This window comes from Gracilinanus agilis, chromosome 2, assembly GCF_016433145.1.
Source record: "Gracilinanus agilis isolate LMUSP501 chromosome 2, AgileGrace, whole genome shotgun sequence".
Lineage (NCBI taxonomy): Eukaryota > Metazoa > Chordata > Mammalia > Didelphimorphia > Didelphidae > Gracilinanus > Gracilinanus agilis.
The window spans coordinates 544,485,595-544,611,571 of NC_058131.1; the positions used below are offsets into that span (position 1 = coordinate 544,485,595).

Consider the following 125,977-nt stretch of genomic DNA (forward strand, 5'->3'; position numbering starts at 1 on the left):
TAGTACAGTATTAAATAATAGTGGTGATAATGGGCATCCTTGTACCCTGATCTTATTAGGAAGGCTGATAATTTATTTTCTTAACAGATGCTACTTGCTAATGGTTTTAGGTAGATATGACTTATTTTGAGAAAAAGCCCATTTATTCCTGTGCTTTTTAGTGCTTTTAATAGGAATGGGTGTTATATTTTGTCAAAGGCCTTTTCTTTATCTATTGAGATAATAATATGATTTCTGTTAGTTTGGTTATTGACATGGTTAATTATGTTGATAGTTTTTCTCATGTATTAAACCAGCCCTGTGTTTTTGGAATAAATTCCATCTTTTTATAGTAAATGATTCTTATGATATATTGAGAGTCTGCCTCTGTTTTTTTCTCTTCTGGCCTAGGTATCATCATCATATTTGTAATAAAAGGAATTTGGCAGGATACCTCTTTACCTATTTTCCCAAATAATTTATATGGTATTGGAATAAATTTTCTTTAAATGTGTGATAAAATTCACCTGTGGATCCTCCTGACTGTAGGGATTTTTTCTTAGGGAGTTCATTGATGACTTGTTCAATTTCTTTTTCTGAGATGGGATTAGTTAAATGTTCTATTTCCTCTTTTATTAATCTGGGCAATTTATATTTTTTGTAAAAATTCATCCATTTCACTTAGATTGTCAGATTTTTTTTTGTCATGTAATTAAGCAAAATAGCTCCTAATGAATGATTGCTTTAATTTCCTTTTCATTGGGAGTGAATTCACTATTTTCATTTTTTTTTTAAATTTTAAACCCTTAACTTCTGTGTATTGACTTATAGGTGGAAGAGTGGTAGGGGTAGGCAATGGGGGTCAAGTGACTTGCCCAGGGTCACACAGCTGGGAAGTGTCTGGGGCCGGATTTGAACCTAGGACCTCCCATCTCTAGGCCTGGCTCTCAATCCACTGAGCTACCCAGCTGCCCCACTATTTTCATTTTTGATACTAATAGTTTGATTTTCTTTTTTCCTTTTTTTAATCAAACTAATCAATGCTCTCTTTGTTTTGTTTTTTTTTTTCATAAGCCAAGTCCTAGCCTTACTTATTAGTTCAATAGTTCTCTTACTTTCAGTTTTATTTATTTCTCCTTTAATTTTTAAGATTTCCAACTTGGTGTTTAATTGGGGAGAAGAGGTTAATCAGCAGCAATCTTTATAACAGCAAACTGGAAACACAGTAGAAAGATACCCAACAGGTTGTGATATCAGAATATAGTGTAGTATTATTAGAAGAAATAATGAATATGGAGAATGCAGAGAAGCATGGAATTGATACATAGAGTGAAATAAACAAAACCAGGAAAATATGCACAGTGACTATAACAATGTAAATGGAAAAGGGAAAAAATGCAAATTCTAAATTGAATGCTTTGTAATGTGACCAACCTAAGAAGTGATGAGAATATACCTTCCCTCTCTCTCCAAATGTAGGGGACAATTGGTATAGAATACTGCATATACTATTGTATTTGGTTGATTTTTTTTTTTTTGGTCATATACTAAGTGACATAATGGAAAGAATCCTGGCCTTGGAGTCAGAAAGACCTACATTTTAATCTTGCCTCAGATACTTAATAACTAGCTCTGTGATTTGGGGCAAATTGCTTAACCTTTCTTGGTCTCATTTTCCACATCTGTAAAATAGCAATAGTACCAACCTCACAAAGTTGTTGTGAGGATCAAATGAGATAATATATGTAAAGGATTTTGTAAACTTTGAAATGATATGTAAATGCTATCTACATTATTTTTTTACCCAGCTTTTTTTTTGGTTACATATTTTTAAAGAAAGACTTTAAATGCCAAGCCAAAGAATTTATAATTTTCCTTAGAGACAGTAGTGAGCCACTCAAGATTCTTGAAGAGGGAGTAATGTTTTGATTTAAGAAGAATATCAAGGGTAGATTTCAGAAGGGAGCTACTGGATTCTTGGAGATAAATGAGGAGACTTGTTGTAAAAGTCTGTATGAAGAGTTATGTTTTAAACTAGACTGTGAGTTGGAAAGGAATGGTGTATGCAGAAATGTAATAGAGGGAGTATTAATTAATTATTTGGATATGAGATTGATTGTGAAGATTTGAAAATTACTGAGATTAAAGGCCTGAAAAGAAGGTAGTATCATTTGGAAGGGGAGTATGATGAATTCTGTTTAGTATAAATTTGGAAGTAAACTTTAATTAAAGGACTGAATTAATTCCTTCCCTTGTTCATTTGTGGTTCCTACATACTTAAGCTTTTTTTGACTTATTTTTCTTTGACTTAGAAGTTCTGGATTTTGGCTATGACATTCCTAGGAGTTTTCATTTTGGTATGTCTTTTAGGGGATTACCATTGCAGTCTTTGTTTTTCTACTTCTTGTTCTAAGACAATGATGGGCAAACTCTTTAAAGAGGGGGGCCAAAGGAAAGGAAATGCTCATCTGTCAGTCTGTTTCTAAGGCAACTCTTTTCAAAGTTTCATTGTATTGTATCCTACTCATTGTATTTGTCTGATTAGTAATAATGTGGAACAGCCAGATAGAACATTTCAGGGCCCGCCCTGCCCCCCCACCCCCAATCTGGCCCACGGGCTGTAGTTTGCCCATCACTGTTCTAAGAGATCTAGGCAGTTTTCTTTTATTTATTGAAATTTGATATGTGGGCTCTTCTTGTTCTATTTTCCAGGTTAATTATTTTTGATTTGAGATCCATTTTCTTCCAATTTTTTCCTGGGCCTTTTGACTTTTAATATTTTTTTTATTTTCTCAAGGAGTTATCTCATTTTTCTGCTCTGGGCAATACTTTGCTGAGTCTAGTATTTCCAAATTCCTGATAGATAATACTCTTTGGATTTGAGGATGAGAAACCAAAATTCCTAGGAATTCTCAGGCATTCCCCAAACCATAAATTTTTCTGTAGTTTTTAATATTTTTTTATCACATAGGTGGTACTTGTTCAGTCATTTCAGTTGTAAAAATTAACTTCATGAAAGCACCATTTGGGGTTTTCTTGGCAAAGATACTGGAGTGGTTTGCCATTTCCTTCTTCAGTTCATCTTACAAATGAGGAAATTAGGGAAAATAGAGGTTAAGTGACTTGCCCAGAGTCACACAAACTAGTGGGTTTGAATACATAAAGGTTAATCTTTCTGATTTCATTCACCATTTGTTTTTCATATGTCTCCTATTTATTTGTCTGGAAATTTGTACCCTAATAAAATGTTAGCTCCTTGAAAGCAGAGTTTATCTCAGTTTTATATTTATATCCCCAATATCTAACACAGCATCTATTAAATATGTATAAATTGCAGTTTTGCATTTAGTAGCTTCCATGAACTCTCAATTATATATTTTCTGAGAATTATACTTTTCAATGAAATTCAACAAGCATTTGTTAAGCACCCACTATGTATAAGGATTCTGCTAGGTTAGAAAGACAAAAATGAAATAGTGTCTGTCCTTAAGCAAAGGCTTTGGAGGCTGGAGATGGAATGTCATGAATGAGAAAACAGCAAGTAGGTCAATTTTTAACATTTTATTTTTTCCTAATTACATGTAATGATTTTTAACATTTGCTTTCTAAAATTTTGAGTTCCTGATTCTCTACCTGTCTTTTCCCCTCCCTGAGACAGTAATTAATTTGATCTAGCCTATGGAGTGCATAGAGTGGAAGAAGTCATGTGAATTTAGGCTAGAAAGATAGGCTGTTGTCAGATTATGAAGGACTTTAAATACCAGGAGTTACTATTTTATTCTACAGGCTTTGGGATTGGGGAAAGTCATTGACTATTCTTGAACAGGGAAAGAAATTTGTCAGTTATGTAGAGTAGTGATAATACTCTATAATTCAGTCAAACTGGCTTTCTTAAAATTGTTCAAACATGGTATTACATTTTCTGCCTCTACATTTATTTGCTATATTACCTTCCATCTGTCTATCAGTCTCTTTTCCCCCCTCGCCCCCACACTTAGCACAGTGATTGGCTTTGTAGAAACTATTTAATAAATGTGTTAATTGATTAATTGGCATGGGAAGGGGCTGCCTCTTCACCACAAAGGAGAATAGAATGAAGTGGGATCTTGAGGGGGATTTTTTTGTTGTTGTTGTTGAGAAGAGGGCATTCATTCATTGATTTATTTGTTTATTGATTAATTTAGAATATTTTCCCATGGTTACATGATTCATGTTCTTTCCCTCCCATCCTCTCTCCCTCCTAGAACTGACAAGCAATTTCCACTGGGGTTTACATGTATCATTGTTCAAAACCTATTTCCATATCATTAATATTTGCCATAGAATGATCATTCAAAGTCAGCATCTCCAATCATATACCCATTGAACAGTGTGATCAGTCATGTTTTTCTTCTGCATTTCTACTCCCACAGTTATTTCTCATAAGTCCTTGAGGGAGATTTTGAAATGTAGAGTTTAGAGAGAAAAGAGAACTTAGGAGAAGTCTTTTTTTCACCCTTATAAGAAATGCATTTCTTCACCAAGAATGGAGAAAATATCTTATTTTGTAGGTTCCCTTGAGAATACAGTAGTTTGGAACATTTACTGGTAGAGAATGTGGTAGCAAATCTAGAAAATAAATAAATTGCCCTACAGTCGTAAGTGGCTAGTTGAGTTTATAGTGTATAAATTTACATTGAACTTCTTTAGCAGGGTTTATGAGTTACTTTGTCAACATCAATTTTATAGGAACAGAAAAGGTTAGTTTTTTTTTTTTTTAACCCTTACCTTCTGTGTTGGAACCAAGGCAGAAGAGTGGTAAGGGTTAGGCAATGTGGGTTAAGTGACTTGCCCAGGGTCACACAGCTGGGAAGTGTCTGAGGTCAGATTTGAACCTAGGACCTCCCATCTCTAGGCCTAGCTCTCAATCCACTTGGCTACCCAGCTACTCTGAAAAGGCTAGTCTTGAGAAAACTAAGGCAGGTGTTTGGAAAGTCATAAATGAAGATGGAGAAGGGGGAATTTAAGAATAGAGGATAGAAGGGTTGTACTAGTTAACTATGGGGTGAAGATTTTGAATGAAGGAAGTCCATGCCAAATGTGATAAACTGGGAGGAGAGAGAGTCAGGAAGAGGATCAGAGTGTTAAGTACAGTAAAAACGAGGCAGAAGATGAGAAAATTGAAGAATAAGATGATGTGGTCACAGATGAGGATCATAGAGTTCAAACAGTTAAAGGTATTAGTGAAATCAAGCCAAGGTCATAAACATTCTTAATGTGTGCATGAGTTGGCATGAAGGCATGGTACAAATCATAGAGATTTAGACTGATGAAATAGGAAGCTGAAGTGTTTGAAGAAGACATCATCATAGAAGTTGAAGTCCTTTAGGATGGGGGCAGTGTGGAGAGGAAGATAGAGGCAGGTGCCAAGGTCAAGATGGAGAATTGTGTTGGGGAGGATGAGATACAGTGCATCATCTGGTGAGGAATTAGATTTTTATTTATGCAAGAACTATGAAAGAAAGGGATCCTAATAGAATGGGCAGTTTCTTTATAGTATGAGACTTCCAGAGGGCAAAGAAGTATAGGACTTTGGGAGGTCGTGGGGCTGAGATGAAAGGGGATAGAGGGATTGGTGATTGGTAGCAGGGGAAGAAATTTTTTCATCTAGTCCTAAAAGTTCTTAACCATTTTTAAAAAAAAATTTAAATATTTTATTTTTTTTAGAAAAATTTTCCATGGTTACATGATTCATGTTTTTACTTTCTCCCCCCCACCCCCCATATCCAATGCACATTTCCACTGGTTTTAACGTGTGCCATCAATCAAGACTTATTTACGTATTATTGATAGTTACATTGGTGTAGTCATTTCGAGACTACATCCCCAACCATGTCTGCATCAACCCATCTTAACCATTTTTGCATCATGTACATTTTTGGAGTCTGAAGCTTATTGGTTCCAGTTTTTGAATTATTATTTTAAATGCATAAGATAAAGTATATAGAATTACAGATGAAACCACTTATCAAAATATTTTTAAAAACAAATTTATGGATCCCCTGAAATCTGTCTATAGGTTCTGTCTTCAGGGTTCCTGGACCCTAGGTAAGATCTTCTAATTTAAGATTAAAAATTAATATCCAATGCTCCAAGTATTATTTTTCATAAGACTTATTAATAATCACTTGAAGTAGAGGAATGTGATAGCCTGAGTAAAGAGGAGTTTATTTACGGGGGAGTGGAGGGAAGGAGGAAGGCAAGGAAGAGGGGGGAGGGCAGAGTTACAGAAAGTTTATCTATACAACATAAGGACATAATGTGAGGATGAAAGGAAAGGGATTCTGGGAGATGAAGTCCAAGGGTACAAAATTCTAATTACAAAAAGTTTTCTTCAAAGCTGTATCATAAGGATCTCAACAAGGCAGAGAATTCTTTTTTTTAAGATAAGGAATAATTTTTCTTAACATTTATAAAGAGCCTCCTAATAGCTATTTCCTATTTAGTCTGGCTTGTAACAAACTTTTTCTTTTTAAAAATTTTAATACTTAAAATTAAAAACTGAATCTTAACTGCTTGACTTTCACTTAAGAATAATTTGTTCACTGTTACCCTGTCTATAGATACTCTCGTTATTTTAGTTAGTCATTTAAATAAGTTACATGTTCAGTTCTAATATCTGATCTTGGTCGGCTATTACCGTGACATGTGATATGCCATGAGACTGAGCTGTGATAAATTCTCCCTTGACTATTAACCCTGCTTCTTAGGTTTCTGAGCAATAGCTTAGAGGCAGAAATTCCAAACAAATCTCTTTATCTTCTCACTTCATGCCATCTATACCCAGTGAATCTCATTAATTAATAAATGAACAACTAATTCAATAACAAATCACTAATCTGACATTATTATAATTTCCTTTCTTCACCTTTTTTATTGCAAGTCACAGCTTTATTTTTTAGTGCCATCATTATGAAAAGGTGTTTAAAATAAAGTATTGAGAAATTTCTGATTTTGACAAGTTAAATCTTTTTTTCCCCCATTTTAAGTTATGTAGGACTATTATTTTCAAATTCCTATTCATAGTTTGGCTCCTTCAGATATATTGATCTTTCCACCCTGGAACTGTAACCAGAGGCTCTACTCCTGCTACTAATCTTCTTTGCCTTGGGACTGCAACCCAGAACCGTTTACTGTTTTGGGCAGATGCAATAGACCTGCATTCAGTGCTAGCAAAGGATCCTCTGTTTATCTCTTTCAGTCCAGTTGTCCAACTTCCTTACAATCAGTGAGCTGAGAGTCCAGAAACCTCCATCACTGACTAAGTGGACCCTAAGACCTGCTGATTGCTTGCCAGACACAGCCTATGCTAGACTCTTCTACACTCTCACCCTTGTGAAACATCTTTTCAGCCAACCTCCTAAGTTGCCTTGGGCAGGAAAGTTGTCTCACCCCATCCTTTTGTTCGTTCTACTGCTCCAGAATTCATTTGAAGCATTTGAAGTTTTTTGGAGTAGGGTTTGGTTGAGCTCAATGGTATCCTTGCCTTTACTTGGTAATCTTGGCTCTGCCATATTCATCATTTTTATAGCATATTAGAAATCTTAGAAGCTTATAATTGCATGTAAACCTAACAAATCCCATTGTACCCTAAACTATAGTTAGCTCACTTTATTTTTTTTCTAACATATCTTGGTCTTTTATCATGACGACTTGCAAAGAAGCATGAAGCCTATCATGCTGCAATGTGGCATGTAGCAATGTGGAGTCCCTGGGATTCTTTGAGCTTTTAAATCACAATAGTAAATTTTTTTTAAAAACCCTTACTTTCTTAGAATCAATATTGTGTATTGGTTCCCGAGGTAGAAGAGTGATATAGACTAGGGCGCAGTGATGGTGAACCTTTTAGAGTGATGGGTGATGTGAAAAATGTCTTCAGGTGCCCATGGAGACAGGGAGGGGAGCAGCCTGGCTCCGCATGTCCCTGATTTTCTAGTAATGAAATCTGGTGAACTTTGTGCTAGATATTTAAGATATGGTCGCCAGAAATCGATTAACTTGATTTCAAAATAAAATAAACCCAAGTCAGGATGGCGTTTATGGTGGTTTATTTACAATTAGGAAGATCGAAGGTAGGGAAAGTTGAGAGAAACTCTGGCCTGGACCAGAGGCCCAAACCAGGTAGGAATTTAGAGGCCCCAGCAGAGGGGCAAGAAGTGAATTTAACAAGGCTTCTAGCCACAAGGCCTTCTCTAAGAAGAGAGGCTTCTTTGAGGCTAGAGCCTCCAGAAACACCAAGGGAAGAGAAAGAGAGTCAGCCTAACTTACCCACGTGACAGTTCGAAGGGAAGCAATCTGAGGTCTCACCAGAGATCCTTCCATACCAAGTTCAAAGCGCCCACCCCTCCATAGGAAGTTACCATCATATTTAAAAGATAGCATCTTTCGTCACTTCCTGCGTCCACCTCCAATTTCAAGTTGACAAATGGCAGCCTTGACACTGTTTTGGACTGTCCAAAGGGCCAGTTCCTTGTTTATGATTTGTCACTATCAGGTGTGGGTCACAGACCTCCGCCTCCCCACTTAATTCTAAGTTGGGCGGGGTGACATTTCTGGTGGCTAGAGTCTACACAAATTAATGAGGGTGAGCTAATTCCATTTGCACACAGAGAAGTCTCTGAGTGCCCCCTCTGGCACATGTTCCATAAGTTTGGGATTAGGGAATGGAGGTTAAGTGATTTGCTCAGGTTCACACAGCTAGGAAGTGTCTGAGGTTAAATTTGAATCCAGGACCTCCTATCTTTAGACCTGTCAATTCACTGAGCCACCTAGCTGCCTCTCACTATAATACTTGACACAGTTTTGGGCTTCTCTACCTGGATACCTGAGTGCATTTGTGTAGGGCGTTTAGTGGTGAGGAGTAAGGGCTGCTTCCCTTCTATCTCAGAATTTGTGGTGGAAGAAAAAAAAATCAAAAAGCATCTGACATTTCCCCATAAATTCTGGGAAAGCAGATTTCAAAGGATCCAAAAAAGAGAGAGGGTAGGAAGCATGTTCTCCAGGATGAGTCTGATGATGAAAACATTGATTTCTCTAGAGAGACTGATGTCTACATGTGAATCATTAACCAACTTAAATTTTTAAAAGAATTTAGAAGAGAGAAAAAATGAATACAGGTGTATGGCATGGCCCCATAAAAATGGTGTCAGGAGTACAGAAGCTTAGAATGAGCCAAGAGGCAACAAGGAAAGCTAAATTCAAGTGGTTTTATTTTTTGAGCTATTTTGAGGCAAAGGGGATTAATGAAGGGACAGAATTCCTGCTTGTGGGAAATATAACAAATCAAAAAGAGAAGAAAGTGCTGTTCAATCATTAATTTGGTATTACATTTTCCTCAATTTTTTCATTCTTTTGATTTTGTTTTATAGATTCTTGCTGCTTTGTGAAGTCATTTGCTTCTAGTTGTTGGATTCTGATTTTTAAAGACTGAATTTCATTTCTGGCTTTTTGGTCATCCTTTTCCTTTTGGTCTGCACCTTTCACTGTCTTTGCCTCATTTTCAAGCTGGTCAATTCTGGCTTTTATGAAACTATTTTCTTGTTTTAGTTCATGTGCCTCTGTTTCCAGATGACCTTTAGTTTTTAAGTTCTTTTCCCAATTTTCTTCAACCTCTCAATTGTTTTTTGAGTTCTTCCAAAGCTTGTGTCCAATTCACTGGAGTTCCTGAGTTTTTGCTTGGTGTTCCTTGGTCCTCCTCTGTTCCATTTGTTCTTTGTTCATTACCTGGATAGAAGCTGTTGACTGTAATTTCTATTTTCTTTTTCTGTTGTTTAGTCATATTTTTTCCTTCTTTCCCCGTCATTGGCTATAGTCTTACTCCTGTTTTTATTTGCTGGATCTGTAGGTTTGGGCTATTCTTTCCTGTAGGGGCTTCTTCTCTGCTTTGCTGATTAACTGGATTAGGCTGGTGGAGCTGACCTGTTGTATTAATGAGCCCTAAAACCAGGTCTTCCCCAGCTACCAGCAGAAGCTGAAGCTGAAGGTGAAGGTATGGAGGCTGAAGGTAATTACCCTCCTCCTCCTCCTCTCTTCCTTTCTGTCAACCTCCTCCCTGCCAGCTACCAGGTCAGAGCCCTGAGCTTCCCATGGTGGTACCAAGATACTCTGTCATGGTTGCAGCCTTTGCCCTGGGATTCTGGTCAGCCAAATTCTTACAGCAGGTCTCAGTGCAGTAGATGGGGGAGGGGTGTTGGAGATTGAGCTTCCCTGCCCTCTAAAGGCTTCTTATCTGCACTGTTGCTAGACTGGATTAAGGGACAGAGCTGATCAGCAGAGCTGGATGTGCCCTGAGACCAAAACCACCAGGGGCAGAGGCCCAAGATGGAAGAATGGTGGCTGAAGGCTGGGACCAGGCTGCCCTCCTCTCTGCCCCTCTCCTCCAGCTGCCTCCCTGCTAGCTGTGGTCAGAGCCCTGAGCCTCACATAGCTGTGGTAGTCAGTCCTTAATTTGGTTTCATTTTCTCTGCCATTGAGAACAGTTGTAAAAGTTAAACAAAAATGACAGTTGGAAGTTAATATCCAAGGTAAGGAGGGAGATAGAAAGTATATCATGGTCCTGGATGAATTCACTTGACTCAAATGATTTGAAAACAACTTAAAAACAAAAATGGGTAGATATGTACATTTCCAAGCTACTGCCAGTTATCCTTAAAAGATTGTGTGAAGTCATTCTTCCCCCCACAGATATTCAGTAAACTAGTGAGAAAGATATGACTCGGGTTTATGTGTGGTTGGAATATGTTTGTTAATCCTGGTTTTGCTTTATGGGAGGACCTACACCATTTCACAGATTCGTATTTTTGCTAAGTTCCAGTCCCAAATCACCAGCTGCCTATTGGACTTGTCCTAGTGGATATTCCAGAAGACATCTCAAACTTGACATATCCAAAACAAATCATTCCCAAACTCTCCTCTCCTTTCAGGCTCCCAGGTTCGTAGCTTTGGCATTAACCTTAATACCATACTTCATTTCTAACCTATGTCTTTATTTTGCCTCCATTATTCCTCACTTGACTCTATCTGTTCCCATAGCTAACAGCTGTTAGAATGTAAGTTCCTTGGAGGCAGGGGTTTTACACCTCTTTTTGTGTCCTTAGAGGTTAGCACATTGCCTGGCACTTACTAGGGCAATTTAATAAGTGTTTATTGATTGATTTCCAATTGATTTAAAAAGACAGAGAAAGCAAATCCAATTTAGAGGGATTTTAGAGGCAGGAAGGTACAATAATGTTATAATGAAGGTGCAGTTAGGGCCAAATCATGAAAGAAGCTAAATAAATGAGAGTTTACATTTTAATGTAGGGCAATAGGGGAAGCCACTAGAGTTCATTGAGTAGAGGTATAACAAGGTCTGGGTTTAAGGGAAAATTCTTGGGCAGCTGTGGAGAAGAAGGACTTAAGGAGAGAGAGACCTTAGTCAGGGAGACTGAAGCCATTGCAATAATCTAAGGAAGAGGACTGAACCTAAGATGGCAGTTGTGTGAAGAAAGATAAAGGTTCTTATGTAAGCGATCCTGTGAAATGGCAAGATTTGGCAAATGATTGAACAGGTGGGGTGAGAGAAAGTGAGGAGTCTAGGGAAAGCACTGAGGTTATGAATTTGGGACACCAGATGAATGGTGGTACTTCTGCACGAATTAAAGAAGTTTGGAAGAGGGTTTATTTTGAAGACAAGATTTCTGTTTTGAATGTTAGCTGATTGAATAACATCATAGAGCAACAGGGTAATAATTTTTGCTTTTTTCAAAGGTTATGAGAAAAATGGTTTGTAGACCCTAATGTGCATGTTAGCCATTATCTTTTATCCATTTCTAGTCAATTGCCTTCTTTTCTTTCTGCTTTTCTCTCTTTTTTTAAAAAAATGTTTTAAAATTACCTTTACTTTCGATCTTAGAATCAATATTGTGTCTTGATTCCAAGGCAGAAGAACAGTAAGGGCTAGGCATTAAGGGTTAAGTGTCTGAGGCTAGATTTGAACTCAGACCTCCTGTCTATGGGCCTGGCTTTCAATTCCTGAGCCATCTTGTTGCCCCATCTCTGCTTTTATATTGATCTACATCACCACCTACTGATTAGGCATTTTGAAGATGATGCACCAGATCCAAACTCCTCAATTCTGTAAGAAATAAAGAGTAGAGGTATGACAAGATCTGGGTTTAAGGTCCTTATTTTTCATAAAGTTTATTAGTATTTACTTAGATAGGAAAAGGCAGAGAGAGAGAAAAAAACCTATTCTAGCTAGCCACATTGGTGGTCTTAACACAGCTCCCTCAGCCACCTTCTTAGCTGGTCACTGCAGAAAAACAAAAAGCAAGCACTTCCTGGATCCCCTCTTTTATTCCTTCCCTTAACATCAATTTCAGAATCATTTCCAGATCAAGTGCCTAGGTCATTTTCCCATGACCCACACTTGGTGGCATCAGTGACATAACTCATGTAGACTCACACAGATGTGCACCAACTATGTTACCCAGAAGAGGGAGGGAAGGGGAAAATTTTCCTCATATATTTCTAAAACAGAACTCTTTTATCTTCCCTCCCCACTCCCATTTTTACAAACTTCTAATTCCCGAAAGCAATGATAATGAACCTTTTAGAGACAGAGTGCCTCTTCACCCAGGGTGTCCTCCCCCACCCCCCTACCCCAGACACGGGAACTAGGAAGTGCTCCCTTTGGGCTGCTGGGCAGAGGGGTGGGTGAAGTGAGGAATCTTCTCAGGTGCATGGAGAGGGGGAGGGGAATAGCTTTGTCCAGAATTCCTCTGGATTGCTAGTAACGAACTCTTGGCAAGTAACTGCAGGTATGGTGTGTCCACAGAGAGGGCTCTGTGCACCCTTTTTTGCCATACGTTAGCCATTACTGCCCTAAAGAAGATTTTTAGCTAGCCTTGCCATCACCTAGATTTACTACTTCAGGGTCACTCTGCTGATTTTCTCTCACTTATAGCATCTCTTGCATTTATCCCCTTCTCTCATTTGACAACTGCTCTAATTAAGGCATTCTTCACCTTTTCTCTGGACTGTGAGCAGCAATAGCTTCTTAACTGTCTTTCTACATCAAGTCTCCTCACTCCAATCTATTCTCCAAATAGCTGCCAAAGTGAGTCCTCTGCTTAACATTAAAAACTCTTCTATACCTCTTTATTTCTTGCCTTAATATACAGTTATTCTTGTTCTCCCATTGTTCATGAGAGCCAAATTGAAATACATGTAGTACTTTCTCTTAAATTGATATACTTATCTATTCACAAACTTTCCCCATGTCTAGAATGCACTTTCTCCTCATTTCTGCCTGTCAGGATAACAAATTTTTTAAAAACTCAGTTCAAGTCCCACTTTATACAAAAACCTTTGCTGTGCCTCCCTCCTAAAAAAATATAGCTGAGAGAGAGAGAGAGAGAGAGAGAGAGAGAGTGAGAGTGAGTTACTCAGTAAGCATTTTTCAAGCACCTTGTATGTGCCAAGCACTGCAAAGTTCTGGGAGTTATAAAGAAAGACAAAAATGGTCAGGTAGCTCAATCCAATGGTGGAGGCAACAGGCAAGCAACTGTGCAGGCAAGTTAATAGATAAATTGGAAGTTATCAATAGGGAAGTAATTAGAATTAAGGGGATCAGGAAAGGCTTCCTTTAGAGACTAAACTCTCACAGTTTAGTCGATACTTAAATGAAGTCAAGAGAAGCCAGAAGGGGAAGAGGAAGATGGAGAACGTTCAGCAAAACATATCTGGAGTTTGGTAGATGGAGGGTCTTATATGAGGAATTTCAAATAGGTCAGTGTATCACAAGAGTACATAGGAATAGAGATTTAAGGCATAAGAAGTCTGGATAGTTGTGGACGAAAGGGCATTATGAAGAAATTTGAAAGCCAAACAGGATTTATATTTAATTCTGGGGATGATAGAGAGCCACTGGAGAATATTGAGTAGGAGTATGGGGTGATAATGTCAAATCTTTCACTTTTTAGGAGGATCACTTTGATAGATGAGTGGAAGATGGATTGGAGTGGGAAGAAACTTATAGTAGAAACACCCCTCCCCAACTATTGCAATAGTCCAGGCATGAAATTATGAGGGGCCTTCATCAGGGTGGTAACAGTGTCAGGAAGGGAGGGCATATGAGAAGTGTTAAAGATGGGGTGAGAGTGAGAAGTTGTAGATGAGACCTAGGTTGTGAGCCTGGGTAACTGGGAAGATGATGGTACTCGGTGTGGAATAGAGATAAGGAATTTCGTTTAAAACATGTTAATTCATCAAGTTCTGGATGTCTACCAGGCAGTTGGAAATGTGAGACTGGAGACCAGTGAGAGGTAAGGGGCTGAATAAATGATTTGGGAATTATCAACATAGTTCTAAGTAATTAAATCTCTAGGAACTGATGCTAGATCATGAAGTAAAATAGTGTAGAGGGAAAAGAGGGCTCAGAATAGAGCTCTGTGGGATATCTAAATTAGCAGGGTTAGTGATAGATGAAAAAATCTAGCAAAAGTCTGAGAAGAAAGTGGACCTTTGCTTGTTGTATAGATACACAATTCTTTTGATAGTATCAAAGCTGGTGCTTCAGAAATACTTGTTGATTTACTGACTTTATTTTTCTAAACCGAAAAATCTCAGTATTTTTATTCTGGTCTGATAGTAATGTTCCCCTTCCTGTTTTCCATCTTTCCCCACAATTCCTTTGAGCATTTTAGTTTTCCTTCTCTAAGTTTACTTTGTTCTGTGTTTATAATTGGAACCTCTCACATAATGAAGAGTAATTGCTGATATTGTTGTGTGGTTATTAAGATTGTATCTAATTTTGAATTTCTGTGGTTCTTTGTTTTCTAAGATCCCCCAAATGACTAGTATACTTTGCTTCTTTTTAAGGACATTCAGACAGCCTTATTGTTTCTTTTCTTTTTGTCAAATTTTGGCTTTATTCTGCAGAACAGAATTAACCTTTCATTCTGATTTTCTGGTTTAATTTTTTAAATACCTGACAATATTGTTCTCTAATACAATATTTTAGAATCTTAAATATTTAAGAATTTACTTTTCATCCCTCCATCTTACTATATTCAATTATCATAATAATGATTTTCAAGAAAATTACTTACAACCCCTTTTGAAAAACATTTATACATTTTCTCAGGGTATGAAGAATCAGTATACAATCTCAGGATACATTGAAAACCATTTGTTGGAGAAGAATTAGACAAGTGCCACTCTTTCTTGAAAAAAATTTGCAAGCAAAGAATTGCAAATAAAATGTGGAAGTAAATAAGGGCAAAGTGCATTTTAAGATGAATTTCAACATATTTAAACAGTAAGGAATAAGGATCAAGACAAAATTTGCTCACAAAAAGGAAATAACCAGTGGATTTATTATTCCTGTAATCTATAAGGCTCTTCTTCTAGTTCCTTCATCCTTGTTCTTCCCATTATCTATAAATATTCCATGATTTAAAACAATGAATGAATAAATGGATATTTCTTTATTTGATCATAACTTTTGATAATTTCATCTCTCCCTATGACTTAATCATTCTAAGCCTATTCTCCAACCTCATCTTAATCTCCAGTCACTTTACCCTTCGGCACCTTTTCAAGCCATTATCCTTTCTCTGACTTTACTTTCCTCTCTTTCCAATCTTAACACCATAATTAACTAGTTCAATGCCACACTGCCCTTTATTCTGGAAATCTTGCCCCTGGGCCTATCATCTTTCATTCCTTTCCAAACCTCAGTCCTGCATTACCAAGCTAGAGGAAGTCATACAACTGAATTTACTTGGTCAGTTGTAGTTTTGTAACAAGAAGGTAGTTATTTTTCCTTTTTTGTAATTGTCTATCCCATTTCAATTAGAGTATATTCCAGAACTTTTATTATCTCTTCAGTCCTCTTATATACCCACATACTCTTTAGTTGAGGACACCACCTTTTATACTATTAAAAAAATAAAACCTCAAAACTTTTTATACCCTTTTCTTTATATCAGAATTCCTTACTACTTACAGCTACTCTCTCCTCCTTTACTTCAGCCTCTGATGAGACAGCCCTTTTCCTTGGCAAAGCCAGCTCCTCTACTTGTGCCCTTGGTCCTATCCCCTCCCCATCTTATGCTGTAGATTGCAACTGCAATCTCTCTTTATCTACTGGTTTCTTCTGTTTTCTGTAAAACATATCATATCATCAAACAAACACCCTATATTTCTCTGCTTCTCAGTAAAAGGCCTAGAAAAATCTATTTACAGGTTTTCCTGTTCTTCCATTCTTCCTTTGAGATTTGGCATCCAATCTTATTACTCAATTTAAAAGTATTTTAAAAACAATTTCATTTATTCTTAATACCAACAATCCTTTTACAGTCATAATTTAGAAAATAATGTTCATTGTTATTATTTCATAAAGTTTATCTTCTTTTTTTAGTCCCAGAAATCCTGGATAGAAAATACTTTGACCAAGAGGGAATGCGTTTATATTATACCAAGTTCAAAGGACCCTCACAGGTAAGCAAGCTATTGTTTTTCTTCAATAAACATCTAAAAATATTTAAGCAAATTTCCGATGCTTTTATTTTTATTTTCAACCACTCTGTCTCCCCATGATTAATTATACTGAATCATCTTTCTGTTTTGGAGGATCTCCTAAGGGAATAATAGGTGGCAAAAAAAAAATGGTTTCTTCCTAAATATAATCCTTATGAGCATAAAGCACTCTGCTATAAAATGTTTACTTCCCTTAACTCACTGACAATTGACTTTAGTTTTGCTTGACTCATCACTCCCTTAATCTACTCTCCCTCTAATTCTTTAATTTACTCCTGTCTTTTCCTTCTACTTCTCTGTTAAGTGTAACACGTTTCTGTATGTGTGTGTATTCACTTGACCATTTCAGATGAGAACGAGGTTCAGATGTCAGCCATTTCTCTCCACTATTTGTTAATATACGTACCTACTTTCACATCTGATTGTGAAATAAATTCCCCTTCATGTTCCTTCTACTTCCCTAGAGTATTCCTCTTCCCTTCTCTTTTTCTTAAGATCGTGAAACCAAACCAAACCACTCCTGGGCTTTATATAATTAAACTTCCTCTTTTATTACCTTGATGATGATAGGGTTCAAAAGGGACACATATCATTTCCTCATAATAGAATATGAATAGTTTATCCTTGTTTAGTCCTTTATCATTTTTCATTCCTGTTTACCTTTATATGTTTCTCTTCATTCCTGTGTTTCAATATCAAAGTTTATATATATCTCTGGTCTTTCCACCAAGAATACTTGAAAATCCTTTATTTCATTAAAGATCCTTTTTTTCCCCTGTAGGATTATATATTCAGTTTTACTGGGTAAGTTATTCTTTGCTTTAAGCTTGTCTGTGTGATTCTGACTGTGGCACTTCAATACTTGAATTCTTTCTTTCAGCCTTTTTGTAGTCTTTTTTCTTTGACCTGGAGACTTTGGATTTTGGCTATAATGTTCTTGGGAGTTTTCATTTTGGCATTTGTATCAGGACATGATTGATGGATTTTTCCTATTTCCACTTTATTTCAGGTTCTAAGATATCTAATTAGTTTTAAGATTTTTTGGAATACAATGTCTAGACACTTTTTTTTTGGTCATAGCTTTCAAATAGTATAATGGCTTAAATTTTTTTTCCTTGATCTGCTTTCCAAGTCATTTTTGCTATGAGATAGCTCACTTTTTCTTTTTTTTTTCTTCAGCATTTTGACTTTGTTTTAATACTTTTGTTTCCTCATGAAATTTGTGATTTCTCTTTGGTCTATTTGAATTTTCAGGGAGCTTGTTTCTGGGTAAAGGTTTTGTACCTCATCTGCCAAAAGTTAATTCTCTTTCAAATGCTTTGTTCTATAGCTCATTTTTTTCCCTCCAATTTTCCCCCCTAGTACTCTCATTTCATTTATAAAAACATTTTAAACTCTTTATTTCATTGTTTTTGTTTGTAGAATTTGAAGAGCTGCTAAAATGAAGGAAAGTAACATGCATAAATCAAGTAGGGGGTGAAGGAGGAGAAATTTTAATAGTTTTCAAGGAAATGGCAAAGACTTAGCAAAGAGTTGTCTTTTGTATAAACGTAATGATGTTCTTTCAGCAATTCTCTAAAGCAGTGAATCAAAGGAATCCCTGCAGGGTGCATACTGACTTAAAAGACTATAAATTAACATTGTGTTATGTTTTTATTTATAATATTAAACTTTTCTCAGTTATATTTTGACCTGTTTGTGGCCTCAGTTGAGTTTGACACCTCTGTTCTAAGTCAGTGGGGTAAGAAATCTTTATTTCTGTGAAGGATAGATAACAAATTCAGTATTCCTTGTATATCTGAATTATTTCTTAAATAATAGGATTTCATTAGTCATTTGCTATAAGTATAGATACAAATATTAGAATATCCACAAACTTTATTAACTCTGTATAAACTCAAGTAACAAAGTCTTGTATTCAGTGAATTCCCAATTTGTTGCTTTGGTTGGTGCTGAATGAGGCTTTACTATGGCCTCCTCTTCTACCTCAATTGGACAGATTTTTAATCTGCATCAATATTCTTTTGAGAATAGACACTTTGAAATTTGGGTATTTGATTCCACTAGCCCTAGTAATGAACTCCTGAAAACATAATTGTTTATATTTTACTTCTAGAGAAACAAAGTTGTCAAAAACAGTTTTTTAAAAGCCTTAAGTTGTGCTAGTTTTTAATAAAATACATTACGTTACTATTCGTAGTTAAAAAAACATGATTACCTAACAGAAGGATTGTCAGGTTACTTTAAGAAGCAAATCTCTTTAGTTGGTTAAAAATAGAATAAGATTTATATTCAACTTTTAATTAAGAACTATTAGGAGTACAGCTGAAACATAACTTTTCTCTTGACATTTTATGGAAAAGGGCAGCTAAAGTGGTTCAGTGGATAGAATGCTGGGCCTGGAGTTCAAATGTGGCCTCAGGTACTTACTAGCTGTGTGACCCTGGGGAAGTAATTTAACCCTGTTTGTCCTTTTTTGGAAGACATTTTATGGAGAGTTACATATAAATAATTTTCATTCTTATTTTAAAATGAAGTATATTAATTTTATTTTACAGATGCCTTCCAGGATGTCAGATTTGTCAGCAACTTGTCAGGTAAGTTAGACTTTTTTCTAGATGAACATTATGGCTTCATTATTTCAGAGGCATTTGAGCAGGTACCTTAAAAAAATGGAAATTCAAGTAGTCTTTAGTATGAAAAAAAATTGGCAATCTTACAACTGACACAGTTTCATATAACTAAAGCTTTATAAAAATGTTTTACAGGGGCTGCTGGGTAGCTTGGTGGATTGAGAGCCAGACCTAGAGATGGGAGTTCCTGGGTTCAAATCTGGCCTCAGACACTTCCCAGCTGTGACCCTGGGCAAGTCACTTAACCCCCATTACCTAAACCTTACCACTCTTCTGCCTTAGAACCAATACATAGTATTGATTCTAAGATGGAAGGTAAGGGTTTAAAAAAAAAGTTTTACAAAACCTACTATTGCCCTCCAGTTTTTAAAAAAATTGATATTATTTGATTTTTTTATTATCTTTATTAGTAAGAAATTAATGCAAACATATATGGGTATCTCTCCATAATGTTGAGTGTCATTTTATTTCTCCAGGTGATCTTTCATCCATTTCTTATTTTGACATTCTAAAATATAGGGAAAATAGGGACAAAAAAGGAAGCAATCTCTGTTCTCATATTGGGACATCCAAATAAATGTAGTCATAATTTGAGGAAAAATCAAGCACTAAAATATGGAAACATGAGGAAAAATTTCTTAGATAACTTGACAGATGAACCTTGGTAGAGTTTTGAAGCAGATATGAAGTTGGATCGTATCCCAGGCATGAGATACAAGTTGTAGAATTGCCTATCATTGTAATCACATGCAGTACTACCATTTGGCTGTAATGTTGCATACATTAATAGGAATAATGTTAAGTAAGGCTCGATAGCTGAGTTGAATCCAGAATGTATATGGTTTCATATGTAAAACTAAAGGTTTTTGGATGATGGGTTGGGTGAGTGGAGAGACAAAAAGCACAGATTCTATTCGGAGTCTGTTATAGTAATCTAGGTAACATGTAATGAGGGCCTGATTTAGAGTGGACCCTGTAGGTAGATCAAAGTAGACCGATGTAAAGCATTTTTTGTGTTATATAATAAAAAAGAGGTATTTTGGACAGAATATTGACAGGCTTTGTCACCTGATTGGGTACAGAAGTTTGGGAAGAACGGGGAGTCTACAGTGAATCTGAGGTTATGAGCCTGAGATATTGGGGAGGATGATGATGCACTCACTAGAAAAAGAGATGTTAAACTTAATCAGGGAACATAAATTTTCTGTTTTAAATACAGCAATTTTAGATACTTTGGAAGAATTCATGAGAGCCTATCTTTTCTCAAAAAAAGTACTAATAGTAAGTATGATGATCTACCAAGAGACTAGTATGCTATGAGAGGTTTTTAAGTGGTCACTATGGAGAATGTGAGAATAGCAAGTCAATCAGGAAAGAATAAAAGGATTGCTTTGTAGCAGAAAGAGCTCAGTTGAATTTACATAACATGAATTTCAGATGGACCCATTTTCCTCAGTGGCACAATTATTTAAATCAGCTCTGGATTAGAAGGAGGGTAACAGTAGATCTTAGAATTGACCATGGTTGCAGATTGCAAAGATGTGAATGATAGCAGGACAAGATAGCAAGGGAAAGAAAAAGAAATGATTGAGACTTTGAAGGGAATTGAGGTGATGAACTGGGACCGACAGAGAATGAGAATGAATCATGATGAAGATGAAGGACTCATTTCAAGTGGAGTAAAACAGAGTAGTATGGAAGAAAGAATTTTGTTTAGAGAGGACATTTTCAGACATTAAATGCATGGACATAGCATAGTTTGGAGTGATGATTGTGTATAGGGCTTGAAGTAAAGTTGAAATATAGGTTATGGGAATCGAGGTTGATTAACCATGTAACTGTGTTCATCAAGTAGGACTATTGATATTTACTTTTTAGTTTGTCATATAATGGAAGATCAGAATCTTTTCCTCACACAAATGTCAAAAACAACCTGGTACTTTCCTTTTTTTCTTTTTTGTTGTAATTGAAAATTTTGATTTGTTCTAGCATAAACCTAAGTGATTTAAAAATCATTATGCATTTACATGACTTAGAATTTTTCAAAACTCCTCATGCTGTTTATTATTTTTTTTTTATTTTCTAGGTCTTAGTCTACATTCTAAAAATTAACTAATTCATTTTTTACCAATTACATGTAATGAATTTTGTATTTTTTAAAAAGTATGATTTCCAAATTAAAGAGGAACATTTACCATTTACTTAAAAGATATATCTTGAAAATATACTGGCAATTTTTTTTCATTCTCTTTATTGCTTTGTTAGTGTGTTAATAACCAATATATCTATGGGTTTCAATGAATTCTTATGAAGTAATAGGGAAAATATTGCTTAATTTCTTTTAGATAATGCTGCTCAATAAAATAATTTCTTTTTTTCCATAGATGCTTCTGTGGTCGCTTGGTCAGGCAACATGCTTGTTTTACTGCAAGTCTTGCTATGAAGTACTCAGATGTGAAATTGGGTGAACATCTAAATCAAGAGATAGAAGAGTGGTCAGTGGAAAAACACACAGAACAGAGCCCCACTGATTCTTATGGTGTCATTAATTTTCAAGGAGGTTCTCATTCCTATAGAGCTAAGGTATATGCCATTATATTAATAATTACATGAAATAGTTAAAGGACAGAATATCCTGGCCAGGGAAATCTTACATATAATTATCCTATTCAACAATCATGCATTTACTCTCTTCTATATGCAGATCATTATAAGGGTAACTAGGAAAAATGCAGAGATAACATTGATACAGCATCAAAATAATACAAAATAGAACATGAGATGAGAAATAGAAGCATTGACCATTTCCTAAGCTTACCTAGAACCTGCAGGGTTTTTTAAAAAAATTGAACAATACTTTTTTTTTTTTTTAAACCCTTGTACTTCGGTGTATTGTCTCATAGGTGGAAGATTGGTAAGGGTGGGCAATGGGGGTCAAGTGACTTGCCCAGGGTCACACAGCTGGGAAGTGGCTGAGGCCAGGTTTGAACCTAGGACCTCCTGTCTCTAGGCCTGACTCTCACACCACTGAGCTACCCAGCGGCCCCTGAACAATACTTTTTAAACAACTTTAATAATAAAACATTTATGAGTCATTTTCTTTGGTTATACTTCTCTTCAGTTCAGTGGTGTCTGAAATTAGTAGATGTCTGCTGCCTAGGATTATTTTGTTAACTTAGTGATTTCAACTGTAATAGGCATTGAACTTGTATTAAAATTTTGTCTTAGACATTATTTTGCAACTTTTTTTGGTGTGAGCTAACAATAAATAAAATGTTGCCAAATAGTTATCCTTTTTCAAGGGGTCAGAGGTACCCATTGATCTGACTATATGCCACATCTTCTCCTGGTTTCTTTCCCCCCAACATTACTTTTACAATTCTTGATCTTGAACAAGAAACTATCACAAGTCATAAAATAAAGGAAACACTATTGGGACAAAAATATTTAGCTAATTGTTTTAAGAATAAGATAAAGATCTTTTTAATAACTCATACTTATAAATTTGGAATCCTGATCATCCACCAGCATGTACTAGTTCCTAATTATGTGAATATTTTAGATTCAAAAGCCTGCTTCTTTCTCCTGTGGAAAAAAAATTTATGCTGTGAAATAATGTGCTACATAAACCTCAATATTAATTGTTTTATCTCCTTACATACTTTAGTATGTGAGACTGTCATATGACACCAAACCTGAAATCATTCTGCAACTTATGCTTAAAGAGTGGCAAATGGAATTGCCCAAACTTGTTATTTCCGTACATGGTGGGATGCAGAAATTTGAACTTCATCCACGAATTAAGCAGTTGCTTGGCAAAGGTCTTATTAAAGCTGCAGTAACAACCGGAGCTTGGATTCTAACTGGAGGAGTGAATACAGGTTTGTGTTAGATTACATAAAATTTTAAGTTTTAAATGTGTCATTTTATATTAAATAGTTAAGTGTCTCTGAAAATTGAGCTTTTAACACCACCACCAGAAACTCAGCATGTTATTTAAACTGTGTTCGCTTTGATATCTTGTCTTCAACTTAAAAATAGTTTAATAAAATTAATGCTTTTAAAATAAATTTAAAAAGTATTTTTGCATTGAAAATGTAATACTTCTAATTATAATGATAATCTCAATTGACTGATTTTTGGATAAAAATATAAGTTTATTGATTATAACAGGTTTATTGATTATGTCAGTATCATAACTGATAAAGAGATACAGGTCTCAGTGACTCTGTTGGTACTTGGAATGACCTGAGCTGAGTCAAGCAGCTTAATAGCTAGATTTTTAGGAGACTTATTCATCCCTTCTCTTGAATATCCCAAGATATTTTTTATTTGTGATAGCTAATTAAGAAGTGACCCATCAACCTATCTATCAGGGCATATATGTCAGAGAAAACCTTCTCTCCTTTATTTATTAACCAAATTCTGTTAAAAAGAAGATACTCCTACGGACTCCCAAGGACAAAGAAAATGCAAAAAGCAGTAGACTAAATGTTATTTTTGTCCCAGATCCCAGGCACAGGAATATAAAGTAATTCTCCCTAATATATAAGAATTAATACAGTATAAGAAAAATAGAATTTTACATAGTTAAGATAAATTGGAAAGTTGCTATTGCCAATAACATAGACATTAGGAAGTGCATCTCTTTGATGTGAATGACAGTTTTTAATCTTTCCAGAACCTTTTCCTAACCATTATCTTATTGTAGTCTAATAACGGTTCTGTGAAATGAGTAGGGAAATTTTCCTTATTTTATATATGAAAATGTTAAGGCACAACCAGAGTTATATAGTTAAGCTGAGGCTGGAATTCAGGTCAACTAATTTTCACTTGACACAGTACTAGTTAAATTATGTATATTTTATGGACCTAATTTGTAAATCTATCTGTTTATAAACTTATACTTCTTTTCTTTTTTAAAGAATCAACTCAAATTATATACTGATTGAATATATGTGTGAAGATTGATTGAATAGAATACAAACCTGAATGACTTTAAGTTTAAAATCCGAATGGCTTATCCTTTAATAGGGAAGGTGATGAGTTTGAGGTATCTGAAAGATATCTATATGATATCAAATTGATATTAAAGTTTCTTTGAATGGGCAGTTTTCCACCTTATATATAACCTTCTGATATACAGGCTTCTATATACTCTAGTACATAATAGTCAATTTAATAATTCTAAACAGTTTTCATTCTTGGTTGAATTCCCTCAATGTCCACTCCATTACCAAAGTTTCACCGATTAAACATACTCAATAGAAAGGCAGAGAAAACATAAACATAAATTTATTTTAGTATTTTAGTATTCTAAGTAAAGTAAAAGTGGAAAAGGTAAATTCAGTATAAATATAGCCTAATATGAAAGCCAATGCAAATTATTTTGCAATTAAATTTTGGATTAAAAATATGTTCCACTATTATTATTTTTTTTCAAAATAGGTTCTTCTGATATCTACTTTGCCTTTGTTATTGAATATTATCTAAAGTACACAAATTTAAAACATATAGAGATGAAACCTTTTTGTATACAGTGAAATTATAAAATGATATGGCACTTTCCTTTAGAGATCTTTGCAGTTTGCAAATCAATGGGTGCAAAGAGGAAAACATTAGATTTATTTAAACATGGTTAAACTACAAATTATTTGAAGCAATCTAAAGAATGTGTAAAAATTCCATTATAGTACAATAGAATTCCTTTTAAGGAGAAGCGGATCACTCAGGTTATCAGGAGTTGTTTTATTTGCCTCATATATTGTGGTAGGCCATTTAGTTTAATGAGGGAGAAACCAATAGACCTGGATTAGAGTATCTGTTTTCTATGTGACTATGGGCAAATCACAATCTCTCTGAGCCTTTGTTCTCTCATTTTCAAAATAGGGTTAATAATACTTGTGCTTCCTATTTAGGTTTTGTTATGAGAAAAGTATTCTTCTAATTGTGATGTCAAATTCATATATGTACATGATATTATTTCATGTTAATATTTTAAAGTAAGTCCTTTAGTATATTAAACACATAGAATACTAATAATATTTAATGAACTTTTAAAAATAAAACCTTGTGTGCACAGGTGTGGCAAAACATGTTGGTGATGCCCTCAAAGAACATGCTTCTAGATCATCTCGAAAGATTTGCACTATTGGAATAGCACCATGGGGAGTTATTGAAAATAGAAACGATCTTGTTGGAAGAGATGTAAGAAAGAATTTCATTATTTGCTTTTTAAAGATTTGCAATAATTTGTTTTATAATTTTATAATAATATAATATTAATAATAATTACTGATTCATCAGTAAAGATTTGACAGGAAAACTTAGTATTTTTTTGGTATGTACTAAATAGGAATCTTGTGTTATTTGATGTTAATAAATTTTAAAACTTAAACAAGAAGCCAGTAGTCAATAAATGTTTATTAAGTACCTACTAAGTTCTAAACACTATATCCTAAGTGCTAGGGATATTCCTTCCCCTCCTTCCCTCAAATAAGCGGGGGTGGGGTGGACAGGGGCAGTGGTGGCAAAAAAGAAAGATAATTCCTGACCTCAGGGAGCATACATTCTAATGGAGAAGACAACACTTAGAAAGAAGCTGGGAGAGCAGTGCCACTAGGTGACTCAGTGGATTGAGAGCCAGGCCTAGAGTTGGGAGGCCCTGGCTTTAGATCTTCCCAATTTCCCAGCTGTGTGACCTGGGCTAATCATTTAGCCCTTACACATATTGATTCTAAGACAGAAGATAAGGGTTGATGTTGTTTTTGAAGAATCTGGGGAGGTGGGGGATGGTTAGGAAGAATAGAGAGGTACCTGATGTGAAGGCATGATGGAATTTTCAAAGTAGTATATAGCCAGGTGGGAAATAAGGAGATGAGCCCTCAGCCCCCTCCTTAAGTGGAGGTTTTGAAATTCATGGTCCTGTCCTCCATAAAGTAGGGCATAAGGTAGTGATGAAGTGTGAGAAGCAAAACTGAGTCAGTCTTACAGGATGATAAGGTATTTCAATGATGATGTTTCTGGGGTATGGTGAAGTCAGATATCCCAAAGTAGTGCAACCATATGGGACACAAGGAAGTAGCTTAAAAAAAGTAATTATTAAAGTAATTTCTGAGCTGAACAAATTCTACTTGATGGCTACAGAATCATTTCTAGCATTTAAGTTCTCTGCAACATTATTATTAAATTATCACTTTTTATCAGTGAATATTTTTCATTTCTCTTGTGAAAGTAACAGGAGAATGTATAAACTGGGAGAAAGAATCAAATGTTAAGTACTCATTATTATGTTACCTAGTCATTGTTGAAGACAAAATGCCATTCTTTAAATGATTATTAATCTGGTCAATGTCACTAGATGTGCAGCCCTGGATAAATCACTTATTCTCTATGAACTTTGGCTTCCTCATTCATAAAATATGGATCCTAACAGTATCTACCTAGAAGGTTGTTGAAGACCAAATGAGATAACAGATTTGTAGTACTTTATAGACTTTAAATGTACCATAACAGAGCTAGTCACCTGTCGTCGTCATCATCATCATCATCATCATTATCATCTCATAGAATGCTTGAATTTTAGAGTAAGGAATGTCTTTCAAGATCATACCTTCTGTATAAAGAAAGGCATGTCCCTTAATAGTGCAAATAATGAATCTTGTGAAGTGTTCACGTTATTTGAATTTATGAATAGTTCCTTCAGGCCAGAGCTATTTTTTGTATTTAATGTAGTTAAAACTTTTAATAGTGTGAATTTGAATATATGCAACCACTCCTGAAGATTTATTATTCCAACTAATCATGACGCAGCAATATGTAGATTTTAAATTTTATTTATATTTCGATATTTCAGTGGATCTTTGAAGTCATAGATGAGATTGCTCCATATTGGTGCAGAATATAAACTAACCAAATTTTTAACATTTTCTGCTTTTCCATAGTATCTCAAATGTTCTCCATGGATAGCTAATAAAGACTAACATACATACATACATTATTTAATTCAAAGAACTTTTAAACTTACAATCACTTAAAATTTATTTTAAAGAATTTACCAAAAAGAAATTTTTAGGGAGATGTCATAGGAGGTAGATAATGAAACTTGATAATATCATATAGAAAAATGTAAACAATAGGCAGCATTTCAACAAACACAGCGTATCATGTATCTAGCACTCTTTTATTAATGTTTAGAGATACATTGGAAATTAGACAAGATCCTTGTCCTCACATAACCTAAAATTTAGGAGGATAAGACGTCTGTGCAGATAAAATAATACACAGCATTATAAGAGGGAAGTGGCATTTGTGTTAGACTTTAAAAGGAATAGAAATCAAAACAAGTGATGGGGGAGAAGGCTGAATGTAGAGTGGGAGTGGAAGAATATATTCATTATGGGCTATTATTTTCCAAGATTGAAAAGGGACAAGGTGATCCTATATTTTAGAGAGCTTTAATTATAGACAGTGAACTTTGAACTATACTTAGTTTTCATTAAATGGTTATGTAGTTTTACATACATAAAAATTTAAAGTTTATGGAAACTTAAGTCCCATACAGGAAAAAGGGTCACATAAATAATAGATGATAGAAACAGTTTTTGAATTCAGGAACTCTGATTTCAAATCCAGTGCCCTTTTGATGAGCAGTAGGTGAGCTTCAGATACTATGGGGTTTTGATAAGAATAATGTTGTGAACAGATAATCTAAGGAAACTGGCATTAGGAAAATCTTTTTTTTTTTTTTTTTTTTTTTTTTAGCCCTTAACTTCTGTGTATTGGCTCCTTGGTGGAAGAGTGGTAAGGGTGGGCAATGGGGGGGGGTCAAGTGACTTGCCCAGGGTCACACAGCTGGGAAGTGTCTGAGGTCGGATTTGAACCTAGGACCTCCCTAGGCCTGGCTCTCAATCCACTGAACTACCCAGCTGCCCCCAGGAAGATCTTTCATGGGCCCATTACATTAATCTAGCTGACTAGGTTACTAATATAGATCTTTACCAGTGTGATAGCAATTGTTTAAAGGGGGAAATAAAAAAAATAGTAGTTGGTAAAGCTGTAATAAGGAATGAGTTTTTTTAGGAGAGAATATACAGACAGAATGGGAGAAGGTATGAAATAGAACCTTGGGGATCCCCAATTTATGGAATCATAAATGTGGAATAGATGACATAAAACCAATAAAGGAGACACAAGAAATAGCCAGACAGGTTAATGGAAATTGGAAAAAAACCTATGTTACAGAAGGCAGGAGAAGAGAACCCCCAAAGGAGGGACTGGCCATCAGTGTTAAATGCAGTGAGTCCTGAAGCTTAAAAAAAGTCAGTTGGGTTTTGTGATTGGAAAAACATCAAATTTTGAGAGATCAGTTTCAATAAAGTACTGTTGAAAGAGACAGTGGGCATTAAAGGAAGGAAAGTTTCCTAGGTAGGCAACTTTTTCATGAAATTTAGTGTGAAGGATTGGGTAGGGGAGGTCTTTTAGGATTGGAGAGACTTAAATATATGGTCAGATGAAATGAGTCACTCTAAAGAGAAGTGTTGAATATGTGCAGCAGTCATTTCTTTCTAATGTCTGGGTCCTAAAGGATACAGAAGGAATAAAGATCTACTTTCTATCTATCATCAAGTATTTATTGCTTATTATACACTAAGCACTAGACATTTAAAGGAGCTCGTATTCTAGCAGGGAAGAGAATATATATTTTTCTACATAAGTATAAAGAAGAAAGTATATATATATATAAATACATTCAAGGAATAGAGGGCATACAGTGCAAAGGCACAAAGATAGGAGATGGAGTTTCATTCACTAGAAACATCAATTAAGCCAGTATAGTTGGATTGAAGAATGAATGGAATGAAATAAAGCATATTAAGTCTGAATAGGTAGGAACAGGTCAAGTTGTAAAAAACGTCAAATGTCAAATAAAAGACTTGATATTTGAATATAGAGGCAGCCAATAGGATTTATTGAGTAGGTGGTGACATGATCAGCTCTACACTTAAGGCATTTCAGCAGTTGAGTGGAGGATGGATTGTTTGGGGATAGGCAGAGACCAGTTATAGTAGAAGGCTATTGCAATAATCACAATGAGAGGTAACTAGCATCTGACCTATGTTTATAGTCATGAATATAGACAAATGTACAAGAAATGTGAAAATAGAAAAAATAAATTTTTTTCATTTCCTAAAGATTGAGATAGTTGATAAATTGTGCTACCTATTTACTGACTGAAAGTTGAAACATTTTTTGTATTAGGCAAAATTATACAATTTTAGGCAAAAAATATATGTCTTACTTGACAATATTTATTGTAAAGATTATCATTTCCTTTTTTCCTTTAAATTTACTTGGGACTGTGGAGAATGAAGAGGGGAATGAAGCAATATCAAACTAATGAGAATATTACTCAAAGAAAAGAAAAAAAGAGGTTCATTAAAGCATTTTTAAAAAAAAATACACAAAAGAGAACAGAAATCCATAGGGAAATATATACAAGCAAGACAATTTTGAAGGCAATTTGTTGAATCATTGGGAAGCAGCATTGCTTAAATTCAACCTTAATGCTTATTGAATTGTCAAAAAAAAATGCTGAATTTTATTATATACAAGGCAACTAGATGGCGGAGTGTGAATTCAAATCTTTCCTCAGGCAGTTTTTAGCTTTGTGACCCTGGACCAGTCACTGGTCTCTCTTGGCCTCAATTTCCTCACCTAAGTAACACTTCCCTCATAAGATGTGATATCAAATGATCCAACATGTAAAGTACCTTGTAAGCATTAAAGATCTTTATAAGTGCTCAGTGTTACTGTTTACTTTTATAAATAGTAGGCTTTACATAATAAGATTTATCATTTCAACTGTAGTTTTTAGATTTTACTTCACATGTGGAATTTTTTCTGGTGTTCTTAAATTTGAGAATAATTTTTAATGTTATGCAAATGTGAAGTAAAATTACTCTCATAAAAGAATTTCAGAGTTCTTGGATTTGGAACATTTGAGTGAGGGGCAAGATCAAGGGTATAACCATCTCTGAGGGATTAATTAATGGGAATTGAATAAATTGAGCAACTTGGAAATTGGAGTATTTAGTCAAGTAAAGTGTAGCCAGAACTAGAAAGATTTACCAGGAAACATTGTTGTCTGTAGGAAGTTGGGTCTTGGTGAATGTCAAAAAATGGAAGAAGTAATAGACAAAAGTAGTTCAGTAAGATGACATGGAATTGCCTCTCTGGCTAAACATTCTAAAGTACACAGTGATAGAAGTAGATATTTCTCTAGAGGAACTTTGTGGGGTTAGGTTTAAGGCTATTGGAATTAATGGATCCAATAGCTGGGGCTGGAAAAAGATGGATTCGTTCTTCAGCTACTTGGACTTCAGAATTAGGGGAATGAGGCATTTAAAAGGGATAGGAGATATCTCTTGTAATCATTGAAGAATGAGTTCAGACAGAAAATTGGATGGCTAGAAAACTATTGAGGGTGGAAGGCATAAGATTAAGTTCAAGGTTATCTCTTGAGACACAACCTAATGTGTGGTGGTGGAGTCTGGGGGCCCAGTCAGGAGGCAGAAGATAAGCACAGGCAAAAAAACATGAACTATGCCTGTTGTGGACTCAGGAGAACTTGTAAACCCTGGTCAGGGGAAAAGAGGCATTTTTCCTTTTGAAAGATTCATTGGATAATGATTGTTAAGTAGTTTTGAGGAATAAGTCTAAGGGATTTACTTTTAGGGGATCTCATCTTCCAAGTGAAGAATGAATTATCCGCTGCATTAGGCAGTTTTGGTGCACTTAGGAGCTAGAAGGGAGAGGAAAAATTTTGAAACGGTGGTCATAAAGGTAGACTAGATAAATGTAAAGTTAAATGACTTAGACCAATTTGGGCAAACTACGGCCTGCAGGCTAGATGTGGGCCCCCTGAAATGTTATATCTGGCTGTACATTATTCCTAATCTGACGAATACAATGAAACTGCGAAAGTTGCCTTAGAAACAGACTGACAGATGAGCATTTTCTTTCCTTTGGCCCCCTCTTTAAAAAGTTTGCCCATCACTGACTTAGACTGTTAAGCTAATCTTTTTAATGTAACTAAAATACACAGAGGTTTCTGCAATTCCAGAGCATAGTTATATACTAGAGCAGTGATAGCAAACCTATGGCATGGGTGCCAAAGATGGCACATAGAGTGCTCTCTGTGGGCACTCGGCCACCCCCCACCCCCACCCCAAGTTTATTACTAGAAAGACAGAGGGACTCAAGTGGAACTGCTCACCTTTACCCCTCCATTGTGCCTGATGACGTTTTTTCACATCCCCCTGCCCCTCTGCCCAGCACCCCAATGGGAGCACTTTCTCCCTCCCCTGTGTGGAGTAAGGGTGGTGGGGCACTGCAGTTGGTTGGGGTGGGGCAGGCACAGCGCTGAGTGGGGAGTGGGCTGGTACTCTATCTTTAAAGGGTTCACCATCACTGTACTAGAGATTACATTTTTCCCTTTCAGTGCTGCTATTTCTTATCCGCTTGGATTTTTTCCTCCTTAAACTCTATAAATATTTGCACAGTATATGGTGCATATATATATACACACAGCCCACCTTGTTCATGAGGTTGTCCTGCTAAGTATAATAATCAGTATGAAAAGGAAAACAATGGTAGGCTGAAGGTTAAGTTGAACTTGGTATTTTTAGGTTTTTTCCTCCCATTGTGATTATTTATCCTAGATATTTTGATTTCATATTTATACTAATTCATTTACAAGGAGATCTATTCAAGAGCAGAGAAAAATAATTGCTTATTTATTTGCTTATTAAATTTTTGACTAATTCTTTTGTGTCATGTGTCATCTTTAGGTGGTTGCCCCTTATCAAACTTTATTGAACCCTTTGAGTAAATTGAATGTTTTGAATAATCTCCATTCCCATTTCATATTGGTGGATGATGGCACTGTTGGAAAGTATGGTGCAGAAGTGAGATTGAGACGAGAATTGGAGAAGGCAATCAATCAACAAAGAATTCATGCTAGTAAGTAGTTATTTATATAGACCATTTTGTGCAATATCAGATGTTAGCAGCTTCACCACTCAAAATACTTAGAGAATTTTATCCACTTGTATTTCAAATATACCTGAAAATATTATGAATACCACCAGAAAATAATATATTTATATATTTATTTTATGTATGTTTATATTAGGCTTCATATTTAAACTTACATACTATTATTGAGAAACAAAATATATAAAATAAGGAAAATGTATACCATATTTGCCATTAGTTTTTTGAGCTACCTATTGTGAAAGAATTAATCAAATTATGGCTTCAGTTTGGAAACAACTTAATTTTTCTTGATGTTTTAAAAAAGGAATTGGCCAAGGAGTTCCTGTTGTGGCTCTCATTTTTGAAGGTGGACCCAATGTTATCCTTACAGTTTTGGAATATCTTCAAGAAAGTCCTCCTGTCCCAGTGGTGGTTTGTGAAGGTACAGGCCGAGCTGCTGACATACTGGCTCATGTTCATAAACAAACAGAAGAAGGAGGGTAAGAAAAGCTTTTGGGGTGGGGGGGAAAGTAGCATTAAGTTTGTTAAGAGAATTTGGTTATATTTTAGTGCTAAAAGGTTAAAAATAGGAATGTTTTGAGGGCTACTCTTGTATCACAATATGTCTGCATTTTGAAAATATGGGAAATATTATTAACTCATATCTTTTAACAATGTTTAAAATTTTAGTTAAGAGTAAAGTGACTCTGCTAAATATTTATTCATAACTTGAAGTATGGGATTCTTTCCTGTGCTGTCCCCTAACTCCAAAGATAGAAATTCACCCAGTCTGTGCAAAATAGGATGTTAGTATATCTGTCTTGAATGCTTTCTGGCTGTGTGCCACCTTAAAGCACATGACTACATAGAAGGAGAATTTAGTAGTTACTGAACTCTTTGGTCATCTTTGATTTAGAAATCTTCCTGATGCAGCAGAACCTGACATCATTTCAACCATCAAAAAGACATTCAATTTTGGCCAGAGCGAGGCTGTTCATTTATTTCAAACATTGATGGAATGCATGAAAAAGAAAGAACTTGTAAGTGGATTTCAGCAGAGAAAGCTTTTTGATTTCCATTAAAACTCATTATGAATCAGAGGCATAATTTTTTAAAATAGATTTTGAAGTTTTTGCCCTGATCCCCTCTCCAGACCTGCTTTTTCTTTTCATAAAAAATTGTATAATTTATGTGATAAGAGCTCTAACTTCTAATTGTAGTATTTAGATGTTTTGTTGGATCTATGATTTCATCAGTGTTTTACTACATCCTCTGTTGATCACAATCCCTCCTCCTTTTCTATCTTGTTTGTCTTTCTCTATGTAAATTCTCTATGGAACACCTATCTAATTCCCTAGAAGCATTCTTCTGTTATTTATTTATTTATTTGACTGATTTTTACTAACTTAAGAGTTATCACTTAGGTTGTTTAACCTTCTTGTTCCTTATACTAACTACATAATCAGTTCCCCTCCTTTATAGGTAATATATTTCCTAGAAGAGGTTTTATGCCATTTCTTGTGCAAAAGTCAGTTCTTCAATATCACTTATAACTTAGTTCTTAAATCAAGGCATTATTCCATGATTCACAAACACTTGCCCTGATGAAGTGGAGAGATAGCTATCTTCAGAATCAGGAAGACCTGAGTTTAAGTTTTATTTGTGACACAAATGGTCCAAGCTCATTGTTTTATCTGTAGCCCTCTCTATTCATCTGTTTGTACCTGTCTTTCTAAGTAATGCAATGGATACAGTGCTGGGCTTTGAGTCAGGAGGACCTGGGTTCAAATCCCAGCCTCAGAGATACCTTGTCCTGAAACATGTCATACTCTGGTCAATGCACATTTTTCATCCAAGTTTTTTTTTCTGTCTTTATGACCAAGCTTTTTTTTTTTTTTTTAACCCTTACCTTCCATCTTGGAATCAATACTGGGTATTGGTTCCAAGGCAGAAGAGTGATAAGGGCTAGGCAATGGGGATTAAGTGACTTGCCCACGGTCACACAGCTAGGAAGTGTCTGAGGTCAGATTTGAACCCAGGACCTCCTGTCTCTGGTCCTGGTTCTCAATCCACTGAGCCAATGAGCTGCCCCCCCAGGCCATTTTTTCAAATGACTGTGGATCTCATTAAGGAGATACTATAGTGTCTGGGCTTCAGTATAGCTACCAAATGCCTTTTAACTAGAATATCTGGAGAATTTGTCATAATTAGGAAATATTTCTGTTTGGTGTTTATGTAGGGCAGCCTCCGTAAAACTGTTGAATACCTTATTTAAATCAGCTTAGCTGCTTTTAAAAAAATTAATAAACCGAAATATCTCATTATCTCTATCCCTTCATTGGGAAATTTGTCAAGATTTACTTCAAGGTCTGCTCTAAGTAAATGTTGTTTGAAACCTTTATGTTTTTTCTCATGGTTTCCTCAATGAAATTATTACATGCAGAGTCCATTCTCAGCAAAGGCAAGCCTTCATCACCTTTGACCTTTGGATTCCTTGCTTCAAATGTCTTCTCTTTCTAATCTTTTTTAAATTCTCTACTCACTATTGCCGAAGTGAATTTTCTCCAGGCTTTACCTGTCATGCCCTGCTTAATAAATTCTCTTGCTTCCTATTACCTCCAGCATCAAACATAAAACATTCTTTCCATCCTGCCTCTTCCTATTCTTTCACTGTTTTAATAAAGTACTTTCATATTCCATAAATCAGCCAATTTGTCTTCTGTCTCTATGTCTTTCTACTTTCTTCTGTGCCTATAGTGAGCTCCCTCAGTACTTCCAACTTCCTTTAAGACTTGGCTGAAATACCACTTCCTCTAAGAGGTCTTTCCTATATTCCCACTGCTATCTTCCCATCTAAAGCTCCTTGTCATTTACTTTTTACTTGTTTGCAGTGAACCTGTATATGTACATGTGTGCACACACACATACACACACCCCACATGCTATTTTTCATTGTACTCCCTCACTCGAGACATGGTTGGTCCTTACCAAATAAATGTTTGTTGATTGATAGATGTGAGAAAATTATTTCCTTTTCATCTGTGTCTCTGTTTCTGTCTCTCCTTTCTGTTATAACAAAGACAAAAGTCTTGTTTAAAAAAAATCTGTATCTGTAGCTTTTCATATTCTTTGAAATCTTACTTTTGATATCTTGAAAATCAGTTTGCCTCCTGTTTCTCAACAGAGATGTTGGATTATAGATTACAGGTGTAGAGATTTTTCAGACATGGTCAAACTACTGGTTTGTTAAGCTTAATTTTACTTCTCTTTCATGATGGAGGGTTCTACTAGTAATTGTGTGGGAGCAGTCCTTGAAATTAACTTAATTTTTTTTTGCTTTTATTTTATTTTTTTCATATTGTTCATTTTTATAAGTGAGTAATCTTATAAAAGCAAAATCCCAAAGCATAAACCCAAATAAACAATTGAAAAATTCCAACTCCAACAGTTCTTTCTCTGGAGGTGGATAGCATTCTTTGTTCTAAGTTGCTCAGAATTGTCCTGGCTCTTTGTATTGCTGAGAGTAGCTAAGTATCACATTTGTTCATTCCACAATATTGTTGTTACTCTGTACAGTGTTTTCCTGGTTCTGCTTATTTTATTCTGTATCAGTGCATGAAGGTCTTTCTAGCTCTTTCTGAAATCATTCTGTTCATCATTCCTTACAACACAATAGTATTCCATTGCCATCATATGCCACAATTTGTTTAGCCATTCTCCAGTTCATGGACGTCCCTTCAATTTCCAATTCTTTGCCACCACAAAAAAGCAGCTATAAATATTTTTGTACAAGTAGGTTTCCCCCAAACCCCCCCGCCCCCCTTTTTTACTCTTTGGGATACAGAATACAGTGATATTCCTATATCAAAGGGTATGTATTGTTTTATAGCTCTTTGGGCATAGCAAATTGCCCTCCAAGAATGGTTGGATCAGTTTACAGCTCTCCCAGTAATGTGTTAGTGTCCCAATTTTGCCACATCTCCTCCAACATTTATCATTATTCTTTACTGTCATATTGGCCAGTCTGATAGGTGTGAAGTGGTACCTCAGAGTTGTTTTGATTTGTATTTCACTAATCAAAAGGTATTTAGAATGTTTTCTCATATGATTATTGATACCTTTGATTTCTGATTTCTTCATATGAAGACTGCTTATTCATATCCTTTTACCATTTGTCAATAGGGGAATGACTTGTATTCTTATAAATTTGATTTAGTTCTTTTTATATTTGAGAAATGAGGCCTTTATCAGAGAAATTTGTTATAACATTTTTTTCTAGTTTATTTTTCCTTTCTAGTAGTATAATTTTTAAAAATGAATAGTAACACATCAAAAATTACCTCCACAAAGGATTTCTTCTATCCGTATTTGGTCTCATTCAGCAGATCTTTCTGACTTGTGTGCCCCTTGTCTTTCTTCTTTTTCAGTTTCTCTTCTACTACTCTTATTTTTATTCGTGTTTATATTAGAATCCTTCTAGTACATTGTATGCTGAATTGATAAAATTTTGCTAATTAAAGTACATTAAGGGGGCAACTGGATGGCTTAATGGATTGAGAGCTAGGCCTAGAGATGGGAGTTCCCAGCGTCAAACCTGGCCTTAGACACTTCCTAGCTGTGTAACCCTGGGCAAGTCACTTAATCCCCATTGCCTAGCCCTTACAACTTTGCATTTATTAAGCATAACCAGTGCTTATGTGCTAGGCACTATGTCAAGCCCTGAGAATACAAAGAAAAGCAAAAACAGTCTTCCCCGCCCCAAGGAGCTCCCAAACTAATAGAGGAGACAATATGAAGGACAAAAACAAGCTGTGTACAAACCAAATGTATGCAGCATAAAGTGGAGTAGAGAATACTTAATGCTTCTTTTAGAAGATAGGATTTTTGCTGGGACTTAAGGAAGCTAGGGAAGTCAGGAGGCTGAAAGGGGGATGAAAATTTCAGACATGGAGGTCCACTATGGATTTGGGAGATGAAGAGCAGTATACTGGATATTAGACCAAAGAATATGTAGGCTAAGAAACAGTATGAGGAAGAGATCAGGTTATGAAAGGCTTTCAATGCCAAATAAAATATTTTATATTTGTTCTTAAAGGTGGTAGGAGTTTACTGATCAGAGAATTGACATGGTTATACCTGCGTTTTAGGTAGATCAGTTTGACAAGCAGAGGTGGGGAGATATTTGAGGCAAGGAGTTTAGCCATCAGCCTATTGTAATAATTCAGACTGCACCAGAATGATAGTGTCAGAGGTGGGTGGGTAGGTGTGAGTGTGTGTACTATATAAAAGATGATACAAAGGTAGAGCTGATTGGATATGAGAGATGAAAGAGAGAGTAAGGAGTTGGGGATGACATTTAGATTGTAAAAACTGATGAAGTGATACCCTCAACAGTAATAGGCAAGTTCTGAAGAGGGGAGGTTCTGGGTTAAAATATCTTGAACTTTAATTCTGTTTTAAATATGTTGATTTTAAGGTCTCTGTGGGACATCCAGTTCTAGATTCTCACATAGTAAAGTCATATGGATAAAACCTAGATGTGGTTGTTACACTATTGCCTTCATCAAGAATAGAGCATTATGCAATAACTGACAGATCTTTTATTTTCCTTCTGGTTTCATCCACAAATACTCATAATAGATCTCAGGTCAAGCTTTTTACAAGACCCTTTTTTCTCTTAACTTCTTTGTTGCTTTATGGGATCATACTACATATATTCTTCAAGTGACTGCCAGGAATCCTTATACAAATGAATTTATACCATAACTTTGGTATATAATAAATATATAATAAATGGTGTCGCTTTGGTTGGCATGTCTTTTGCTCATCAAGATTAAGGGATTTCTACATGAAATATATTTTTGGATTTTTTAACTTTGTCACATCTTCATGCCCAGCAAAGAAGTTGTGTGTTCTGACTTGCTGTTATGTTTTGTGGAGGCTAAATTCCTGTAAGTAATTGTGAAATCCTACATCATTCATTGTTAATGGTTCTATTTGATAATGAAAAGGTAACAAACGACTTGATAATCCTGGTCCATTCTGTTTTGGTTTGTATCATGTTTATAACCTTTATCATTCTCTAATAAATGTGCAAAGTTTTTAAGAAGGTAAAAAATGTGAAATTAAATGTCATTAAATATTTATTAGGCTTATAACAATAAGAATATATCTTATATGGAAAAAGTAATTGAATATAGAGACTTTTACTCAGACTTTAAATTATATATGTTTTGCTTCAACTGTTGTTGAACCTGGCTAAATAATCTGACACCCACATATCTTTCTTACTTTCTCTCTTACTTTTATCTACTCTGTTCCAGACACATTTGGCAGCTTTTTATCATCCTATTTTGCCTTCTCCCTATCTCCGGTGACTTTGATTACATTTTCACCCTTGCCTGGAGTAGAGAGTTTTTTACTTGCCCAGCCCTCCAAACTTTCATCTGTTAGAACTTCTTTCCATCAGAGCTCAGGTTCCTCTCTGAATCACATCCTTTTTTCCCCATGTGAAGGTAAACCATCTATCCTCATATTTCTTATCACACTTCTTCTAAACTTCTCTCGCATTTGTTATACTCTTGTGACAGTTATTTGTAAGAATATTCTCTTCTTTCCCCACAAGATTAAATTATAAGCATCTTGAGAAATAGCCTGTCAGTTCAATATGTCTGAATTTTCAATACCTGGCACAGTTTCTTGAATGTATTAGAGACTTAATCATTGTTGAATTGACAGTTGATGTTATGGGTCGACTGTTTCATTTCACCTAGTAATAATACCTTTATTCATATTGGCAGTGACTACATGGAACCCAAGTTAAACTGTTATTAGGTCATTATTGTTACTGAAATATGTGCTTAAAATATACACACACAAGTATTGATATTTTCTGCTTCTTTCATTATCATAGGTCCAGTGTATCCCTTCTCTCTCTCTCCCTAAGAGCCACCCCATATGAGAAATAGAATGATATTTTGTTTTGTTTTGTCTTTTTAGTTGGGGGGGTAGTCAGTATAACTGATCCATACATTGAAAAAACCTGAAAATATATGCAGTGTGTAATATCTATACTTCCTACCTCCTTGAAGGGATTGGTTGGGGAATGTCTTCTCATATCTCTTCATTTGCGTTGTTCTTGATCTTTATAATTTTGTTTCACTTACATTTGATTTCTTGGTGTGTCATTCTTTATGTTTACATTGCTGTACTTACTATTTATTTTGCTTTCTTGGCTCTGCTTGCTTCACTGTGCATTAGTTCACATAGACCTTTCCATTCTTTTTATTATTTATTCCATTCTTCTAGCACTGCAAATACCATTATATTCAGGTATCTCAGTGTATTTAGCCATCAGTAGACATCTCATCTCCTTTTTTTTCCCAATTCTTAGTCAAAAATCTATCTCTATGCCTGGCTCTCAATTGAGAGAGCCACCCAGCTCCCATTTCCCCACCCCCAACCCCACCCCTGATTTGTTCTTAAATGTTTGTACATTTAAGATTTCATTGTTAAGTGTCCATTTGGGTCTATATCTTTTGTTTGTGGTCCTTGGATCAATTTTTGTTCTCCCAGCATTGTTATCAATAAAAGATCCATTGACTATTTCTGCCTTTTCAACTTTTGTTTGTAATATTTCTGTACCCTTGCACATGGTTAATTTTTAAGAAAATTTACATATAGTATAGAGAATTGTGTATATTTTTTTGTCGTCTTATTTAGATGACACCACAAGCCTTTTAACTCTTAGTTTCTCCAGAAATTAGTTCTGTTCCATATTTTGCCCTTTGTTATACTTCCCTTTCTGTTAAGATTTGTCCAGAACTAATGAAAAGATATTGAAATCTCCTGTCACTGTGTATTACTTTTCTTTTAAACCTTAGCTTCTGTCTGAATATCAGTTCAAAGACAAAGAGCACCAAGGTCTAGATCAGTGATTACCACTGATGGGTGCTGTAGCAATCCAGGGGGGCGGTGATGGCCACAGGTGCATTTGTCTTTCCTATTAATTGCTATTAAAATTTTAAAAATTTAATTTCCAGGGGGATAAGTAATATTTTTTCTGGAAAGGGGACGGTAGATAATTGGCCTTAAGTGACTTGTTTGAGGCTAAATTTGAGTGTTGAAATACTTTCTCTGTCTTCTTGAGTTCAGATGTTTCTTTTTTGAATTTGAATGCTAAGGTATCTAGAGCACATAAGATACTGATATTAGTTTATTGTCTGTGGTTCCTTTCAACATAATATAGTTTCCTTGTTTATCCCTTTTTATTTTTTATTTTTATTTTTTTTTAAACCCTTACCTTCCATCTTGGAGTCAATACTGTGTATTGACTCCCATCTCTAGGCCTGGCTCTTAATCCACTGAGCTACTCAGCTGCCCCCCCCCCCTTTTTATTTTTTAAATGTTCGTTTTTGCTCTGTGTGATAGCATGATGGCAACTCCTGATTTTTTAAAAATTTTAATTAATATTTAGTAAAAATTTCCCCATCCATTCAGTTTTATTTTGTATGTCTTTTTAAATGTTTTTTTTTGTAACAGATTGTAGAATTTTGCTTTCTTATTAAATCTTATCACTCTTATTTTATTGGACTGTTTAATACTTTCATATTTAAAGTTAAGCAGCTCGGTAGTTCAGTGGATTGAGAGTCAGGCCTAGAAGACGGGAGGTCCTAGGTTCAAATCTGGACACTTCCCAGCTGTGTGACCCTGGGCAAGTCACTTGACCCCCATTGCCCACCCCTACCACTCTTCCACCTATGAGCCAATACACAGAAGTTAAGGGTTTAAAAAAAATAAATATAATAAAGTTAAGCCCTTATTCTCCCCTCTCCTCCTTTCATACCCTCCCATGTTATAATGTAGTTCCACAAAAGAAGCATCACCTATAGACAAAATATTGCTCAATTCTGTCAATAATGTACCCAGTTTACCTCTTCACTATTACCTTTACCAGATTTCTGCCTTTATCCCTTTTCCTTGTGTTCATATGGAAAGAAGTATCTTGCCTACTTTTCTCTCTTTTGTGGTCTACATTTATTTATTCCTTAATTCCTGTTGTTTGGAGTGTTCAAGAAGCAAATAATATCTTCATGTCTGGTTTTCTTTCTAAAATATTTATTTTTTTTAATTTTTTTTTATTTTAACCCTTAACTTCTGTGTATTGACTTATAGGTAGGAGAGTGGTAAGGGTAGGCAATGGGGGTCAAGTGACTTGCCCAGGGTCACACTGCTAAGAAGTGTCTGAGGCCGGATTTGAACCTAGGACCTCCCGTCTCTAGGCCTGGCTCTCAATCCACTGAGCTACCCAGCTGCCCCCTTTCTAAAATATTTCAAAATCTTATTATTTTATTTAATATCTATCTTTTATCCTATATGGTTAAGCTCAGAGTTTTAGGATAGGTCACCTCAAGTTATATCCTGAGCTCACTTGCTCTTCAGAACACATTATTCCATTCCATTCTTCTTTTTCTAGTTGGTGCAGTATATTCTTATGTTTTTGAAATGTCATTTCCTTTGTATTTTTGAAGATCTTTCTCTTAATGGTTTCTAAAACTTGTTTCTGGATTGACTTGTTAAATTTAATCACTGCGTTTTAGAATTTGTGGCATTTGACACAAACACACAGACTATGAATCTTTTCAATTGAAATTTCATTTTCTACATTTAGAAGATCTGGGCAGTTCTCTTTTATTTCCTTCATTATGGTATTAAGGCTTTTTTGTCTGCTTTGTTCTTCTTTCAAGTTCCCTTAGATAGATTGTCTTTACATTTCATGTTGTTGATATCCATATGTTTCACTTGCATGGCGAGCATGTTTTCTTGCTTTTTGTTTCTCTTCCAGGTTGCCCTTCCCTTCTGTGTATTTATATTCCCACTGTGTTGTTCATTCTTTTGTTTCTTTGATGAGCCTTTCGTTATGAATTCAAGTTTTTCTATTCTGCTCATTATTTTTGCTGTGCAGGACATACATTTTTCTGTCATAATTCTCATTTCTCTTTTAAACCACTCTGGAAGTGTCCTCAAATTTCTCAAGTTCCTTTTTCTTATCAAGTATTATATCATTTTCTTTTTATTTTGCAGTACTTTTTCATAGATGCTTTAACTTGTTTACTAGATCTGGATGTCTTCTGTTAGGTTTTTTCCTATTAATTTATCAGGGCCCTCAGAGTTCCTTCCAACAATCTTTGGAACTTTCAGTTTCCTTCCTTCCCTTTTACCCCCTATTTTCCTTATTCCACTTTTTAAACCCCTTATGATTATGGTTCCTTTGGGGATTGAATCTCAGAGCCTCTTAGACTTCTCTCATACTGAGCATTCATGGTTCACCCTAGTCCCAGGTGATAGAACTAACCCCAGCTGGATGCTGGGCTTTATCTCTTGGGATTGGAGGACTGCTGCACGGTACCCCTACCCCCAACTTCCTTCATCTTGTCCTGGTGATCTCTCCTACTCCCTCTGTTCCTTAGTTCTCTGGCCCGGCACCAGTAGTTCAGAGCTATTTTTCTCTTGACACCAGCAATGCCTGCCCTTCCCTACACTGGCAGTTCAGAGATATGCAGCACTAATGTTTTTGGATTGTAGCCCTTATAAAACTTTTGGTCCTGATAGGCTGTGGCCAAGCTGACTGTTTAGGTTCCTACAAATTTCCACAGTATGAAGTCTGGAAATGGTTAAAGCGATGTTTTTGCTATAACCCTGTGTTGTATCTTGGAGATAATGGAAGAGTGCTGCTGAGTAAGCTGAGTATCATTGTCATTTCCTGGGTTCCAGTTTTGTTTTATCTTGTTTTAAACTTTCTTTTGGATTCTAGGTCTTCTAGACCATGGAAGCTGCTAGAGTTACTTTATTCTTGGCATATAATTCCTGTTTGGGAAAAATTTTGAGAGATTCAAAGGGTTGGAGACTATTTAATTCTTCATTTGTTGCTCACACAACCTGTTTCCTTTTGTGCTTAATTTTAATTCTTTATTTTGCCATATTTATATTTTTCAAGTTTGTATTTAACATCAAGATAAGTTCCTCCTTATCTCTTCTCAATGGAACTTAGAATTACCATTATTATTATTAAATATATTGATTTATTGAATATCGATTACAGATTTCCAGATGGTTATTCAAAAATATGTCAGTAAGACCTGGGTTCAAGTTATGTCTTCAGTCTTCTCTGACATATAATCCATGATCAAGTTACCTAACCTGTCAGTGAGATGAACTATGTTCTAATACTTGTAGAACTTCTTCATACCTATATTGATGCAAAGAACTAAATTAAATACATCATGTATGAAATAATGTGCTTAGACTTTCAGAATACATTATGAATTAGAGATCTAGTTTAATAGATAGGATGGTATTTTTTTTTTAACTCACTTAGATTAGAATATAAGGAAGTCCTTGAAGAGGTAGCAGCTGACATATATATATAACATTTTCTGTTTATGAAAACTCTTGAAGAATGAAAGATTATTTTGAAGAGATAGATACACTCAGACTATGTTTAGGATATGGAATTTTTATAAAAACTATCAAAAATAATTTTAATCATTATATTTTAGAGAAATACTTGGGAAATACCTTTTCAATGTTTGTTATCTCTATAAACCTAGTAGGGGGTGAGTAGGACCATGTGGAGTGGGGAAGGGTGTGTGTCTTTGTCCATCAAGACTATTATAATGTTAGAAAGGCTAGTTTTCCACATCTGGACAGTTGATAAGAATTGACCAGTTTGTCCTTTAAAAAAAACTATTTTTGTGATCAAATGAAATAAATCTAACTTAAAATTTTTAATATTTTATTATTTAACTGAGCCATCATTTTATTTCCTCTCCCTACTATTTCCCACTCCCGCATAATTAATTAAAAAATAAAAATAAAAAACAAAAACTTCCATAACAATCAAAACAAATTTCTACATTGGCCATGTCCAAAAATATATTTTTCATTTTCCAGTTTGGAATTGTCAGTTATTTTGGACATCATTAATGTGCTTCATCTTTGCTTTTCTGGAATCACAATTTTGTCATTGTATTGATCAGAGTTTTGACATTTTTCAAAGTCGTTTCTATTTAAAATGTCTTTGTAAAAATTGCCCTCTCATTTCATCTCACTTTACTCTTACCAGTTCATAAAAATCTTTATAGTTTCCTCTGAAACTGGCTCTTTCATCATTTCTTATGGGGCAATGAAATTTCATTAAATTTGTACTTCATAATTTGTTTAACCATTCCCCAATAGGCGGCCACACTATAAATTTCTGCTTTTTTGCTATAGTAGTAAAAAGCTGCTATAAATATATTTTCGTGTGCCTCTTTCTCTTTGATCTTTTTTTGGGGTCTAGATCTAGTAATTTTTACTATATAAATGGAGAGTACTATGATTTTTTTTTAAACATAATTTCAAATTGCTTTGCAGAATGGAACAATTCACAGCACTTCTAGCAGTTCATTTTTAGTATGCCTATCCTTCTAGAGCCTCTCCAGCAATTATCATTTTACTTTTTTATGATCTTTTTCAATCTGATAAGTAAGTTTAGAACCTCACAGCTGTTTTGATTTGCATTTCCCTAATTACTAATAATTTTGAAGTTTTTTCATATTTCATTGATAGCTTGAATTTCTTCCTCTGAAAATTGCCTGCTTTACATCATCTTCAACCATTTCTTAAAAAATGGTCTGATTAGTTTATCTTTAAAATATTATGGAATCCTTCTTATTGTAGAAAAGTTAATTCTTATTCCTGCATCTCAGTTTCTTCCTTTATATAGTAATGGAATTGGCCTAGATGGTCTCTTAAGTTTCTTTCTCTTGTTTTTGTTGATTGTTATAGGAACCAACTGGTTTTGGTTTCATTTTGGACTGATTAAGATTTAGATGTCACCCAATATAAATTCTGATTATATTTATACTAAACATTCTTGGGGAGATTATTATGAATTTTTTCAAAGGTACAAGAATAACTTAAATTCAACTCAGCATTCCAGGAATCATATCAATTCTTGAAATATACAACACATTAAATGGTCATTTACCTCATGTAAGTGAGATTATATAAACTCCCTTGAAATCTTACCATAATTGCATCTTTGTGGTTTTTGAATTAGTATATCTTGTCTTTTTTTTAAAAGTGATGCTGAAATGCAAATTTCTGCTGACATAATTTTATTTCTCACTTAAAATAACAATAAGAGATTGCTTGGTATAGTGAAGATTAAAATGAATAGAAATGCATGTATTACTCTTTTGCAACAGATAACTGTTTTCCATATTGGATCAGATGAACATCAAGATATAGATGTTGCAATACTTACAGCACTGCTAAAAGGTAAGATCTGAAACTTTGTTTAAAAGATGTCTAAAATTCTGTACTATGTAACATGTTTCCTTCATTTAAAAAATGGAATCTATCCCTATCCACCCCTTCCCATCCTCCTCTTCCATTCCTCTCTCCCCCAATGAATCATGCCTTGTAAAAATGGAATTTAAAAAAAAGGTTACCAAAAAAAGAGAAAATAAAACCCACCAAAATATTAACAGTGACAACATATGCCATATTTCACAATAAAAGATTTGCTCACCTCTGCAAAAAATAAGGAAGGTTCTTTTCTAACTTTTTTTCTAGGACAAGCTCAGTCATTATAATTGTATGTAAAATGATTATTGTGTGAAAAGACACATGTTTTCTTTACCCAGCTAATTCTTTTGCAAAGTTACTTTGCTCAAGAAAGCTGTTTTAGTCTTATTAAGTTGAGAGTTGAGTTTTCACAAACTAAGCAGAATAATTCCATATTCAAAATGAGGAGGCAGCTCACTCAGAAATAAATTCATTACTTAATTTCATTCTCTGATAAGCTGATACTTTCATGAATAAAGGGAATGAGACATCAGGAGTTAGTGCAATAAGTAGTATCACAATTGGCCATCTAATTCCTTGTATATCACTGCTATTATTCTCAGTCTATACCCCCTATCCTTCTGTCTTCAGAAAGGCAATATTTCTTTCCTGAAGTTCTTATAGAGAAGGTTGACATTACTGGGAATTCCAGTTTGATTCTTAAGTCATGGACCCATTAGTGTGATTGGCAAACTGAGTGTTTCCCTCTTCTCCCATCTTTCTCATTGCATATTCTTTCTTCCATTTCCTTCACAGTCTCAAATGTTAAAATATATCTCTCTCCACCCCTTCCGGCCTGCCCACCCCATTTCTATTCCTCCCCCCCCACAATGGATCATGCCTTGTAAAAATGGAATAAAAAAGAAAGAGGTAAAAAAAATTAAGAAAACCCACCCAAACATTAATAATGACAACATATGCCATATTTCACAATATATTATTTGCCCACCTCTGCAAAGAATAATGAAAATTCTTTTTTCTTTTTTATTCTAGGACAAGACTAACACCTCTTTTTGCTCAAGTGATCTCATTCCATCCCTTCTCCTTTAACAGATTGCCCCCTCTGTTATCCCTACAGTTTCACTTATTTTCAATCTTTCCTTGTGTGCTGGCTCATTTCTTGCTGGTTAGAAACATGTCCAGGGGTTGCCTATCTTGAAAAAAAAACTCATTTGATCCTTCCATTCTAGGAGATTATCATCCTATAACTTTTACCTTTTATGGCTAAACATGTCAAAAAAGGCTGTCTACAAGAGATGCCTTCACTTTGTTTCTTTTCAATCTCTTCTTAACCTTTTACAAATTATCTTCTGACCTCATAATTCCACTGAAAATGCTCTTTTTAAAGTTACCAGTGGGGGCAGCTGGGTAGCTCAGTGGATTGAGAGTCAGGCCTAGAGACGAGAAGTCTTAGGTTCAAATCTGTCCTCAGACACTTCCCAGCTATGTGATCCTGGGCAAGTCACTTGACCCCCATTGCCCACCCTTACCACTCTTCCACCTAGGAGCCAATACACAGAAGTTACGGGTTAAAAAAAAAAAGTTACCAGTGATCTCATGTATATGTATGTATGTAAATAAATACATACATAAATTTTCTTTCCCAATTACATGTAATAACAATTTTTAACATATGCTTTTTGAAATTATAAGATCCAAATTGTCTACCTCCCTCCCTTCCCAACTTTCTATCCAGAGTTAGAATCAATAAACATTTAATAAGTCCTTACTATCTACCAGGCATTGTGCTAAGTGCTGAGGATACAAAGAAAGGACTCTCAACCCCTGCCTTCAAGAATCTAACCATCCAACAGGGAAAAGCGACTCAGAATATAAACTTATCCATACCTAATTTTTTTTTCCCCTCCTGAACTCCTTAGTTTATTCCTTCTGGACATCTCCCTCTGATTATCTTATCTGTACCTCTAATTTAACATAATATCTCTCCCCCTAAACTGTTCTTTCACTCAAATTCATTTGTTACTTTTGAGGACAGTCTTTTTTCTAGGCACCGAAGTTACAAGTCAAGTGTCAGCCTACATTTTCTTCCCTCTAAGTCTCTTGTACCCAGTAGTCAGCTGTCAAGTCTAACATCTTGTTCCCTTCTCTCTACTTTACATGGCCACTATTCTATTACAGGTTTTCTTCAATTCTCTTTTGTAATATAGCAATATACTCTTATTTGTTCTTCACCCTCTTCAACTCATTCTATTCAGAGTTGCCAAAATAACAATAATGATAATAATAACAATAACAAATAATAATAATAATAGTTTGATCATTGCTCTCCTTAAAATCTTCATTTTTTCTTCCTTTTTGGAAAAAAAATCAAATTCCTCAGCTTGGCATTGAAAACACTTTCAAAACACATACTTTTAATGTGTTCTCTCTGTCTCTCTGTGTCTTCCCTTCTCCCCCCAAACCACTTATTTTGGCAAGAGTTGGTAGTCTTTATTTGCCTCCTTTTAAAAAAATATATGTTTGGTGAATTAAATTGAGGTGATGGTAATTTTTTTCCCCTTTAAACTCACACACGCACACAAAACCTTTATGGTAGAGTAGAAAATGTTTTTGATAGATTTAGCTTGTCTTCTAGGATGGTGATGGGCAAACTAAGGCCCTGGGGCCAGATGCAGCCCCCTGAAATGTTCTATCTGGCCACAAAACATCATTTCTAATATGACGAATACAATGATTAGGATACAATACAATGAAATTTCAAAAGAGTTGCCTTAAAAACAGACCAACAGATGAACATTTCCTTTCCTTTGGCCCCCTCTTTAAAAAGTTTGCCCATCACTCTTCTAGGGGAATTATATTCATGTTTTAAAAGATGATGACTTTGTGAAATTTAAATGCTGATACATATCCCCTTATTTGATTCAGGCACTAATGCATCTGCATTTGACCAACTTGTTCTTACACTGGCATGGGATAGAGTCGATATTGCCAAAAATCATGTATTTGTTTATGGACAACAGTGGCTGGTATGTAAACAGTCTTTATTCTCAATGAAACTTGGAAGTTTATGTAATAACCTGAGTGATTGCATAATATTCAGCCTATGATTTGACTTTTTTCCCTTCCATTAATGGATATACCCAATGTGAAAACAAGCCCAGGTAAACTTCTTAATTATTCCTTTTGATCTCTAGATCCATTTAGATTTCCTCCAACTAAAAGTGGTCTCTCCCTGTTCTTGTTTCTTCTAACACTATCAAAACATTGCTATTACCCTTATCATTTTCTGCCTATGTATTTTAAGATATACTTATCCTCTTTTACTGAATTCGAAGCTCCTCAGGGGGGAAAATTATTATTTTCATTCTTATATATCAGGGCCCTGCACCTACTGGTTCTTGATTTTGGTGCATTCAATGTTTCTTCTGTGCCTGGTGGCACATACTGTATTTAAAATTCTCACTGATAGCAATGCAGCCTTCATCAACACTGTTGTTATCCAGAATTTCAACTAAAAGTTGATAAATTTGAGAGTAGGCCCTTTTAAAGGTGTTTTTTTTTAATATCAACTGCATTTAAAATCCAGAATTTTGAAAACCAATGAAGATATTCATTCTAGAAATGAACTGTGACCCCTAGTAATATACTTTAGTATTAGGATTCAAATACAATTAATTCTTGTCATTTTGCTAGTTGGTTTTTAACATTATAACCTATAAAGAAAATAAGTCTTTTATGTAGGGAAGGTCTACACGAGAAAAGACTTTTTAAAAATAACACCCTAATTAATTTTTATTCACTTGTAGCTTAGCAATAACCAGTTAACTCTTCAAAAGACCTTTAATTTTATTGACATTAACATTTCTTTTTATTACATTACTTGACAAATGTAGTTTTGTCAGGACAGGTCAGTCTTGTATTTCAGATTTGAGATTAGAAAGAAATGAGATGTTTGTATCCCATCCAAGACTTACAAAAAACTATATAAGTGGATTGGACTTTTGAAATAGAAAATAATATTCTTTGAAGATAAAACATTGATTTCATTTGGGTATAGCTTGCTAGTGGTAATCATACTGCTGGCTCTACTGCTATTTTAAAGCCTAAGAGAAGAATTATAAAAATTATATATATACATCCCACTGACCCTTTCCGTACGCTTAAGACTGTAGTGCTACATCAGTAGCCTGAGTCTTGGTCCTCTGGATGCCTTAGGCAACTCTTTAAAATATAAATTGCAAAGATTCTGCCAGCCTGCATTTGTAAATGTAGTTCAATTATCTGAGAATTCAGTTTGCCCATCTAGTTCTTTATCTCTATATTTATTTAACACAGTAATATCAACATTTCCCTCAGAGACATTCTTCCACATTCTTCTGAATGTTTTTTTACTTTTGAAAATAAATTTATTCATATTTTTTTGTTTTTGTGTTCTATTTCTCAGATTATCCCTACTTTTCTTGCTATTAAGCAATCCCTTATAACAAAGAATATAAAGGGTGGCGGGGGAGGAGGAGGTTTCAATAAAAATAATACCATAGTTTTTAAAATTTGAGTTATATTTTGTGTTCCACATTCATAATCACTCCTGCAAAATAATTATAAAGATAACTTCTTATACGTCTTCTTTTGGATTAAATTCATTCTTAATAGTTTGATGGCATCCATTTTCTAATATTGAATATAATTTCACTCATTTCCTGGACTTCACTGATAGTCGCCAAAATTTCAAAATATTTCTTACTCTCAAGTTCCATTTCCAAATCTCTCTGCCACTATCACATATTAGCACCTCATTTAAAATTGGCTCTATCCATATCTACTATCTAGTCAGAATCTTGGTAGTAGTTGTCTACCAACCTTCTGAACACTCTCTTATTTCCTTAATGAGTTCAGTGCCTAGCTCCCGGTCTTTCTTCTCTCCTCACATCCTTAACTTTTTCTATAAGGAAACTTCACCATACATAGTGGTACTCTCTCAAATTCCCTAATCTCACAAATTTATCAACTTTTTCGTATTTCACTATCTACTTTTCCATCTCATCTATACACAAAAATGATCATACCCTTGATCTTTCCACTACCTAAAAATGTTCCACTTCCATTTTCTAAACTATAAAATTCCCTTCTCTTGTCATTTCACTTATCCAAGCAAACTACATGCCCAATTGATCCTATTCTATCCCATCTTCTCTAGCAGATTGTTCTTCCATGATCTCTATCCTCTTATGTCTATTTTTAAAAACCCTTACCTTTTGTTTTAGATTCAATACTATGTATTGGATCTAAGGAAGAAGAGCAGTAAGGGCTAGGCAATGGGGGTTAAGTGACTTGCTCAGAATCACATACCTGGGAAGTGTCTGAGACTAGATTTGACACTAGGACCTCCCATCTCTAGGCCTGGCTGTCAACCCACCAAGCCATCTAGCTGCCCCTCTCTTTTTTCTCTTTAGTTAAAAATTTTCCCCCCATCAGCAGAATCCTGCCTCTCCTTCCATCCTTTCAAATGCTGAATGAAAAACAAAACCCCAGTTACAAACATGTGTAGTAAAGCAAAATAGATGTCTGCATTTACAGTGTCTAATTGGCTAAAAGAGGGTGTGTCTGTGACTGTGTGTGTTTTCCACATCATTCATTCTTGTCACTATACAAATTATTCTGGTATGTTCACTTTATTCTACATCAGTTCTTATAAGTCTTCCCAGGTATCTCGACCCTTCATCATTTCTTACATAGCACAATAGTATTCCATTAATTGTTCAGCCTGTCATCAATTTCTCCTCAATGCCACCTCAAAAAGCCCTTTTTTTAAAATTTAGAGTTTTGCTTAGGAATAGTTATTCCCTTAATCTACCCTCACACTGTTTCTCCCTTCTCCTTTTTATCTCCATCTTGACTGAGATGTATTTGTGTATATTTTCTTTGTGTTCTATAACTTTGTATTCGTTCTTCTCCCCTATAGCCAGTTTAGGTTCATGTCTCAGTTATTCATTCCCACTTCCTGTTGTTCTTTCTGTAGATGCTTGTCTGTACCACCCTAAGAGAATTTCCCTATCGCTTTCCCTCCCTAATGTATTCTTCTTTCCCTTCTTTTTCCAGTCTTATTTTTAAGATCATCAAGACATTTTAGAACTACTTGTAGGTCTAAGTAGACTTCTTCTTTAGCTATGATTATGATAGGTTGCAGAAGGTACACATATATCATTTCCCTAAATTAGGGAAAGCAGGAAAGGGAAATAAGCATTTATCAAGTGCCTACTATGTGCCAGGCACTGTGCTCAATGCTTTATAGATGTCTCATTTGATCCTTAAAAAAGCCATGTAAGGTAGTTTTTATTATTATCCCCATTTTGTAGATGAGGAACCTGAGAAGAATAAAGATTAAGTGACTTTGACTTGCAAACATGAAGTATCTGAGGATGGGTTTGACTTTCCTGTGCTTTATTCATTATACCACCTAGTTGGCCTATTAGAAGGCTGGCGAATTATCCTTGTTTAGTCCTTTTTTGTTCTTATTTACCATTTTATGTTTCTCTTTATTCCTGTGTTTGAACTTCCAAGTTTCTATTAGCTGTGGCCTTTCCATAAGTAATTTGTCTTTTCCCCTTGGAAGATAATACTGTTTCCCCCCGTAAGATAATACTTGGCTTTAAGCTCTCATTTGTTGCTCCCATTACTTGAATTTTTTGTTTGTGTTTTTTCCCCTTTGACCTGGAAACTGAATTATATATTGCTATGTTACTGGGAGTTTTCATTTCGGAATTTGTTTCAGAAGGTACTTGGTAGATTCTTTCTATTTCCAAGAGAGATCTTGTGAACAGTCTTTTCTTTTTCCAGCAAAATGTGAGGCAGGGTTCTTAGTTGAGAGTGGAGAAAAACAAACTGTAGGAAACTTGAAGAGAGATAAAAAAATTTCACTATTTCCTCTGGTTCTAAGATCTGATTAGTTTTTTGTTAAGATTTCTTGAATTATAAAGTCTAGGTTCTTTCTTTGGTCATGACTTTCAGGTCTTTGTCATATATTTTTCTCCTCAATCTGCTTTCTCATTCATCATCCTTCTTGACTTCTCTGAAGATACTTTAATACTATTGATCACTCTCTTCTTGATATTTTCTTCTTTCTAGGTTTCTATGACACTACTCTATCCTGATTTACCTCCTACCTTACTTATCTGATGACTCCTTAGTCTACTTTACTGGATCTTTGTTCAGGTCACACCCATTTTCTGTGAGTACTCCATAGGATTGTGTCTTAGGTCTCCTCCCTCTTTGTACTGTTTCACTGGATGACCTACTCAGCTCCCTTGCTTTCAGTTATTTCTTTGTTGATTCATAGATCTACTTACCTAACCTAACCTCTAGTTTCATATCGTTAGATGTCTCATAGACATCCTAAACTCAGCATCTCCAAAGTTGAACTCATTATTTTCTCAGACCTTTCCCACTTATTTTCTCTATTTTTGTTGGAAGAACCATTTTCCCAATTACCTAAACTTATAGCCTCGGGTCATCTTCAACTTCTCATTCTCCCATATCTAATCTTTTTCCATGTGCTGTTGATTTTACCTTCCTGGTATCTCTGTCTCTTCTCTAATCCATTCTCTACTCAGCTAGCCAATTAATTTTCCTAAATTAGAGAGTTGAACATTTCAACCCAACATACTCATTTAACTCCAATTAAAATTCTTATCATGTAGAACAGTGATGGTGAACCTGTTAGAACCTTTTATGGATCTTGCTGCTTCCCATGGCCATGGGGACCTGGGGGCAGAGTAAGAGGGCTGCTCCAAAGATGCCTGGGAAGAGGTGCTCAGAAACTGAGTGTCCCCTCCCCTGAGTTCTGGGGCAGAGATTGCGCTGCCAGCTATCTTGTGCCTGCCTGGGAGGAAGCTGCCTCCTACAACAATGGGGTCCGTCCTTGTATCTAGCCTCCCCAGGGGTAGACCAAGGGAGGAGGCTGCTGCCCAGCTTGGATCAGCTGGGAAGGTGGGGGAAGCCCAAGGCGGGGAGTGGCCCAGACTAAGAACCCCTCCCCCTCCCCCATCCCCAGAGAAGCCACCTCCTGCAGCCATGGGACCCATCCCTGTATCCAACTTCCCTAGGACTGTCTATTGAATTACAACCTATTTGGGAGGAGGACAGAGGGAGTACAGTTAGCCTTTGGGAATGAGGACACAGACACAGACGCACACACAGACACGCACACACGCACACGCACACGCACACACACACACACACACACACACACACCCCCCAAACTGGTGGCTGGCTGGGAAAGAAGCAAGAAAGTGGAGATTTTTTTTTAGGGGGTGAGGCCAGTGTGAGAAAGGGAGGAGTATGGCCCGAGTGCTCTGCTCAGGGAAAGGGTATAAGCATAGAGGGACGGGGAGGTACAAGGAGGCACAGTGGAGAGGGGGAAGGGAGCAATTGCCAGGACACAGGCATGGGCATGCCCACAGAACTGTGTCATAGGTTCACCATCACATATCTAGAAAATCAAATATAAAATCCTCTCTTTAGCAAGATCTTTTACAACCTGACCTCTTCTTCCCTTTCTAATCTTAAAACTTACACCCTATAACATACTCTTCAATCCATTGACACTGTATTGCTCCTCACATAAAATACTCCTTCTCTAGACTTCTTGTTCCCCAAACCTGCAGTGCTGTCCTTCTACCTTTTGACTTTTTGGCTTACTTTTGATTTCCAGCTAAAAATTCATCTTTTCTGAGAATCCTTGCCTGATGATCCTTAATGCTACTACCTGCCCTCTACTAATTATCTCCCAAGACTTGTTTGTACATAACTGTTTTCAGGTTGTCTTCTCTCTTAGTCTGTGAATCCTTTGACTTTTGCTTTTCTTCATACCCCTTCCACTTAGCCTAGTGACTGGAAGACAGTAAGCAGTTAAATGCTTATTGATTGACTAAAATGAACATCTTATATTCTCAGACCTTTCTTGTTCATTCATGGAAATGCTTCCTCTGAGGGTGTCATTCAGTTATTTATGTTTATCTTTTTCTTTTCTGGAGAATATAAGCAATTGTAAAATTTAGTTGGGACAACCTCTTGTTTCTGTATGGTTTCTATTTATATAACAAATGTGCATTTGTTCTACTTTTGGCTGAAATCATAGCCAGTTTTCCTTCCATTTTTGTTGAAAAAAATTTAAATGTAAGTGATGTGTGTGCTCTTGTGCACTGGTTTCATAAATATTAAGTAATACAAAGCAAATGCTTTACATTTTACCTTTTATCGCAGTCACTCAGATTGTTTATTCATTTTTTAAAATAAGTTTCATATTGTTCCAAAGAATATCTTTTCCCATTCTGGCAGCCTGAATCTGAATCTTCTTCTTTTTTCACTTGACTTAATAGAATTCTATTCCATCATTATTTAGGACAAACTAAATGTAAATTCAGGGGCAGCTGAGTGGCTCAGTGGATTAAGAGCCAGGCCTAGAGACTGGAGGTCCTAGGTTCAAGTCCGGCCTCGGACACTTCCAGCTGTGTGACCTTGGGCAAGTCACTTGACCCCTACTGCCCACCCTTACCACTCCTGGGCCAAGGATGGTCCCTAGCCCGGATGAAAAAAAGGAGGAGGGTTGGGCGTGGGGCTAGCAACCCCACCCTGTAAAAACTACATCTGCTAAAGAAACTGCAACCTAAAGTAGGGGCAGTTGGGCTAGCTCAGTGGATTGAGAGCCAGGCCTAGAGACGAAAGGTCCTAGGTTCAAGTCCGGGCTCAGACACTTCCCAGCTGGGTGACCCTGAGCGACTATGTGTCCCATTGCCTACGGGTTGTGGCCCTATTCTCCTAGAATGGAGTCCCAGGATTAAAAAAAAAAAAATGTAAATTCAGGGTAGATTCAGATGTACTCATTTTTACATTTGTAAAAAGTCTTATTTAATTAACATTGCTTAAATGTATTATTTATCTTGACCCCCGTTTTTTAGGTTGGATCCTTGGAACAAGCTATGTTAGATGCACTTGTAATGGATAGAGTCGCATTTGTAAAACTTCTTATTGAAAATGGAGTAAGCATGCACAAATTCCTTACAATTCCTAGGCTAGAAGAACTTTATAACACAGTAAGTATTTAAAATTTTTAAGTTATATCAAAAGTACTATAGGGACCCCATATCCCCTGGGAGTATGTTCCAAGACCTGCCACAAGTGCCTGAAACCTCAGATATAAGTAAACACCTACTGACTATATATATATTTGTGTGTGTGTGTGTGTGCTCTCTCCCTTATCTTCCCCTCTACCAAGTACTTCTCTGCTTCCCCCCACCCCCAAAAGTGGCCTACATTTACAGAAAGTCCCCTCCATTATCTGGTGGCAGCCCCTTTTTCCCTTCCTTCTTCCTCCCCCTGGAATGACTTTTGGTAACTGAAATCCCAGATAAGGGGAGACTATTATAGTATTTTTAAGGTTTGTAACCAGTACTGTCAACATCATGTCTTTCCATCTTTTATGTTCATTTGTGTCTACATCTTAGTCTGTCAGTCCAAAAGTATTTATTAAGTACTTACTATGTGCTAAACACTGAGGATACAAAAGAAAGGTAAACAGTCTCTGTCTTCAAGGAGCTCACAGTCTAATGGGGGAGACAGTTAGCAAACAAATATGTATGAATAAAATATATAACAGTTAAATAGGAAATCATTAACTGAGGGAAGGCACTAGAATTAGGAGGGTTTGGGAAAAACTTTCTGGCAAGGTAGTATTGTAACTAGAAGGGATGAAGAAAGAAAGCATTTTTATCAGAGATGGTTAGGAAAACTGTCCAGAACATTTTCAGCCAAGAGATATAGTGTCTTGTTTGTAGAATAGCAACTAGGCTAGTATCACTGGATCAGAGAATATGTGGAGGTAGATAAAGATGTAAGAAGAGGGTAAAAGATGGGATGGGAGAGAAGGCTTTGCTTACAAAGGATTTTGAATGCCAAAGAGGGTTGTTGTTGTTGTTGTTGTTTTTATCCTGAAGGCATTAGGAAACCACTGGAGTAGATAATGAATTAATTTGGGAGAATCTTAACTTGTATTTTCCATTTCCCCCTGTGTAATGACTATGCGAAAGGTTCTTAAAGTGTATTCCATCAACCCCTGGTGGGGGGTCCCCAAAGGGCATCCATTGTATTAAAACATATTTTCATATTAATGCTAAGGCATTATTTACATATTAATATGCACTTTCCCAAGTACATATCTGAGTGAGGCCTGGTTTTTTTGGGGGGAGGTATATAGATAGTTCTTTATGAAAATTCAGTGGTAGCAGCTCAAGTGCAGCCCCCAGGGGTCATCTACTCCATGCACTGAAACCTCTTGAAGTAGCCCATATTACCCACCAAGAGGTCAGGACCACTTAGAAAGGAAGGAGGAATTATACAGAAAGGTCTGCTTATACTAAACAAGAATTGGATATATTTCAGCCAAAGCAATATATCATAAAAGATTTACTGTAACAATGGATGTGAGAATATAGCTGTCTTTTATTAAGCCAGACATTAAGGAGATTTCCCAAATACGATTTTTTAAAAATTGTTTTAGGAATTGTACTATTTATCTTTCATGTATATGATGGGCTTACTAATTTTAAATCTTTTACTAAAGAAATACTATTAAATTTATGTTTTAATTTTTAACGTGGTATATATAAATAGCTCTTTGGGGTCCTTGATCATTTTTAAGCATATTAAGAAGTCCTGAAACCAAAAGATTTGAGAATTGCACTTTTACATAATTATCATTCCTTTTATCCTTAAATTATATCATTTATTTTAAAATGATTCACTGTACTCCTTTATCTTTTAATTCTGTGCCAGATAAAGAGCTTCCCCTTCTAGTTCCCCAAACTTCCAATTTTTCATTACATTTTATGCTTTTGGAATCTGCTATTTACTAAAATGAAGCCAAATGCTATTGTGAGGGGGGAAATTGTGAAACTGGCTGTATATTTAATGATTTTTATTATGATTTTATTGACAGACAGGAGAAGGGAAGGAAGATGAGAGAGAATGAGTGAGTGAGTCAGTCAGGGACAACCCGGCAGTGGGGAGACCGAAAATTCAGTCTTGCCTCTCAGTTTATCAAACTTTCTCTCCACCCACTCACTGACTCTTACATGTCATGCCTTCTGAGCCAACTATGTTCTTGCTCTTTTTCCTGGGCCACCCAGGGAGGCAGCCATCCATCCTGCCTCATGATCCCTGGCTTTTCCGGCTGACTCCAAGGGGCACCAGAGTTTCCATTCTATCCTTGTGATCCAAGTCATGTGTCTCTCCCCCCTCCCCCAGTAATATTCTTCACACACTATATAATTGTAACAGACACCCCTAATTTTGGAGAAAATTTGAGGTAGTGTGTCTTCTTTCATTATTGCTTTGGGTACACCTATTGTTAACATGATTTAGCATATGCTATCAGATTAAGGTTAGTTTGCCCATTAGTTTTGATTAGTTGGTGGTTTTCGAAGCTCAGTGGTGTGTAGGCTTTATCTGGAAATGCCATTAATAATGGCAAAATAAAATAAATTTTAAAAAGATACAATAAGACTTTTTTTAAAAATTTATTTTCCTTCCTCAAAGTCTTTCCCATATTTTTACAAATGTCAAGGATGACTTCTCCAGTTCTGGAATACAATTCATTATTTTCATTACTTAAAATAAATTTACCTAGCTTTGAACACAATTAAAAATTTTAAGACATTTAAAATTCTTAGTTTTACATTTTTCTTCCTTGCTGTGCTTATATTTAATTTTATGTAAGTCTGTTTAGAAACAGATCCATAGAGACTGCTAAGTGGCGCAGTGGATAGAGAACCAGGCCTGGAGACGGGTCCTGGATTCAAGTTTGGTCTTAGATGCTGCCCAGTTCTCTGACCCTAGGCAAGTCTCTTAATCCTAGTTGCCTAGCATTTACTGCTCTTCTGCCTTGGAACTGATACTAAATATCAATTCCAAGATAGAAGTCAAGATTTTATTTTGTTTTTTAAAAGAAAGAAAGGAAGAAAGAGATCCATAGCAGTTTAGATCTAGAAAAAGGACTAACTTGTTTATTTTTATCTACTAATTTTTACAGATGAAGAACCTGGCATTCCAATGTTCATTTCAGTAGGGCTATATACTATTTTCCAAATGTTCTTCCTTCATTCTCTATCCCATTTGGAATTTTTAACTCCTTAATTGTTAGGAGGAAGTTTTGTTTCAAGGAAGTCTATAAAGGAAGTATTTGCATAGTAAACCCCACTTCCTTTCCATTGAACCAGTAATAAAGAATTCTAAAATTTCTCCTATTGATCTGTAACCAGTTGTTCAATGGTGAACATCTATTATTAACTACTGTGCCACCTATACTGTAGAGTAATTAAAAAAAATATACATATACATATACATATACATATACATATACATATACATATATATATATATATATATATATATATATATATATATAAAGTTGTCCACGAGTTGACAGTTTAGTTGGAGATTAGAAAGTCAGTAATCACTGATTAAGCACCATTATCCAGTGCACTGTGATAATCACTAACTGAGACAAAATGATAAATAAGATACAGTCTTTGAAGACTCATGTAAATTTAAACTAAATGGAACCTTTGGGATCTTATGGTATTCTAGTCCTAATTCATTTTACAGCTGAAGAAACTGAAGCTCAGTGAGAGAATTTATTTCTAAAACTGAATTTCCCTGAAATATTTTTTAAAATATTTCTATCTTAGGTGTCTACTGTGAAAAGAGGATATCAAGGTGCCTGGAATTTGTGAAAAATATGAAAGGATGTCACAGATAATTAGCGATACTATTTTTATGATACAAATTCCCAAGGAGATTTTAGAAAAGTGAGAGAACTTATTGCTAAGTAATAAATAAGAAGGAACTTGATTTGAGCCTCATACATAGAAATTCTGAATATTTGTGGGTGTGAATTTCTGTTTTTCTATACATTTCTACTAGAATATAATAACTTCTATTTCATAAGCTTTTACTGTTAGGTTGAAAAAACAATCACTAAGTGTGTCGAAGTAGTTTTACTATAGTATAAAAGAATCCTAATTTTTTATAATACTTCAATTTCTCAATCAACAAATATTTATTAGGTGCTTTCTATTTGTTAAGCAGTGAGCTAGGTTCTGGGGATATAAGGAAAAAAACCAATGAAATAGCCCTTGTCTTTTATGAGGTTAAAGTCTAGCAAGGTAAGAAAACAAACACACAAACACACCTCCCCCTCCCACCACCACCCTGCACACAGAGAAAAATCTGTTATATTTAAATGATAACGAACTGCCTCTTACTTTACTGTATAAACTGATATCATAACCTAGTCACCTGGACCATTATAAACAATATTAAAGCCTTTGACAAAGCTGCCCATGCTGTCCACTTTGACCATCACAAAACTCTGGTATACCTTAAAAGAATATTCTTATATGGATGACCAGTGGCTTAAAACCTTTTTGTAAAGAAATCTTTGTCTTTGAATTCTTCCTAAGTTTTATTGATAGTTTTATAGAAATTTTAATATTTACATATTTTTTCGTTTTCCATAAAGAAACAAGGTCCAACTAATCCAATGTTATTTCATCTTGTTCGGGATGTCAAACAGGTATGTTTTACAATATTTGGAAATATTGTAAGCCCTTACTTGTTTTTTAAAAGACTTTATAGATAATTCTTACTTAGAGTTATCCTAATTGTCAAAATAACTATCTTTAAAATTTCCTCTAATATTTCTCAACATAGGTATGGTGGATAGAAAGCTTGTTTTGGAATTAAGAAAAATTAAATTCAACTCCTGCTTCTGACTTGTGTTGCCTATGTGTCCCTGGGGAAATTGTGTGTTCTCTAGGCATTTCTCTAAGTCTTTATATTGCAGAACAATTGCTTAATGTGCATTATCACATCAATGAATTCACTGGTCATAAGTATAAGTATGCCCTCAAAAAGTCATGAAGACAAAGGAACCTTTTCTATCTTGATTTCATTGTATATTAATTTGAGTTATTGCTAATGAAAGTTTATTTTAAAAATTATAAAATGGAATCATCAATGACTCCTAAAGAAAGTTTGTTACTCTTTAATATTCTATAACTCATTCCTCAGAAACAATAAAAGTTTTTTAGGATGATAATATCAAAATAAGTCAGAAATAAAAATAATATAAGTATTACATTTATACAACTTTTCAAAATACTTATTTAACCTTCATCAAAAAGTCATTGAGTTTGTTTGGTTCTGTGATATTTTCTTAGCTGTAATTATGATCATCAAGATATTGGTTCAGACCTACAATTTGCAATTTATACAACCTCTTGTTTGTTTTGAAGGCTCTGTCTGTATGTACTCAAATGATTTTATTTAAAACACCTTACCCAGTGAATTCTTAATTTGGAAGTATTTAGTTTTTATTCCCTTTCAGTTTTTCTAGTTTCTAGGTTCTTCATTTTAGTGCTTTCCTCAGACTGGAATCCAGTAGGGAAAATTTGGATTATTTTTTCTAATTCTTGTTTATTGATTCTATTTTTTTAAACTGGCACCACTTAACAAGATTCTTTCAGAAGATTTTCAGAAGGAAACATTTAATTGATTAGCATGAAAGGAAAAGATGGCAAGCTTTGGGTTCAGGAGTTTTCCTTCACATTTGCAATGTGAACTAGTAGGAAGAAACAATTGATTCTGTCACCAAACACGTGAGTTGATGCAGCTATACTTTATATGTTTGCTGTGATAACAGGCCCAATTTTTTTTACATGTACATTTTTCTTCATATATATATATATATATCATGTACTCAAAAGGGACAAAAATGATTTGAGCATTTTCAGAAGTATATAAAACAAGATGTTTGTATAAGAAGTACAAATTTGGGTAGGATGGGACAGATGAGGAAGATGTTTGCTTCAAATTTTTGTTAAGAGTGATTCTGTCCCCTCATCCCCCTGCAGTTTGTCATTTCTAGTATTCTCCTGTCATATTGGAAATTTATGGGGATCTTGTTTTCCATATTAAAATATGTCTTTTTGCATTTACTGGTATGCAGAATGAATTAGTTTATTAAGGACTCTTGGGAGCAAAATAAAAGTGATTAAAATGAAGACATTTTCTAGTTTAGGCTCATTTTAGGCAGAAAAAGAATAAATAATAAAGTAGAGATGTCTGATATGAATTTTGAGGTCTTGTGCTACAAGATAATCCTCACAACAGATATGAAATATGAAACTACAAAACTTTTGAAAAGTACAGATCTCATGAAATAAATTATGAAGAGAAAAATAGGAAGACTATCTGGGAAGAATGGGTCTTGACAGAATGAGAATAATAGAAGAAAAGATATTTAAAATAATGTCATTTGAGTATATAGACACAGACTTGTACATTTAATCTATTTGTTCAGTGATCCCAAGTAAAGATTTACTACAGTGATGAAAATCATGTAGGTGTAATTCCTTTTCCCTCCAATAAAATTATGTAGTTTAGATTTATAATAATTCTGTGTTCAAAATGTTCATGTGTAAGTGAATTGTTGGAATGTTAGGTTTCGTTTACTTATAGAAACAATGTGATAAATGAGGATTAGATTTTCATACTACTACATAAAAATCTGTTTAGCTGATCATGTAAAAAATATTTTGTATTATGATAATTTCAAATGGGCAGCTAGGAGGTGTGGTGCTTAGATAGTGTGGTTGGCCTTGAGCCAGAAAGACCTGATCAAATCCAGCCTTAGACACCAAATAGCTTTGTGACCCTGGGCAAGTCATTTAACCCTGTTTGCTCATCTGTAACATGAGCTGGAGAAGGAAATGGCAAACCACATCTGTATCTTTTCAAGAAAACCCCAAATAGAGTCATGAAGAGTTGGACATGAACTGAAACAACTGAAAAACAAAAATTTCAAATGCTAATTTCAGAATTTGAAAACATTTTAGTAATATGGGTCAAGTAACATAAAGCATAATTACATTAAAGGCTATATAACTATATGTTAGTTACTTAGTCTTTCTAAGTCTCATCAATAAATGCCATAGAATTTTCTTAACTCACAGATCATTGTGAGGATCAGATGAGCTAGTAATATATATATAAAGTGCTTTGCAAACATTAAAGTTCTATATAAAATATATTATTTTTAATTTGGGAATTTAAGCACTATTTTATAACTTTCCTAAGGGGAAATCTACTTTATAAGGTAGAAAGAAATTTGTATATTTGGAAAGAAGCCTGTGTTTCTTCCCTCTACATCACTCTTGCTTCAATTACTGAGAGGATTTAGTATTAATGAATGAGTCAAAGTCCTATTCTTCTTTACTGCAGGATCTCCAATGGTTAGATTTGCACCTGAGTGTAATTTTAGACCTAGATCTCAGGACTAAACATGCTCCCTTCTAGAGATAATATCACTAAGTCAGGAATCTCTTTCCCTCTTCCCTTGTAGCTGGTGCTGTTTCACCACCCATTAGGTGGAAATGAATTTTAAAATTCCAGTGACCATTTTTTATTACCTAGTCAAAGTCTACACATGCAAGATGCAAATAAATCATTGGTACAAATATGACACTTTTAACATGAAGATTGTTAATATGTGGTTATCAATAAGTTAAGGAGAGAATTTCAGTCTACAAATTTAATGATGTTTTGTTTTCAGGGGAATCTTCCTCCAGGATATAAGATAACTCTGATTGATATAGGACTTGTCATTGAATACCTCATGGGAGGAACCTACAGATGCACTTATACTCGAAAACGTTTTCGAGTAATATACAACAGTCTTGGTGGGAATAATCGGGTATGTGGATTTTCCTTTAGAAATAGTGAATGCAATAATATTGTAAACTTGGAAGAAAAATATTAATCTTTACAAGAAACTCATTGGGCTTACAAAAATAATAGTATTTAAATCAAGGGTACCTGGATATTTAATCACATAAACTTTATTCGTATTACTTAATTTATATGTATGACTTCAGTGGTTTTTGCAAATTCTTTAAATATGACTGCATTAAACATTTGTGAAAACTAACTCTCATTTCTAGCGATCTGGACGAAATACTTCTAGCAGCACTCCTCAGTTGCGAAAAAGTCATGAATCTTTTGGTAATAGGGAAGACAAAAGGGAAAAAATGCGACACAATCATTTTATCAAGACTGCACAGCCTTATAGACCAAAGGTATATTTGTTTAAGTGACACATCTTTGGACCTCCTCCATATCAGTTATTTATGTATAGTAAAGCCACATGACAATTTTAATGTTTTGAACTTTTCTTACACACTGAATATTTTAGAATCTATTTTTCTATGTAATATTGACATCATAACAATGTAGATTTATTAGTTTTTCATGAAAAATATTCAAAGAAAAATAGTATATATTCTTTTATGCTCTTATAAGTATCTTTAAAATGTGTGATAAGGCTTTACAAGTCAATTTATTGACATATAAATTCAGACATGAACAGAAATCTTGCAAACTTTTTACTTAAAAACACCCGAGCATTATAATGTAGTGGATAGGATAGAATGCTTTGAGATCTATTTAACTTCTTTCTTCCTCAGTTTCTTCAATTATGTAATGAAATTAACCCTTGCATCTAACTTCCATTGTTGCTATGGAAATCAAATGAAACTATTTGCAAAGTCCTTTAATGCAGTGCCATAGTAGGCTCTTAATGATTTCATTCTTTCCATTCCTCTTTCTCTTAGTATATTCAGATAGAACAATGAAAGTGTTTGATAAGATAAAAATGCATGATGGAAAACAATACATATGTGAAAATTATGTTATGTAATATTACGTTTCATCATTTATATGAAATTTTATCATCCTTATTATCCCTGATATTTGAGTAAAGTTATATTTTAATCATTAAATAATATCCCAGCCAATTCTGATTATAATATACCTCAGTGGGCTATCTGAATCCTTTTATTATGCTTCAATTTGCTTTGGGGCTTGATATTTCTTGGGGGGAAATCTTAGTTTGCAACTTGGAGTCTTTGTTACAGTTTTATTTAATTGTCACTGTTTTGGAATATAGCTTGACCTTTTTTATTAAATGAAATATTGAGATTAGAACTCGATGGTTTTAATAGTGTACTGACTTCAAAGAGAAGCTTTGAAAAGCTCTTAGATTCTATGATTATAGTTTGCTGAAATTAGGCTAAATTATACATTATGTTCTATTATATTAAATTGCAAACCTAACTAAATGTAAGAGGATTTGATATAGTAAAAATCTTCACTAAGTTTTAAGTGCCACATTATTGTTATTATTATTTTTTGCCTTTTTATTTTTAACTTTCTCAAGATCGATACCACTGTGGAAGAAGGAAAGAAGAAAAGAACCAAAGATGAAATTGTTGATATTGATGATCCTGAAACTAGGCGGTTTCCTTATCCACTCAATGAACTCTTAATTTGGGCTTGCCTTATGAAGAGGCAAGTTATGGCCCTTTTTTTCTGGCAGCATGGTGAAGAATCCATGGCTAAAGCATTAGTAGCCTGTAAGATGTATCGTTCCATGGCATATGAAGCAAAACAAAGTGACCTGGTTGATGACACGTCAGAAGAACTGAAGCAGTACTCAAAGTAAATTACATTTTGCTATATGAAATTTCTTTTTAACAAAATATAAACTATCTAAAGGACTAATATAATGCCATTCACTATCTAAATTATGATTTGCTTTTATTGTATAAGTTAAGAAAGGACATCACTTAATAGATACTTGAAAAAAATAGTTGTTTCAGTAACATCTGAAAAGATGGAGGTATATATGGTGTGGACATATATGAATTCAGTTAATATTTATTGCATCCCTCTGGTGTGTTAGATGTTTGATGGGTGGAACATTTGAAAAATATGATAGTAGTTTTGGACTTGTTATTTACAACCAAGTGGTGGAGTTAAAACGTGTGGATGTGTGGGTGTGAGTATCTGTGTGGGTGTGGGGGCAGCTAGGTAGCATAGTGGATAGAGCACCAGGCCTGGAGTAGTTAGGGTCTGGTTTTAGGCACTTCATAATTGTTGCCTAATTGCCTGGCCTTTGGCACCCTTCTGTCTTAGTACTGATGTCAGTACAGAAAGCATAAGAGTTTATATATACTTTTTTAAAGCTAACTATTCAAGACAATAGATTTGTTACAAAGTAGTAATCACTTATCACAAAAATTATATCCATAACAATTTATGCAATAATAATTACAGGAATTTAAACACAGGAGATTTCACTTTAGATGGTGTCAAATTGTTCTGATTTTTAAAGAACATAAGATTTTTTAATAGATCAAAAAAAAAGGGGTATAGTTATCATTCTGTGCCACAATAGCATAAATCAAAACAAAAAAAACCTGGAAGATAAAATATTCCATTTGCAGTTAGCATATAGTATATGTCATAGCATCATAGAATCTTTTTTTTTTTTTTTAAACCCTTGTACTTTCGGTGTATTGTCTCATAGGTGGAAGATTGGTAAGGGTGGGCAATGGGGGTCAAGTGACTTGCCCAGGGTCACACAGCTGGGAAGTGGCTGAGGCCAGGTTTGAACCTAGGACCTCCTGTCTCTAGGCCCGACTCTCACTCCACTGAGCTACCCAGCTGCTCCTCATTTATAGAATCTTAATGCTGAAAGGGACTTGAGGTCATCTTGCCCAACTTATGTCTGAATCCGGAATCCTCTCTACAACATCTTTGACCAGTGATCATCCAGACTATTTTGAACATTTCTGGTGATAGTTATCTCAATACCTTTAGATGCAGCCCATTCCAATTTTGCACAATTCTTAGCTGTTAAAAAGTTTTTCCTAATATTTCATTAAAATCTACCTCACCAGTATCTTTGCATTTCTCCAAATTTTTTCTGTCTTGTAGTTACAAGCAAAAGTTTAATCCTCTTCCCATATGACAGTCTTTCTAACATTTAAAGGCAGTGGTCCCCTATATCTTCTCAAATTTTCTTGCCTTTGTGGGACATTAATTAGAATTTCTCTGTTGTCCTGTGTAATCTTTTGGACTTGTTCTTATAAGAAGTGAGGAAGTAGCTACTGAAAATGTTAATATAGAAGCAAATACACAATTTTTTTTACAATGTATATATAATGATTTTGAATTGGGGAAGCTAGTTAGGAAGCTTATAGAGCAGTGATGGGCAAACTTTTTAAAGAGGGGGCCAAAGGAAAGGAAATGCTCATCTGTCAGTCTGTTTCTAAGGCAACTCTTTCGAAGTTTCATTGTATTGTATCCTACTTATTGTATTCGTCAGATTATGTCGAGCTGCTGGATAGAACATTTCAGGGAGCAACATCTGGCCCGTGGGCTGTAGTTTGCCCATCCCTGTTATGAAGTATTCTAGATGTTAAGTTATTAAAGACTCAAACAAAATAGTAGTGTGATCGAAAAAGGAAGATGAAATTTTTCTAGAAGGCTTATGATAGACAAGTATTCTAGAACATTAAACCATCTGGAAAACTTAAATACATTTATGAACTCATAAAATGATACTGTAGCCAATGGAAGTCCTGAGTCCTATTCTGCGTCATTTGATAAATATTAAGTAAGATTTTCGTTGTAATGGCAACATGAACTATCCTTTTCTATATTTGGATACCTATCAATTCATCTATATATATTTACACCACACCATTCCCACTTTATAAACATTGGCTAGAATTGTTCTGGCTTTTCTTCTTTCCCACAAATTTGTTTCCCAAGAAGGTGAACAAGGAAACCTCTATTTCAGGATTTGTGGAAATACCAAAAGGCATACAATCTACATTTTGATGAAATAATATTCACCCTTTCTGTTTTATTAGTTTGGAATTATTTTTTACTTTTCCAGGCATTTGAATAATTCTGATGTGTTTTATACATTAAAAGTAGGAAATAGGAAGGCTAATGATTGGCATTGGCATAGGAGATTAATGGTGTGGGAATATGTATGTATGTATGTATGTATGTATGTATGTATGTATGTATAGACAGACATTCCATGAATAGAAATAAAAAGCTCAATTTGTATCTTGCTTTTTTCCTTTCACAGTGATTTTGGTCAGCTGGCAGTAGAGCTTCTAGAGCAATCCTTCAGACAAGATGAAACAATGGCCATGAAATTACTCACGTATGAACTAAAAAACTGGAGTAATTCAACCTGTCTTAAGTTAGCAGTGTCTTCAAGACTTCGACCATTTGTTGCTCATACTTGTACACAAATGCTATTATCTGATATGTGGATGGGAAGGCTGAACATGAGAAAAAATTCATGGTACAAGGTATATTTTATAACACCATTAATATCATTTGACAGATTGAGCTAAATAACTGTGTTGATTTCGTAGAAGACTAGAAAGATCTTAAGAACTGAAAGGGTTTTAGCCTCTTGTACCAGATAGTATCTTGTTTCTTTTGTGTTAGTCATTAAAGCCAGAGTAGATAGCAGGGAACTTAAGAGTGATTATAGTTTAATCACCTAGCTGGTACTGTGACAAAGCACCATGTTGTAAGTAAAGTCCAGTGCCCTGACTACCTTTTGTTGTCCTAGTAGCTAAAAAGACACACAGGATGTCCTGTTCAGAACTGGATCCCTCTAATATTTTTTGTGGCCTTGTGTAGATTTTTTTCCCTCCCATTTTGTTATGGTTATTTTAAAGCTAATAATTTTGGTTATATGTTTGTGGTGTTTCTTGCCTTATAATATAAGGAGGCAGTATCATAAACTTTTCTTTTGATGCTCTATTATATTTTTCCAAATAAGGTACAGGAATATACAAGGCAATAAAACAGGCAAGTAGCCCTTAATTATAGGCACATGTAGGTAGATATGTAATGGATACTAATCAGTTACTAAAAATAGTGACGAAAGATTAACAAAGAAAAATCTACATAAATTTTTTCTTGCTTTAGTTTTGAGGTGTTGGATGAAAACTTTCTGTAGAAATAAATTTTTTTTGTTTACATTTCTTTATAGAGGCACATGCTGAGTAAGCATAGGCCATGATATGGAACATTTAAGAAGAAATACATATTAAAATTTTAAAAGTAACTCTTAATGGAGGATGTTTTTTATTTTACCATGAAAATTTTGTTTAACATTTCTAAATTCAAAACTCCTTCATTAGGAAATGTGTAAATTTAAGACAAAATATATGTCTTTATACAGATTGATATTTGATGAAATAACCTGTAAAATAATTGACCTATATTCTTATTTACGGAATGCTTTCTTCATGTTCATAAGTATGTAAATTTTAGAAAATACAGTAAACTCTTGGCATTTTGTGTTTTGCGCTATAACAAAATTCAACCTGGGCCTCTTTAAACTTCAGACATAAGTAACAGAAACTAATTTCTCCCAGCTTTTTCCTTTTTTTACATATTACTTTGAGGGAAAAAATTTGCTAAGTACTCATAGTCATAGTGAGATAAATGGTCATTCAGAATTACAAAGACCTTGGCTTAAAGCTCACCTCTCTATGCCTCAGTTAGTTTCGATAAGTCCCAGCACAATTGTCAAACTTCCTTAGTTGACACAGTTGCCTCACCAGTTTCTTAGAGCAATGAAATTAGTTTCTACAAGGAAAGAAACAAAGCTATTAGCATTACATTATTAACTATACTAGAACTTCTACTTATCTTATTTTAAACTGATTTTTTTTATAAAACAAATTATGTCTTTAAATTTTTCTAGGTGATATTAAGCATTTTAGTCCCACCTGCCATATTAATGCTGGAATATAAAACCAAGGCAGAAATGTCCCACATCCCACAATCTCAAGATGCTCATCAAATGACCATGGAAGACAGTGAAAACAACTTCCAGAATATTACAGAAGAGATTCCTTTGGTAAGGAATTGGTACATGTATAGAAAAAAAAATTTAAGCTTAGTATGAATAATTAACAAATTATCTTTGCTTAATTTTAGGAGATTTTCAAAGAAATCAGAGTTTTGGAAAATAATGAAGGAAAGACTGAAATGGACATACAAATAAAACCAAAAAAGCTTCCAATCACTCGAAAATTTTATGCTTTTTATCATGCACCAATTGTGAAATTCTGGTTTAATACAGTGAGTATCTGTTTTTTACAAACATGTGACTAGTGGTTTTAAAAAGAGTTAAGAACAATTCTGCGTATACAGCTCAGTCTGTTGTAAATTTTATATTTGTCCCTGAATGTATTTAAAAACTGAAGGCAGCTAGGTGGCTTAGTGAATTGAGAACCAAGCCCCAAAATGGGAGGTCCTGGCATCACGTCTGGCCTTAGATACTTCCTAGCTGTATGACCCTGGACAAGTCACTTAACCCCCATTGCCACCCCTTGACGCTCTTCTGCCTTAGAACCAATGAATCGTATCGATTCTAAGATGGAAGGGTGATATCTTTTTTAAGTATTTAAACTGTTGTAATAAAAAGGACTTGTTTATATAGCATTATATAGAGAAATATTAATTAATATTATATAACCCAAATCTGTGCTATATACAATAGAGACTGGGGATATTAACCTTGGAAGTCTTTCCTAAAGAATTTGATTTTTTTAAAGAGGCCATGACATAAGATTAACATAAGATTAACATAGTAGAAAGAATAGTTTATGTAATAACATGAATGGCAGAACTGGTATCAGAAAGCTTAACTGGTATAATTAGTAATGTCAGTAATAATCAGTAATCCATCAATCAGATGAATCAGTAATAATAAGAATAATAAATAGCAGCTATACTTTATATAGTGCTTTTAAAGTTTGCAAAGTGCAGTGCTTGAGAAATATCCTCATTTTATCCCCATGATATCTCTGGAAGACAGGTGCTGTTATTATCCCTCTTTTATGATTAAAACATGATGCAGTTTCTCAGTCACACAACAAGTAAGGGACAAAGGTCAGATTTGAACTTGGGTCTTCCTGACTATTTATTTATTTATTTTTCTGGCTGTCTATTTATTTATTTATTAGTAGCTCTTTATTGCCTATACCACCTAGCTGCCTCCCAGTAAGTACAGAACATTGAGTACTATTGATAAAAGTTTGTTTCAGTGAGTTCCTCTAAAATTTTCATTCAGGTAAGGAACAGGATTAAAATATCAGCCAATATTTACTTCTAAAACATGCTTTTTAAAACTATAAATGTTAAATAAACATTTCTAGGTATTTAACTTTTTAATTACCTTTTTTTTTAGTTGGCATACCTGGGGTTTCTGATGCTTTATACATTCGTGGTTCTTGTAAAAATGGAACAGTTACCTTCAGTTCAAGAATGGATTGTGATTGCTTACATTTTCACCTATGCTATTGAAAAAATTCGTGAGGTATGTTTGTAACAACTTTTTTTTCTTATGGACTACTTTACTTTTTTGCTTATGCCACTTTTCATATTGTCATTTTAGCTACATAATTTACCATTTAGGCACTCCTTGTATAACAAAACAACATGGCTAAATTATATACCTGAGTGGATATGTGTGTAATAAAGATTTCCAACATGTTTGGATAAGCTACCACAATTCCAGAGAATTTTTGCTACTTCAGAAGTATAGAAAAGTTGGACTTGGGCCACTTCTACACAGATTGGACCATTTCTGTATATGCTACTTTCCTTAGAGGGCGAAAAACTTTTTTACTAGAAAAAGCAAAAATGAAAATAAACTTTAAATGTATTTTATGTTTTAATTAGTCTATGCTACTCTGTAATTTAGTTTTTGATTTAATGTCTGAATCAATGTTCACAACCTAATGAGCAGATAACAAGTGTTTTTCAAGCATCTTCTATGTCCCAAGTACAAAGCTTTGCAAAAGTAAAACATTCCCTAGAAAAGATTAATATTGGAACACTTTTCCAAAGAAGACAATTTTTGGAAGAAGTGAGGCAAATTAACATAGTGGAAGGACCTTGTTTTCTAATGGAAGGATTTAACATATGTGCTGATGAGTACAAATGCTTTTAAGGTTACTTTCTTAGCCACTAGGGGGATCAGGATAGGCATTGTGCAGAAGTAACAATTCACCAGAGCCTTGAAAGAATAATGGATTCTACAGACTGGATGTGTGGAGGAGGCATATTCCAGGCATGAAAAACAGCTTCTGAAAAGCCACAACTCATTACATAAGATTTTGTGTATAGTTAACTACAAGTAGGTCAGTTTCACTGGAACCTGAACTGAGAGAGAGAGAGAGAGAGAGAGAGAGAGAGAGAACGAACTATACAGTAATTCTGAAAAGGCACATGGAGCCAGATTATGAATGCATAACAGAGGAGTTGGTATTTTTGCCCTAGAGGTAAAAAAGGGACCATTGTGGCTTTTTGAACTATGATGTAAAAATGTACATGTTTTTTTATTTAGAAGATGGAATTGAAATAACCATGAGACATTATTTAACCAAAGCACCTCTGTATGCTGTCATTCACGTATTCACTGAATGAACGTACTAAATATGTTAGAACATTCTTTTTATGCTGTGATATATTATTGTATTTCTCTGCTTTGGACTGAATTAAGTTTGTAAGGTTTTAGTAGTAGTGTTTGACTTCCTAAAAGTTAGAGATCTCTTTACTGCTGTTGCTCTCTGTATCTCAATTCTTGTTTACATTTAGTCATGGCTTCTCCTTTATATTGAACAGCCAATACCTGTTTGCTGCTTAGTAGCTTACAATTTTTTTTGTCATTCTTTTAAGTGATATATTAGAAGTCCATGGAAATTAAGTTCATAGAAAATTGACAGATTAGGAAACATTTTTAGCAGTTAGGGCAAGGTGTCTTAGAGAGAAGTTGTACAGTTGAGGAAATTGGCATGTAGCGCATAGCAAATACTGTGGGTTAAAAAGATTCACCAAAAAAAGTTACCAGAAGAATGTAAAACTGACTTCACCACCTCCACAAGAAATTAAGTCAATTCTGGTCCACTCATATCTAGTAAATATTTGAAAGGAAATGAAAGGAGGAGGTAGTGAGAAGGAAAGTTTTGCTATATTTTAGATTCTTTCTACTTATATATGGTAGTAAAAACACAAGACAAATTGTTAATAAAAATCAACCAATAGAAATACAAAAATTGATTAAAGGCTTTTATTTTTGGTAAGAAAGTACTAGAAGGAAAGTGAGTGTTCATTGAATGGGTGAACAAATTGTGATCTGTAAATGCTACAGACTTACAAAACTGTAAGAAATGACAAATATGAAGAATTCAAAGAAATTTGGGGGGAGATTTATATGAAGTAATCCAGAGCAAAAATAAATAGAACCATAGCAATTTACTTATTGACCCTGATAATGTAAAGACAATACCATTGAAAGACTTCAGAACTCTGAAGCTTGTGTCTAATTATGAATGAAAGACTGATGGGCAGAACATGATTTTTTGAATAAGACATTTACTGATAGGGCCACTGTCTAGATTTACTTTAATTGTCAAAAAGGATAGTTCTATTCATGAGGAGTTTAGGGTCATTGGACATGATAGTAATTTTTTTTTTAAGGCAGTAAGTATTAATAAGCACCTACTATGTGCCAGGCACTAAGCACTGGGAATACATAGAAAGGCAAAACAATCCCTGCCTTCAAATACATCACACTTCATTTGAGGAGACAGCGTGAAAATGACTGTAAAAACAATATGTCTATAGGGAGATTATCAGAGCAAAGTCATTAGCATTATGAAGGTAAAGGGAAGGAACAAGTACAAGCTTCTTGCAAAAGAGTAATTTATCTGAGTCATAAAGAAAGCCAGGAGAGTAGAGACAAGGAGAGAGAATTCTAGGCAGGGTTCTGCCAGTGAAAATGTATGGAGTCAGGAGATAAAGTAGTATTTAGTGCAAAGAAAAGCAAAGACTTTTTGAACAGAAAAAAATACTGTTCAATCATAGAGAATATATAGAGGGTGTATAGTCATCATCAATGATGGTCATCACTAAAACATTTTTTTAATGAACCATTATGTTACCAAAAAAATTGCAAAGATAGATGCTAGTAACTTTTTTTAAAGAGAAAACCAAAAAAATTCACGGGATCCACAAATAGGTTAGACTATGTATAATTCGGTAGATTTCTCCAAAATTCAGAGAGAAAATTTAATTCAATTCATCAAGATACCTGGTTGTTAAACTCTAGAGATCCATCAATAAAGAGAATATCCTATCACTTATATATATAGCAAAACCCAATTTGAGTTACACCTGTTATTCTTTTGGCACAGAAAGCTAGATATAGTCACAGAAAATAAACATTAATTAATAATGACTTCTTATTAATAATAATTTAACACAGAGTTTAAGAAGAAAAGACCATAGAGTTTATCCCAAAATTCTCTATCCAAATTAAACTAGCAATACTTTGAAGATAAAATTGAGAGTTGAAAATTTTAACATTTTAAATCAAATATTTATGCAGTCAAAAGGATACATTCACTCAATCTTTTGATATGCAAAACATGCTAGGAACAAACCAACCTGTAATTCCTTGAAAGACTAGTTTGGAGACATTTGATATGTAGATTAAAACAAATATCTGGTAACTCTTGCTCTAAATCTCTGAGACACTTATATATTAGAATGAGAATGCCATTTTACTTTTGCACAGGATTATCAAAAGATCAGGGATATAAGAATCTAAAATTCACCATGGGATCTTATTTACAAATGGTCTCTGTGGGAGGGGTTGAGAGACTGATTTGAAAGTGGCTGAGATTCCAAGTAGATGGAGTAAAGCTTACAAATGATGATAGTCTGGAGTCAGAAAGGAGCAGAAGTATTCTAATACTTCTCCCATTGAAATGTTCATAAAATTATGAGACGGCAAATGCTTTGAGTAAATTAATAAATGCCCAAAAGAAATGAACAGTCAAAAGATCACAGTAGATAAGAGGGAGTCAGGGGATAAAGGTAATAAAAATTTTGTACTTAAAACTACAGCATTGAAAATTAAAGGGAGAAAGAAGATCAAGTATAATTTTTAGGTTGTGAATGGAATGAATATTATATAGCCTATATTGGCAAAGTAGCATAAACTATACATTACACTTGAAAAGTAGACAATCCTGCCTTTCCTTAAGGACTTCTAGGGATGCTAAACAACTAGTTTTCCTTGGAACCCCTTTCCAGGTTTGAATGGATTTAGTTATTAGGAAGTTTTTTTCTTACAAGCAGTTGAACTTTACTTCTTTTGTAGCTCATATTTACTACTCCTTATTTGTCCCTTTGGGACCTAGAAAAAAATTAAAATCTTTTCTACGGGACAGTCCTTCAAATATATGAAAAGTCTTCCTCTCAAGTGTTCTATTACTTTAGTTATGCTCTTTCTACACATTTCACTAGATGATCTTAATATTTACTATCCTAGTATCTATTGTATTCCAAAGATACAAAGAAAGGCCAGACAGTCTGCTTTCCAGGAGCTCCCATTCTAATGAGGGAGAGAATATCCAAACAAGATAAGCAACAGATAATTAGAGAGAGGGAACTACCATTAAGAGAAATATGTAAAAGCTTCCTATAGAAGATGAGGATCTCAAGGAACCAAGAAGTAAAGAATTCAAGGCATGAGAGCGAGCCAGTGAAAATTCTCAGAGTTCAGGAGATGGAACATCTTATATGAGTACTTTTTTTTTTTTTAAACTTTTATCTTTTCCAATACTATATATTGGTTCTAGGCAGAGGAGCAGTAAGAGCTAGGTTAAGGGACTTGCAAGTTCATTTGGATTCTATAAAAATCAAGAATATCAGGAGATAGATGCTTAATAAATATATGTTGACTGTTGAACTACTTATCTAAGTCGACGAATTCCCTATATATCTATCCAATCCACAAATTGTTTTAGACGACAGTCTGTTTCTTCATTGTTACTATTTTTATTTGTGCCTTAAGAATTCATTCTTAAGAGCTTTCTATCTTTCCTGAACTATCTTCCATCATAAATTTCAGTCTGTCTTATAATAACTTACTTCTTTTCTCAATTGAAATCTATTTTCTGAACCAAAAAGGCCACAGAAAAAAACTAAATGGCAGAAAACATAAGCCAAACAATCTTTACTTTTAAAAGTGAATTAGATGACCCTAAAAAAATGAAAGACAATGATAGATGGATAAGAAAACAGAAGCCAACAATTTGTTATTTATAAAAAGAAAGTCTAAAAAAGTTAAACTTGCAAAATGAAAGTAAGAAGCAGGAACAAAACATATTATTACAAGAAGGTGAAAAAGCAAAAGTTATTAAGTAGATACTAATATAAAAATCAATTCAGTGTCAAGAAGCTATATTATGAAATTATTATTCTTAGAGAAACTATAGGTAAAAAACCCATGTAATACTAAATAAAAATATTCTTCAGTTGGCATTGCATCTAAATCTATAGAGGAAATGGTAATTGTAAAAATATATAAAATAATAACATTAATTGTAGACTAATGCTCCTTTTTAAGAATTTGATCTATCAAGCAGTATAAGAAACAAAAACAAAAATTTATAGAAGTGAGGAAAACATTGGAAAATTTAGCTCTGAAAAACATATGACATCTTTTAAATGAGAACATTAAAGCTACAAATGGTGTCTTTTATAAAACTAGACTTCAGGTACAGATAAATTCTAAATAAAAAGGATAGTAAACATCCTTACAGCATAAAATGGAACAGAATAGTAATACAGAGAATATAAAAGATACAGAACTAAGTTGAGACTTGATGACATCTTTTAATTTGAGTGGATTGAAGAACAATTTATAGAAATAATAACTGTGAATCAAAAGGATAATAATGAAACTTTATACCATAATTGCTAAGGTGCAATTAAGTCAGTCCTTGGGGAAAAATAATACCTCTGAGAATATACAATTAGAAAAGCAAAATTAGCCCTAAATTAGAGAAACAAATTAGAAAACAAAGAGAAAATCACCATAACTTAAACACCAAAATAAAAAATAAACATGATATCTGCTTTCCCCAAGTCTGCTGTTCATGACAAAATATGATCAGCTTTTGCCTTTTTTATCCCAAGGTTCCAATAATTTTTGCTTTAACAACATCTTCCCTTTTCTGATGAATATTATGTCCCAAATAGTGATTTTCATCATTTATTTTTTGACTTTTTGAAGGATTAAATTACAATTGATAGTGGGGAAAAATTCATGATATACTTAGGAGCATTCTTTTGAGGAGGTTAAAAAAGTTATGGAATAGCTGTGATGATGAATTAAATATTTACTTGCTATACTGTGGGCCTACTTACTTTGGAATGGACCCATTCATATCAGTTTAGTGGCTGGATTTTGTTTCACTCTAGCAGTACATGCTTAGGAACAAAGAGAAAGCATAGTGGAAGTAATATAGTTTCTTAATTTGCCTGGGCTGTCCAGGGGGGTAGTGCTTGTAGAATCAGTATCCTGTCTTGTTGGTTCCTTGGTTCTTTAACTTCCTTTCTCTGAGGTCTTATCTATACCTGAATTTATTCAGTGGTCTTTGACCTCTAGGTCACTGAGCGATGACATTTAAAAAAAAAGGTGACATAATAGAGAGAGATCTGCTTCCAACAACCCCATGTCTAATCATTTGCCAAGCCATGTCGATTCTGCTTTCTCAGCATCTTTCACATCTGATATATTCTTTCTAGTGAAATAGCCCCCTGCCTTCATTTGTGTCTATCACTTTTCACATGTTCTTTTGCAGTAGCTTCCTAATTGGTTTTCCTTCCTCTACACGTTTAACCAAAATGATGTTCCTGAAAACAGATCCAACTGCTTCATCTCTAGTCAGAACTCTAAAAAGTAGTTTCTTTTTCTCCCCTACAAACTCTTAAGCTTGCCATTTTAAACTTTTTGTGATATACCTCACCTTCCTTTCCAAGTCTATTTCGTGTTAGTTTTACCAACTACACATTCTAGTCAAACTAATCTGATAGTATTTATTCATTCACCTCTCATCTCTGCACCTTGTGTACAATTGGTTCTTCATATTTAGAATGCACTCTTTCCTTACTTGCAACTTTTAGAATCTGTGACTTCATCTAAATCAGTGATTCCCAAAGTGGGTGCCACTGCCCCCTGGTGGGTGGTGATGGCCACAGGTGCATTTATCTTTCCTATTAATTGCTATTAAAATTTTAAAAAAAATCCATTTCCAGGGGGCTAAGTAATATTTTTTTCTGGAAAGGGGCGGTACACCAAAAAAGTTTGGGAACCACTGATTTAAATCATAACTTAGGCCATCTATAAAAGGCATATTCTGATTCTCCCCAATTTTTAGCTCATTCTCCCTCTTGAAATTGTTAGTTTTATTTACCTGTATGTGTTGTATTTTCCCCAGTAGAATGAAAGTTCTTTGAGAGTTGAATTGGTTTTGATTTTGTCCTCCTATTGTATGGTACAGTGGCTTTAACTTAGCAATATTAATGCACTTTTACATACAATTGGATTGAATTATTTTAGTAAATTTGGGGCTTTTTAAAGTACTGAACTTTAGGGAGAAAATAATGTTTAACTTTATTTTTTTCTTAAATGCAGATTTTTATGTCTGAAGCTGGAAAAATAAGCCAGAAGATTAAAGTGTGGTTCAGTGACTACTTCAACATCAGTGATACAATTGCCATTGTAACTTTTTTCATTGGATTTGGACTAAGATTTGGAGCAAAATGGAAATTTGGAAATGACAAAATTTTTGTTTCTGGAAGACTGATTTACTGTCTTAATATTATCTTTTGGTATGTCCGGTTGTTGGATTTTTTAGCTGTAAATCAACAGGCAGGCCCTTATGTAATGATGATTGGCAAAATGGTAAGTTTATATGAAATGAAGTATGTAATAATGTGCATGAGCTAATTAGTTTTTTTGTTTTGTTTTATTTTTCTTAAAAACGAAAATGTTTATCTTGCTGTCATATCTGCTTTAAGCAGATGATAAACATCAATGTGAATGATTATTTAAAAGTTTAGTGGAATTGTGCATCAGCTAAGGGGGGTTTGGGGGGATTAGGGGAGAGGGAAAGAATATGAAATATGTAACTAGGAGAAAATCAAAATTTAAAAAATTAAAAACAATTAAAAGTTCATTTGGGAAAACTGCGAGACTGAAGTTAATGTAACATTCCTATTTGGGGAGTATTAACTGTTGTACATATTTTCAAAACATCTCAGTTTGATATTCTTGATGAATTGCAGTTCATGTTCCCCTTAATTACAAAATATATGATCTTGTTGAATTATATTAGAGGAAAAAAGAAAGTAGGAAACTTTCCTAACATTTAATTTTTTAAAATAGGAATCATAAGTAATGGTTGTTTTCATCTTTTCATTTTACTATTACCATTTTTAACAGGTGGCCAACATGTTTTACATTGTTGTAATTATGGCACTTGTACTGCTTAGTTTTGGTGTGCCCAGACAGGCAATACTTTATCCTCATGAACCACCATCTTGGAGGCTTGCTAAAGATGTTGTTTTTAATCCATACTGGATGATTTTTGGTGAAGTTTATGCATACGAAATTGATGGTAAGAGTTTATGGTTTTAAAATTCATTTACTATTTAATATCATTATATGTTTTTTTAACTTATGATATCATTATGGATCCAAAGGATATTTTTGTAAATTTATCTGTAGATTAGAATTCAGCAACCTCAGCTCTAGGGAATCCATGTCTATGAACCAAGATGGTCTAACATAGTATAAGACCATGATATTATGGTTTACATACCTCACGTGTAGGAGAGGCCTTGAATCCCTCTTTCATATCCTATTTAGCTTTGTCTAACATACAATTCTAGCATCCTAGGTATATATGCAAAAACATAGAATAAGCAAAAAAAGAGAGAGAAATGTGAGAGATAACAGTGACATACTCAAAATGGCTGCTAATATTGTAGCAAAAAAAAAACTTAAACAAAAAATAGTTACTATAATAATGTTTGAGTCGACAAGAAATGTCAAGTTTTGGGAATCATATACAACTTTTTTTTTTTTTTAAGATCCCTCCCAGAAAAATGTTTAACCTTTTGAAAGTTTTGGCACTGGGGGAAGCTGGGTGGCTCAGTGGATTGAGACCCAGGCCTAGAGATGGGAGGTGTTGGGTTCAAATTTGGCCTCGTTCACTTTCTAGCTCTGTGATCCTAGGCAAGTCATTTCCATTACCTAGCCCTTACCACTCTTTTGCTTTGGAACCAATGTGCCTCAGACAGAAGGTAAGGGCTTAAATTTTTTTTTTTTTAAATTTTAAGTTCTGGCACTTAAAGGGGAGTCAGTTTTACTTTTCTCAAAGCTTGTGTTCCACTGGAATAGACTTCAAGAAGCAAAAGTTACAATTATGTCACAGTGTGACATCATATTATGTCTAGTATGGGTATTTCTTGACTGGTATTGCTGTCCCTAAATAAGCTAAAATCATTTTTTTCCTCAACCTACTCAAATCCAATTTGTAGTTCTTCTTTTAGTGAGTCTGTATCTTTATTCTTTAGATGAAATTGATTCAAAAGACTAGTTAATTATATTCATATGCATATTATCAGCCCTAGTTCTGTACTTCCTAACCTACTTGAATATATTAGACGGAAACTATGCTTTCTAAGTGGCCTCCCCATACTGTTGGTTTACATGACCTTTATTCATTTTTAATTTATTACTTTCTTCCAGTATGTGATAGTTATAGGGATCTGTATATGTTTGTTTGCATTTCTCTCCCATTAAGGTCATTGAGGGCAGAGACTGTCTTTAACCTTTTTTTGTATTCCCAGGGCTCAGTACTATGCCTGGCACATAGTAGGTGCTTAATAAATACTGATTAATGGATTAAAAGAACATAATAGGTTAGAAGGATGGCATTTTTATGAGACTTCTTAATATTAAATATTAAATTTATGAGACCATTTCTTAATAATGATTTAGTCATTCATGGGCCTATGCATAAAGTATTACAGATTAATATTTAGCTATTCTTATCTTTCCCATTTTATATAGTGGATTTTGATTTTTTTTGTCCCCTTATATCCTCTTTAGGAAGAATTTTAGCTGTCTTCTCCTGGGTCTTTATTCATCATTGTTATGGCATCCAAATAGCTAGGAACCAGAGCCTATATACTTGCCTGCTTCTCCTAATTTTTTTTTCCTATGACATGCCAGGAGATTTTCATATAGTTTCTCATAGACTGCAAATGACTCCTTTTTATTCGGCTCTAGTTTACTCTTCCCTAGCCTTCAGTCCTTCCTTGTCAGTTGCTTCCTAGACATATCAAACTAGACATTCTAGAGATATCTCAAGCTGAACATATCCACTACTAAAATTAGTCTCTCCCAAATTCTCGTTTCATCAAACAACTGTATTTCTGTCAAAAGTACCCCCATTCTCTCAGTCTCACAGGTTTGAAACCATGGCATATCATAAGATTACTTATTCTCCTTCTTCCCATATACCCAATTAGTTGCCAAATTTTGCTATTTCTTTTTCCACCGCAAATTTTACATCCAACATTTTCTCCTCATATACCTACAAATCTAGTTCTGACCTTTATCACCTCTCACCTCAGTTATTACGTCAGTCTCCCTGTCTCTAGTCTGTCACCACTTTAATCCATCCTATTCACCACATCCAAAGCAATTTTCCTTAAGTGTATATTTTACCATGTCACCACCTACTTCTTATTACCTCTATAATCAAATATAAACTCCTCAGTTTAGTTTTTTAAAAGCCCATCATAGCCTAGCCCTATTTTTTCAGCTTCCTCACTCTAATCCAGCCAAACTAGCTTTCTCTCTATAGCATTACATTTCCCATGTCCTTGCCTTTGCACCAGCCATCCTCCATTTCTGAAGTATACTCCCTCTTTACCTTTGCCTCATAGATTCCTTTTTTCTCCTTAGGACATAGCTCATGCACTGTCTTCTGAATGAAACCTTTCCTGATCTCCCCAAATGTTGGTGCCTTCCCTCCAAATTACCTTGTATGTAACTACTTTGTATATATTTGCATTTGTTCACTTTGTATTTATGTCGTCTCTATGCTTTGTCTGCCCCTAACAGAATGTAAGCAAGTAATGTTTCATTCTTTGTATTTTCAGTGTTTCTCATAGTGCCTAGTTCAGTTGCAGTTAATAAGTGTTTATTGGTTCACAGGATTTATCCCATATTCTTGGAGAAAACTTATCCCTGCCTAGAAATGGGAGAACAGGACCCGTATGTGTTTCCACCATGAAGATTATAAACAGTAGATTCATGTCCTCATTCATGTATACAAACACAAACATGCTTTTCCTCTCTACCTTTACACTTCCTCCATATGGTGTGTATAAAGTTTCTGGGAAAGTAAACTATTTTCAAGTTCATCTTCCATTCCTTGCTTTTAGGTTCTTGTGCTAATATAGAAAACATAGAACTTTATTTAAAAAATGGCCCCTTTATAAAAAAGATTCAGAATTTTTTTCAGCAAATCTTTTCAAACTGCTAAATATTATATATGTATTTTTAAATACTTTTTTTCTCCACAGTATGTGCAAATAATACAGATGGAAATGTAAGAGGTCTCTGTGGTCCTGGAACATGGTTGACCCCATTTCTTCAAGCAGTCTACCTCTTTGTACAGTACATAATTATGGTTAATCTTCTTATTGCATTTTTCAAGTAAGTACTTTATTTTTAAAAGACTAATTAAAATGAGTTTTTCTTATTTAAATCAAACATATAACATGCTGTAGATCTAGGACTATACTATTCTTTAGTAAGTCAGGTTCAACAGGCATGTTTAGTAACTATTTCCCAAATTCTCTAAAATGTCTGTAATGCCATTATTTCTAAATTACTCCTTAAATTTATCATTACCACTTGTTTCTATAAATTAACAATTTAGTCTTCATTTTTTTAAAATTTGGTTTTGTTTCTGAGAGATCCTAACAAATAAAGAATCCCTCATTTAATTAGAAATGGGAACATAAGTATTAAGCAGCTCAAGGGCCTCAGAAGTTATAAGATTTGAAGCCCTTGGAGAGGGATTGGGAGGATTAACAGAAAAGAACAGTTCATTACAACAGTATTTATTGAGAGCCTGGGCTGTGCCAGATGCTGCATATGCAACAATAAAAAAAGAAAGAATTGCAGCCATCAAAGACTTTTTGCTTACATTCTTCTGGGGATTGGGAGTAAAAATAGAATAGATGTACAAATAAGTAAGTGCTGATTAATTTTTAAGTGTGAATGCTTTCACAACTAGAAAACTGTGGGATGCAGGGTAAATTTGAGAAGATCTTTTATAGGAGGGCATATCTGAGCATAGACTGGGACAAATCCTGTTCTTCCAAGAGGTAGAACATGAAAGAAAGTTTGGGGTAGGCTATGTACAACTTGTTCAGATGTTTGGAATGAGAAGATTCAATAAATATTCTCTGCAGAAAAAGCAAGTGGCCAATGTGTCTGAGCCTAGAGTGTTGTGTAGGGATTACATTTCATCCTTAGGACAATAATAGGTCATCACTCTAGCTTCTTGAGCAGAGGAGTGATGTGGTCAGAACTGATTTTTGGGAAAATTTCTAGTTAGAAATTTTATTTGGATAGCTTATATGACTGTGGATTGGTGATGAGGAGAGACTAAGATGTATATATCACTTTATCTTATCTCTAGAACCTCAATTTAATCTGTTGATTGAGAGTTGAACTAGATTAATTCCATTATCCCTTCTAGCTCTAACATTCTGTGATTCTGTTTGCAATATTAAATAAAATGATTACATTTTCATGTAAATTTCCATACTCTTATACTAAAAGATTGATCCCTTGTAGGGTTTTGTTTTGTTTTGTTTTGTTTTGTTGGTCACTTAAAAACTATGTCCTGTATTTTTTGGTGACCATATTTCTGTCTGTGATTATATTTTGGTTCTTTGCTTTTCAGTCATTCCTTAGTCATATCTAATTTTTTGTAACCCCATTTGGAGTTTTCTTAGCAAAAATAGTGAAGTGATTTGCCATTCATTTCTCTAGCTTTTCTTGTTAGATGGGGAAACCGAGGCAAGCAGGTTTAAGTGATTTATGCCAGGGTCACACAGATGATAAGTGTAGAATGGCTGAGGACAGATTTGAACTTGGGAAGATGTCTTACTGACTCCAGACCTGGAACTCTTATCCACTGCACCTGCCCACAAAATACCAATATTTTGGTAACTAATGGTTAAATTATTTTTTCTTTTTGGAAGAGTGAACAAATCTTGATTCACAAAGAGGAACAATCTTTTATGGATGATACTTTGAAAGAAAGGAAAGGGTAACTTCATATATGCATCATTGAAAGTAGGAATTTAGGTTTTTGGTTTGTTTTTGTCAGGGTGGGGTTGTACTCTTAAGAGTTTTCAGGCAGTAGATTCCTTTCCCTCAAATTCTCTGGACTAAAATAGATAGCCTCTAAGGACCTTTTCAGGTAAGGCTCTAAATTCCATAACAGTCAACTATTCAATCCAATTATCTCCTTAAATAATTTTTGTAAGAAGCTGTCTTAAGTGCTTAGAATTCAGAGGAGAAAAGACACAAATTCCCACATTCAGAAAGTTTAGAGTGTAATTCAGACTTCCTACTTGTGGCTGCTCATTAATGCCTATTTTAACAAATTTGTAGAATTTTTCCCTGTTTTTGTTTATCAGAATTTTTACACAAAAGAAAATGATAGGAAGTTCTGTTGTGGGCCAACTGTTGTCCCATAACGTGCTTACCTTGGATTATTCAACCTCTTAGGATCAGCTCTTGCTACCACCATGTCTCCTTCATCAATTAATGATTTATGGTAACTGGTTCTAGCCACACAAAGAGAATTCTTTTGGGAAAGCATGACTTGAACTTTACTGTGATAGACCAAGTTAGGTTTGCAGTTTTCTAACTTCAAACTTCATTTATTACTTAAATTTACTTTTTTAATCCCAAATGTAAATATAGGCCAGATATTTTTTGGTTTCTTTGTATTTGCTAAGAGCCTTTTGTTGTAATGTTTAAATAAAACAGTAAATCAGAAAGAGAAATGCCATTACATAAGAGATACATTCTCTTAATTTCTTGATCATAGATTAATATTAATCTATTTGTCTTCATGCCCCTTAAACTCCTATAATATCTTTTTATGCTTTAATACTTGGTTCAAATAATAGTAATGATAATTAACATAGTGCTTTAATGTTTGCAAAGTGCTTTAGAAATATTTTATCATTTTACCCCCACAACATCCCTGAAAGGAACTATTATTATTGCCATTTTAATTTTACAGATAGGGAAATTGAGTTAAGCAGGGGCTAACTGACTTGTCTAGGACCATACAACTAGTTAGCATATGAGACAGAATTTGAACTTATGTCTTCTGACTCCAGGTCCAATACTTTATCTGTTGTGCCATCTAGCTGCCTCTTAAATGTCAGGGCCGATGGTAAGCTCCTTTAGAGCAGAGATTTTTATTTTGAATTTATATATAAGGCCTCTCAGTACCATATGCAGATGGCTCTTTAACAAATCTTTTAATTATTTTGAAGGAAAAGGACTGCTAAATTTTAAGATAAATGAAGACTCAACTCTTAAGTTACTAATATCAGTAAAGTACAAATGAGAGAATTTTTTAACACCAAGTAAGTTATAAATTGCATCATTTATTAATGTATGTATCTATTAGCAAGTACTTTCTTTGATAACTTGTTACCTTAGTTTAGGAATCTAAGGTAGTAGAACTTTTCTTAATTAGTATTAACGTTCTTTAAAAGAGTATGGTCACCTAAAGTTTATTTTTGTTCTCTTGTGTCCCAAAGCAATGTATATTTGCAAGTAAAAGCAATTTCAAACAATGTATGGAAGTACCAGCGTTATCATTTCATTTTGGCTTATCATGAAAAGCCAGTTCTGCCTCCACCACTTATCATCCTTAGCCATGTGGCCTCTATGTGTTGCTGTATATGTAAAAGAAGAAAAAAAGACAAGACTTCATATGGACCAAGTAAGAAAGAAAATTCTTAAAACAATTCACTTCACAATGTTGTAGATTTTAATTTTTTGTGGTAATTTTTCACATTTGTAATAATAGATATGATTTGTTTAATTTTGTTGTTAGCCTAAGTAAACATAGTCATTTCTAAAAAGAAATATAAGTAGTACTGAACAGACTAAATTACTGGATATTTTATCTTCTTGTTTGTATAAAGTAGTAATATAACCAGTGATTTTACTGCTATAAAACTTCATGAAAATACTTTTATCATGTCCCATTTTTTTCAAGAACTAAAAATGAACTTTTCTCTTGCAACAACTACATGAAACTATATGACTCTACCTTACTGCTCTGTCTTTCCTATCAACTTTTATTTCTTACCATTCTTAAATTCCCCATCTTAATCAGGCCAGTCTCAACACTGTCCACACCTTCTTTTCTGCTTATATTCATTTCTGCTTCCCTATCTTTGATTATACCAGCTCTACTTCCTGAATGTCCTTCCTTCTCATTATAATTATTTAAAATTTATTTCCCAAGATCAAGTGTGAGTTCCCTCTGTTTCTTTCACTTGATGCTTGTATAACCTTAAGCAAGTCACTTCATTTATTGTATCTAAGTTCCCTCATCTTAAAATAAGTGTAGACTAGACTATGGTTCTCTAAAGAATGTCATCATTAAATGTATTCATGACTCCAGCTTCCAATGAATTCTTCCCTCCTGAAAATTCTTATTGCATTGTTATTCACTACCATGCAGTGTTTTAGCACTTAATTGTTTTCCTTTTTATATGTGCTAAGTTTTGTCAACCAAATCAGAAGCTTCTTGAAGGCAGGGAACCATATCTTTTACATAATTCATAGACTTAATGCAATTTGACATCTAATTATAATTAAAGTAATAACTTGTACTTATTGCTATGTAGATCATCTTCATTTTATATTTGAGGATACTAAGCCTCAGAGATATTGTGAGTTGTCCAAAGTCACAGAGCTTTAGTAAATAAACCGAGGTGGAATTTGAAGGACTAAATTTCAAATCTAGTCCTTTAGCCACTTCAATGCTACCTTCTCAAACTTTTCATAAATTCTTAAAGATGAATTAGTCCCAAGAGTATACACCCAATGGTTAAATAAGGAAAGAGGAGGTGGAGTTATAACGAAATAGTACACAATGACTCAAAATATGGGGACTGTCAGAAAGGAGGTAAGTCAGTGTTTTTGGTGCCATTTGTTATTATTTTATAGGCACTAGTTCCAAACCCATTCCTTTCCTTAAACAAAGGAATCAAAAATATGTTTTCAGACATGCATGCCTTAGGTTCCCCATCACTGACCTATAAGCATATTTGATTATTTCTCATTTATTATTTGTTTTTCTGTTTCTTAGAACTTTACTTAACAGAAGAAGATCAAAAGAAACTTCATGATTTTGAAGAACAGTGTGTTGAGATGTATTTTAATGAAAAGGATGACAAATTCCATTCTGGAAGTGAAGAGAGAATTCGTGTAACTTTTGAAAGGTTATGGGACTTTTATTTCATACCTGTTTTATATATATTTTTTATTTTTATTTTTTAAAACCCTTACCTTCCATATTGGAGTCAATACTGAGTATTGGTTCCAAGGCAGAAGAGTGGTAAGGGTAGGCAATGGGGGTCAAGTGACTTGCCCAGGGTCACACAGCTGGGAAGTGTCTGAGGTCAGATTTGAACCTACAACCTCCGTCTCTAGGCTTGGCTCTCAATCCACTGAGCTACCCAGCTGCCCCGTTTTATATATTTCTATACATACCAAGAACATGGTTCTTTGTATTCTGTATTTTTGTTAAGTATTATGTTTGGTGGCATTGTGTGACACAGTGAAGTGAACTTCATAGAGTAAAGAAAACCTGGATTCAAATCTTGAACTTTATACTGGCTGTATGACTCAGAGCAAGTTACTTAATCTCTCAATGGTCCCTGGAGGCTCTTAGATGAGTTGTGGAACTGTTATTCATTTGTATTGGTAGGGGAATTAACTTACTGGGTGTTCATAGAGAAAATCCACCTTCCCCCAAAACAAAACAAAACAAAACAAACTTTACCTTTTTAGTGGAAATTGAAGACTGTTGTTTTTAGAATGACATTTTTCTTTCTTTCTATTCACTCTGTCATCAACTGTGGAGTGTAAGATATTTGCCCAGTAGCAGTCATGCTATACTCATTTTCAGCCATATGCAAAAAAGCCGTTTGTACATTTTTTTCAAATGTTAAAGGTGACTTATTTTTAAAAGTTCATGACTGCAATTTTCATAGGATTAGCACATCAAAGTCAATAAGTATTTGTTAAATGCTTACAGTATGCCAAGTAAAAGCAAACCTGACCTCATTGGTCCCCTGCACAGTGATTTCCAGTGGCTCCATTAGACCTTCACAGTCTAATAGAAACTTTTCTGCATTTGGATTTTAAAGTCCCTTCCTGACCTTCACAACATTGCTGAGCCTTACCCTTGGCCCTATATTTTGCATTGCAGTGATGCTGACTATCTTGCTGTGCTTTGTGTACAACATTCAATCTCCTAACCTGAAACCTTATCACTAGCCATCATTCATTCTTAGAAAGTTCTTCCATCCATGAGGATGCAGGCCCAAGTGCAATATAGGTAAATTGAGCTATTCTTGAGTTCTTGTCCAAAAATAAAATGGATTTCCCCAGAATATCAGTGAATCTATTCAGCAAGGCTGAAGCAGAGAGCATTTCTTTTACTCACCTCACCCATCTAGAATATGACATTTGTCATTTTATTGGCAGCAATTCTAGGAAAACCTTATATTCTATATCTTGTATGTAGTTATTTGCATATTATCTATCCCATTAAAATGTAAGCTCCTTAAAGACAAAAACCATGTTTTTGCCTTTTATTGTACCCCTGCAATTAGTCTAGCACCTGACATGTCATGGGTGTTTTATGCTTGTTAACTAAGTATGTATAGTGTGAAGAACTGTGTCTAATGTCATATACTCTCCCTTTAAGCATTGCTTAGTTGCCTTTTAACTTGATTACAGTGACCATTACTATTTGTAGATATTGAAAACAATTTATAAAATCCTTTTTTGTGTTCTAATTTTTGTTTTTTTGTTCTTTCAGGGTTGAACAGATGTGTATTCAGATCAAAGAAGTTGGAGATCGAGTAAATTACATCAAACGCTCATTACACTCTTTAGATTCTCAGATTGGGCATTTACAGGATCTCTCTGCACTTACAGTAGATACATTAAAAACACTGACTGCTCAGAAAGCTTCTGAAGCTAGCAAAGTTCACAATGAAATCACTCGTGAATTGAGCATTTCTAAACATTTGGCTCAAAATCTTATTGATGATGGACCTGTAAGATCTTCCTTATGGAAAAAACAGTGTGTTGGGAACACTATTAGTTCTTCTCTTCCTCAAGGAGGTCTCGAAAATAATAATCCTTTTCTTTGTAACATTTTTATACGAGATGAAAGAGATGCTCAGTGTAAGATAACTGGTCAGGACTTAGCTCTAATACCCCGAAGGGAAGAACTAATTCCTAGGAGGGAAGGATTCAACTTTCCAGAGGCTGGTTCCTCTGGCGGTGCCTTATTTCCAAGTGCTGTTTTTCCTCCAGAACTCCGACACAGAGCACATGGTGCAGAGGCCTCAAAAATCATTAACAAAAATCAGAAATTAGGCAGTTCATCTAATAGCACACCACATCCGTCTTCCCCGCCAACCAAATTTTTTGTTAGCACTCCATCTCAGCCAAGTTGCAAAAGTCAGATGGGATCTGTAGCCATGAAGAAAGAGCATCCTTGCTCTAAAGCTGCAGAAGGAGATGTAGAATTTGGAGCATTTGTAGGTAAGTTGAATACAAAATTTTTTATATACTAGTATCACACTCTAAAAACATTTCATCACAAATTTGGCAAATATCAGAAGTATGTATGTTACCATATATAAGGAGTATTGTATGTGAAACCAACTTGCATACAGTTTCTTCCACATATATATTCAGCTTAATATATTGGTTTCAACACTGCTCTACTTTTCTGTCTCTTTCTCAACTTCTTTGTGCTTTGCCTATTCATTTTCAAAATATTTTATTGCAGGGGCAACTGGGTTGATCAGTGGATTGAGAGCCAGATCTAGGGATGGAAGGTCCTAGGTTCAAATTTGTCCTCAGACACTTCCCAACTGTGTGACCCTGGACAAGTCACTTAACGCTCATTGTCTAGCCCTTACCGCTCTTCTGCCTTGGAACTAGTACATAGTATTGTTTCTAAGACAGAAGATAAGGGTAAGGAAAAAAAAGGAAAAAAAAATGTTTTATTGCTTTTTTTTCTTTTTTTTTTTTTTAATCCTCTCATCACTACCCTTCATATTATTCTCATTGGGGTACTTTTCAACATTTTCCTTATTTGTTGGAAAGTTGTATCTGTTTCATCATTGACTGTTACAGCTTTCGCAACTTAAAAATTTGATATACATCCTGTCCAAATGCTTTTCTGTTCATTCACATTATAATACTAATACTGAAAATAGGGAACAAAAGTGTGTGTAGCTAAATTTACATAATTCTAATTTTTACTATGTCAGTTCATAGCAACTGTTGTCCTGATAATTTCTAGAAACATGGAGGTATATGTCCTTTTGCCTGAAGTTCACAAATTCTGATGGGTTCTACTAAATTGAAAAGTTGTGGAATATGGGTCTGATGATTAACTAAAAGCCTATTGTCAAAGAATCTCCAGGCTGGCTACAGAATCATAAATTTTTTTAGCCAAAGTACATCTCCAAGATCTTCTCCTAAATGGCAGCAGAGCAGATTGGGGGCATATCCACATTGATAAATTAATGATCCTTCAATTATGAAAACAGTAGTTTTGGAGTGGATTGATATCAATAATATGTTTGTGGATATGCTAACACCAGTAAAAAGTCCTGGTGGTGTTTAGATATCACTCTACTGTTTATTGTTGGGGTTTACTGTTTACAGGGTTGGGGGTGGTAAGAGAGAAATGAGGAGTGAGAATATGTACAAGGTAGTTTGAAGAACCTCTTCAAATACTGTAGGACAGAATCTGTAAATGTATATTATCTTTGCATAGAGAAAATCCACAAAAATTGTCTATAACCATAGACCAAATATAGGTCCTTGGTATCCAAGAGGGACTATAAGAATGACTATGATAATTTCTCAATATAACTCAAAAAAATCCTTAAAACCTTTTTATGTCCTTAGGACAGAGTAGCGACAGCATTTAGAAATCCATAAGAAAACAATTTAAAGTTTTTTGTATTTGACTTCTACTAAAGGTCACCGAGATAGCATGGAGCTACAGAAATTTAAAGAGGCATCATACAAGATGAAAGAAATATTGGCTATAAATATTCTGGTAGGCAAAACTTATTCAATACATTGTATAATTTCCTTGTACTATTTAAAGTATTTAATTCAAAGTAGAATTAAAAATATATGTTAAGAAAATAAGTTGTAGTCTCAGCAGAGATTTATGATTGGTAATGAATTTTCTCAGCTATCTGAAACAAACTCTTTTTCTCAATAAATGTACTGGGGGGGTTAGGAGGGATAGATTGATCACCTTTTTTACATGCTACTAACTTTTAGCTTTGTCCTTGTTACTACACTCTGCTAGTGGCATGAATAATTATTTCAGTAAGAAATTGGCTTGAGTTAAGGAAAGATCTAGAAAACAATTTTAGTTTATAGGTATTCATGCATCATTTAATTGTGCAAATTAGACATTTGTCAGTGTCATAAATATATTATTTCATGAATTCCTTAACTCCCTACCAACAAAACTTTTGCCAATTTAATGACAACGAGGTAGTAGAAAATGTGTAACTATTTCATTAGTATTCTGTTTACAACTGAAGAGATACAATAATTATCCTCATTTTTCCTAAATTTAGAAGATGCAAACATTAGTTTCTTATACTTAGCTTCATATAAAGATTAATCGGGACTACATATCTAGATGTATGAAATTCTGAATAATTTAGGAAAGGAACAGGATGAATTGAAATATAGCAAAACATGTAGTAGCAAACTAGTTTATTCAGTGAAAACTTTAAAATACAAAAAAATGACAAATCTTGTGAGTAAAAGATCAGGTCCTCTTTGTCTATTTTAAAAAATGTCTTAATAACAAATTGATTAGGTAGAAATAAGATCATTGAACTCTTTTAACAGGTAGAAATAAGTTGAAATAATAATAATTTCTTCTGAGACTATAGATACCTGTATGGCCTTAGGAAAATTACGCAAGACCTCTCTCTTTTTGTCCATTTTTAAGTGAAAGGATTGAGCCATATAACCCCTGAGATTCCTTCTAGATATAAGATCTTTATTCTTTTAAACTGATTGTCAAAAAGAAGTTCAGATAACATTTTCTATGATTAAAAAAAAACTGAGTGATGATGATATTTTCCTTTAAGTAATAGTGTTGACAGATTTTCCTTTGAAAATCAAAAGCTTGCTCTGATTATAAAAGTTTCTTTATTTTTTGGCCTCAAAGAAACATTGGTCACCCATTATGAATATAAGAAATCTCCATAATAATGAAATAATGGAAAATGGCATTTTAATGCATCAAATAAGTACAGTTTAGTGTTTGATCATTGGCTTTGTTTTAAATAGGGCTTTATAAATTATGTGCAATTATTTACTGTATATTTCTTTTCATATTTTTTGCTTATTTAAAGTTTACAGTTTGCTTGCTTCATATAGGAACAGCAAAAAGATATAAAGAAGACCATCCCAGAGAATGTTGAAATCCCTGGATATCAGGTAAAAGCTTTTAAAAGCCAAGTCAAAAGACATTTAAAAAAATTATTATGTGCTTTTTTCCTATGTATCCAGCACCATGCAAAGAACTAGTAATAAAAACAAAGACAAAAAAGGCAGTTGTTGCTCTGGAAGAGTTCACAGCATATAAGGGGGGGACAACATAATATGTAAAAAAGAATATATATATATGTGTGTGTGTGTGTGTGTGTGTGTGTGTGTGTGTGTGTGTGTGTGTGTGTGTGTATGTGTATGTGTATGTGTATATATAAATACATATATTATAAATTGGAGATAAGTCACCATAGAGAAGGCACTTGCATTGAGGAATCAAGAAGTAGAAGGTGATTAATTATGGAGGAGTGGAGCCTCCTCCAAGACGGAAGCTAGTCTCTTAGGAAACTAGGAAAGTAGTCAGCCCTTTCCACTCACCCAATGAAGTAGTCCAGGAGTCAGAATCTCAATTGAAGCCATGCCACAATCTCCAGGGAAGTTCCCTTGAAGACTATCTCCAGGACACACTCTCCTCTAGACTCAACTTCATGAGATTCGCTCCAGCCCAAGGATTTCAAGGCTTTTATGGTGGTTTTCTGTCCCTGCCCCTTTTCATAGTAGCCAATCACAGTTTCCAAATGGTCCAGCTCTGCCGAGGGGCAGTGTCTGTGGGATTGACTTCTCACCTCTAAAGGTGTTAACTGTCCTCCTAGGATTCACACATTTATGAGTATGTGAACTCTTAAAAGAATTCAAAAGTTTTTGGCTGTTTTGAGTTAGAAAAAAGGGTAGAACTCTCCAAGTATCTTACTGGCTTCTCACCTAGCACTAAGCAGGGTGTGAATTCACTAAGTGGTTTTGGAGCTCCTCCTGCTACTTCAAACTTGTGTTGATTCAATCAAAAGGTAGACAAAGGAGAGTTAATCCTGTCCTCACAATCTAGTGAGGTACCTAGTAGGGGTATTTTAAGTTAGTGTTCCAAAGTTTTAACTCCTACTAGGCTAAGGGAATAAAGGATACCCTTTTCACAAGTGTAAACTCAGAATAGACAAAGAGAATCAAGAATTTCCTTTCACAAGGATAGAAAGGAGGGGGGAGAAATTTGAGGCAGGTTGGTGATTATGGCCTTCACCAGGCCAGTGGCAGTGTGAGAAGAGAAAAGTGGTCCTTTGTGTACAAACTGTTACAAAGATAAAAGCATCTTGCAACAGATGGTGCCCTCAACAGAAATGGGAAAGTTAGGATCAAGAGAGGGCTTAGGTGGGTGAGTAGATAACAAGTTCAGCTTTGGACTTGTTAAGTTAAAGATATATTCAAGATAACCAGCTTGAAATGTCCCATAACATCTTTGGCACTTTGGGTGCTTAAGGGAGCTGCTAATATGTTAAAAGAAGGAATATGAAAAATATATATGTATGTAAATGTACATATGTATATTTACATGTTGCTTACAAAAATTAGGTCTAGAGAAATTCTTTCAACCTATCATCTTTAGGAATATTGGAATTATGTTAAAGACAAGAGCCTCTTTTTCCTTGGGAGACAGCATGAGAGTACTGGCCAGGAATAGAAATAGGAAAGATATACAACCTGGTGAGGAAAAATATAAGAAAAGGAGAAAGAGATAGACTGAGAAAAAGAAGAAAAGTATAGAAAGAAAGAAAGAGTACACTGCCCTGGTGACCCTGTTCTGAATATTTTTTTCAGTGTATGTTATAAAATGTAGTACAGAATTGAAAGCAATATTTAACATCTCTATCTGACCCAGGACAAAGCATAGTAAGGTCTCTTAATTTCCTTACTATATGGTCTAAGATCACCTTAACTATTTTGGTTTTATCTCTCACATTATGCAATAAGTTTGTAATCCTCTCAGAATCCCTATGTAACACCTTACCCCATACTATATTTGTACAATTTTTTTTAACCTAAGTGTTTTACTTTGCATTTATCTTTGGTCCATTTTAGAGAATGGGCTATTGCAGTGATGGCAAACCTTTTAGAGGAGGGGGTGGGTGATGTGAGAAATGTTCTCAGGCACACATGGAGGAGAGGAGGGGAACAGCCTGCCCTGTGGGTTAATGGCTTTCTAGTAACGAACTCTGGAAAACTCTGTACTGGAGCAACAGTATGCATGCCCACAGAGAGAGCTCTGAGTGCCCCCTCAGGCACATGTGCCATAGGTTTGCCACCAGGGAGTGTTGGTGACCTGGCTGTGAAGGGAGCTAGCTGCATAGATAGAGGTTCAGGCTTCCCAGGATGGGGGGGTGGGGGTGGTGAGAGAGAAAGTGTGAAAATGTGGCTGGACTGAATAGGGACAAGTGGAATTGTATTATAAATTAACAAGTTCATTTATTGTGGTTTCAGTCCAGCTTATATAGAAATTTTATGCTTAAGCAATACATAGAACAATAACAGATATTTCATAAAAAGTGATACACAGCTGCACCATGATGTCACAGACTTGATTATATACAGGGTCTTTCATATGCAATAATATTTTTAGTCTTGATTCAAGGAAACTTTTCATGACATAAGGTTTTATTGTTTTCATGCCAGATGACTTCAGCCCACTTGTGAGGAATGCTTTTATCAAAAACTATTTTTATTTCTGACAGGTTTGCAGCTTGCAGCATGGGACTGGCCTTGCTAAAGTCTGGGGCAGGCTTGCAAACATTTTTTTGTGGCAGCTTTCCTCAGTTTCATTTGATATTTCATTTGATAGCTCTGCCCACTTTTTTTCCCTACCCACTTATCTGATAGTCAATTTTTCACCCCGTTGCAAAGATGGTATAAATGTAGGGGGAGAGAAGTGATACTGTCAAATGATTTTTTTTCCACTTATTCTTTATATGTGGCTCACCATTGAATTGGCAAAAGTAAAAACCTTTTTTCAGATTTTTGCTTAGAGACTTGGCAGTTTGCTGTTTATCTTCATTAAACAAATGCATATTAATTGCCTACTTTGTGCAATCATTTATATATGTAATCAGGTTTCTTTTTTATATCTTTTGTTTTCTTCAGACAAAACATTACTCATTAAAAAATTTAAAAGCCTCGTTAGGGATTTGATGTACCACAAAAAACAACATTTCCATACACATGAAGAACAAAAATAGAGGATTGTGTATGAAGTAGAATCATTACATACACCTTGGATTTGTTTTTGGTGTGGTATATTCTTAAATTTAATACTGGTTACACCAATGTTCTACTTATAACTTGTCTCTTTTTCTGAAGTTCTTTCTGTTCTCATCTTTGGATAGGTAGAATTCAGTAAATGATAGAGAATAGGCCTCATAGGCAGAAAGAATAGCATTAGCTGGAGAGGGGAAATTAAATGTTCCAGTAATGAGCAGTTTTTTAGTTTTGTTTTATCTCACTGGGTTATATGGGGTAGTATTGATAAGGGAGGCTAAAGGTAGGTTTGGGCTACTTTGAACATCACAACAAAGAGCCTAACGTTGTTCTTTGGTTTATGGAGACCCATTACAGATTTTGATAAAAGACATTTTTAGAAAGACTAATAATGATCTCTGGTGTACAGAATGGGTTGAATGGGGAGAGAGACTGGAAACAGATAGAGCAGTGAGAATCTGATTATTGAAATAATTTTATCTGAGAGGTAGTAAGGACTGCCTGCACTGCAGTAGTGCTAATAAAAATGAAACAAAGATTTATACAAGAGAAGAATAACTTGTTTCAAACCTTTGTAAGAAGACTTTTTTTTAAATTGGCAAGTCTGGAAGAAATGGATTTTGAAAGAAAGACATTCATTGTGATTTCATTATAGTAGTCACATACCATTGAATTCAAATAAACTTGGGTAACATAGTGGGTAAAGAATCTGGAAGACTCATTTTCCCAAGTTCAAATCCAGCCTCATACACTTAGTAGTTGTGTAACCCGAGGCAAATCACTTGACCCTCCTTGGCTTGGTTCCTTTTCTGTAAAATGAACTGAAGAAACAAACTTCTAGCATTTTTGCCAAGAAAACTCTAAATGGTGTCATGAAGAGTCAGACTCAACTGAACAACACAACAACAAAAAACTTAAGGGCAACAGGATCATAATGAGACATTTTTTTAAAAGTTCCTCATCTCTGAGGTTAACTTCAAGGTGAACCACCATGCTGTTTGATATGTGCTTGTAGTAGGTAGAAGACATGGCTGAATGAGCCCTGATTGACCAAATAAGGTCATTTTTATGAGATTTTAACTCATGGTATAAATAGGCTTCTAAAAGATTACTGGACTGTTTTCTGCAGAGTGATCTTCCTTCTGACAACTCCTTGAAGCATGTGAGTTCTTATGCGGGATTAACTGAGTGTCACAAGACACCCATTTCCCTTCACTCAGATCAAGGTAAGTATTTTGCTTTGCTCCTAGGTCTTTCTAATATACAAGGGAAGGAATAAAGACTATGTGCTGAGATTGATGCAAAAAAAAGTAGTTGGTTGATTATGCTTATATTTAATGACCTCAATCTTGAGGCAAGGCCATCTGACAAAAGAGAAAAAGGTAATAAGGTGAACCATTTGAGGTTTTGAATTGCCTCATACAAAGATTGGGAGAGCTACAGAGAAGATTCAGATAAGGTAAATAATCATGATTTGTAATAGACCAGTTTAGCATAACTGTTTAGTTAATTATTCTCCTGCTAGGTTTTGAGGCCCACAAACAAAAGAAGATTCAGAAAATTTTTAAGTTTTATATTATGCTTACAAAGAAAATCAGATGTTCTGTTACTCAAATATTACAATTTTTTTTCCCTTTTAAGTTCAAAACAGTAATAGAAGAGCATCTACAGAAGACACTCACGAGGTAGATTCCAAAGCAGCCTTACTTTCGGTTTGTGCATTTTAATTTTATACAGTGTTTATGTCAGAAAATAACTATATAAATGAAAAGTGATGGTATTTTGTGATCATACTTTTTTTAGATTGTGTTAAACTTTTAAGAAAGAGACTTGAGCATAGATTTATTTAAGAAATCTCTTTTATTTTTTAGAAAAATTTTCCATGGTTACATGATTCATGTTCTTACTTTCCCATTCATCTCCTTCCCTTCCCCCCACCCCCCCACTCCTCCAGCTGACTTGCATTTCCACTGGTTTTAACATGTGCCATTGATCAAGACTTATTTCCATATTATTGATAGTTGCATTGGTGTGGTCATTTCGAGTCTACATCCGCAATCATGTCTGCATCAACCCATGTGTTCAAGCAGTTGTTTTTCTTGTGTTTCCATTCCTGTAGTTCTTCCTTTGAATGTTGGTAGCGTTCTTTTCCATAAATCCCTCAGAATTGTCCTGGGTCATTGCATTGCTGCTAGTACAGAAGTCCATTACATTTGATTTTACCAAAGTATCAGTCTCTGTGTACAATGTTCTTCTGGGTCTGCTCCTTTCACTCTGCATCAATCCCTGGAGGCGATTCCAGTTCACATGGAATTCCTCCAGTTTTATTGTTCCTTTGAGCACAATAGTATTCCATCACCAATGTATACCACAATTTGTTCAGCCATTCCCCAATTGAAGGGCATACCCTTGTTTTCCAGTTTTTTACCACCACAAAAAGCGATGCTATAAATACTTTTGTACAAGTCTATTTATCTATGATCTCTTTGGGGTACAAACCCAGCAATGATATGGCTGGATCGAAGGGCCGGCATTCTTTTAGAGCTCTTTGGGCATTGTTCCAAATTGTCTTCCAGAATGGTTGGTTTAGTTCACAACTCCACCAGCAATGCATTAATGTCCCAATTTTGCCACATCCCCTCCAACATTCATTACTCTCCCCTGCTATCATTTTAGCCAATCTTCTAGGTGTGAGGTGGCACCTCAGAGTTGTTTTGATTTGCATTTCTCTAATTATTAGAGATTTAGAACACTTTCTCATGTGCTTATTGATAGTTTTGGTTTCTTCATCTGAAAATTACCTATTCATGTCCATTTATCAATTGGGGAATGGCTTGGATTTTTATTTTTTTAATATAATTGATTTAACTCCTTCTATATTTGAGTAATCAGACCTCTGTCAGAGTTTTTTGTTAAAGAATTTTTCCTGCTTGTTTCCCTTCTGATTTTGGTTGCATTGTTTTTGTTTGTACAAAAACTTTAATATAATCAAAATTATTTATTTTACATTTTGTAATTTTTTCTAACTCTTGGCTTGGTTTTAAAATTTTTCCTTTCCTAGAGATGTGACAAGTATACCATTCTGTGTTCACTTAATTTACTTATAGTTTCCTTCTTTATATTCAAGTCATTCACCCATTCTGAATTTATCTTGGTATAGGGTGTGAGATGTTGATATAAATCTAATCTCTCATATTGTTTTTCAATTTTCCCAGTAGTTTTTGTCAAATAGTGGGTTTTGTCCCAAAAGTTGGGCTCTTTGGGTTTATCATACACTGTCTTGCTGAGGTCACTTACCCCAAGTCTATTCCACTGATCCTCCCTTCTGTCTCTTAGCCAGTACCATATTGTTTTGATGACCGCTGCTTTATAGTATAGTTTAATATCTGGTACTGCTAGGCCACCTTCCTTCACGTTGTTTTTCCCCCATTATTTCCCTTGATATTCTTGATCTTTTGTTCTTCCAAATGAACTTTGTTACAGTTTTTTCTAATTCGGTAAAAAAGTTTTTTGGTAGTTTGATAGGGATCGCATTAAATAAGTAAATTAATTTGGATAGAATGGTCATTTTTATTATGTTAGCTCTTGCTACCCATGAGCAATCAATGTTTTTCCAATTGTTTAGATCTAGTTTTAATTGTTTAGAAAGTGTTTTGTAGTTGTATTCGTATAATTCCTGTGCTTGTTTTGGTAGATAGATTCCTAAGTATTTTATATCGTCTAGGGTGAATTTAAATGGTGTTTCTCTTTCTAACTCTTGCTGCTGTGATATGTTGGAAATATATAGAAATGCTGATGACTTGTGTGCATTTATTTTGTTTCCTGCAACTTTGCTAAAGATGTTATTTCTACTAGCTTTTTAGTTGATTCTCTAGGATTTTTTAAGTAGGCATCCTATCATCTGCAAAGAGTGGTAGCTTAGTCTCCTCATTGCCTGTTTTAATAGCTTCAATTTCTTTTTCTTCTTTAATTGCTATTGCTAGTGTTTCTAGTACAATGTTGAATAATAGAGGTGATAATGGGCATCCTTGTTTCACTCCTGATCTTATTGGGAAGGCTTCTAATTTATCCCCATTGCATATGATGCTTGTTGATGGTTTTAGGTGTATACTGTTTATTATTTTTAGGAAAGGTCCTTCTATTCCTATACTTTCCAGTGTTTTCAATAGGAATGGGTGCTGCATTTTGTCAAAGGCTTTTTCAGCATCTATTGAGATAATCATGTGATTTTTGTTTGTTAGACTGTTGATATGGTCAATTATGTGGATGGTTTTCCTAATGTTGAACCATCCTTGCATTCCTGGTATAAATCCCACCTGATCATGGTGGATGATCCTCTTTACCACTTGCTGGAGTCTCTTTGCTAGTATTCTATTTAAGATTTTTGCATCTATGTTCATTAGGGAGATTGGTCTATAGTTTTCTTTCTCTGTTTTTGGTCTACCCAGCTTTGGAATCAGTACCATATTTGTGTCATAAAAGGAATTTGGTAGGACTCCTTCTTTGCTTATTATATCAAATAATTTGTATAGTATTATTAGTTATTCTTTAAATGTTTGATAGAATTCACTTGTGAATCCATCAGGCCCTGGCGATTTTTTTCTTAGGGAGTTCTTTGATGGCTTGTTCAATATCTTTTTCTGATATTGGATTATTTAAGTATTCTATTCTGCTGTTAATCTAGGCAATTTATATTTTTGTAAATATTTATCCATATCATGTAGATTGCTATATTTATTTCCATATAATTGGGCAAAATAGTTTTTAATGATTGCCTTAATTTCCTCTTCATTAGAGACGAGATCTCCCTTTTCTCTTTGATACTGTTAATTTGATTTTTTTTCTTTCCTTTTTTTTAATTAGATTTACCAGTACTGTCTATTTTATCTGATTTTTTTTCAAAATACCAGCCTCTAGTCTTATTTATTAATTCAATGGTTCATTTACTTTAAATTTTATTATTTTCTCCTTTGATTTTTAGTATTTCTAATTTAAGTTTTCATCTGAGGATTTTTAATTTGTTCATTTTCTAGTTTTTTAAGTTGCATGCCCAATTCATTAATCTCTGCCCTCCCTAATTTGTTAATATATGTATTCAGTGATATAAATTTTCCCCTTGGAAGAACTGCTTTGACTGCATCTCATAGGTTTGAGTAAGAACTCTTATCATTGTCATTGTATTCAGTGAAATTATTGTTTCTATGATTTGTTCTTTAACTTATTTAGGAGAATCACATTATTTAATTTCCAATTAGTTTGTGGTTTGCCTCTCCACGTAGTCTTACTAATAACTATTTTTATTGCATTATGATCTTATAAACTTGAATTTATTGTTTCTTGCTTTTTTTGCATTTGTTTGCCATGTTTCTGTGCCCTAGTATATGGTCTATCTTTGTGAATGCTCCATGTGCTGTCCCTATTTATTTTTCTCCATATATCTATTAATTTTTCTAGGATTTCATTCACCTCTCTTATCTCTTTTTTATTTATTTTTTTGTTTTGATTTATCTAGATCTGATAGGGGAAGGCTGAAGTCACCCACTAGTATAGTTGTTTTGTTTTTTTTTTAAACCCTTGTACTTTGGTATATTGTCTCATAGGTGGAAGATTGGTAAGGGTGGGCAATGGGGGTCAAGTGACTTGCCCAGGGTCACACAGCTGGGAAGTGTCTGAGGCCGGGTTTGAACCTAGGACCTCCTGTCTCTAGGCCTGACTCTCACTCCACTGAGCTACCCAGCTGCCCCACCACTAGTATAGTTTTGCTATTTTGTCTTTGAGTTCCACTAGCTTCTCCTTTAGAAATATGGATGCTATACTGTTTGGTGCATACATGTTGAGTACTGATATTTCTTCATTGTTTATACTGCCTTTTATTAGGATGTAATTACCTTCCCTATGTCTTTTAACCAGATATATTATTACTTTGGCTCTGTCATAGATCATGATTGTAACCCCTGCCTTCTTTTTCTCAGTTGAAGCCCAATAGATTTTGCTCCAGCCTTTCATTTTTACTCTATGTATGTCTTCCTGTTTCTTGTGTGTTGTAGACAACATATGGTAGGATTTTGGTTTCTAATCCACTCTACTATTTGCTTCCATTTTATGGGCGAGTTCATCCCATTCACATTCAGAGTTATAATTATCAACTGTGTATTCCCAGACATTTTGACTCTCTCTCCTTGTCCTGTCCTTTCTTTTCACTATTTCCTTCTATACCAGTGTTTTGGTTTTAATCAGTTCCCCATATTCCCTCCCTTATTGTACTTACCTCTCTCTGCTCTCCCTTCTTATTCCCCTCTTATTCTTCCTTAGGATCTTTTTAAACTCCCCCTCTCCCTTCCTAGTGTTACTTCCCTCCCCACCAGTCCTTTTGTTACCTTTCTACTTCTTTATAGGGCTGGAATCAATTCTCTCCCCCAGTGGATCTGATTGTTCTTCCCTCTTTAAGTAGATTTCCTCTCTCCAAACTCTTTACCCTTCCAGTGTATTGTTATTCTTCTCTGGTTGCCCCATGTGCTTCTTTATGGAATGTAAATTTACTCCATTTTGTTTGTTTTCTCATTTTTCTTAGTATTATCTTTTTTCCCCTCTAGGTTTGTGTATATTTATACATACGTGTGTGTGTGTGTGTCTTCTTTTCTTCTAGGGAAACAAACTGATTGAACTTATTGGGTTCCTTAAAGAAAAGGACACAACCACCACTCCCCCCCCCCCCCCCCCCCCATTACCTTATGGGTATTCTCTTGAGTTCTGTGTTTGGGCAGCAAACTCTCTGTTTAAGTCCGGTTTTTTCTTTTTTTCTTTTTTTTTTTTTTTTAATCCTTACCTTCCATAAGGCAGAAGAGTGGTAAGGGTAGGCAATAGGGGTCAAGTGACTTGCCCAGGGTCACACAGCTGGGAAGTGTCTCAGGTCAGATTTGAACCTAGGACTTCCGGTCTCTAGGCCTGGCTCTCAATACACTGACCTACCCAGCTGCCCCCTCCTCTAAGTCTTAATGTCAGTTGAGGGATAGCTTTAGGTTTCCAGGGTTAGGTAACAGGTTGGATCCAGCCTTACCAAGCCAGATTCAGAAGATGTTCACTGTAATACAGGTATTTCTGCATAACAGCATAGGCAGGCAGCTTTCTTATCATCTGTCTTTATATATTTTTCACTTGATTAACTCTTTGCAAAAGATATCAATTTTTGATATAAACTATGCACTAGATAGTTTGGCTAAAGTAGGAAAGAAAACAATTGTTCCTCTAAGATGTTATCTTTTCCTTTTGGAAGGAGACCCACACTTGGGACCCTTTCTTCCTCCTCCTTTTTTCCCCCCTCTACCATCCAGAACTCCCTGGGGGAAGGGTCATGATCCCAGGTTCTTCCTCTCACAACCCTGAGTCCATGCAGGTACTAAAAAAAAGTTTGGCAAGCGCTACAAGATAGTCTTCTTCAATCTTTTCCCCAATGTTTCTTTCTCCTTCCTCTTTCTTGGCTACATAATCTAAGCTATGAACAATTATTTGAAAATATTTCAAATCATTAATTAGAGAACTACAAATAAAAAATTTTTGAGTTTTCATCTCACATCTCTCAGTTTGGCAAAAGATAACAAAAAAGAAAATTGACAAATACTGAGGAGGTTGTGGGAAAATAAGCACAATATACAGCAATCTAGAAGGAATCTAAAAAAAAGTTGTTAAATTGTACATGTCCTTTGATCCAGATAGATTACTAATAGGCCTATACCCTAATGTGATCAAAGAAAGAGAAAAAAGATCTTCATAAAAATATTCATAGCAGCTCTTTTAGTAGTAGGCAANGCTTGGAAGTCCTTGATTTTATTGAATGACCATACTTTCCCCTGCAAAAATATAGTCATTTTTGCTGGATAGTTGATTCTTGGTTATAGATCCAGTTCTCTTGCTTTCCGTAATATCATGTTCCATGCCTTCCTGTCCTTCAATGTAGATGCAGCCAGATCCTCTGTTACCCTAACCGTGGTTCCCTGATATCTGAATGACTTCTTTTTAGCAGCTTGTAATATTTTTTTCCTTTGGTCTGGTAGTTTTTCAATTTGGATATAATAATCCTGGAAGTTGTCAGTTGTGGATTAAATGAAGGAAGTGATTTGTGGATTCTTTCAATTTCCACTTTTCCTTCTTGTTTGAGAATGTCAGGGCAGTTTTCTCTGATAATTCCTTGTAGGATAATGTCTAAACTTTTTCTTTTGTCATGCTGTTCTGGTAAATCAGTAATCCTTAAATTGTCTCTTCTAGCTCTGTTCTCCAGATCTTTGGTTGAATCAATGAGGTTTTTCATATTCTCCTCAAATTTTTCATTTTTAAAATTTTTATATATTCTAGCTGACTTGTGAAGTTATTTGCTTCTAGTTGTTGAGTTCTATTTTTTAAAGAATGAATTTCATTCCTGGCCTTTTGGTCATCCTTCTCCTTGTCTGATTTTCTTTGTAGATCATCTTTAGCATTCTTTGCTTTGTTTTCAAGCTGGCCAATTCTGACTTTTAAGACTATTTTTTTGTTTTAGTTCATGTATTTCCTTTTTCAAATTGTCTTAAGCCTCTCTTGATTACTTTTTGAGTTCCTGAAGTTCTTGAATTAATTTAATTTTGAGATCTTCCAAAGCCTGTGTCCAATTCGCTGGAACTTCTTCCTCTTCTTCTATTTGTATTTCTTTTGCTCTCTTTTCACTACCTTGAAAAAAGCTCTCAATTGTCATTTCTTTCCTCATTTTCTGTTGTTTACTCATATTTTTTTCCTTTTCTGTTCTGCTAGTTTAAGCAGATGGATTTAATGAGCTTTGATTAAATATCTTCCTCCAGCTGGCAATGGAGGTTTGTAGTTACTTTTTCCTCAGTCTCTGCAGGGAGAGGGGTTTTGGAGTTTCCCTGCCTCTGTCCTATTGATTGGATTAGTCTGTATTGCTTAATGTGCCCTGAGGCTAAATCCTCCAGGGGGTAGGGAAGAAGTGGGGGAGGCAAGATGGGATCTTTTCACTGAGCTGTCCAGCAGTAGGGTTCCGTTCTCCCTCCCCCCCCCCCCCCTTTGTATTTGATCTGGTTTTCTTTCCTCTTGAAGCCCTTTGTTTTCTATCTTGGTGTGATGAATCCAGGCTCTCTATGGTTTGGCTCCATCTAAGCCGCCATCTTCTGAGCTTTTTTACTCTGTTTCTCTGGCTTTCTCCTCCAGTCACCTCCCTGGTGCCTGTTTTCAAAGAGGTTCAAAGTGGGGGCCAGCAAAGCCTCTCTCCAGGCTGGTGCACCTGCCCAGAGATTTCAGGGGCTGCTGGAGACTCAGCACAGCTCGTGGGGGAGGGGTCCTGGGATTCCCCTTATATACCCTCAGACCTGACAGTTCAAGAATTCAAGCCTTTTTCTTGACATACCTCTTTAGCTGTCCAGCAGTAGAATTCCCCCTGCTCTATCCTGTTGATCGATTTGGTCCTCTTTCTTCTCGAAGTGCATTGTTTTCTATCTCTTGTAGAAGGGTACAGAGGTTTTAAGATTTGCTCTGTCTAAGCCGCTATCTTCCCAGAATCCTCCAAGAAATCTCTTTTCTAACTATAAGGTGGAACTATGTTTTTCAAGTTCCTATAGAGGGAGCAGAGCCAGGATGGCTGCTTGGTAGCCCAAAAGCTGGAACCACTCTGAGAATCTTCCCAAATCAAGTTCCAGTAGACCTACAACCAAAATATCACTCTTACCCATGTTTGGCAATCCTCTCCTTAGCCACCTGAAACATACCTGGGAAAGCAGAGTATGCCAAACAAAATTTTCTTCTTAATTACCAAAAACTGTCAAATCCAAAATAGACCATGCTCTTTCAGTTAATGTTCTCCGTCAGAGAGACCCCTTAGACCATAACTCATTTTTGTTGACTTCTGACTTATAATTAGTTCTAACTTTCTTAGTTCTCTTAATTACTCTGAACCTAGCAAATAAAAAGAGAAAGAAAAACTAATATAGTGCTTCATGTTCAGTGATAAATAGCCTTAGGTAGCTAAGAAAAATTTATGATCAGTATATTCTGTTTAAGAAGGCAGAGAAACATTAAATACATTTTAACTATATATTTAACTTTGTTACTAAGAAAATTCACCTAACATGAAATATTTGATTCTCTTGAGTGCCTTACTATAGTTATGCCCATTATTGAGGACTGTGTGAAATGATAGTTATGTTTTCTTTTCATAACTTTTTTTTTAGTTTTAAAAAATAAAATTTTAAATAAAAGGTAATCTAGCAATTGTATTTTGATTTGAGATTATTAAAATACCTTTATTTTTTTTCTTTTGATTAAAGGATTGGTTACAAGATAGAACAACAAATACTCAAATGTAAGTAGGCTTTCTGACTCATAAAACTAAATTTCAGACTGTTAGATATTCTGTTTATATTGCTCATAAAGCATGTCACTGAATACTTATTGATTCATGGAGATTATAATAAAAAATATCTATATTCTTTCCTATTTCTTTGTCGGGACAGATTAACATGAATTAATTCATTTATTTAGTTTCCTACTTTTTTTTTTAAATTGAAATTATTTCATTAGCAAGTCATACCTTTAACTTGTTACTAAAAATTATATATAAATTACATTGTAGCATGTAGATGTAGAGACTGGGATTAGTACCCTTAACCTAACCTAAATATGAGATCATGAAGGCCTGAACTAAGATGGCAACCATGAGAGCACAGAAGAAGGAACAAATTGGAAAGGTTTTTCATTGGAAAAAAATGAAAAGAATTAGTGGTAGATTGGAAATAGGGATAAGAAGAGTCACATCTGGCTCTGATATGGGTAAATTTGAGGTTTCTCTCAATGGTAATTGGGAGAGCTGGCATGTAGTCTAAAATTGGGCCTTTCCCCATTATATAAAAATAACAAGTTACTCCATTAACCAATAATGGCACTATCATTCAGTGCAAGCAGAGCAGGTATAATGTTACACCAGAGATGGAACTTGAACTTATTCTGGGCACTCCAAATTTTATTTTCACAATGACCACTTTCTCCTTGTATCTTTTCCCAGCTCCCTCCTCCCCAGAGGGCTATTCATCATAAAAAGTATATTTTCTTTTTAAAAAATAAAAAGAGAAAAATCAGCAAAGTATACAAGTAAATGAAAAAAATCTAGCCCTCACTATGGATTCGCTCACCTCTGCAAAGCAGTGGAGAAGATATCTTCTCATAACTCTTCTTTGAGCAGAAACTTCACTATTATAATTTCATAATATTCACCTTCCATGTTTGTTGTGGTTCTTTCCACTTACATTGTGTATATTATTTTCTTGTTTTTAAATATTCAGTGTTCATGGCTAGACCATCCCAATATAAAAATTACAATACTGTACTATCAAAGTTGACCTAAGATGTAATGCTATCCAATCAAACCACTGAAAAATGGTTTACAGGATGAAGTAAATGATCATTTGGAGGAACAAAAGATCTAGAATATTTAAGGAAATAATGGGAACAAATGGTAGGAATGAAATGGAAATGGTGCTTAAAGTCCACAAACTATCATAAAATAATCATCAAAATCATTTGTTGCTGGTTAAAAAGTAGAATTGTAGGTCAATGCAGCAGACAAAATGATAATATCATAAATTATGGAATTCAGTAAGAGTTTCTGAAAACAAATGACCTAGGAAAGAACCCCTTATTTGATAAGAACTTCAGGACACCTAGAATTTCATGGCTTTGCCATTCACTGTTTTTATCACACTAAAGATCTTGGAGATTCATTACTGGTCAGCCATTAGTTGGCAACTATAGGTGCTTAGTGGATAAAGTTCCAAGACCAGGGTCAAGAAGACTCATCTTTCAAATTTGTTCAAATTTGACCTCAGGCACTTACTAGCTCTGTGACTCTGGGTGAGTCACTTAACCCTGTTTGCCTCACTTCCTCATCTATTAAATGAGCTAGAGAAAAAATGGCAAAGAAAATGTCAAGAAAACCCCAAATGGGTTCAAAAAGAGTCAGATATGGCTGAAAATGACTGAACCAGAGAAGAGTTAAAAAAGAAATATTTCTGGGTAGTCAAAACTTTTGGACATAGGATGCATACTGTACTGTACTCAGGGAGAAGCCACCAAAAGTAAATGTTGCTCCTTTTGTTAAACCAATTGATTTTTTTTCCCCCACAAATTCTATTAAGGACCATCCACATGGAAGTTGAAAGATTGCATTTGGGAGTGCTAGCCTCAGAGATACACATTGAAGGGAAACTCAAGGCTCTGAAGAGTTCTGTAATATACTCAAATCCTGTACCAATATCCCAAATTTAAAAAAAAGAAAAGATATTACCTTAAGGTTGATGGTTTTTTCCTGCTGGAATGCATCTTAAAAATTTTTTTTTTATAATGAAGCTAAATGAAAATTCATGGTTTTTTATAATGGAATACATACCTTTCATTCAGGGAGATTCTACTTGTGTATTTATTCCATTGCTTTGAAACCAGAATTTAAGAAGAAATTTTAAAGCATGAAAGTCTTAGAAGCAGTTATAATGAACTCAGTGTAACTCCCTATGCAGAATCCACATCCTCATTTTCGGGAGCTGAAATCTAGATATCATTACAATCAGTGACTCTCTCCTCCTCCTCCTCTTCCCTCCACCCTCACCCCCCCAATTTGGAAGCATACAATAAAGTAAATATGAAGATATCACATATAGGCAGACCTTTAAAGCCACAAATTGTTAACCAAATAAATATACTTTTATCTTCTAATTAGAAACTATACATTATAAAGTTAGCAATCGGAAGGATGTCTCAATATTATTACTTTTATTAATAATTACATTTTAAAGATTCACCAGAAAGTCAATTCACTTTTAAAAGGACATGAGAATATCACTAAAGAAAAGAGCTTCACAACTTTATAACTTTTTCCTTTGTGTAACATTTTTCCAGGCCATCTGAAGAGGAAACAGCAAATGGTAAGGAGTGAAGTTTCTTCACAATAATTAGGAATCACATAAGATGTAGTTTTATTACCAAACTATCCTAGGTGTAGTAATTTGGGAGAATTAATATTTAAAGGTATTTCATCCCTTCTAAAATTAAGATATTGGATGATTTTCATTAACCTCACCAATTTTCTTATGTTTCTGCCTCAGAAATTTTTTCTTCAAGCTTTTTATACCACGTTTCTTCTAGATGGTGAATCCCTCTTCTTCAGTCATACTTGAAAAAAAAATTGTAGTCAGAAATTTAAGTCTTAAATACAATATAGGTGATATAACCTCCATTTTTTATTTGTTTTACATTACAAGTATTCATCTTACTATAAGTGTGCCCATGGAACAGCAGTTCTGGTTAACTGAGATCCACACTGAACACTGATATACTAAAGTGGATACATGCTTCTACTGGCTCCCCAACTATTAAGTATTACAGAAACTGAAAAATGCTAAGAGGGAGGCATATGGAGAGGAGCTGAGGTCTACATTCCTATGTCTGTTTACTCCCTCCTGCCCCCTCCCCCACTCAGTACTCCCAGAAGAGTGGTAAGCATCAGTGGCTGATGAAGAAGGCAAGGAAGTATACTGTTTTCTTTTTTAAATACAGTACTTTATGCTTTTTAGATTACATTTATCATCTTCATTTTGTACATAAACTTAGACTAACAGTAAACAGCACAGGCCCCAGGTTCTTTTCACTATATGGATTCTTCCTCTCATGTTTTTCCCATAGGCCAGTATGCAATTTGGCAGGGGCCTAGAGGCTTTAAATGCGCCTCAAACCACATAATACCATTTTACTATTGCTTCATAGCATAGGATTCAGTTTCCTTTTTAAAAATTCTTTAGCTTCATATATTTTGTTTTGGAAATTTTTCTTGAATTTTTTCCCCCCTCTTCAAAAATGGACTTTCACTTTCTTGAATATGTAATAGGAAGCTAGAGGATTTCCTTTAATTTTAAGTATTACTTTCCATTTAATCTCCCATATCTGATATATACATAATCTCCCCTATTAGAATTTAGTTCCTGGAGGGCAGGGACAGTTTTGCCTTCCTTGGTATCCCAGGCCTTGCATAATGCCTGGTCTGCTGCAAATACTTAACGCTCATTGACTGTCTACCTTAATTAACTAAAATTCACATGGAAACATTTGTATGCACTAGCTAATTCTATAGAGTCACACTTACTATTTGTCATTTTAGGTATTGCGTCTCCTTTTAAGCCAGTTATGGATATAAATTACTACTATTCAGGTCAGTAATACCAGAAACTGAAAATAAAGATATTTCATTCCCTTGCTCAGGTAATGTTAAAAATTTTTAGGATAAAAAACAAACTTACTTTTAAAATTCTCCACATTTGACTCCAGCCTTCCTTTCCAGACTTATCTATCACTCCCTTCACTTACACTATGTACCTGCCAAATTGATCTATTTTCTCTTCTCTGTCTCACTTGGGAACTTTCAGACTGGTTGTCTCATAGGTCTGATGGTCTGTCAAAACTCTCAATCCTTTCCCACCCCCCAGGTGATGGTGGACCATCATGTATTTAGTGCTATGTCATTAGCAATAATTCCTCATCTATTATTTATCAAGCAAGATGAGCTCATCCTCTCCCTTTTCTGTTTACCAGGTTTTATTGGGGGGTGAGTGGGAAGATGACATTCCTTAAAGTTCCTGAGAACAAAGGAATATGTACAAAGGTCAAAGAATTGGTTTTTACCTCTCCTACAAAACTCAAGATATGGAAATAATTTGGTATACATAAAAAAAAAATCCTCTCAAATCTTCAAGAGTCAATTAATTCAAGTGCCACCTCCTAAAACTTCAAGTGGGTTGAGTGTTTTTTTGTCTCCTCAGGTTTTATTTTTTACTCTTGTTTGTTTAAATGTTATTTGGTGCCCCCCTTTCCAAAACGAATCCAAGTTTTTAGAAGCAAAGATAGATTTTCATTTTTGTCTTTTTTATTCCCAGTGTGATGTTTTGCATATTGTTTGCACTTCATAAATACTTAAAAGTGTTGTTTCTGTATCCTTGTTATGCAGCTGTGGAAAGAAATAACCTGATGAGGTTATCACAGAGCATTCCATTCACTCCTGTGCCTCCAAGAGGTAAAAATAAATAAAATTATAATTTCTTCTTAATGTTCATTTTCATTTGTTTTCATAGTATTGATAGGGATAATCAGGGTCTCACAAAGATGTTTTGACTTGCCACAGCTACAAACATTAAAGCCTCCTAGTCCAGAACAGTTCTGATCCATTCCCTGGATCTACAGCAGTATGGTATAAATAGTGTGTGTTTATGGCTAACTTAAAATGTATTTAAATTTTTTAAAATTCAGAATTTGATAATTCCATTTCAAATCCAGAACCACATATTAAGACAAGTTCATTGATTTCTAATCATTTTATTAACTTGTTTTACTTTACAAGAATACCAGGTTTGAGGTTCACATATATTTCCCTTTATCTTGCAGGTGAGCCAGTCACAGTGTATCGGTTGGAAGAAAGTTCTCCCAACATCTTGAATAATAGCATGTCATCTTGGTCACAACTAGGACTCTGTGCTAAAATAGAGTTTTTAAGTAAAGAGGAAATGGGAGGAGGATTACGGAGAGCTGTCAAAGTACTATGTACTTGGTCAGAATATGAAATCCTCAAATCAGGGCATCTTTATATCATCAAATCCTTTCTTCCTGAAGTAGTCAATACATGGTCAAGTGTTTACAAAGAAGATACAGTGTTGCATCTCTGTCTCAGAGTAAGTACTAGTAACAATAGAAAATAGTCTTTTCCCTGAAGTACAAATAAATGTAAGAACTTGTTTTTATTAGCTTAGTTGAATAAGCTGTTTCTTCCCTAGGAAATACAGCAACAGAGAGCAGCACAAAAGCTCACCTTTGCTTTCAACCAAATGAAGCCAAAATCTATTCCATATTCTCCAAGGTAAATCTTTTGATCATTTAATTCTTGAAGAGAGAGTTGCTTCTTTTTAATATCACAATTGAGGTTCAGTATTTTGTAATTTGAATATTGTACTAAGATTTAAAGTCTTAAATGATATATATCTTGAAGAATGAAAGCAATGAACTAGATAAGTAAGATTTTATTAGAATATTTTTTTGAAATTCTGAGTTAACAAATTTACCTTTATTTAATTTAGTGTCTGTCAATATTTTTCCTAAGGTTCCTGGAAGTTTTCCTGTTATATTGCCATTCTGCTGGGCAGTGGTTTGCAGTAGAAGAATGTATGACTGGAGAGTTTAGAAAATATAATAATAATAATGGTGATGAAATAATTCCAACCAATACTCTAGAAGAAATCATGCTAGCCTTTAGCCACTGGACATATGAATATACAAGAGGAGAGTTGTTGGTACTTGATTTACAAGGTAAATTAAATTTTGCCTAATTAGAAATGACAAGTATTCTAAATGACTTAAAGTTGCTTCTTATTCAGCCTTTTGAGGTAGTCATGTATCTCTCCTCCCCTTAGTTTTAGCTATTCTCTTCAGTACCAACTTTGAATGAGGGAACTATGGAACCAGTATAGGAAATGCTATTATTAGACACTTAATAACCAGTTAAGAATTATATGCAAATTGTATACACTTTAAAACTTGAAAACTTTTAAGGTATGTTAAGTGGTCTCACTAAAATCTTGTTTACACAACTTTTTAGCAAATCTCTTATTCCTAGTCAACTCACTTGGGCTGCTTGCTCTAGGTTTACTGTCTAAATTATAGGTAGTACCTACCTCTGTTCCACTCCCACCTCCCCTTGTCTCTCTTTTTTTTTAACTCTTAACTTCTGTGTATTGGCTCCTAGGTGGAAGAGTGGTAAGAGTGGGCAATGAGGGTCAAGTGACTTGCCCAGGGTCACACAGCTGGGAAGTGTCTGAGGTCAGATTTGAACCTAGGACCTCCCGTCTCTAGGCTTGGCTCTCAATCCATTGAGCTACCCAGCTGCCCCCCTTGTCTCTTATCTCCAGAGTTGAAGTCATTACTCTTTTCTAGCCAGCTAGTTGTTTTTCATGTCCAAAATGAATCTTTCTTTAAGGCCAGATTAAACACCAACTCGTTCATTAGCATATTTATAACATTATTTGGTTTCCTTGTAGCTTAAACAAAATTAGTATTCCTGTGTTAGAGGTTGAGTGAGGTAGCAGAAGAACATTGGACTTGAAGTCAAGAAAGGGCCTGGGTTCAAAACTTGTTTTACACTGTTATATAACCATGGGCAAGTCACTTAACCTCTGAGCCTCAGTTTCTTCTTAAGTTGGGCAAAATGAAAATAATAGCTTTAGTTGTTAGTGCTTCCTAAGCACTAAAAATAACTAAGGTTATTCCATGTATGTCAATCAAGATGACATATATATAAAGGGCTATGTAAATGTCAGCTGTGACTTTTTATTAAACTATATGGTTATAATCTACTCTGAAAACATTGAGTCTCTTTTAGTGAGTGATAAGATGGATAAAACTCTTACAGGGTTGTTTCCTCTCTTGACTATCGATACACCTAAAATTGAATGCCAGTAGGGTTCAGTCCTCCTACCTATCAGCTCTGACATTTGATTCCCAATAATGTCAAAAGCTATCTTTGTTGGGCAGCTGGGTAGCTCAGTGGAGTGAGAGTCAGGCCTAGAGACGGGAGGTCCTAGGTTCAAACCCGGCCTCAGCCACTTCCCAGCTGTGTGACCCTGGGCAAGTCACTTGACCCCCATTGCCCACCCTTACCACTCTCCCACCTATGAGACAATACACCGAAGTACAAGGGTTAAAAAAAAAAAAAGTTATCTTTGTTATGCTGGAATATAGCATCAAGAGGTCAGACATGAAATGCAAAACTGTCTGAAAGGATATTTTCATACCTGAACCAAGAATAAAAACCAGCTGAAATAGTAGTGTGCCATGTTAATGACCAAAATCTCTCTTTTGTATATGAAGGAGTAGGTGAAAATTTGACAGATCCATCTGTGATAAAAGCAGGAGAAAAAAGGTAATTTTGGATTTTACAGCTTTTTAATCCATATATAATAGTTCAGTGAACACTAAAGCTTTTTAATAGTTGAGAAATAGGGAAAATTTAACTAGGACAGTGCTTCATCCTTAATGGAGTTTGCCATTTAGTGATAGGACATGCTGGATGCCAGTAACGATGCGCGTGAACACACACACACCCCTAAAACAACAACAAAAAGGCAAAATCTTTTAGACAGGTTAAAAATAAATGTGTCTGGCTTGGGGGGGGGGGGGATCAGAGAAGAATTCATGGAAAAGAATTCATGAGATTTGACCTTTAAAAGATGAGTAGAAATTCAAGAGGTGAAGAAATACATTACAAGGATGAGGAACAGAATGGGCAAAGGCCCATGAGTGTGATCATTAAGCAATAACACAGGTTATGGAAATGAGTGAAAACACAGAGCTCAGGAAGTAGGGGGTACATGAGATAAGGGAGAGATTATGCTGTGCCTGGAATCAGGCAGAGGAATTTAAACTTGTTCATAATTCTTTACTACTTCTTTGCATAATGATTTCAAAGATCATCTGACATGGTTTTTGGGCCAGCAAACCTAGGAGAAGATGCAATAAAGAACTTCCGAGCAAAGCATCACTGCAATTCCTGCTGTAGGAAACTTAAGCTTCCAGGTAAAGTTTTCCTTTTCATATCACACATGACACCTACTAGATCAAGCCTAGGCTTTAACTCTGCCTATAACTCCATTGGTTCTATAGCCAAAATGATTCCTAATGAAGAACTCTATCTGTCCACTGAGGGCAGTTGCAGCATCAGCTTTATGAACTTGTGTTTTCACTATAAGTTTAGAGCATTAGGAAGTGAGGAAGGTTAGTGATGCAGTCAGAAGGGTAGCCTTTTAGCCACTATACCACTCAGTCTTTCAAATCAATAAACTTTTATTCAATTCCTGGCTTTGTGGAGCTGCTACAGTTACAGAAATTGGCCTTGCCTTCTCATATTATAATGGAGATTAGATTCTGTATACAGGTAAATAAATGAAAAAAATCAAAGTACTTCCCTAGTGGGAGAGGGAGAACACTTTAACAATTGGATGGGTACTAAAAGGCTTCAAATTAAGAGATATCATTTGAACTGGGTAGAGATGAGGAAGGAGAGCATTCCAGGATCAGGAGCAAGTGGAAGCTTGAGGATTAAAATAAACAAGTAAATTTATAAGAAGTAAATTATTTTGGTTGGAATTATTATAGGGGACGTGATAGGAAATTTTTATATATATATAGTCTATCTGGAATGATAGGTTAGAGTCTATTAACATCAAAAATTCCAAACATTAATGAAGCTGTCTTCCTCAAATAGCAAAAAATGTTTTTTTAAATTGGTACCTGGTATGATTTGTGAAGCATTATTATTTGATGAGAGTGAATGTTAGGATTTTCCCAAAGCATATATTGTATTCTGCACATAAAATTATTTGTCTTCAAAAGAATGCCACAACTAACAAAAATTTGTAGCATAAGCTGTTAATTAAACGTTTTAAAGGCTTATGATATCAGATCATCTGTAGGGACCGAGAGAACTGTGCATATTAAGTGTGTAGGCATTATTTTGGAATTAAGTATTCACAAAGATGAAACAGATGGTTAACACATTTAGTTCTGTGTGCTTATAGAGTGGTATAAATACAGTAGCCCAGAAGTCATTTGTTTTGGAACGTTCTATGGTTTTTCTTGCATCTTCAGATTACTTTTTTAACTTAGTAGTTATGTTTGGGTCAGGAGATTAAGAAGGTCAGTTTGTGTTTCCCTGTGCACAATCTATGGAAAAGAAAAGGAGCCTTTGATTTAAAATTCATTGGCAGCTAATAGACAAAAGTTTAATGTTCTGATGAGTATTTGAGAGTAGACATGACTGCATTCAGGGAAGATATTAAAAGTTCAGAGTCTGCCCACTTTGCAGACTTGTAAAATATCATATAAATATGAATTCACAGTCATCATTAGTGGTAATAATAACAAACATGTCTAAAAGTATAGCTGAGTCCTTTGTAGTTTAAGCTAGCCATGCCACATGCTAAATTTCATTTTATTTTTATAACCCTTATCTTCTGTCTTAGAATCAATACTGTGTGTGTTGGTTCCAAGGCAGAAGAGCAATAAGGGCTAGGCAATGAGGTTTAAGTGACTTGCCCAGGGTCACACCAAGTAGGAAGAATCAGAGGCCAGATTGGAACCTGGGACCTCCCACGTCTAGGCCTGGCTCTCAATCCCCTGAGCCACCCAACCCCCTACATACTAAATTGTGTCTTTCCTGTGCCTCCCAAAACATGACAGTATAATCAAATTATAAATAAAATCATAGTATGAAAAATGAACATATACTTTTATCAGCAGTTATAAATCATTTATGTAGCATTTTGAAAACTTTATCTTATGATCTTCATAACAACCCTGTTAATGTAGGGATAATTACACGTCCATCTTGTAAATCAGAAAACTGAGGTTCCCTTTCCTACTTTTCCAAGTTCACATAATGAGTAGCAGCAGTTAGGACTCACATCTATCAGATCTGTTGACTCCATGATGCAACGCTCTATTATACACACTGATTTAAGATTTAATATAGACATGTAGACATTTTAAAGAGCTACTTTATTCTCACTAACAATGGGAAGGTCGTATTGCCTCAATTTATATTCTTATTGTCATTGTATGACCCAGTTTGGTATTTGAACTTATAAGAATATGTACTTGGTTAGATATATTGCAAAAAATGAAATTGGTTAATTATCCAGTTGTAAGAAATATTGACCCTTCTTTTACTTCTGTTTTTGTTTGGAATAATACAGATCTGAAGAGGAATGACTACACACCTGATAAAATTCTATTTCCTCAGGATGATTCTCCAGATTTGAGTATTGAGCCTGGGAGCTCCACCAAAGAATCAGCTAATTCTATTCGTCTGATGCTGTAATCATTGGTTTTATCTACACCTCACAAAAATGTTACTATGGTGTCACTTTTCCTTAAGGAGGAAGCTGTGCAGTGATATGGAAGGGCAGATCCAAGGAGAATCTGGTGACACTTGACATATAATGAGTGTCCTCAAGGCCTAATTAAAGTAGTGAGTCAGTAATTGTCTACAGGACACAGCTGGTGGTTAATACATTTTAAAGGTAAAGAATTAGTATTTATAACTTTTAAAAGGGCTCTTTTTAGCAGAAGATTTAATTTGACTTTGTTCTGGTGAAGGGGGTAATTCCCTCTTTCTCACATGGTGCAATATCCCGTTAACCAAAGTCATGTTTTGTTAAAGCAAAATGTGTTTGGCAGCTGGTTTCCTGCCAATCTCCTTGAGAAATGAAGTGATCACACCCAGCCTCCTGATAAGTTAAAAGTAAATGTCAGCCTCCGCATGTTACATTGACATCTAGATAATGAAGTCACTTGGTCTCAGCTAGATATTTATTACTCATTGAAATAGAGAAGAGTCCTAAAAATGTTAGAGTCAAAAGAAGAATTGGGAAGATTGAGCAGATCAGAATGAGCATTTTTCTAATCGAGACTTTTTCTGAATCAGGGTTAGGCTCCATGTTTAAAGATAGAGCCAGTTTTTGTCACTAGAACCCTAATTGTGCAAAATTGTTTTATACATTGTTTTATCAAGTCACTGTTCCATTGTAACAGGTAAAGCCATGATAGATTGGTATGATACACCTGTATAGAAGGGAAAAGTACTTGCGGTTCAAGAGTTGCCTTGTAAGAAAAAATAGAAGTGCTTTTTGTCTGTAGTAACTTCAGAAGTGACATACTTTCCAAAGATCTTATAGACCAGTATATCGAATTAGAATGTACACATGAACTTTTAATTGTAATTAAATTGCGTAGGAACATCTTGAACTACTTTTGTTTTTGGTACTTATTTAAGAAATGAATTGAGTTGATTATTATGTAATGTCGGGAGATTGCAATGCAACTTTATGCCAATAAAAGGTAATGTAACTGCCCCAAATATTGTTGAATATTCAACAAGAAAAACCTGTTTCTGACTGAAGTTTCATGCTTCAATTGAATTTTTAGTTTCATTTTTGTTTCTTAGGTACTAATTGTAATTTTAACCAAGGGGCAATATAGTGCTCCATTTGTATTCGTAGTGTATCTTATAGATACAGAAGCAAGGCAAAAACACAATAGCTGTTTAAATGGTGTTTTATGTTGATTGAAGGGGAAATGGGGAGAAGAGAGAAATGAAAAGTGTATTACTTAAAGACATACTGTATACATTTTGTATCATTAAATCTTTAAAAGACTAAATAAATTTATTCTTGTTTACAGCTGTTAGGTGTGTTGAATTATTCTGAAGAAAAACAAATAAGCTAAATAAGCTTTCATATTGTGGATTTGAAACAAATCATTTTCATAGCTAGTCTTTTTTTTTTTTTAATATAGAACATATTTTTTGTTAGACCTCAAGCATAGTGTGAAATCCTATTTGCTTTTGTAACTACATTTGTCATTTTATTCACAATGCACCATTTAAACATAATTTCTTTTAATAAAATTAGAAATTTTGTAATTTGGAGGAGAGAAGGGTTGTCCTAGAATAGGGAAAAGGAGGGTCTTTAGGCTCCAGCCAAAAGGCTAATGTGTAAAGTGTGTCAGTCACTATGAAATATAGTAACTAGCACTTCCTTGTCAACTGTTCACAAACAGATTCAAGATATTAACTTTTTTGCTTATGAGTTCCAAGAGGCAGCTAGATTTCTTCCCAAGAATGGACAATAGAAATCTATAGTCCTTTGTGCCATTTTTACAACCTGATCTAATTTGATATCTTCTGCAAATTTCATTCAACATTCCCATCTCAATTTCTTCATCCTGGTCAGGAACTACTTTAGTAAGAGTTTTATTGTTAAGTTTTTGTAGTAAAACCCATTCCCTAGTCCCCAGTTTGTATGTTAAATTTGTTATTTCCTAAATAAGGTGTGATACTCCTGTCCATCCATCTATTCTTGAATTTACATCCATGCAGTAACAATTTCCCCTTATATTGACTGAAGGAAGCCAGGTCAAGTAACAGAGGATGAATATAGAAGCATAGAGGCATGTTCTATAAAAGTAATATAATTAGTTCTGAGACTCACAAGGAAAGCTACAGAGATGGGGGAAAGGGGAAAGGGTTTTGAAAAAAAAAGATTAGGAAGGAGAAGGATAAAAGAAGCAATAAAATCTATGGATGGGGCAAGAAAGAAGATAAAGAGAAGACTAAATTTTTTCTACCATTTTCTATATCAGAGGGGCTTTGGACTGCAAAGGACAGAACAAGAATGACTTAGGAGGGTGCTGGTACCAGATAAGTAGCCAGAAAGATCACCAGCAACTGTTGATGAGTGGAAGTCAACAAGGCCATTTGAGCTCAGCCACTTTTGGCAGTCTTTGAAAGATTGTGGAGAACAGGAAAAGTACCAGAGGGGAGCCAGGATGGCGCAGTAAATAGAATGTCAGGTCTGGAGTCAAGACTCAGCTTCCCAAGTTCAAATCTGACCCCAGACAAGACACATAACCCTATTTTCCTCACCTGTCAAATGAGCTGAAGAAGGAAATGGCAAACCACTCCAGTATCTCTGTCAAAAAAAAAAACTGATAAAAAAAAAAAAGGAAGACGGGGGGGGGGGGGGGGGGGGGGCAGCTGTGTAGCTCAGTGTATTGAGAGCCAGACCTAGAGACGGGAGGTCCTAGGTTCAAATCTGACCTCAGACACTTCCCAGCTGTGTGACCCTGGGCAAGTCACTTGACCCCCATTGCCCACCCTTACCACTCTTCTGCCTTGGAGCCAATACACAGTATTGACTCCAAGGCGCAAGGTAAGGGTTAAAAAAAAAAAAAAAAGACATAGAGGCAGCTAATCTCAGCAATACAACAATCCAAGATAGTCCTCAAGGACTTAACGACAAAGAATGCTATCCACCTCCATAGAAAACTGTTGGAGTTGGAATACAGATCAAAGTATACTATTTTCCATTATAGTTTATGTGGGTTTTTATTTTTGGGGTTTTGGTTTTATATGAATATTCTTTTACACAACAATGAGCAATATGGAAATATTTTGTATGATAATATATATGTATAACCCAGATCACGTTGCTTACCATCTCTAGGGAGGGAAAGGAGGAAGAGAAAAGATAATCTGGATCTTATAACTTTAGAAAACATGGAAAATTGGTTATTACATGTAATTGGTAAAAATAAAATCTCTTAAAAAATAAAAATAAAAGGTACCATAAACAGTGAATACAAAAAATTTTTCGTAAGTTTCCCTGATAAAAGTTCTCTTTTCTCAAAGATAGAAGAAAATGAGTCAAATTTATAAAAAGAACCATTCCCCAAGAGATAAATTGTCAAAGGATATGAAAAGGCAATTTTCAGAAGAAAGCAGTTAATTATAGTCATGAAAAAAAGAGCTGAATCATCATTGATTGGAGAAATGCAAATTTAAACAACTCTAAGGTACCACTTCAAACTTATAAAAAGACAAATCCAGAAGGGCTGAGAGAAAAGTTACATGAATGAACTGTTGGTGGAATTGTGAACTGGTTCAACCATTCTAGAAAACAATTTGGAACTATGCCTAAAGGGCTATAACCTTTGACCTAGCATTTTCACTAAGACTATATCCCAAAGAGACTAAAGAAAAAAGAAAAAAACTGTGAAAGAATTCTTAGTTCTCCGTGAGTTCACACCTTACTCAAGAACAAGCCAGAAACTTAAGAATTCACACACTCAGAAAGGTGTGGTTCCAAAAAGTGAGAACTCAGACAATTTGGAAACTGTGATTGGCCCCCATGAAAAGGGGCAGGGACAGGAAACCAACATAAAAGCCATGAAAATCCCTGAGCAGTCAATGGTGAAGAAGTCTGGTGAAGGATTGTAGTAGAGAGTGAACTCCAAGAAAGAAGTTGGCTTCAAGAAGAAGGTTGGCCTCAGGAGTCACCTTCAGTTCCAGTCATTGTCTTGGGTGAGTGGAGAGCTGGTTTTCCCTTCCTGTCTTCTGGAGATAGTTTAATTCTGATTGAAGGTTAACAAGTCCTGGCTGAGCCAAGCACTGGAACAATATTTAGTTAAGATAGGCTAATGTCTTCTCTACCCTTCTGTACTTTTACTCCTACCTGTTTTATAAGTAAAAGATTTATAATTTGTATATATTTAGCCAAACCATTAATTTTAACACTTATAAGGACCTATATGTATAAATACATTTATAGTATCCCTTTTTGTGGTAGCAAAAAATTGGAAAATGAGATGCCTATCAACTAGGGGAAAGGTTTAACAAGTTGTAGTATACTACTGCGCCTTAAGAAATGATGAGAATGGTTTCAGAAAAACCTATATGAATTGATGCAGAAAGAAGTGAGAAGATCACTACACAGTGACAACAATATTATATGAATGATCAACTGTGAAAGACTTAGCTACTCAGATCAGTACAATGCCCCAAGAAAATTTCAATACTCGTGGTGAAAAACGCTATACATCTCCAAAGAAAGAACCAATGAACTCTTTAGTGTAAATTGAAATATGGTTTTCTTGTTTTCTTTTTCTTACCTTTTAAATTTATACAACATGCCTAATATATGTCTAGCAATACCAGATTTTAAACTGTATTATAACATAGTAATTATCAAAACTTTTCTGGTATTGGCTAAGAAATAGAAAGCTAGATCAATGAAGCAGAAGAGAACAAATAGTAGTAAAAGATATAGTAACCTTGTATTTGACAAAAGTAAGATCCAAGTTTGGGGGATAAAAATTGTTGGGAAAATTGGAAAACAATTTGGCAGAAACTAGATATAGACCAATATTTCAAATTTACTAAGATAAGCAAATTAAAAAATAGGACATATGAGATTATGGATGGGAAAGGAATTTATGAATAAATAGCATTATGAAATATAAAATGGATAATTTCCATTACATTAAAAAGGTTCTAAACAAATAAAACTAATATGGCCAAGATTAGAAGGAATGCAGAAAATGGGGGTGGAGGAGTTGTATAGACAATTTCTCAGAAGTCCATATATAGAGAACTGTCAATTTTACAAGAAAACGAGCCATTCCTCAATTGATAAGTGGTCAGAGATAACAGTTTTTGGATGGAGAAATCAAAGCCATATGTAGCCATATGAAAAAGTGCTCTAAATCATTACTGATCAGCAAAATACAAATCAAAACAAATTCTAAGGTCTACTCGTCAGATGGTCTAAAATGATGAACAAAATCAAAAATGTTGGAGGGATTATGGGAAAATGGGACACTAATAATACACTGAACTGTAAGCTGATCCAACCATTTCAGAGAGCAATCTGGCATTATGCCCAGAGAATCATAAAACTATATACCCTCAGACCCAGTAATTCCACAATTGGGTCTATATCTCAAAAAAGTGATCTGAGAAAAGGGAAAAGAAACTGCATGTTCTAAAATATTTATAAGCAGCTCTTTGGGGTATCAAAGAACTGGGAAAGGAGGGATGTCCATCAGTTGAGGAATGGCTGGGGAAAGTGTGGTGTATGATTGTGATAGAATACTACCCACAGTGCCATAAGAAATAAGCTTGTTCATTTTTTTAATGGGAATATCTACGTGAAATTATGAAAAATCAAACAAGTAGAACCAAGAGAACATTATATACAGCTACAGAACTCATGTTTGAAAAATAATTTGTGAATATCCACCTCCAGAAAAAGAAATGATAAACATAAAAATGATAGTTTTTATATACCCTTTTTTTTGTCAAGTGATGCCTTCTTTAGTGTGAGGAGGCAAGAGGAGAGAGCTACTTGGGAATTTTAATGTAAAACAACAAACAATTTTTAAAACAATATGGCTAATACAAAAATGTGGTTTTTGTATGACTTCACATATATAATTGGTATATTGCCTTCTTGGTGGGCAAGGAAGGCACAAAAGGGAGGGAGAAAATTTAGAATGCAGATTTTTAAAAGAATTTAAATAATACTTTAATTTTTTTTTTTAAATCCTTACCTTCTGCCTTAGAATCAATACTGGATACTGATTCTAAGACAAGAGTGGTAAGGGCTAGGCAATGGGGGTTAAGTGACTTGCCCAGGGTCACACAGCTAGGATGTGTCTGAGGTTTGAACCCAGGACCTCCCGTCTCTAGGCCTGGCTCTCAATCCACCGAGCTACCCAGCTACCTCCTACTTTGTTTAATTTTAACAATAAATACTTGTTGATGAATGGACGGAGAGAGGTAGGCTAAGCAAATAGGTGGATTCAGAATTAGTCAAATGACCAGAACCAAAACAATACTAGAATATCCCAAACAAACACTCGGGCTCTTTAACATCTCTATCAATGATCTATGATATGATATATGTACCAAATCTGTGGATGACAAAGCTGGGAGAAATAGCTAACACACTTGATGGAAAGCTAGTGTTCAAAAAGGAAGATTTCAATAGGAAAGAACACTAAGATCATCTAAATTAATATAGATAAATGTATAGCATATATTTTATATTTTGGTTCAGAAAGTCAATTTATCAAATACAAAGCGGAAGGATTGTGCTTTGAGAGCAATTGATCAGGGAAAAAAAACACCACCGAAGGATCGTAAGGTCAATTGTGAGTCAACAATATGGCAACCCAAAAAGCCAATGAGATCTTGGGCTGCATTAAGAGAACCAGGAGGTGAAGTGCTCTGCCCTGGTCAGACCTCATCTAGGGTACTACGCTGGATTCAACCCATTTTCCGAAAGACATTGATAAGGTGGAACGTTGCCAGAGGCGGGAAATGGAGGATGAAAACCCTTGACTTGGTGCCATAGGAGGACTGGTTAGAATGAATGAATGAATGAATGAAGCCTTTAGGAAGCACTATCTACGTGCAAAGCATTGGGTTAAGCACTGGGGATACAAATAGAAAGGTAAGACAAAGATCTGCCTCCCCGCCAGCTCTCATTCTAACGAAATGAGGGAAATTGAGCCCAAATTGGGGCAGGGGAAGGAGAGAGCAAGGAATAAGAGGAGGGTGAGTGATGGGAAGGGCTTTTGGAGAATCGTCCCTGAAGCACAATGATACTTGTTCTTACTGGCTCTGCAAGAAGAACTAGCAGCAATGAATAGATACCATAAGCTCCATGGTGGGGAAATCGCTCTCCCAAAGCGGAATGAACGGGCTGCTTTAGAAGATTCCCGTCACCAGAAGACTTCAAAGGCCGGAAGTCCATTTGTGGGCCTCGTTTGAGTCCACCACCAACTCCTGGTATTCTACCGGCACACTCCCAGCAGAAAGTAAATAAGGCGGGCCAGGGGCAGCATCGCCAGGACGGTGGCATTTCTTCCATCCTGGAACCTCCTCTCGGAGGAATGAAAATGAAAGGAGAGAGTGTGCTGTTAGATGTCCCAAGCGTTCAGCCAGCGCCCAGCCAGAACCAGCAGGTTAGCGGCAGAAGCGAATTCATCTCAGGGAAGAAGGAAGACCCTAAAAAGTTGAAGGTGTTGCATTCTAGTTTTTGTTTTCCACTAGAGCAACTCTGGCTGAGAAGGACATGGCTGTGTGCACTACAAACACTGAAAAGGAGGAGCAGAAAATGTCTTCTCAATTCAACGGAACTAACGTTAAGCCACCATGTGTTGTGTCTAGGTGGTAGACGGCGGCAGGCACTAGGAATATAAAATAATTCCTGTTTTCCAGGAGTTTGCAGTCTATTCACAAGCAAGGTAAGGTAAGGCTAGGCCACAAATCTTGATTGTTTACCGTGAGCCAGCTGTTATGCTAAATCCTGGGGATCCAAATACTGGAAGGAAAAGGCCCAAGAATCTACACTCCGATGGGGAACAATACACATAAGGGGGCTGAAAAGGGTTGGGGAGGGGGAACCCCATGGAGGGCCTTGGTGAAAGCCTGGAGGCAAGAGGGGAATTTAAAGGGGCCGACCCAGCCCCACTGCCCAAAATGAAAGCCCCAAGAGGAACTCACCATTGGGAAAAGGGGGTCATCGTGGCAGAGGATGTTCCACAGGGAGAAGGTAGCAGAGGCTGAAGCATGGTAGCCACTTTGGGAAAGGCAGGAGAAGAAAGAGGGGAAACTTAACCACCACCATTTGTTCATGAAGTGCTTTCTCTCCACTGGGCAACTGCCAAATAGCTGGGGCTACCCCCAAAAATAAATTACCCTTTCCCCCACCAGCCTAGGTATTTCTCCTGTGCACCTTCCTTTACTGTGGTTATTATGTTGTTGCCTTCAGGGACAATCACAACTGCAGGGTCATGGCCCAGAGTATCTATCTGTTGCCTTAAGCATGCTCCCACAACATGCAGGACTGGTCAAACCAGATGGAGAAGAAGAATCATCTAAACAATGCCACCAAGAAAATAGAAGTCGTTTTTTGTGAGTTCCCCCTACCCTATTCTCTACCCCCCAAACTCCTCAGCACTTCCCCCCATCATTTCTTTGGATTCAAATTCTGGCCCAGAGCTGCCAATGCCAACCCCTCCACTTGGGCCTGATGGTCTGACCCCCCTCCTGCCCCCAGAAACTCACACCTTCCACTCTCCCCTTTGTCTTCATTCTCTTATCTCCTGCCTCCTTCCCTGCTGTCTATAAACACACCTAGACATGTCAAGCCTTCTCTTGTCCCTGCCCCCTAATAAGCTATTTTATTCATCTCTTATCTTCTTCCTCTGTGCCATACTCCTAAAATAAAATTCTTTATTCCTATATATTTCTTTTCCTCTCCTTCACTTTTCATCCATCCTCTTACAGTCTGGCTTCTATCCTAGACACTCAATTGAAATTTCTCTTTTCAAATGCAAAGACCTGTTTTCAATCTCACTCTTCTTGATGTCTGCAGCAGGACACAGCCACCTACCCCTTCCATCTGAATATCCTCTTCCTGGGTTTTCCTGGCTCTGCTCTCCTGGTATTCCATCTGCCTGACTGCTGCTCAGTCTTTTTTTGGCCAGATCCAATATCTATATCCTATCCACTCTACTCTCCACCCCTTCATCTTAGGTGTCCAAGTTTCTATCCCAGGTTTCCATCTTTCCTTGTCTTGGTGATCTCCTAAGAGCTCCCTGGAGTTCCATTTATCTTTGCCTGTGGCTCCCAGACTTTCTCTCCCAAGCCCTGGTTCTGAATTAACAACTGCTGGTTTAACTCCTCCAAGATTATTAGGTGGTTTATTAGTGAGAAAGTCTGGGCTTGGAGTTATAAAGACTCGAGTGGAGATCCTGAACCAGGATTACTAGCCCTGGGACTCTGAATGGGGACCTGAACCCCTCTCTGATTGTCTCTTCATCTGTAAAATGGGGATAATAGCACTTCCTCACAGGGTTATGAGGATCAAGTGAGATTACAGATGGAAAATGCTTTGCAAACATGCTTTATAAATGTTAGCTACATTTATCTCAAGGTCTACATATCCAAAAGCAAAATCATCTTCTCTGTCACTCAGATTCAGAATCTTGGGAGTCATCCTTGGCTGTTCCCCTTCTGAGCCTTATAACTGCCTTTATCCAGTTAGTTGCTGAATCCTATCAGTTCCAGCTCCCTATCTCT

The 125,977-nt window shown here is 35.1% G+C and overlaps 1 protein-coding gene across 1 annotated transcript; it reads left to right on the forward strand.

Annotated features, from left to right (window-relative positions):
• Nucleotides 1-11,769: 11,769 nt before the first annotated feature.
• TRPM7 (transient receptor potential cation channel subfamily M member 7) lies at nucleotides 11,770-117,728 on the forward strand. The gene is made up of 40 exons (XM_044665170.1): nucleotides 11,770-11,781; nucleotides 16,424-16,503; nucleotides 19,101-19,139; nucleotides 21,560-21,758; nucleotides 22,843-23,056; nucleotides 25,258-25,382; nucleotides 32,027-32,198; nucleotides 32,539-32,713; nucleotides 33,130-33,253; nucleotides 45,464-45,536; nucleotides 48,492-48,592; nucleotides 55,523-55,657; nucleotides 60,142-60,195; nucleotides 63,235-63,375; nucleotides 63,623-63,757; nucleotides 64,897-65,177; nucleotides 67,627-67,855; nucleotides 69,271-69,426; nucleotides 69,507-69,650; nucleotides 70,762-70,890; nucleotides 78,067-78,336; nucleotides 78,877-79,051; nucleotides 82,035-82,167; nucleotides 85,314-85,498; nucleotides 86,879-87,011; nucleotides 88,619-89,352; nucleotides 90,810-90,889; nucleotides 92,245-92,304; nucleotides 96,563-96,659; nucleotides 97,075-97,145; nucleotides 105,738-105,772; nucleotides 108,358-108,383; nucleotides 109,613-109,663; nucleotides 110,456-110,521; nucleotides 110,890-111,173; nucleotides 111,276-111,358; nucleotides 111,599-111,804; nucleotides 113,362-113,413; nucleotides 113,960-114,066; nucleotides 116,244-117,728. The coding sequence occupies exons 1-40, from the start codon at nucleotides 11,770-11,772 to the stop codon at nucleotides 116,366-116,368; spliced, it is 5,691 nt and encodes a 1,896-aa protein (XP_044521105.1). The 3' UTR covers nucleotides 116,369-117,728.
• Nucleotides 117,729-125,977: the final 8,249 nt, after the last annotated feature.

Excerpts from the sequence above, each read along its gene's own strand:
- TRPM7 (XM_044665170.1), top strand. Across the intron at positions 63,376-63,622 it reads GTCTTGGTGGGAATAATCGG|CGATCTGGACGAAATACTTC; the intron begins GTATGTGGATTT and ends TCTCATTTCTAG. Across the intron at positions 105,773-108,357 it reads AGAACAACAAATACTCAAAT|GCCATCTGAAGAGGAAACAG; the intron begins GTAAGTAGGCTT and ends ACATTTTTCCAG.